At 53.7% G+C, this 143,272-nt stretch overlaps 6 protein-coding genes across 6 annotated transcripts in view; 3 read left to right on the plus strand and 3 right to left on the minus strand.

Annotated features, from left to right (window-relative positions):
* Positions 1-871: 871 nt before the first annotated feature.
* On the minus strand, positions 872-1,853 carry LOC119107872 (mevalonyl-coenzyme A hydratase sidH-like; the record flags this gene model as incomplete). The annotated part of the gene is made up of 1 exon (XM_037231441.1): positions 872-1,853. A coding segment is annotated over one exon (813 nt), but the record flags the coding sequence as incomplete, so codon positions are not given.
* A 1,820-nt stretch (positions 1,854-3,673) lies between these two features.
* On the plus strand, positions 3,674-80,825 carry LOC119107385 (uncharacterized). The gene is given in 38 exon segments (XM_037230819.1): positions 3,674-3,690; positions 6,195-6,305; positions 12,407-12,515; positions 12,743-12,967; positions 13,061-13,231; positions 28,924-29,022; positions 40,447-40,545; positions 40,967-41,083; positions 43,955-44,041; positions 45,525-45,638; positions 47,350-47,455; positions 57,936-58,132; positions 59,121-59,147; positions 59,149-59,220; positions 59,646-59,739; positions 60,621-60,734; positions 61,892-61,986; positions 62,247-62,519; positions 63,099-63,182; positions 63,472-63,590; positions 63,911-64,130; positions 65,613-65,813; positions 65,964-66,170; positions 66,513-66,660; positions 67,093-67,298; positions 67,579-67,776; positions 68,207-68,413; positions 68,848-68,979; positions 69,407-69,577; positions 70,981-71,441; positions 71,773-71,904; positions 72,314-72,435; positions 73,935-74,152; positions 74,473-74,608; positions 75,024-75,164; positions 76,095-76,148; positions 76,513-76,604; positions 79,201-80,825. Coding segments are annotated over 38 exon segments (5,490 nt in total). The 3' UTR covers positions 79,315-80,825.
* A 3,010-nt stretch (positions 80,826-83,835) lies between these two features.
* LOC119108479 (uncharacterized) lies at positions 83,836-91,692 on the minus strand. The gene is made up of 7 exons (XM_037232044.1): positions 91,378-91,692; positions 90,758-91,053; positions 90,230-90,329; positions 89,556-89,738; positions 89,040-89,213; positions 87,874-88,106; positions 83,836-84,769 (listed from the first exon to the last, which is right to left on the minus strand). The coding sequence occupies exons 4-7, from the start codon at positions 89,673-89,675 to the stop codon at positions 84,574-84,576; spliced, it is 723 nt and encodes a 240-aa protein (XP_037087939.1). The 5' UTR covers positions 89,676-89,738; positions 90,230-90,329; positions 90,758-91,053; positions 91,378-91,692; the 3' UTR covers positions 83,836-84,573.
* Positions 90,890-93,833, minus strand: LOC119107389 (uncharacterized). The gene is made up of 5 exons (XM_037230824.1): positions 93,784-93,833; positions 92,681-92,917; positions 92,232-92,395; positions 91,378-91,499; positions 90,890-91,053 (listed from the first exon to the last, which is right to left on the minus strand). Exons 2-5 carry the CDS (start codon positions 92,906-92,908, stop codon positions 90,890-90,892), a joined length of 678 nt encoding a protein of 225 aa, XP_037086719.1. The 5' UTR covers positions 92,909-92,917; positions 93,784-93,833.
* A 486-nt stretch (positions 93,834-94,319) lies between these two features.
* Rpn7 (regulatory particle non-ATPase 7) lies at positions 94,320-108,886 on the plus strand. The gene is given in 8 exon segments (XM_037231310.1): positions 94,320-94,698; positions 94,700-94,725; positions 96,090-96,295; positions 97,089-97,234; positions 97,863-98,082; positions 98,585-98,693; positions 104,714-104,882; positions 108,467-108,886. Coding segments are annotated over 8 exon segments (1,170 nt in total). The 5' UTR covers positions 94,320-94,579; the 3' UTR covers positions 108,642-108,886.
* A 27,813-nt stretch (positions 108,887-136,699) lies between these two features.
* LOC119107390 (ras-related and estrogen-regulated growth inhibitor-like protein) overlaps positions 136,700-143,272 on the plus strand; it is a 23,493-nt gene continuing 16,920 nt past the window's right edge. The window contains exon 1 of the mRNA XM_037230825.1: positions 136,700-136,832. Within this exon, the coding sequence (XP_037086720.1) occupies positions 136,700-136,832 (133 nt within the window). The remainder of the gene's footprint in view (positions 136,833-143,272) is intronic.

A 143,272-nucleotide genomic window follows, 5' to 3' on the forward strand; every position in this document is an offset into this window, starting at 1 on the left:
AATACTGGGGACGCTATTGTCTATTGCCGAGTGCTTTATGGGACTATGGGACAGATCGGACTAATAGCATAGGACGCTGTCGGTACATTGAGTAAAACTGGAAGATAGGTAGGTCTTGCCACATTTGCGCCTCGACAGCAATTGCTTATTACAGCTTACGTCTGTGAGCACCGTCAGATTGAATTTATAAACGCGTCGAAAAGCGACACGAGCCCAACATGGTGCCTGTGGACGACAGCAGCTGCACCAAGGTGCGGTCCATGGCGTCAACATGATGCAAAAATCCCGATGTCATTACAGCGTGCCGAAGAGTCGACCTCTTCTGAGCACGGTATATACCACGGTTTATATGAATGATATCGAACTAACGGTCTTATCAGTTTGTTTCTGGTGATGGGGGAAGGCACTGGACAAATATGACACGTCATCAGAGGTACTCTCATTATTTTTCGGAAGTCACGGTTGGTTTAAAGCCTTTCGAAATGCGCCTCACTATTGGTGCGATTTTGAGTCAAACATGGAGGAGCGCGCACAATTTAGTGGCATTGGTGCAGCATGTGTTGCACCCATTCACCCACAGCCCACGCTACATGACATTCAAATGACAGCGAGAAGAGTGGTTAGTGACCGTTCCATAACGCCGCAGACTTTCAGCGCCACAGAGCGTCACGCCGCGTGACGCCCTGGCACGGCCGTGTGGGCACCGATCCTAACGCTGGGGCGGCAAATGCTCCCGACCCGGGCCGCGTTACACGTCGCAGTGCTGGCTGCACCGCCCAGTTCGGTTCCGGGTCGGTCAGTTTCCGTGTACTCTGGCGCTGATTGATCGGGCTCGGCGTGTTTAGTCGGTCTTGCGGCTTCACATACCATCTTACACATGTTTTTGATATAATACATTTTACCCAGCACAATGTCTTTCCTGTCAGACATGCTAGTGGCAGCTGATCACCACCAGCAACAAATCACGGAAAGTGACTATCACGGAGGCGCGCGCATCCCAGCACGGACCTCGCGCAAAGATCCCAGCGCGCCGGCGTGCACTACCTCTTCTTCCACTCGTCCATCTTCTCCGGGTGAATGGTGAACTTGCCGTGTCGTCCGACGCCGTCGACGAACCGCTGCGCGCCTTGCCGAGCCTCCAGATCCAGCACGGGCAGGCCGTGCTCGTGCTCGAACTGCAGCGCCTCCTCCAGCGATCGCGCGTCGAAGGCGGCGTGGTAGGCCGAGCGGCGGTCGGCGGCCAGACACGCCGCCGGGAACTTGGCGACGGAGGTGGCCAGGTTGACGGCCTGGCCGAGCGCGGTGCCGCACGCCACCACACGGTTGGCCAGCCCCCACTGGAACGCCTCGGTGCCGGAGACGGCCCGGCCCGTCAGCAGCATGTCAAGCGCGCGAGACAGGCCGATCAGCGCCGGCAGCCGCACGCTGCCGCCGTCCAGCAGGGGCACGCCGAAGCGCCGGCAGAACACGCCCAGCACGGCCGTCTCCTCGACCACGCGCAGGTCACACCACAGCGCCAGCTCCAGGCCGCCGGCCACCGCGTACCCGTCCACGGCGGCCACCACTGGCTTCGAGCACAGCATGCGCGACGGCCCCATGGGCGCGGCGGGCGGCGGCGGGTCGCCCGGCGCGCGCGCCGCCACCTCAGCCAGGTCGTAGCCGGCGCAGAAGTTGCCGCCCTTGCCGTGCAGCACGGCCACTGGCGAGCTGTCGTCGGTCTCGAACCGGCGCAGCGCCGCCGCCAGCTGGGCGGCCGTGGCCGCGTTGACGCAGTTGCGCTTCTCCGGCCGGTTGATGGCGATCGTGGTGACGGCGCCGACGCGGCCGGTCAGCACCAGCGGCGGCTGCGCGCCGGCCGAGCTGCACGCCCGCGCAGGCCAGCGCAGCGGCCGGCCGGCCAGCGCGCACCGCGCAATCATCACCTGCGGCGGCGGGCACCACCAGTCAGCCACGCGCAGACGGGGCTGCTGGCGGGCAGACATGTGGTATCAATTAATGTTCCTCTTCTCTTACCTCACGCGCGGAAAGTCGACGCTCGGAGCGGGGCTTGGTACAGATGACTATGTAAGGGCTTCACGCTGGATCCCATTTGAACAGGCACCCATTTTCATCCTTTTGGACAGGCACACACAGAAAATGCTACCTAACATGACTCAGTTTGTTTTCGGTGCAAAGCAGGCAAATATAAATAAACGCACGCAAACGAAGCATATGCCGCAGATGAATATGCAAGCATGTACACAGGGGAAATACCGCCGAAAATCGTAAGGGAAACAAAAGAAGATAGCCATATGCAACAGCAGGCACTGGCCTTCTCGGTAAGTCGCGCCGATTTTTTCGTAGCCTGAGCCATCGTCGAAACAGTTCTGCCTAGGACCCACCAATTGCCCACCAGGCCTCGCCGCGACAAGAGGCGACTTGGCTGCCCAGCCTGTCACGGTTCTGAAGGGCGCAGCGTCGAAGTGTGGTCACTGTCGCGATGGCCGCAGGGCGACTTGACTGTCCAACAAAGCCCAAACTCCCCTGCCTGATGAAACTTTGTAACCTTGTTACAATTCTGGCCCTGGAAAATACCCAGAATTTCAAAGAGCATGTTCCCCACTAAAAAATGCACAGCTGACATTCAAAATAACAGGAAGTGGTTTCTGCCACTGTCTTTTTTCACAGAAACCTGCAATGAAATAATAAATGAACAGCATGCCACAATGATCTCCAGATAACTAATATGCAACTACCACATTCATTATCACCTCACTTGGCATGCATCCAACACAACTCTTGATTTTGGTTATCAATGCTATTGTATTGATTTCTATTGGCGACCTGTTCTAAGCAAGGGCCTCTTGATGCACAGAGGGACCTCCTCATCCAGAGAGTGATGTTTTTGTTCATGAAGGGGCTTCTACATCCAGTCAGGGGACCTTTTTATCCCAAAACAGGGCATCTTGATTCAGAACCATGACAATCTATGCATGAGGGGCCTCCTGTTCCAGATATGGGGCTTCCTGAATACAAAGGGTGCCTCTTAACCTAGAACAGGGGCTTCCTAGTTCATAAAAGGGGCCTTCTGAGCCAGCAAAAGGGTCTTATCCAAGGTCTCACATTGGGCCTACTTATCTAGAGCATGGGATACTGTGGCCTCATGATCCAGAAAATGGGTCTCTTGGTGCAAAAGGGGTCTTTTCAACCTGCTTTACCACCCCCTAGCTCAGTTATGGGACCTCGATTGATCTGAATTTTGATAATCTTTAAGTGGCTACAATGCCTTTTATGACCAAAATATACCATTATTTTCCTGCTGAGGTTTAAAACAGCATAGGCAGTTTAAGCTAATTATACCACATGGATATTTTCTGATTATGCTCATGTTAATCTTGCAGATATTCATATATATGGATGTGTGCGTGTACATATACGGGCTTAGGTTACAAAGTAACGGGAGCTCCAATCCATCGGGCGTGAGCAAAACCAAATGCACAAACCCCACCAAAACAGCATACGTAATGACCCCAGTTTCCAATTTTTCTGAAGATATGGTGTTACTTCAAACTGCCGACCTCGACGACTTCGCTGCCGAAATTACCTAGCGGCCGACCGATGCTGAATACAGTCCAATTACTTAGAAAGCCTATGTCGCCATTCGCCCAGCCAATTTTCTCCAATTTTTAACGAAATGTCGCAGCTGCGCAAGTACGGACGCCCGGGGTCGTCAACGATTGACAGCTAAATTGCACTCTGTGCTGAACATTCTGCAGTTCGCAGGTGACTATACATGCCTGTGAAGTGTGTCTGTAATAATTAGTATAAGCACGCGGTAAAACATCTCCGAAAATTTGTGTGTCACCTCACCTATCCAACGGCTGATTCATTGGAGGATATGAGCTATGGCGCAGGCAAAGGGGAAGGGAGTACGTGCCTCCCTTGGTTCCGTTCGGCGCTTCAGGACCGATGATTAGGAGGATAATTTCATGTCCGGAAGGGACCGAAAAACTGACTGGAGGTCTGTTTAGAGATCACAATCCGCAGGAACGGGTATTAAGATGTGACAGTCAGGGTACCTTTGTCCCGATGTGAGGTTTCCTACATTGCCTCAACCCCTATAAGGGCGTATATGTTGGTCGCGCACCACTAGAGTCGCACCGTAAGTTTCATGTCCGTGTGGGTTTGGGAGCCGAGGCCAAAAAGACGCCAGGGCCAGCGATTTACATTGCTTGGGTCCCAGTGGGGCCGGGCCGGAGGGAAGGGCCCTCAAACGACAGTCAGAGGCTCCTATGGACCAATCGGGGGCCTCTGATTCGATATGGGTCTATAAGTCGGTCAGACACCTCCAGTGCCGCACAGTCGACACGCTGTCGGTATGGACCTGAGGGCCCACTTCCCAAGCAGCGACAAACCAAAGTCGGCGATTTACATTGGTCGGGCCCCTGTGTCTGCCAGGGCTCCACAGTGCCTAACAGGTGGTCCTTTGCTGGAAAGGTGCCCGAGTCGACTAAGGGCAGTGTTTGATGAGGTCCGGAGAGGGACCCGAAGGGCCCCTCGCGAGCAAATATCAGGGTTTAATTGGATGCTACAAAATCCCAAAGGGCTGGCTCTAGATCACCTAAAGGATCCTGGCTCGCAGGACCATGGCCTGCAACATCAGTCAGAGCGCCGCTTGCCCTGAATGAGGACACCCTGAGAAAATGTAAGCCTTTACGTCGGCCAGAGACTACCAACACCGACTAGTTGGCTCCGTGTCGGTCTGAACCGTCTAGACACAGTTCCCGAGCAGGAACGAGGCCGATACCCCGATTCGTATTGGTCTGGGTCCCTGAATCAAGGAATGAGGGAGCCGGCCAAGGGCCGTGTTTGAAGGGGACCCGAAGGGGGGCATGAAGGGCTTCTCGAGACCAAAGATCAGGGGCCCGATTGGAAAGTTGGATGGCTCAAACAGCTTGCTGTAGGCCTTATTAAGAGTCCTTGTCGTTAGGGCCGTGATCTCAGACATTAGTTAAAGGACCTCTTGCGTCTATTGGGGGACCCGTGGAATAGTGCGATTTTCTTTGTCGGCCAGAGATGACCAACACCGAACAATCGACCCCGTGACCTCTACGGGCCCTACAAAAATGTGGGCCCCGGCGTCGGTGTCGGTCAGGAGCCCACCGTACCTAATAGGGTGTCCAATATCAAAAAGGGGCCCCGAGTCGGTCAGGGGAACATTTGCTAAACAGGGCCGGGACTGGACCCCGCATACCAGGGGGTCTCTTGCGTTGGTCGGGGCCCTCTGACGATGAAACGAAACATGAAAACTTATGCTGAGGGTCCACACTGAGAAGTGAGGCAGTGAAAGGGTTCTGTGTCGGTCAAGGCCCTCGGCGCCGGATGGTGGACCCTCCACCTGACTGCAGCCAGGAATGTTCCACAGTGGAAGATATTGAAGCAAACATCAATAAGCATGAAGAATCGATGCTTTTGGATATCAATTACACAAATGCGACAAATTACGCCTCTAGAGTGAATGCTGCCGCTGGCCAGAGCTTAAGGTCGAGCCTGGTCAGTGCCTTTTGATGGCCACAGCATGTCAGTGGAGCGCGACAGAAGGTCACGGTTACAAAAAGACACTATGAAGACTACAGGAAGATTACATTGCGACGCTTTTCCGCAATATTTCAAGATCTTTCACATTTCGGTTAAATATTCATAGATTTAAACCGTCTTAGGTCACTGACCTGACGTGATCTGGACAAGGGCCGTGAGCGAGATTTTACAAGGGGAGGGCTGGGAATACGACTAAACATATCTAAAATCCTAGTTTGGCGCATTTTTCATCAGTGAGGAAATAAATTCGTGCCTTCATTCCTGCGCCGGTTTATATTCTCGACTTGCAGATGACTGCTAATGATGTGCCGGTCCCCAGTGACTGTTTATGATGTGCCGGTCCCCGGTGACTGTTCATGATGTGCCGGTCCCCAGCACGCGACTGTCGTGCGCTGTCAGTGACGAGCCGTCTGGTCCCAGTCGCCGTGTGTGCCGGGCGTATCTCGGCTCGCACGCCACCCTGACCCTCCCACCCCCAGCGCCGCACGGTGCACACCCGAGGGTGACCGCCTGTCGGCACAGACGCCGGGCTCGCCTTGCCTCCGGCCGCCGGGGAAGCAGTACTGGTCGTAATGGCAGAGCCACTCGGAGGCACCGCCTCCTGGTGGCGGCCTCAGCGCCGAGCTGCGCCAGCTGCCCGCCTTTCACGACACGCTGACCGTCGACGACGACTGGACCACGCTCATCGCCATCGGCGACGCTGGCGTGCTCTACATGCTGCAGGTCATGTGACCGCGCTGGCGGCCTGGCGAGCGTAGAAACTAGCGGCCGGCGGAGGTAGCTGTAGTGCGCATGGCGCTTGGTAGGTGGCGGTGGTGGACTGCGCTCGCGCGTCAGGCCGATGCGGGTCCACACGTGACGCCGCCGCTCTGGTAATCTCAAATCAACTACAGGCATTTGGCGGACTGACGCTGGTGGTCGCAACACCGCTAACAATGTACAAGTCAGCAGTTCACCTTCTGCCGGCAAATTTGCCCTTTGAATATCTCAGGAACCAAGCTTATTTATCTGACCTCTTGGTACAGAACCACTATCAACAACGAGGCATTCGGAATGCTGTCTCCCGTAGATCAGTGTCTCTAACCCCGGTGTCATAACTGAGCTGGGCGTTCCGCGGCGAGGCTAACGTGTTACGCGGTCCCCGCTGTCCAGCGTTGCCATGGAGATTCTCCGCGATGTCTGTCTGCCAGTCGCGCGTACCTTTCGCGCCGCCGGGCCGTCCCGCGGGGCTGCGACCCCGCCGGCGCTGGGCCAGGCCGATCGCGGCGCGGCGCGGCGCTCGGCCGGAGGAGGGCGCGCCGGCGGGGCTATGACCAGTGTGTGTCGCGATCGGATGGGCGGGCCAGCTCAAGCGTGAGGTGATGAGGTCCGCCCCTCTACAGGTCACGGGAGCGCACAGGCGAAGCAGTCTTTCCCCATGCGTGCCTTTTGCGACTGGCTGGTCGGTGGGGACCGTGGCGCCACGCGAACATGCGAGTAACCATGATAACCATGCTACCAGGGAGTAACCATGATGTTGTAAGCTCGGGAGGGCAATGGACCTGCTAATAGCGGCGTTCTTCAACAGTAAGCTCGTGGCAGTGAACCCCTGTGCACACTGATGCGTTTCTCTCTGTTTTTTTGCGGCATATTCTGTACCGAAGGCGTCGCATGGACTCTTTACTGGATTCCTTTCCACGCACGGCGTTGAGTCCTTGCCCTTAATGTAATGTTAGCAGCAGTAAGGGACGGTACCCCTATCTAACAGCTCACATAGCTTAGCCCACCTAACTTCTGACAGGCCGATGTCGAGATTGCCGTCCTCTGTGGCAGTCTAGCTGCAGCCCTCCAAGTCATGCACACCGGGATCAGCTGCAGACTGGTTTGCTCTCTGTGGCCTCAAAAATAGCATGACGTCATACAGTTCGGGCCAAAGCCATGCTTCAAGCGCCGACCTGCGACAGCCCGCCCGCCCGCAGAAAACGGAACTGAGACGCAGCAGTGTGAGTCGGGCTAATGTTGCCTCCGGCTTCGACTGTCCGAACTGACGCTCGAGGGAAGAATCCCAACCGGCCGTTGAGGCGCCGGGCTATTCCACGTATGCTGTGGGGAGGCGGGGGTGGGGGGCTTCGAGGGCATCGCCCGGAGGTGGCCCGTGTTCAATTCCAGAAGCAGATAGCTGGTTATGCGTGTTAACAAGTCAAGCTTAGGCGAGTGGCAATCCTCTCATCGTGACAGTAGAAGGGAGGAGGTTAGTCTGCCGCATCCACATAGGTCACACATCACATGGTGTTCTCCTCTCAGCAGGGCAAGCGCCGGCATGTCCGCGCTGTGATCACACACTGTCCGTCGGTCATGTCCTCGTGCGGTGCCCACACTTTGCCACAGCGCTATCGTCACTGTAGCCGTCATATGCAACGTAGAGTTTCCTTGCGTTCGCTCATAGGCGAGGACCCCACTACCGAAGTGAGAGCCGTATTTTTACCTCTTAACGGCACTGACTTCACGATCATTCAGTCATCTTTACGGCATCTCCTGACGTTGCACGGCTCTGGCTGAGAGTGCTCTGGCGTGCTGAGCTCACGCGCACTGTGTAGGAGTTGCTTTGCACTCTGCGTGATGCGGTCGTTCATTTTGCACAGCTTGCGCTTGTTGAACATGCGTCGGAAACCTACAACAGCAGCCTGATATGATATAACACGGAATAGTTCTGCACAGCCATAGTTTGAGCGCAACTGACCGCGGCTGTCGACGCGCCCCTGAGCTCAAATAACAATAACCTGCTTCCCGTCCCATGGCCGTGAGCCAGGTCAAACCATATGCTTCCTGTCTTTTCCGCCGGGAGGTGTTGACGGTGCTCCTGTCGCAGCTCCCGCTCCCGCCGGGAGGTGTTGACGGAGCTTCTATTCCAGCTCCCGCTCCCGCCGGGAGGTGTTGACGGTCCTCCTGTCGCAGCTCCCGCTCCCTCCGGGAGGTGTTGACGGAGCTCCTATTGCAGCTCCCGCTCCCGCCGGGAGGTGTTGGCGGGGCTCCTGTCGCAGCTCCCGCTCCCTCCGGGAGGTGTTGACGGAGCTCCTATTGCAGCTCCCGCTCCCGCCGGGAGGTGTTGACGGGGCTCCTGTCGCAGCTCCCGCTCCCGCCGGGAGGTGTTGACGGGGCTTCTATTGCAGCTCCCGCTCCCGCCGAAAGCGTCACTTTGCAATGAGGGTCACGACGACGACAACGTCCCGTGGCGCCACGTCAGCGCTGAGCGTGCTGACGACGTCCCATAGTGTCTCGTGATCGCTGAGCGTGCTGACGACGTCCCGTGGCCCCTCTTCATCGCTGAGCGGAAATGGACGTCGCTGGACAATCCGGCTTGTAAACAGCGTTTGACGAGACTAGGCGCTAGTTGAGTAGGTTAACAAAAGGCGGAGCTGCCTGTGGAGCTTGTGACGTGCTCATCTCTACACATTCGCCTGTGCTGTATGAGCCGACGGAGCCGACGGCGCCTGTCGTTGCAGTCAACGCCGGGTCGTAATCTGCCGGTTACGACCGGCCCGGGCAGTATCGGCTGACCGCGCTGCAGTTGGCAGCCAGCCGGGTAAACCCTACCCCGGATGTTTGGTGCCACCGGTCCAGACGTTCCCCGCCCGGGGGTCGCTGCAGCATACCTGACGGAGAAAGAAGTGCGCGGACGCGGGCCACACTGCGCAGCGGCAAGTACTAATGGTCGGCAAAGTTCCTGCGCTGCTGCCGACATCCAGACCGCTGTCGTTTCTTCGCGCGGGGAAGCCACTTAGCCCTTGTCTAAACGAGTCGTTTTTCGGACGGACGGCGGGACGATTGTTTGGTTCGGCCACTCTGGCAGTGTTGGCAGGTGAACAATGTCGGGTCGGAAGTTTGCACCGGCTGAGCTAGAAGCTCTGCTTATTTGGTCCCGACACCGAAAACTTCGCCGCCGATCCCTTTGTTGATGGCATGCCATCAGCGTGAGGGACATGTTTTTCGGTGTTTGTTTCTGTTAGCTCTGTGCTCGGTTAGCACATGGCTTCGTCGCGTAGTTTCTGCTCGTAACCGTCTTCAGCTGGTGTATTCGAATGTAACAGAGCTGTGACCCACCGACCCCCGGGCGTCCGGCTCCAGCGCGGCCAGGCTAGGCAAGTTTTTCGAGGTCAGGCAAGTGGTACACGTGCAGGGAACGGGTCACGGCAGTACAGCGCGACCTGCAGCTGCAAGGATGTGCTAGCAGTACCACTAACAGACGCACCAGCTTTGGCATCAGGTCGCAAGGCTACGTCCGGCATTTCGCAGCGAGACTGTCCTAGAGAGGGTGTGACCCGACGACTGTGTGACACACGCAGAAACTCGGCCATCAGAACGCCACCGGGTAGTGGAACACAAGCCAACTCGTCGACAACTGCAAGGGGCATTCAAGGACAAGTTCAGCAGTCATCAAATGAAGTCCTTCTGGGTTGTACACTCTGTGTCAACGACGCTGTCTTTTTACTAATTCAGTACTACACAACATTTGCTCATATATCATTCTAGTCGCTGTAAGTTAAAAGCATATCAGAAACATCGACATCGTACAGCCTTTTGTCTCTGTCAGATGAGCTGTTTAACTTCGGCGTTCCCCAATCCAAACTGGCAGTGGTCAGTAGACGTAGTTTGTCGAAATACCCGTAAATCTACATAATCCTTCTTTTGCCACAGCCTTACCAGCTACCATGAGAAACAGAGCAAAGTGACGTGCGTTTAAGCTGCGGTGTATGTTTGAGGCAAGCTGGGCTTTTAACGCCAGCGAGACTTGTTTTTCTTTTCTTTTTTGTTTTTGAAAAAACTTTTGTTTTTCTATCCGGCGTATCCCATGCACGCAATCGATGCGTCCACGCTAACAAAACCAGGAGGCCCGGTGAAAGCGGAAGTGACACCTGTCTGTCCTCGCGCCACGTCAAGTCCTGTAGCTCACTACCCGCAATTACCTGGACTTACGTGACAGCCGTTGGCTGTGAGCTGCTTCAGAAACATCCCGTAGTTTAGTGTGAGCTAGTACGAATATTTCGGGATAAGACAAAGTTATCTGAACATTTTATGAACGCGTTCAGCTGCTTGGGTCACTTGTGCCCGCACGCTCTGCTGAAGGCGGCGACAGGGTACGCTGTCGCACCGGGCGGAATTTGAACCGGCGTCACACAGTCACAAGTCTGGTGCTTGACGAAACTCAAACTCCGGGCCTACAGCTTGTTCCCTGACAAGGATACGGGCAGGTCTACGGTACTGCGGAATCGACAGGACAGTATTGCTTGTTGTAAATGAGCGACTGGACCTGACATGAGCTACGGCTAGAAAATCTCCCTTTGCGACCTGTATCACCGGGATTTTACGGCTGCACTCAGTTGCTGAGGCTGTATGGCGTCGCCTGCCTTCCATCCTCGCAGGGAAGGACGTACACCGTGGGGAGTCAGCCCCGTGCCTCTGGTTTGCCACATGCTCAGCTGACACCATTAACACCGCCCGCTATACTACCGGCATTCTTACCGGCACTTATTTTCCTCTCTTACTTTTGCGATTTAGGGCGGGCAATAAAGAACGGCAGTTGCCATCATGTAGCTGATACCGAAACTTAACCGAACGGATCTGATCAAGCTGAAGGCTTCCATAACGTGTTGCAGCGCCTCTCCCATACATTAAGTGGAAACAGTTTAACCTGCGTAAAGCGTTGTTGTGCTCAAGCATAGACTCTGCACTGCTTAAAAATTCCTTGCGATGTGCCGACTGAGGCTGGTGACATAAGTCAACAAAAAGGACCGAATGATTCACGTTTTCAGTGACCATGAAAAAGCATTGCTGCAAAGTCCTCATGGCGCAGTCTTTCTCAGTCTAAATCGCAACTTGTAATACTCTAGAGCAGTCATCCGTCTTTACTATACCACACAGGCTACTTTATGTCCTCTGCCAGGTATGTGCTCATTTTTGTCTCCCGGCACTAAATGTGACACCAATTCTTACACGTTCAAAATCGGCAATTAGCCCCTGCGCTCGTGTGCGCCGACCGGCTGCGCTCATCGACCAAGATCTCTGTTATCACGACTGGTCCTCTTCTCTCCCGTCAAACTACTGCTAGTCTCGTGCCATTTTGATCCCAGGTTGCCTAGCTCAAGACCTGATTTCGGCCTTCGCACTATAGTGTTCTTTTTGCAGTGTCGATGATGGTGATTGGGGGTTTTGGGTGCGCTGACTTCTGAGATCACTTTGCACCCACTTTTTGCAACGTCATTGCATCATTGTTGCTCATTCGTCTCGATGATCGAAGTAAGTTAATTACATTTTCGTCATTTGGCAACGTCGCTTGAGAACCACGCCTAATCAATTTACTTGTAGGTAAGATTTTGAAAGCATGACGGAGGTTTAAAAAGATGCGCTTCTTGTTCCTGCTAGCTTGATGGCGGTACCAACAATGGATGTAAAGGTATACGCCCGTCGAAAAGCGTATATGGCTCTACCCGGCCTCCGATCCTACATTTTCGGTTAGTTGACAATGAGACAAGCTCTGCCTGAGACTTCACTCGCGATGCATGTTAACCACGTGTTCGTGCACAGAGCGTGGCGCCGCTGCCTCTGACGAGCGTCCGGTCGCCGTTCCCAGCGCGGCGCGCCGGCGCCGGCGCGGTCCGGGCCGGCGGCCTCGCCGTCTCGGCGCGCCCGCCGCCGCCACCGCCGCCGTCGTCCCGACAACGGCCAGTCGAAGCCGGAGCGGCGGCGCGTCGCCCCGTGCCGCGCCCTCTGCAGTCATTCAGCCGTACAACCTCCGCGCCGATCTGATCCGCAGCGGCGGCAGCGACGGCCGCCCAGCCATGGCCGGCGACAGGGCCTCGGCGCCCGCCCAGGGCTCCGGCAAGCAGGGCGGTGGAAAGGCCGGCGAGCAAGGCAGTCAGGGCTCCGGCAAGCAGGGCAGTGGAAAGCCGGCGAGCAAGGCAGTCAGAGCTCCAGCAAGCAGAGCAGTGGAAAGCCCAGCGAGCAAGGCAGTCAGAGCTCCGGCAAGCAGGGCAGTGGAAAGCCCGGCGAGCAGGGCGGTCAGAGCTCCGGGAAACCCTCTGGCAAGTCCGTGGATCAAACGAGCCAGAGCTCTGCGAAGCCCGCTAACAAGCCTGGAGAGCAGCCCAGCCAGAGCTCGTCAAAGTCCGCGGCGAAACCTGGCGACCAGTCCAGCCAGGGTTCGTCAAAGCCGGCCGGCAAGCCCGGTGAGCCGTCGCCGAAGCCGTCCGACAAGTCGGCGGCGCCGTCCGCCGACCAGAAGCGGCTGTCGGACAAGCCGAACGGCTCCGAAAGCCCGCAGCGCAGCCCACGCAACGCCAAGCGCAGTCCGCCGCACGCCGTCTCCCTCGACACGGCCGGCGACGAGCGCAAGGCGGCCAGGAAGGCGCGCAAAGTCAGCGCCGTGAAGGGCGCGTCGGCCGATGTCGAGCCGGCCGGGTCAGCCGCTGCCGGCGGTGCTGACCCGGCCGGCGGGCCGTCGCCCGAGGGCGACGAGAAGGAAGACCAGGCAGGCCAGCGCGTACGCGCTCTGGCCCGCCGCACGCTCGCGCTCTGCCAGCGCTCCGACTGGGTGGCCGTCGAGCAGAGCCTGAAGAGCGTGGAGCGAGCCGGCCAGGAGGCCGGCGTGGCCGAGCCGCTGCAGGACGTTGTCGATGAGGTGAGTCGGCGAGCGGCGGGAGGGGCGGGAGTGGGGGCTGATGGGACCCGTCAGCACCGCCGATGCCCCCAGCCTAGCGATACGGCGTCGAGGCTTGGATGGACGCTGGTTGAAGTGTAATCGCTACTGGCTGGAAGCAGGATATCGGACAGGAGGCGGCAGGAAAGGCGGCCGGTCTGTGGGGCTTGGCTGTGATTTGCGCGCGCGGGCAGGGCTTGCCCACCTCGTCAAACACCAGTCGGTCGGCCGAGCTGCCGCCGGCTGGCCATGTACTTGACGCGCCGCCCTTTCATTACCCTTTCGTAGTCAGTCAAACCCATTATTTTTCCCTCCCAGCACCTGTCAGAAGCGAATCTGGCATCGCGCCTGAATCTCTCGCTTGCTCACATTAGGCTCATGTCGTCATTACCAGGGTGCTGTATTTGTTCCACAGCCCTTCAATCCCCGGCGGCGAACGGGCTGTATTTGTTGTTTTGTTTTTTTTACACACGAATTTGCGTGCCACCACACCGCTGAAATTGAGGGGACAAATCATGGTTGCGAAGGCAAACAGAAATATGGAGGAAGCAACCTGACCCGAAAATGGTATTTTTAAGTTGTGAAATCATGCGTTTTATGAAAAAGCGCCACTGGAGATGAAAATTAGGTGGGACACGCCACCCACCTATCCAATCCCCAAATGGGCACACCCAGGTACACAAACAGCGTCATTTGGAGGTGAGAATTAGGAGGGACATGCCACCCACCTATCCTATCCCCAGTTGGTCACACCCAGGTACACAAACAGCGTCATTTGGAGGTGAAAATTAGGAGGGACATGCCACCCACCTATCCTATCCCCAGTTTGTCACACCCAGGTACACAAACAGCGTCATTTGGAGGTGGAAATTAGGAGGGACATGCCACCCACCTATCCTATCCCAAGTTGGTCACACCCAGGTACACAAACTGCGTCATTTGGAGGTGAAAATTAGGAGGGACATGCCACCCATCTATCCTATCCCAAGTTGGTCACACCCAGGTACACAAACTGCGTCATTTGGAGGTGAAAATTTGGAGGGACATGCCACCCACCTATCCTATCCCAAGTTGGTCACGCCCAGGTACACAAACTGCGTCATTTGGAGGTGAAAATTAGGAGGGACATGCCCCCCCACCTATCTTATCCGCAGTTGGTCACACCCAGGTACACAAACTGCGTCATTTGGAGGTGAAAATTAGGAGGGACATGCCCCCCACCTATCTTATCCGCAGTTTGTCACACCCAGGCACACAAACAGCGTCATTTGGAGGTGGAAATTAGGAGGGACATGCCACCCACCTATCCTATCCCAAGTTGGTCACACCCAGGTACACAAACTGCGTCATTTGGAGGTGAAAATTAGGAGCGACATGCCACCCATCTATCCTATCCCAAGTTGGTCACACCCAGGTACACAAACTGCGTCATTTGGAGGTGAAAATTAGGAGGGACATGCCACCCACCTATCCTATCCCAAGTTGGTCACGCCCAGGTACACAAACTGCGTCATTTGGAGGTGAAAATTAGGAGGGACATGCCCCCCACCTATCTTATCCGCAGTTGGTCACACCCAGGTACACGAACAGCGTCATTTTCAGAGTACGATATAACACTGGAATGTCATATGCCATACCGAGGTATTACAATCGTAGACATCGTACCGCCGTAAATAGATTGTTCCGGTGAACAAGAAATCTGCAAGATAATGAGACTGTTAAACAATTATCAGCTGGTGGTGTGTTTGGGCAACTTGCAACGCCCATGTGCCGTTTAGCTTTGCTTGCAATTTGCATATATCAGCTCCCTTCAGTTCGATCCGTTACTAACATACGTCGCGAACTGAACGCAAAGTCGGGCTGAGATGTCAAGTGTGTAGTATCAAACTGAAGATACTAAGGCAAGGTATGAGTGGAAAAATATTCTCAGGAATTCATGGGAACTATCTTGAGGAACCCTGCAGAGGTGTACTCCAACAACGCTCATCATTGCAAGCAAATGCATCCAAAGACTTTGGTTCGAACGCTTTTGTGGGCTACAACGGCTGGTTGTGATCAATAATAACAGCTTATGATGTATGAGAGCGTACCTTGTTCCACGCTTCACATACAATTGGTATATATATATATATATATATATATATATATATATATATATATATATATATATATAAATACTGTAAACAAATTGGGCAGCTTCACACATTTGTGCGCACTGTGACTGAGACCGCGTGGGGCCGAGACTACTGCGTTTCTGGCGGATTGTTTATCATCAACGCGACTGTGAGTCGTAAGCCTGTCAGACGTATTCGGCATCACCTAATGATTTTACCAATTATATAATCGTCTGTTTTCCCCGTCTCACCAAGGCCCTCCAAGCCCGGTGCGGCGGCCGTTGGCGCAACTATAATGATTGGCGGCGGTATTGGTTTAGCGTCGGCCGCGGACGCCTCCAATCCTCTTTGCCGGCTGATGCTGTTTGCTGGCGTGTCCACACAGGCGCGTGCCGACTTAACCGGCAAGTCCGCCGACGGCCGCCAACGTGCAGGCCGCGCCGCCGCGTCTGTTTGGCTATTTTACTAGCCGTGTTGGGCCGTTTCATGACGCGGCGTCATTAGTGGCGCAACGACTCGCGTCCGGTGCCGCTAGCGGGGGCAAGCGGACGCCAAGCGCGTCCGGACTGGGCTCACCGTGCCTCCGATGGCCTCTCAAGCCACTCAGCGACGCCCACCTCGCATGGGGAGAGCCATGACTCGAGGTGCGCGCCGGCGGTATCGCGCTCTCTCCGACACTGTTTTCGCACGCGTTGAGAGTCCTTGAGACGGTGCGCGTCATTTTGTCGCTGCGGAATTATCTCCCGCTGAAGCATGCTCACCGAGGGTCCTTGTAAGTGGATGAGCGAGCTCAGCTGTAGCTCCTCACATCAAACGAGTTCGCAAACCTCTAGACGCTGAGTTATGAATTAATCCCGCGCCGGCGGCACGCGGGCGGCGAGTGCGAGTGTGTGAGTGGTATGGACTTAATCACGCGATCGCAAAGCATTCCATGTCCACGCATTCGCGACGTTATGGAACGGCGCTTAAGTGGCTTTTCTATCGCGGCCAGTGCTGTAGTGCCGGCCTAACCAAATGTCAATTTGAATTGCGTTGTGAAATCGAAAGAAAAGGATGAGCCGGGAGGAGCACAATTCATAGCATTACCTTTGAACTAGAATTAGATCCTTCTACCGAGAATTCCACATGCTAATGTGTGTCCCACATTCAGCTACCAACGGGCCAATACGAGGTCAGCCTGGCAACGTCTGCCGTGTCTGTACATGTATGCGACACGCGAAGGTCATTCGGGGAGCTACAATGGTCAGCCGCTCCCGTAAGCCAGGCTGTCAGATAATGAATTGTCCGATTAACCGGGACCACGTTTTAGATGAAGAGCTTGAGCGAAGGCGCAGAACAGTTAGGAGCTGTTATATGCCACAAGCTATCATTCGAAGCCAGTCGGGGCCATTTACTTTGAAATTCAGACAATGTCAGCGGCTCTGGTTCAATTTGAGATTTGTCGGATGCCGCGAACTGTCACCAAGCATTATTGTCCAGTGCGAATGTTACGTTCGGTGGGTGCTATCAGTAGTTACTTCAATATGGCTGTAAGTGATTACAAAAAAAAAACATTTCCAATGTACTGAAGGGTGATCATTTTTTTGGTGGTGCATATCACTTTGCTACTTTGTTAGAAGACCGCCATTTACGGGCTACGTATATTGTGTTGTTTGTCTGTGCGGGATGCTGGAACATTTGGAGCACATTTTGACCTCCCGATATGCTTTTCCCAAAGAAATCATGGTCGCCCTGTTTTCGCAATACATTTTGAATGCTACGGCTGCTTCGGTTTAACAAAAAAATCCCCACCGCAAATCATTTTGTCATCTTTTAACTCCAACAGTTAGAGGATCAATGTCTACAGATTTGCTTTCACCCGTTGTGTGACTGGGCCGATTTATCATTTTTCCAGTTTTGTGAACTAAAATTGTGCACGAATGCCTTTTACTGGACGTGGGCCACATGCTACTCTTCGTTCTAGCTCTGATTTGTCAAAATCAATGCGCTTTTGGCAACGGTAATATTGAAGCTGGCTACAATGTATGCTTCAACTTAATCACGCAATGGGAACGTACAAGCTCAAACTTCTAAATAGTTACAAACAGTCCGTGGTCCTTTGTTGTCATTGATGACCGCAACGATTGCACTGTCTTGAGGAAAATTCACTAACAAGGGCTGTCCGAACGTTTCGTTTCATGTGACAGGCACGCTAAAAAATAAATCGGGCCTATCTAAAATGATTGGAATGTGCAGACCGTTTTCCGAAGCATTCACTCAGAGAACCAATGAATGTTTACATAAAAAGGCTTGCATTGATTCAGAGTAATCGATAAATGTTTCTATGAAGATTTACCAGCGTTATACTCAGCGAATACTTGCATCCGTGCGAGCGGATCGTCTGGGAGTTGGGAGTCCAAATAGAGTTTCATCCCATTTATCTCCATGCAGCACCTTAATCACTTTGACATCACTGGCTTGCATGTCGCTACTGCGCCATAAACCGATGTGCCTCGCGTCTTCCCAGAGCCGGTGCCAGCTACGTTCCCTCTTGTTCATGTGTGTCCCGTGTTTTCATGTGTTGTTTGTGCCCATGCCCCCATTCCCGAGGCCGCAATATGCAGCCCTGAACACTGTCATCACTGTCGCGTGGTACAAAGATGCGCTCCCGCGACTGCCAGCTCGCCGACACGAGGCCAGTATTTCGTCCAATAAACTCGCTCATGTCCGTGGGCACGGGATGCATAATCGTGTCATGAACCGCTGATGCTGGAATTCGGCTGTCCGGCTTGCACGGCGATGGCATTCGTCCTTTTTTACATCGTTTTTGCTCCCACGCAATGTCGTAACTTGCCCACCAATCATCTTTCCCTTCAAAGCCACGCTCTTAATTGTTCCAACTTGCCAAACGCGAACGAACAGGGACAGCTGCCAAGTAGACCACACACGACGTGTTCACATGACGTCGTTGCATGTCTCATGATCGAGAAAAGCGTGTAAGCATCATTCCCCACCAGCCACTGACACTCGACCTTTTAAAGATTGTTACTGGCATGCCAAACGCAAGCAATCAGGAACAGCTGCAAGTTACACAACAGACGCCTCAGGAGGGAAGCGTGTTAACATCCTGCCCAACCAGCCACCAACACTCCATCTCCGTCCTGGTCTGAACCGCCTGCCATCCTTCCGTGACATCCCTCCACCCTGCCGTGACCCGTGCCCACCCAGAGATCACGCCTGCCTGACACACCCCTACCCGTCTGCGGGGGCAGGCCCGGCGGCTGGGCGGGGCGGGAGTGCACGACCGCGCGCGCCCGTGTCCGACGCGGGTCCGCAACGGCTCCGGCCGCTGGAGACTTGAACGCGACCGGAGTATTGGCGACAAGTGCGCTCGGTGCGACCAATTGAGCAGCGACAGTGACGGCGATTCGGCATAGGAGAGTAACACCCAGTAGAAGAGCGCCGAGTGCGTGAAACGGCCGCAGCCGGCAGGGAAGAAACGCGGAACCCGCAGCAGACGAGCAGCGTCGATTAGGCGAAGGCGGGGGACGGTAGGCGACTGAATATAGTAATGGAGTAATGAGGAACACGGAGATAGGACATGCACACCCACAGTGATGTGGGATACATTAATTACTCAGAGAAGATGTTAATGCCAAAGAAGAGAGGTGGGGAAATAAACCAGACAAGGCTGGGGAAAGTGATGCATGCAACACACGGTGTTAGTAAGTACCTCGAAAGGATTTGGGAAGGGGGTAAAGTTATGGTAGAAGAAGTACTGGCAACGTCTAATGGATGCGTTAAGGGTATACGGACACCGAGACGTCCTGTGCCAGGCTTAGTCTGAGAACCCCACCAGCACGGCCAACGTCCATAGTAGTGTATACGACGACGGTGTTGTTATGGTGATGGGCCCTTTCTCCTTCGAGGCAGAAGCATAGCCCATAGCTGCGCGATACGTCGCACCGCCATGTACGGTGTGCTCACGCGGTGGAGGCGACCGGTGTGTCCCCGGGGGAGGTAGGGTTGAACTGTAGGGATTAAGCGTCCCCCTCCCGGAGAGCTCGCGCTTTCTGATTTCTTCCAGTGTTGAGACACCTCTGGCGGCTTTTGATGTGGGGTGTCCGAGGTCGCGTGCCCCGAACAGCATACGCCTAGCTCGATCTTCCGTGTGACTCGTAAACAAAATGTATTCACAGAGCTCCGTATTTAGCGACACATTCTCAATTGCCTCGCCAACTCTTGATGAATCGGAAGACACCCTGTTTAGTGTGCATTTTCTGTTGTAACGACACCTTTAACTCGTTTTTTCGCTGCTTACATGCCTCACACTCACTCGCCATAGTGGGTTTTCCTTGGCACTCGCGCTTCACGTACCTACTAGCGTGAGTGAGCACCTAGTCACAACGCAGGTGCACTGCATACGCAATCATTGCGCTAGATCGAGAGTCGCTCATGCATTTTTAACCACTGGCTTTTCACTGCCGCCCTTCAGTTGGCCCGGGGGTAGCACAATTGCGGTTCAGTAAGGACAATTAAAAGCCGATACCATCAAATTGCCCGTCAGCTGGGCCACGGCGCTGAATGACCGCTTTACTTTCGGCTGCACTATACATATGTTTGGCTTTCACTTCACGTGGCACTCTGCAGAGGAGCAGAGGGCCACGATATTCAGAGAGTGCACGGTCCCGCGGGCTCGCCATGAGATAGGCGGCAGTGGTGCCGTGCCGATGTGCGCTGTGGCGCCACGGCCGGAGCCACCTTAGTTGTTTTTGCGAGCAATCTTTAAGTGGCAACGTGGTAAAGCTCTGGGTTTTATGTCTTGCATTGGTACTGTGTCTCAGTAGTGTCTTTGCTTGGATACGGTGGGGATCGAATGGGAACGGGCCGGATATTGTGCCCGATATCGGCAAGTGCCATTGAGCTGGCATTGCAGGCTGGATCTGGCATTGTGGGCTGGATCTGGCATAGTAGGCTGGATCTGGCATGATATGCTGGATCTGACATGGCAGGATGGATCTGGCATAACGGGTTGGATCTGGCACGGCAGGCCGGATCTGGCATGACAGGCTGGATCTGGCATGCGTAGTAAACAGACTCCTACCGTTGTCGCTAATCCCTCATCTGCGACAATTGTCCGTCAGCACAGAAGGGGTCGTAAGCAGATTCAGTGCAAATCGACAGTCCAGAATCCATATCGTAAAGGTAAGGCTTGACCTTGGCATCGAGGAAATTGGGGAATGGGGGCGCCCAAATGAATCTCTATGTGTACTGGACCGTTGCAAGCTGCAACGGCTTGGCTGCTGCCTGGAAGGTGATCAGCTCACCCTGCAGGAGTGGCTTATCACCTCCGCCAGCTAATGGGCAGGCGTGTCTTGTATTTGCATTCCACTTGAGTTAAGAGTTCGCGAGATCCATTTAGTACATGTGTAAAATATGTACGGCAGGCGAAACACTATAGTGGTCTCCGCTCCTGGCACAACTGTCCAGCACTGAGTACGCAAGTCGATCTCACTCTCCTGCAGGTCACCTCAAATTTCGGCCTACACCTGGCACGATCGTTTGCCGATGAGGGGTGCCTCGGCTGCAGCTGGCCGCCGGAGCCGGGCCGCGGCGCCCGAGGCGGTCGTTGCTCCGGCTGGTCCACTCCCCGCGATGTTATCTGCCGGCGGTAACTCGCCGGCCGGCTGTGTCCGACCGACACGGCCAGGTCGGTCGCCGGCCCTGACCTTGACCTGACCGGTGGACAGAGCAGGGTCGGCCGGTAGCGTCTGCGGACTCCTGGCTGCTGCCGTCCCTGGTCGGTTTGAAGGGCCGTCGCTGTCTCAGCATGCATCAGCAGGACTTAAGGATGATCTCGCACATGGCGCATCAGCGTCTGCGGTGTGCCACGCTAGGCTGGGAGGTGCTGTCCTTTACGGATACTTGTGACCTGTGCACTGTGCAATGTTGCACTGTGCAATGACCTGTGCACTGTGCATGTTTGTGTTAAGCCTTACTACAGTTACGCACGCTGTAGCCTTGCTGATGACGCTTGCTAACCAGCGTGGACGGCTGCCGTATACTGTGCTGGCCTTGTGCAGTACCGACAGGCGGCGCAACCGCCTGCACTCTTTTCTGTCGTTTTCCTAGCGCATCTGTTTCTATGTTAATGACAATTGTTTGCCTACCCACGTCTGTCCAGCCCCTGTGTTGACTATCCGTAGGTACACTTGCATCTCTGCGGACACATTTGTGACATGTCCACGACCACTTCTCGTCTCGCTGTCTCTCCGTCCCATCCTCCACCGCCGCTATCAGATGAAAGCGACGGCAGTAACCCATTGTGTATACTACAAGTCACAGCTACAGACGCCGTTGTGAAAACGCGTCGCACGTGCGCCTCGAAACCGCCCCGCAGCGGAGGCCCCGCTGCGTGCCTGGCACCCGGCCCAGGGTCAAGGTCAGGCCGCAGCACCCGACTCGGTCGCCGGCGCCGTTCCCACCGTTTCAACATGACGCCTGTGGCGCGTGTATCACGTCGTGGCGTCACGTGCCAGCTGGGACGATTTGCAGCCGCGGCGAAGGCCGGGCAGTGTGCGTTAATGGCGGGATAATGGCTGCACCGCGAAGTTCCTGGCCGTTAAACGGGTCAGCCATGAGCGTCCGGCTCAGGAGCTTATGCCCGCGGTCAGCCGAACAATGTGCGTTAACGGCCAGATTGAGCTCCTTCAGTGCAGGGTCCTCGGGGGTCCGGACAGCATGCGTTAATGGCAGGATAACGACAACCTGCCAGGTCTGGCTAGTCCACGGACCTTGCTGGCGCGCCTGAGGACAGTGCCCGGATGTAGACTCATATTCTGACCTGACTGTGGACGATGTCCGGTTGTAGACTCAGACTCGGACCTGACCGTGGACAGTGCCCGGGTGTAGACTCAGACTCGGACCTGACTGTGGACAGTGCCCGGATGTAGGCTCAGACTCAGACCTGACTGTGGACAGTACCCGGGTGTAGACTCAGACTCTGACCTGACTGGACGGTGTCCGGGTGTAGACTCAGACTCGGACCTTACTGTGGACAGTGCCCAGTTGTAGACTCAGACTCGGACCTGGCTGGGGACAGTGCCCGGGTATAGAATCAGACTCGGACCTGACTGGAGGGCGTCCAAGTCTTGTGCGCGGCATGGCGGCGATGCAATGGGCTGAGCTAGGGTGGTCATACTGGCTAACCGGACAGCGACCGCCGCTATGCTCGACTCCACAAAGCCGCTCGTTTGTAGAATCGTGCAGGCTTGGTGGTAGCTCAGCGCATGAAAATGCCGCAAACAATGCCAGACACCCTCTTGACGCATCTTTGGCGAGGGGATACTTGCGTTCGAGACACGTGACTGGTTGACTGCACTGGTAGCTCAGTTGGTTATAGAGCGCCTGCCTTCCCACTTACCCATCCGTGACGGGAGTCGAGTTCGAGTCGGTTTAGGCGCTCGTTATTCCCCTGGCTAGGACAGCCTGCAGCCAGTGCAGCGACCCAGTCAGAGGATGGGTAATGTCAGAGGGCGGGGGAATCGTACCGAGCATTGCAGCACTTAAGGCTTTCGCGGCAAAATTGTGCCACTGAACCAGGACTTCCCGGTCGGATTGTGGAGTCAGGGCTCACTCAACAGGCACAGCTTAGCGTGAGTGCTGAGCCAAGAAATCCTTAAAGCAAAAGCGTCGGACAAAATCTCAAATTTTTGCTTTTTGCATATTTTATTTATTTGTCCATCACGGTAGCTCAGTTGGTTAGAGCACCTGCCTTCCGATCCACCCACACGTGGCGGGCTGGGTTCGAGTCGCTTTATGGACTCGCTATTTGCTCTTGACAGCTATGACCTGCGGCCTATGTGTGGCCATACATCACCTGTGGTAGCGGTCGCGCTAAAAAGTCAGTTGACGTCAGAGGGCAGGACGGACCGTGCCGAGAATTGCGGCATGTTAAACTTTCGCCACTAAATTATGCCGTTGCCTAGAACTGCGCGATCGGATGGTAGGGTCCAAGGCTTATACAACAGGCACTGCTACGTGTGAGCTCTGATTCCAGAAATCCAGCCATTCAAAGGATTCGGATCAATTCAAAAAATATGTTCGAGACACGCTGTCCATCCATCGATTGCCGACCCTCGTCACTGTCTTTCTGTAGCGGTAATCGCTTCCGGACCGCCGGCAGCTCCAGCTCCGCCGGGAAGCTCATGAAGTTGAGCCTGTGACCTGTTATGCCCTCAAGGCCAACATGCCGGGTGTCTGCACACAATTCACGCCGGCTGCGTTCGCAATAGCGGAGTATTTGCCAGAGCGCCAAGCCTGCACACACGCACGGCTCGGCTGCCGTCGCGCTGAGCTCCAGCATGATTGAGTTCAGAGCCGCGTGGCGTGATACGGGTCGTCAGCTCACGCCATGTGGAAGTCGGGGATCATGGCATGCGGGGACAGCGTCAAGGATCATGGCGTGCGCTATTTGAAGACAATTACCATATTCGTTATGTGGCTGTGAGGGCAGCTTAGCTTTGTGCGACGGCAAAGTACCAAAGTTTGTTACCGGAGATCGTTTTAGTTCTGGTCCGGTGAGGCCTCAGGCTGCAGGCCTTCCGCCCTCCTGGTGTGCACACATACTGATACTTTATCATTTCCAGCGAAAGCAGTAAACATCTAAACTTTGCAGAGGCATCACCTCCTGCACGAACTTTGCGCATAAGTGGCATTAGCTTGAACGCGCACATTATGCTGGCAATAGTGATGGCATGCTATTCAAAACTCGTTAAGACCACTTGCCTCACAGTTTTCCTGAGCACGATAAATACAATTTGTAAAGTCGTCGCTAAGAGCATGACGTGCGACACGACTTTCCCATCATCCTTCGAAGAGACCTCTCCACAAGAGCTACCCAGCTCAACCCGGCATGTTGCTGTCCGGCCCGCTGTGGGGCCTCTCACCAAGTCCCTCCACGAGGCGTGGCTACATTGTGATAAGAGCCGGAAGAGCCCCGGGAGACAAAGCCCCGAGCCTCACGGTATTTCTGCTGTCTCTGTTGGATCGTGCGCGACTGCTGGTAGAGATGTGTGTTGCTGCTCATAATTAGTCTGCTGTGAGTTTGTGAACTCGATGAAAATGCAGTCGCGTCTGTTGCGACGTTTCCTTGTCGGTCGTATAAAACTTTGTTTTGGCAGCACGAACATACGTTCTCTGCAACTGCGTTGCAAGGGAACGGTATCAGGTTGATCCAACCGCAACGCAAAGTCAATTCTTTACCTTGATGGGTCATTCATACGCAGACCAACAGTTTTGGAAACAATGGAAACTATCCCGGGTACAATATATATATATATATATATATATATATATATATATATATATATATATTAGAGAAAAAAAGCATCATCTGTTCCCTTACCCAGACAACGCTTGTTCCTACTGCCTGAGGCCATAACGCTCCGTGTTCTTTTTACGCCAGTCTGAGTTGTACAAAGCTTCATCCAAGCTTTAACCCAGTTTTGTGGGGCCTGCCTTGGCGTGTGTCAGTACGGCCACGTGAAGCCCCCAGGCACCTCCGACGAAGGTCGCCCCACGCCACCGCCGGCTTCGCAAGGTCGCACCCTGAGCCCTCTTCCATACAGCCAGTCTCATAGATAATTGGCCGGCTGCTTAGCAACGTGATGTAACCGCATGACACCGGCTCTCGTTGTCATCCCGGTCAGACCGGCGAGGCGTCGTAGTGACACCAACGTCAGGACTTCTCCTTTGTTAAAACCACGGAGAGAATGTTAAGGAAAATCGCGCAAACGCTGCTGAACAAGGCTATTTCCGGCCCTAACATGTTACCAATTTCAGTAAGTAATTTCAATCAAGGCTCTGACGTCATCACGCCTGTCACCGCGATACCGCTTTCTTACAAAAGATCATGATTTGGCGTGGTGCCTGACTTGGGTTTGAGGAACACCGCGGGCATTGCCTGATACCGGAGATGTGTGCCTGCAATTGAAAACTTGAAGAAATGCCCAACACACATCATTGCGCGGCCAGTCGCGCATCGGCAGCTGTAGGATTTCAAAAAGGAAAAAGTGCATGCAGACATTTCTAACTTTCCACGTTCTAAATGGGCCATCCGTTCTACGTTTCGGCACAAATTTGCTGCAGCGCGGCGCGGCTCGGGACGGGGGGGGGGGGGAGCGTGACTCCGCCGGTCCCGGGAATCGCTCCCCCCCCGCTCCGGGCGAGCGCATGGGGAGGGGCTGCGTCGGTCACGGTGATCGATGCGTGCGGTCGGAGGCTGTTTATTTCTCCGGTTGGCACGGCCGGCTCCGAACGCCACTGCACGCGACTAATGACGCCTGTAATTGGGCGGTTTATTGGGCTTTCATAGAGTGATTTACCGAGCCGCCGGCACCATGCGCCGTTCGCATGTAATCCGAGCAGGGGCGCCGCCAGGCACTGAAGGAGGAGCCCGCGAAGGGGAGGGGGGCATAAACTTAACAAGGAGCGCAAAAGACGTTTTCGTAACGTGCTCAACAGACAGCGCATTTTCGCCAGGCGAGCGGACACCGCACCTCCGCGGCTGGCGTGCGAAGCCGCCGTTTGTCCGGTAAAAACTCCGAGACGCTGCTCCACTTCCGAGCTGCCCTCCCCCCTCCCCCCGCTAGACATCGCACGGGCGGCCGTTTTTCTGCGTCACGACAGCGGCGACTGCACGCGTGCCAGCGGCGATCGCCGCCGGCGCTGACCTCTGGCCCCAGTCAGGCCATTAGCGGTCATTAACGCTACACGTCGCCCGAGGGCAGGGCAACAGGGCGGGGCGCAGGTCACGGGCCCCGCCCGGAATGCGGTGATGCGTGGACGCGGCGGGCGGGGAAAGGGGTGACGAAGACGCGTGCTGAGCTGCATTGGCCCCGGCGGACAGGTGCCTTGGCATGCGCTCCGAGTGTGTATGCCGGCGCACTGGCACGGCCACAGCAGGCAAATGTGGTGCTGTCGTCACTTCTATCCTCTTCCCCTTCCTCCGTGTTATGAATGAGCTATTTTGCTTGAAATGCCATTGCTCGAGTGCGCATAATGTAGTAATTATTCTGAATGCAATGGGAAACATCTTCTGTGTTGAGGCGAAACCTAAGTGTTATTCTTTCAAAACACTTAAATGACTCTCTGCGTTTATTTAGAGAGATTTGCACCATTGGTTGATATTTTAACAGCTATGCTTTTAAGGGCAGCACATTTTCAGACTCCTAGTTCCTACAGACTCAGAGTGCTCTGTTGCATGGCATACCTGTGCGAGGAAGCTAGCGCGCTACTGACGGCGACAGAGGCAGCGCAACGCACGCCCTTGCTCCGGTCAAGCGACCCACCGCAGCGTTCGCAGCCGGCGGCTCTCGCTCGCGTCCTGTGCAGGCGCGGCGGGCCGGCCGCGCCACCGGCATACCTACGACTCGATTCGCTGCACTGTCGAGAGGCGCCCACCCAGCGTCGGAGGTCGGGTCACCGCTGAATAAGCCGACGTGGTGACCTCGGCACTGGTCTTGACATGGCCGCCCGCCGCCATAACGCCGGATGGGCCGTAAAGGTTCGGCCGAAGCTCGTCTTCCAGCGCGGCCCGTGTGGCAATCTCGATACGATCGGCCGGCCAGCGCCACTTATGCCGCCGCGACTGGTGCGCTTAATTCGCGATGTGCGACAGATGAAACGACGATAGATCCTCTGGGAGGATGAGGAGTAGAGGGGAGATGAATTTGCACCTTACTTGTTTCCATTGGCGACATAAAGTTGGTACTAATTTTTCCAGAGATCGGAGTGCGACTGCCCCTGCCCCCCCCCCCCCCGCTTCTACCATTTCTGTTGGATTCCAGTAGGAAATGGTGTAGTCAACAGACGGTCCCACGGCAGTGAATCTGGCCTATGAAGGTCATTTATGCGAACGATTTCGATACAGCAATCCATCTCCGGTCTGCAGCGGTGACAGCGAATCCCAGTCGTACCAACAGTCTCATCCTCTTCCTCCGCAACACCATAGCCCTGCAAAGCCCTAGCCCTAACCCCAGCCAGCACACCACAGCGACCACATCCGCCACCAATCTGGGTGAAGGTCTGTCGGGCCGGCCGGCGGCGCCGGCGGGTATTCGTCGTAAATCAGAGGTGAGTGGGCTTGCCGGACTATTAACGGAATCGGCCGATTATCTCTCCGATCACGCCGCCGATTATCTCGCCGATCACGCCGCACTATCGGTGACCGGCCCGCCTCGTGGAGTCCGGTCACCGTGACGCGCTGACGCCGCGTTCGGCCGCGTGGCCCCCGCTCGTGAACAGACGGCGTGGCTGAGACCGCGCACCTCGTGGCTGCTTTGCTGCCGGTGGACGCGCCGCGAATGACCGCGCTGAGATTGGACGCGTGTTGCGTCGAAAGTGAGATTGCATTGAGCTTGCGAGTTTGCACGCGTCGTGTGACTCACACTCCCTATCGTACTTTACCGAGAGCATGCTAAGCTATCACGTCGTTTTTCATAGTTTGTATACGAATCTGTAGTTCGTATGGACACTGCCATGAATGGTTGAATGTAAGGGCTGCGGCCAGGTAATACCCACCATGTGGACGCAGCCGCGGCCGGAAGCACTCTCCCCTCTGCCATTACACGCGCTCCCACCCGATCACGCACGTACGGGACGGGGGCGGCATGTTGTCCTGGTGGCCGCGTGCCGCTGGTGTTCGGACTGCAGAGGGCCTAGCCCCGTCGGCTCGCTGACCGGCCGCGTGCCGCTGGTGTTCGGACTGCAGAGGGCCTAGCCCCGTCGGCTCGCTGACCGGCCGCGTGCCGCTGGTGTTCGGACTGCAGAGGGCCTGGCCCCGCCGGCTCGCTGACCGGACGCGTCCCGCCGTCCGACTGGGTCAGCTTCAGACCACCGGCCGCTCGCGTCTCACAGCTGTCAGTTGGGGCTGGCGCGTGTCTGCAGTCTGGAGCGTAAACTGGACCCTCATTCAAATCTCTTGAGGCGATACATACCAGAGCAGTCTTACTCCACAGCATCAGGTTTTCCTGTTCTTGCACTTTTTGGCGAACTAATTTTTTAAGTTTTGGTAAGACGTTGCGGGTCTGAAACAAGCGCAACGGGTGAGGAGGGGGAGGAGGGAGGAGGGAGGAGTAATGTGCCTCCGGAGAGATTTGAATAGCCATGCACGTGTATACACCTATTGCTTTCTGGACAAGCTCTCACCGGGAAGTTTAGTCATTTCCAGTCATCTCAAGTCGTATGCTGTCCTTTTTGTTTTCTTAATAAACCCCATTTAGTTCAACTAAAAAAGTTCGACGGAGTGACAAACTGAACTTGATTAGGCTTAACAGATTGTGTCAAACTCATTTATACGAGTTTCATTGCCATTCTGAATATGTGTGGCTCGAGTAATACATTTGAGGAGTATCTCGTTCAAGTTGCTCTCATGTGCTGAATTTGCACTGGTTATTCAATGAAAGTTGCTCTTAATATCTAAGACTGGATATCACATTTTTGCCCTCATAGTCAATGGGCCAACTTTGCATTAATAGTCGTGACATGCTCGATTTCGTCTGACTCATGTTCTTGTTTCAGAATGGCTACACTCCCCTTATGTACGCAGCGAAGGACAACCGGGTAATTGTGGTGGACAAGCTGGTCGAGCTGGGATGCAACGTGAACCACATGAGCGAGGTGAGTGAAAGTGACGGGAGTCTTAGCGTTCTCTAAAGGCGTACTTATGCCCATTGCTTATGCCCGCCTATCTAACAGCGTATCAAACAACTGCACATTAAAGTGAATTCCGCACAAATTGCCGCTGCAAATTCATTTACATGTTGATCACAGTGTTCTACGCGGAGAGAGAGAGAGAGAGAGAGAGAGAGAGAGAGAGAGAGAGAGAGAGAGAGAGAGAGAGAGAGAGAGAGAGAGAGAGAGAGAGAGAGAGAGAGAGGAGAGAGAGAGAGAGAGAGAGAGAGAGAGAGAGAGAGAGAGAGAGAGAGAGAGAGAGAGAGAGAGAGAGAGAGAGAGAGAGAGAGAGAGAGAGAGAGAGAGAGAGAGAGAGGAGAGAGAGAGTAGAGAGGAGAGAGAGAGAGAGGAGAGAGAGAGAGAGAGAAAGAGAGAGAGAGAGAGAGAGAGAGAGAGAGAGAGAGAGAGAGAGAGAGAGAGAGAGGAGAGAGAGAGAGAGAAGAGAGAGAGAGAGAGAGAGAGAGAGAGAGAGAGAGAGAGAGAGAGAGAGAGAGAGAGAGAGAAGAGAGAGAGAGAGAGAGAGAGAGAGAGAGAGAGAGAGAGAGAGAAGAGGAGAGAGAGAGAGGAAGAGAAGGATGGAGAGAGTGAGGGAGATAAGGAGGGAGAGGGGGAGAGAGGGAGAGAGGGAGGGAGGAAAGGGGGATGGGGAGGGAGGGAGGGAGAGGGAGAGAGACAGGGCGAGAGATGATATATATATATATATATATATATTATATATATATATATATATACATATATGCATATCTGTCATTCTGCTCTGTCCAGTTGTCAAAACAAGAAAATGATATTCTGCAATGAGACGTTTCAGTTTTAGTTGAACCTGGATCAGACTGAGCAAACAGTTCTTTCCATTTCCTATTGTAAAATGGCTAACTGACGCATTATCTGATCTGATATATCTAACTGCGCTATCTGTGGGACATACTGGCAGCCTCTCTCACGACACTTCTTCAACATAATTTGTAAATATATTTTGGTTTCAAAATGCGCCCCTTTTGAAGGTATGATGTTCTCAGCACATCAGCCCACCTTCCCCTCTGATCCTTCGGCATATCACATTTTTGCTCTACAATTTCTCCGAGCCAACAAATTTTACATCTTATTCGAGTGACCTGCTGAGGTAAAGTGGACGGATTTGGGTTGATCTACCGATGTTATTTCTGTCACGATGATAAATCATGACATATGACAGTTGATAAATGGTTCACCGGCTGGAAATATCTAGTCCTCTGTATCCGCGATATAACACCGCACATTCGCACATATTACGATGAACACCACGTACCTTGCGAACAGAAACACACACACACACACACACACACACACACACACACACACACACACACACACACACACACACACACACACACACACACACACACACACACATATATATATATATATATATATATATATATATATATATATATATATATATATATATATATATATATATATATGTGTGTGTGTGTGTGTGTGTGTGTGTGCGTGTGTGTTTCTGTTCGCAAGGCACGTGGTGTTCATCGTAATATGTGTGAATGTGCGGTGTTATATCGCGGATACAGAGGACTAGATATTTCCAGCCGGTGAACCATTTATCAACTGTCATATGTCATGATTTATTATCACGACAGAAATAACATCGGTAGATCAACCCAAATCCGTCCACTTTACACACACACACACACACACACACACACATATATATATATATATATATATATATATATATATATATATATATATATATATATCTATCTATCTATCTATCTATCTATCTATCTATCTATCTATCTATCTATCTATCTATCTATCTATCTATATATCTATATATCTATACACAGACGATGGCCTGGCGAACTTTCAACCTCATACATCCCGCAGTACCTTCTAGTTCGCAGGTGCCTACTAACTTCTCGTTTCTTAGAAGCGCTTTCCAGCTAGATGAAACATGCGCGAATATAAGAACAACGGCCTTAGCCCTCTTGACACCCAATCTACCAGTGTTCGTCGATACATACCGAAATGCATACTACAGCATCAAACAGTGCTTGAGCACCGCAATGTCCCCGCAGTACGCAGTGGAAGGGCACTGAATCATCAGTGACCAGTGCTGATCATATCGCTCTAATCGGCCCGCGGCGCGCCCTGCCACACATGGACAGGTGTCGGTGCCATCGACGCGGGCGGGGCGTCATTACCCGTGACGTCACAGGTCATGACGTCACAGGCAGAGTTTGAACGTCGCCGATCTAGCCAGGGGCGTGGTGAGGCGAAAGCACACATAAACAAGCGTCGACATGGAGGACAATCGACGGCAAGGACAATTCCAAGGACAAACGCTAGAAACCGCCCTGCCAACTCGATCTCACAGACTGAAATTAGTGGTTCGGAAAGCGGGCCCGAATCGCCGACTGCTGTCGAATAACAGGACCCTGAATCAGCACGTGTGACGTCAGTGCGGAACGGGGTCAATGGCGAAGCGGAACAGAAGCCGAACCACGCTGAGAATGCGCCACTGCCGGCCCTGGCACCAGTGCCGATGGCGTGGGAGCCAGCGACCGCAGCCACTTCGCGCCCGCAGCCTCGCGCCGCCGCGATGACGTCCGATGACGCGGCTGGGATGAGCTCCGGGTGACGCCTGTGCTGGGTGCCGTGGTTTCGGGGGTCAGACGGGAATGATGGCGGATGTGGTCGGCCTTGGGATGCTAAACTGAGAAGCGTTTGTCTCCGAAGAAGAAAATACATCGCTTAAGTTTACAAGCAAACAGCTTCCGTGTCGTCGTGAGTAAATTGGGTTTTTTGATGATAGAGTAAGGCGAGAGTATATCTGTGCTTTGCCTGCAGGGACCTCTACTCTATTTCTGTCACAGCAGCGCGTTTTATTCGGTAACACGACGCAACCTGTCCACGCCATGTCGCCTGACACATCACGCCACGTGACGCGACCGGCTCCCGCTCCACGCACCGGCAGAGGCCGCGGTCGCAGCGGCCGTCGCCGAATTAACCATCAGGGGTGAGTGGGGCCGTAATGAGAGGCTGGCGGTCGCGTGCCCCGCCCGCCGCGGCCGGGCCGGCCGACACGCCACCGGCCGCTCGCCGCCGCCGCCGCGCCGCCGTCGCCGGCGACGGGCACCGGGCGTCACCGTGCGATTAGCGCCGCCGACGGCCGGATTTACGCCGATTGGTCCGACGCGTGGGCGGCGCAGCGCCTGTCGACCATAGTCCGACGGCGCGAGCGGTATGTCACCGGCGGGGGGTCACGTGGCCACGATCCGATCCAGTCCGGCCCGGCTCGGCCAGACGTCACGTGACGAGCGTGACGCCGGCGACCGCAGCAGACGGCCCAGGCTGCCGGGTTGTTGCAGCAACAGTGGCGGCAGGCGTGACGCTGCTGGCTTGTCGCGATAACACTAACGCCCTCACAGTGTCAGCAAGATCCTGCAGACAGCCACTATTTTGTCGCGCTGAGGTTAAGAGACATCAAGTCAAAATGGCTGGCAGCAGGGTGAGCGACACACGCACCCGTACCCGCCGCCGCCGCGCCTTACGCAACTTAAGACAGTCTTCTGCTCTGAACGCACGCGGCTCTTTCATGCGTAGTTAAGGAGATAAGAGTCTCACGCCGCAGCACTGGCTGTCGTAAAACCGCTTGTCCTCGGCGCGCGGCGCGCGTCAACCGTAGCGAGCTGCTCGCCGGCGGCGCCACTCTAGGGAAGGGCGTTTGACACGCCCGCCCCGCACGCCACGCCCCAACGACCGGCCGGAATGCGCGTGGCTGTAGAACTCGCTCAGGGCCGTGAGAACCCCGGCTGGAGCAGCCGGCGCCGTCCATGACACGGCCGAGGCCGCCGGCGCACCGCTGGCCGGCGCGCGTTCCGCTCGCGGCGGCCCTGCCGGTCCCGGCCAGGTCACGGTGCATCCCGCGCAGGTCATGGGATCGGCCCCGACGCCGCGCCGGGGCCGCAGCTGTGATCAGGGTCAGGTCGTCACACCGTTCACAGGATGAGAGACGAGGCGTCACACTGTTCACACGTCGCCACGAAGCTCATCCGGCGCGCGCGCTCTACCGGCTCGGCGTGCAAGATTTCGCCCGAGCAGTTGTATCTCACGAGCGGTTGAGGACGGCTCTGCCTCTTACTGGAGTTGTCGCACGCACTGTTGCATGCAGGTCAGGTGCATGTGCCTTCGGAAAGGTTCCATCGAATGAACACACACTTAAATATCTCCGCTTGTTTGCGAGGGACTATCCAAGCGAGTAGGTCCCAAGCTCATCATCAAAGCGTTTCTCAAAACTGCTAAAAAATCCCAACCGGAAGCCGAAAATGAAGCCCTGCGCTGTTTGTATTGACGACAGAAGCACGCATCGGTGCGACTCTCTTCCAGGGCGTACTCGGCTGCAGAACTGGGGCAAGGCTGGCGACGCCCGAACTTTCCCAAACCGAGCCATCGCGTGTGTTTCACCCGTTGTGCCGCGTGATTTCAGGGGGCCAATGTTACCCGTGGAGTTTTACATCCTTATCAGTGGAACGCTGGCCACGCGATGAGCAGAAAGTTTGCAGCGCGTCTGTGTGTGTGTAGGAGTTCCCAGTGGCGGCTGCCTGCCATCCACGACGGGTGTGGCGAGCTCGGCATGTGGTGACGCTGCCCTGGGGCCATCGGGTCAGCGGCGGACCCACCGCGGCCCGGCACCCAGCCGGAATTATTCAGGAGGCATAGACCGAACAGACACGAGGTGTCGGCTTCGAATCACCACGGGATCTATAGAGGTGCCGGCCATGGCGCCTTAGGCGTTTACTCGTCACAGGCGCCCACACGTCACGGCGCTCCGTGACTAAGACGTAATTGAGCCCTCTTTTTGTGGAAAACGCTTAGCTGCCACAGGACAAGGGCTTGGGAAAAGCATGCTCTTTATCAGGGGTCGAAAAGTGCCTTTACACGAAATTTGGAACCGTCTAAACTGTCACCTGGAGTCGAATCTTTCAGGAATCGTTGCAACATATACCTGAATGCGATGAACCCCAAAACAAAGACAATTGACATACAGTGCGGAATAACCATCCAATATTTTCGCTTCGGGAGTTCATTTGCACTTAAGTGTCAGTTACCGGCCATCAAACACTGAAAGATGGTTAAGACAAGACCGATAAAACTATCAGATAATGCATACCTTGACATAGCCAGCCTTAAGATATGTAGCTTTCTATTCAGTTGGGGAGGGGGGGGGGGAGGCGGCATTGTGCCTCCTAACCAGGGATGCAGATTCCTATTCATAGCTTGTATTTTTATCCCTTATTTTTTACTTGTCATAACTTCTAGGGGTTCAGCCCCCAAAAATAGTTCAGAGAAACTACAGTCCTGGTCCCAACTGTGGAAGGAAAGTGCGTCAAAGCCGGTAGATAACTCTTCGAAGTGCATTTGGGAAGCAGGCTCGACCATTTTTCTTCCCGCACCCCCTCCCCCTTTCTCTTCCTCAATCCTAATTATTTTGCAACACTGCATCCCTGCAGCCCTACATTCACCGATCACATGGTTCTTCAAGCACCCGAAACATTATCACTATTGGTTTTATGGCGTCATCGTACAATCAGCTGGAAGCGTTGGCGACCGTCATTATCTTCGCATAATCATTGCCAGTGCAGTACTCGCACTTCTTAACATGATTCCAACTATTTAGAACAGAAGCCATATAATATTAGTATCGACATATGCAAACAACATTTTTAAAACAATTCTAGCACCTTCATTTAGCTCTATATGCAATATGATAACTACAAGCGTTTTACCTTACACCTAAGCGCCGATCAGTACGCTAAGTCTGAGGTGTATCAGGCAGTGTAAGAGGCCTACACTAGCGATGCTCGGCCTGTTACCTCAAAGCCACCGTTCCTCTCACAACAGGAAGCCCCGGATGAATCCTTGACATGTGTCGCTCCAACGACCTCCGTTTGCCTCTGAAGCTACAGCTAAGGTATACACAAACAGCAATCCTCCCGGATCGGCAAGGCTTTTTAACGTTATTTCCTGAAAAACTGACTACTAACCACGCTCTTCTAGCCAGCATGCTTCCCTGTTGTATTTAAGAAGGGTCGATCGCTTTCCGTGGTGGAGGCCCCAGACTCTCGATCACGTGCAGTCGTCGTAGAATATATATTTTAAGGCGCTTTCTTTGATTTTTGAGCTCTGTCCTTTTTTATAAATTTGGTCCGAACATATGCTGATTGAACGACTTGCTGGGATCATAGCTCACCTTGGGTAATACTTGTTGTGTTGGCCCTGAAGCCACCCTCCCATCGTGAAATTCCAGATCGAATTTGGTGGGGCGAGAGTTTGAGGTGCAACAATGCTTGGCACGGGCCTTCCCGCCCCTGTCATCATTTGACCTACAGCAGCTGCTGGCACCGGCCACAGATCATCCCAGTTAGGAGCAAATAGTGAGCACCGAATCCCTCCACGGGTAGGTTAGGAGAAGAGCATTCTAACGATTGGGCTAAGGAGCCGACTCAGCTATGATGATGATGACGTCACGATATGATGCTATGAAAAGTAGTTCGGAAGTTGTGTCATCTAAAGTCAACATAGGTGACGTGACGATGAAAACGATAAAACGTGGGGAAAAGTGTGGCCTTCGTGACCCCAGTTGACACATCACAGGTGTTATTAACGATTGTGTGATGCGGTCTGTCTGTTACCATCCGAACGTAGTTTGTTCCTTTGTCATACCATACTTGGTTCTTGGGAGAATAGGGCGGAGCCTTTGCACACTGGACTTGGCCCGTGTGATCTGATGTGGCATGTCAGAGGTCACATCCGCTGTTTCTTTTGGCTGTCATTGGTATGCCGCAAAACGACGTACGCCATTTATTACTGCTTTCTTCACTTTCTCAGCAAGCATGGTTCTCAATATAAAAACATGCTTAGATTCCCTATTTACTCTGTTGCGCCGGTTTCATCAATCCAAGGGCACTTTTACTGGTGGTCAATGGCACTAGCCTTGTTTGGTATTACGAGAAGAGCTATCCAATGGGATTCTTTACTCGGCCTCAGCGTGATTCATTGCCTTCTATAAAGCAGGGAAGAATCTGTGACCCCTTACTCGGCGAATGTGAGTTAAAGCGCATCCGTCGACAGATCAGGCTAACAATGCTAGACGCGAAGCCAGGTGGCTGCCGTTCGGAACGCTACCAACAAAGCTCAGTTTCCCATGCCGTCATCACATGTCCTGCGCGCAGACCGTGCGTTCTGTGGTGACCCGGTACCGGGGGCCTCCTCTCCATCGGTGCACGCGGCGATCTGGGTGGGCTAGGCGTGTCCGTGACATTTCCCGCCACACGGCTGGGGATCGATGCAGGGGGAGGGGTGCGTGCCGCCGTCCGCCTCGCCCCGAGCCCGAGGGGGGGGGGGGGGGGGGGCAGGAAGGCAATAAGGAGCCGACAGGCGCACCTGTCGTGCCAGATCGCCCGGTGATAGACAAGGCCGGCGGTCGCCGGTCAGGCAAGTGGCGGCCGCCGGGCGACGAGCCGCCACGCGCCACCCGCAGCTGCGGTGCGCTTCAGCGGCCGCAGAGCGGCTAGACTCGAGCGCGACTTGCGAGAAGAGCACGGTCAGCGGGTCTGTTTTCTCTTTTAATTCGCGAGGATTCGCAAAGCATCGAGCGTGGAAGGTGGCATGCCACTCAACATCCTGAAGCTCAGCATCAGCAGCAGCTGTCGAACCGACTTCCCCCTCGTGCTATCGTCACTGGCAACATCTCAGAAACCGTGCTCACTAGCTGGTGAAGTGCCGTCGTGATACGACTTCGTGAAAGGAGCCGCCCGCCCGCAGCATCGGACTTTAGGCCAATCACGCTGGTTCCAGCCATGTGCAAGACGGCGGAAAAGCTCGTTCATCAGCAGCTCATGTCTTACCTGGAGCAACAAAGCCTTTTTAGCGCTGGTCATCGCGGATTCATGGAACATCACTCGCGCCGTACCGTCCTTTTAACTGTCACGTACGGATCTTGCACGGCATAGACTGATCCGAAGTGACGCTTCTTACACTTGACCTAAGCCATTGTTTTGATGTAGTGGATCACTCAACCCTTTTTACTGGGCTCCGGCCGCTACAAACATCAGTCGACTGGTTTGAGAACTGTTTGACAGCACTGCAGCGAGCAAGCGTGTGAGAAACGTCTTTCAGTCCATCAAACATCCCTTTTGGAACTTCCACGGTTCCCGCCTCGGCCTTGTTGTATGGCATAACCAGCGGTGATCTCACTTGTCATATAACCTCTGAAATCACCGGCTTCCGTTAATGGTCCGCGGGGTGAAATTGTACGACCGCCCAGCGAGCAGTACCCCGCAGCCGCATGGACGACCTGACTACTTGGACCGTCCTGCAGTCTGCTGACGCAACAGCGATCCGCCGTCTCGGAAGTTTGATTTATGTTCTGCCTTGAACCAAAACTACCGGGCAAACAACATAATAGCTGTCGCACTCGTTGCTGCGAGCGCAGGAACGACTCAAACAAAAACTGTGGACCAATTTCCGAGTTTGCGAAATTTTAGCAACTTCCATATGTGTCTAGTATTGGAAACATACATGTGGGTTCTTATCATTATTTTATATGATTTCGGTTCATTAAGAACCGGAGCCAGAATTACTCCCCCCAATTTGTTTGGATTAACTGTTGATCAAAGTTAACATTATAAAAAGGAAGATCATCCTTCAGCCTCAGATTAGATCAGCATCAGATCATCCTTCAGCCTCAGATCAGATCAGCCTCAGATCATCAGATCAGCCTCAGATCATCCCTCAACCTCAAATCATATCGGCCTCAGATCATCCTTCAGCCTCAGATCAGATCATCCTCAGATCATCCTTCAGCTTCCCCATTATTTTGATTGAGTCCGTTCCATTTGTACGGAGCTGAACCAAGCATAAATGAAGCTATTGTCAATTTTTCCTGAGATGGGAGGGGGGACAGCTTTCCCTTATGCCGTATTTTCCACTGTCTCTGGACATAACCACAGCCTTGACGCAAAACAAATGAGCTTTAACCGAGATACCTGGTTGTTGTGGCCTGTGCGATCGATACAGCATTGGGAAGCAACGGGTGTGACAGCCGCTATTTTGCCTGCCGGGTATTTTTAGATGAGGGCAGAACATAAATTGAGCCTCAGAGACGGAGAGTCCCTGCCGCGTCAGCAGACCACACACACAAGGCAGCCCAATTAGCGCTCAGGTCGTCCATACGGCGGCGGGGTACAGCTCGCCGGACGGCTGCCTGTCCTGTGATAGCCGGGTCGATGCCTCGTTCAGCCCAGTCAGCGGCATGCAGCCCGCCCATCGGCCGCGTTCTGCCCGCCGTCGTCCTACCACGTCACCAGCTGATGGCCCGTCTGTCGCCACATTTGCGCGGAGTGCCCCGACACCGGCGCGGGGGAGCGCCTCGCTCCTGGCATCACGTCACCAGCAGCTTCGCACCCCGCGACCTTACTCGCGACCGATCGACTCTCGTCTCTAGCGCCGCCCCGTGACCTCACCCCGTGACCGACTGTGTACTCCCGCAGCTTGGCTTTACTGGGACACGGTCCTTATCCGGGCGTGTAAGCGGCTCTCGACCCTAAGCCGTCGGTGCGCCGGTCCCAAATCACACCCGGCCCTGTTGACATATCGTTACGGGTCGCGACGGTCGAACCCGCCGCCGGCGGACGCGGCTCAGCCGCCGCTAAATTAGCCTAATTTCCGCTGTGTCAACCGGCCGTCAGCGGCGACGGACGCTTCGTCGGAAGCGACGCGCCGCCCGGCACGACCGTCGACGGTCCGGACGCAGGGGCGACAGGTGGGCCGGACCGGGGAGGGGGGCGGGGAAGCAGCAATTGTCGGTCCGTGCTGAGCTTGGTGTTGTCTTACGGGCTATTGAGGTCAGCGTGGCTGGTTGTCTGCAAGTTGATGCTGCATTCTGTTTTGTGCAGTGTTGTATTCTATGTCGTACCCATACGTTGATCTTTTCTAAGAAGCCATATAACCGGGGTCCACGTTTGTTGAATGTGGGTCGCGTGAACGCAGTATCCCTTCATACACGCCCTGGTAACTATCTCGCCAAATCGCATGAAAATTGCAGGATGTGCAGATCGTGATTGCAGATCAAATTAACCAGGTTGACACATTTGCTGCTATTTTTGCCTTGTATGCGTGGGGTCTCACAATTAATCACAACTGGGTTTGTCAAACACTGTGAGAATCATGCATCTTGTGCCAACTCTGGTTACCTACGCATCTGTGTGGCATAGAAGCTCAGTTAAAGTCACTTTTTAAACAATAAACTACCGCGCCGGAACAGCGCGGTAGTTTATTGTTTGCCAACTGCCAGCGCACATTTCATGTGACACCAACAAAGTCACCACAAACGGACATCATACGTTATTTTGGTCCCACGCTTATAGGTTGACTTAACACGGGCCCGGGCGGTCGGTGGATACCCTTCGTTCGGGTGAGGGGCCAATGTGTCCCACTGAGATCTCAGAAGCTAAGCTCGCTAGAGACGCGAAATTCACAGAGCGTTTTAACCTGTACGTGAGCCCGCTTAGGTCAAAATTTTGCGTGCCTAGGTCATGTTCTTCGGTTCAAATAAGGTCATATAAGGCCAAATTCCGGGCTGGTCTCCGTAGGGCTCCTTGAACCTAGAAAACTGTTCTAAGCAAAAGATTGCGTGCTCCTTTAAGGTCAGTGACCTTGCTTGACCTTTTGAAAGTCATGGGGATGAAACTCATACAAGACTGCTTGGAGTTTTGCATTTAAACAAGCAACAACGATTACGCTAGACAGTGTGTTCCTAAATACAAAACGTTAACTGAGTTGTTTTAGGTCCGTGACCTATCCTAACCTTTAAGACGTCCATGTAAGTTGTATAATGCGGTTCCTGTTATCAATAAATTTGAAATGAGCACCAGAAACTACCTCATACAGCAAGCCCTAAGGAAATAAAACAGGTTAGCTTTCACCTTGGACTGAGCTTCATACCTGACCCTGGGCCAATGTTATTTGTTCATTAAGTTGTTGTGTTGCCTAAGAAAGCATCTCAGAGATGCATAGCCTGGTCTAACACTCCGTTGTTGGATCAGATTATTGCCCTTCGCTGAAACCATGGCCTGACTTTGACCTGCCATAGGCCAACGACCTTACAAGTTATATTTAAATTTTTGGTGCCAGACGATTCGCTATTGTCAGCTACAGCCAAATTGGCGCGGCTACGCCACGCCGTTCGAAAACTATTCCGAAGAAAGCCTTGAGGGGGTCAATTTGTTCCCCACCCGAGCGCATGCTAATATAAGTTGAGTCATGGCTTAGCGATGCTGCGACAAATGGCTCTCGCGCCGGCCGTTTCAGGAGGGCTTCTCGGTCCTGCATCTGGCCGTGCTGCACGCTCGCGAGGACATGGTGAAGACGCTGCTGAATAGGAGGGCGGACGTCAACGCCCTGACCGGGGTGAGAGGCTGAGAGAAGCTTTGAGGGGCTGTTTCTTCATGGTGGGGTCTGGCAGGGCCCCGAGGTCTTCCTGATGTTGATGGGCGGCTATCGGGGCTTCAAGGGCTCTCCGACATGGATGCGTGACTTGACTCCAACGGACCCTGATGATCAGGTCAGGGCTGTAAAGATTCCGCAATCACTGAAATTGATGTTTTGGTCCTCGATTAAGTGCGCTACTACTTTATAAATGGAGCGGTCTAAGTGATACCACACATTCGACCTTGGGATTCACGATATCTTGAGAAAGTTTAAAGCTTCTAACTTCAGCACGAGCTATTTCGACGGACCAGTCCCAAGCCCCGCGTCCCCTCCCCCCCCCCCCCAGCCGCCGCAGAGTGTACCTCAACCTCGTTGACAACGCGTCCCCGTGACCCACCAGCCGAAGAAGATGACCTGCGTCCACCTGGTGTGCACGCGCACAGCAGGCCTGGCCGTCAACATCCTGCGGCTCCTGCTGCAGACGACCAACAAGGACGTGCGCCTCATCAAGGACGTGGTATGGCCGGCCGGCTGGCTTGCTCTCCCCCTGCACGCACGCCGTGTCGCTTCGCTGACCTGGGCAGAGGCGCCGCTGCGCGCGCCGCCCGGTCGCTGATGTGGTGTGGGGCGGACGCAGCGGCTCGCTGGACGGGTCGGATGGGTCAAGAGGTCGGGAGATGGACAAAATGTGCTTCTAGGCGATTGAGTAGTGGCACCGCTGTGTCAACCCGCATCGATCGAGGGCGGCGATGACACAATGTTCACATTTTTGTCTGTTGCAGCTTGTTATGATCATCTTTAAGGCACGCACATGAGCGGAAACCCCTGCGATGCGGGAAATAATCATCGATTTTGTTTCTTTCAGAAATTACCGTCTCCTGTTGGGTTTGACTGACTTTCCCCTGCATGTGTGAATGCTCGATTTGTTGGCTTTGTTTTTGCACTTAGGGTGGACATGTGACTGCCGACCTCGACGGGTAATGCGACCTCCCCGATGTATACCGTAAATGTTCAAAAGCAAGTCGCACTTCAAAAACCCACGAACAACGCGTGGTGAAAACGCTCACGTGCTGCTCTGAAATATTTCGTCGCCCTCCATATATGTTTAGACGCCTATCTGCTTTGGTTTATATTGTCTGCTTTTTGGTTCATGTGCACGATTTGTGATGCTTTGTGGATGCTATAGTCTTCGGACTGTGGGCTACCACGTCGATGTTATGAAGGAAGCTTTAACCCAGGTTTTGTTGGCAGAGCTTTGCAACTGAAACTTTTACTTTGACGGCACCGATTATAGACAAGGTGATTTTTTTCTCTTCTTGTGCGTTTTGTTTTGTTTTGCCTGTTGTATTCTATTTATTGTTGGCATCGTCCTTTATTTATATAACACTGGTGCTGGGACGACACCAGTTTTTGCTTTCATGAAACGTTTTTATTTCAGTGTATACAGTGGTCGCACAATATTCGAGAATATGAGCACTAAATGTGGCGCTTTTGCTGAAAAATGGCTGCTTATGATCTGTGAGACGATTGATGCATTTCTGTGGCATTCCCTGTCACCGCCGCCGCCACGCCGCTTCGCCCCAATGTCTCGTCTGTCTGGCCGCAGTTCTTTCACCCAGGCAGCTCCACGCTAAGCCACCGGATTCTGCTAAAGGCCCTGCTTGCCCGCGATTCGGTGAGTCCCACAAGGCACTGCTTGCCCGCGATTCGGTGAGTTCCACAAGGCACTGCTTGCCCGTCGTCTGCCGCGGACGCTGCCCGACACAGTGCGCTACCTTGTGATGCACGATCAGCTTCCGTGCGGCTGGACCTGTCTGCTCCCATTTGAGCGTGTGACGACGCGTGATAGCTGTTTTGCGTGGAGAAGCAATAGTTGTGGGGTTCCGCCTCATCCATTCGCAGCGATTCATGCGAATAACTCGATTGGGTGGCTCTCGCAGACGTGAGAAACAGGTAAGAACTAGTGGTTTCGACGTTTTTTCATGTTAGCCTCCAAGCTGAAAAAGTCAAAATCCGAAGTGCTTTTGTTTGAAAAGCACATTACTGTAGGAAGTTGACTTTCCAGGTCACTCAGCCCGGCCATGACCTCCAGTTTTGACCTCTAAAGGAAACTAAGGCCGGAGGCCTACACCTGGTCCCCGGAAGGCTCGTGAGACGCGTCAGGGTCTCAGGCGTGGCGGGCGGAACAGGCTGACTGTCAGGGATCCCAACGCGCCCTTATTGATCCAGCCGGGCTATTCTCGGGCGGAAATTCCGGAGCCTCCGGCAGTCGCATGCATCTACTACGGCGCGTACGCACTCGGCGCTCGAACCCCTTTGCAAGCTGGGTGATTGACCCGGAGCCACTGTCTCCGGGTCACCGCTCTTTGTTTCGGCTGAGTGGGTCCCCGACCCGAATGGGATCCTCAAAGCCAACAAAGCCAACACCTCCCGGATTTCCCAGTGTTGTTGTTATCGCTTTTCTACGGTCTTCAAGTCCTCAGCTAACTGCGCACCGATGAAGCCATGCGCCCGGCGGCGGTGCGAGCTGCCTCACCCCACGGCGGCGGCGCGCCCGCACGCAGACAGACACCCAGCCGGCCCGTGTCGCCGTGCAGCGGCGCAGGTCGGCTTGGGCTGGCCCCGGGCGATACGGCGCTCGCGTGACCGTGGCCACTTTCTCGGAGCCGTGCTCGGCGCCGATCGATTCGCCGTCCGACTTCGCTAAAATCCCGTCATCCCGCGTCGTTGGTTGGCGCGGGGGCGAGGACCCTCATCGAAGTAGCCGTGGGCGCGCCACGTGCCGCCGCCGCCGCGGTCTCGTGGCGGAGCGTCGTGCCGTGTAGAAGACGAGTCGAGCTCGGGCGAGGCTGGCGCGGCGCAGCGCTGCATTGATTTCGGCCCGGCCGCTGGGGTGGTGCGACTCTAGGAGTCTGTTCTCTGCCCTCAGCTTTCAGGAGGATGTGCTGGCCGTGGCGTGGCCAAATTGCTTAATGATTTTGCTCCAGTAAACCGGAAGTGTCGGCTTGGCTGTTCGCCTACAATAAGTCTGAATTTACCATCCCCCTTTGAGTAGTTGGACACGCGTTGTCGGGAATAAGAAGATAGATCGGATATTAGGCGATGCGCTCTGTCTGTACATTATAAATTCTCGTATTTTGGCTGTTAGTACCGACCTTGTGAACAAAATTTGCAAATTTCACAAACTCCCGGGTAGTTGCACGCCCACATTGGTTTCCGCCGCGTAAATGGGCGTGAAAAGTAATAACATCAATGCCTGAGGTAGCTTAGTGCGTCCAGCATTAGTGCACATGCTTTAGTTCGACAAACTTAAGATTGCTGTTCAGTTGAGCCGCCTTCCAAGATGGTGGCGGCGCCCGCTCGTCACCGAGCCGCTGTTCTCCCGCAGGACGGCAACATTCCGCTGTTCCTGGCCATCGAGGCCGGCTCACAGCACCTGTGTCGGGAGCTGCTCAACTACCAGCCGGAGCTGCAGGTCAGTCAGCTGGGCCGGCACGGGGCGGGGTCCGCTCAGTCGCGCGTCATCAGCCTGCATGGACTGAACACTGGCAGCCCTTAGCCTGTGCCGACCGTGGGGTGGTGGTAAACTGGGCGGAGGGACGAACCAGTTGAAAATGCCAAGCCAACGGCCATAAAAACTACGGGGGGGGAGGGGTAGCGATGTTGCGTGTGATATTTGCTCGCATTGGGTAGAGTGGGGGAGTGGGGTTGTGCCTCAGCAAGGAAAGGTGCGTCACCGTAGTGTCTGCGCTTCCTAGAGCTGTAAAAATCAATTGAGTGACGTTTTCTGATGCGACAGGTCCCCTCAGATTGTGCAACTGCACGGTAAAGATCGTTTTGCAACAAGGATCCGCGTAATCTGACGACAGGACACTTCGCATGTCCATTTGCGGTGGTCCCAGGCTGCCGTATATAACCTCCGCGTCACTTTTGCCGTACCGACCTTGTGAACAAAATTTGCAAATTTCACAAACTCCCGGGTAGTTGCACGCCCACATTGGTTTCCGCCGCAATGCGGATCTTTATCTTTGATCTTTGCAATCTTTAGGCCAAGCGTTGTGCAAATACTTTACTGATGCCTGAAAATTTCACAGAGAGAATGGACTGATGCAGGAGTCTCTATACAATCCCATGCCTCCAACCACCAGGGCACGTGGCACCCAATGGAACAGGGCAGCGTTGGTCTTGCCAAGGCCGACACGGTGGCCCACAGAGTATCAATTGATGACTGCCTAGCCGTTGATTACAGGTTCTAGTACCGCAGGCAGGACCATAAATACGAGATGATGAATGTTCAAATAAAACACTCTCTTGACACTCGCCTGCAAACAAGGGAGAAGTGATTGCGATTGTATCGACACTTGGGGGCCCATTTTCTGAGATAATGAGGCCTCAGCACAAGTGCACCTTGTATGGACTCGGCCAGACGTATCGGAATCGAGAGTAAGGCGCTCCATTAGTTATTTATTACGAGCAATAACACCTGCGCACAAAAGTTGAATGCAGCTCGCTGTGTTAATTATCAAGACTTGGCCGATAAACCGAAGCTCCAAGTCGTTTTTTGCTTTGATGAAGCTTGCAAGCCACATCCAGATTTGAGGCACATCTTGCACAGGCCATGACAGCCTTCTTTGTCAAAAAGCATCCGTAAAAGTGTGTAGTCTCAGCTCTTATGTCTCAACCATGTCTGGCATAAAGGCTTCTAATCGTGCAAAAAGTCAAGCAGTCGCAGGCATTGTGTTATAGAGATAGACAAGGCAGATACAGCTAAACAGAAAAAGAGAAAGTTAAACTGCCCGCGAATATATTCACAGAGCAGGAAAAGAGCCAATAACCATCAGCATTCCGCCGCTCAGCTGCCATTTAAAGCCGACCCCTGCCGCTCCCGTGGACCCGCCAGCCCCATGTCCCCCCGCCCCTGATCAGCTCCTGACCTGACCCCGCTGACCGTTCGACAGGTCAAGGTGCGCAAGAGCACCAAGGACACGGTGCTGCACCTGGCCGTGCGTCGTCGGGACATCGACCTAGCGCGTCTGTTCGTCGACTACGGGGTGCAGGTGGACGCCCAGAACGTGAGTCCGTGCGACATAGGCCCGTTCGTCGCCTACGGGGTGCAGGTGGACGCGCGGAACGTGAGTCCGTGCGACATAGGCCTGTTCGCCGTCTACGGCGTGCAGGTGGACGCCCGGAGCGTGAGTCCGCGCGGTGTGGGTGCGGCGAAAGGCGGCCGTGACGAAGGCGAGAGGCGAGAACTCGGCCGACGCGGTTTTACTGGGAGTAATAACCGACAGCCCCTCCTGTGTCACGCGCGAAATATTTATTGCGCTGTACCTGTATGCGAGAAATTTCGCTGTCAGAAGTATCGACATTGCCTGTAACACCTAACCCAAGCAGATTAAAATGAAGCAGCATCCGACATACAGGCCCCGTTTATTCTCTCATGATCTAGCTGCTCGTCTTACTCGACCGAAACTGAGCTGACCTCCACACATCACCAGCGAAACAGAAACATTTGACCAGGACGTTATATATATATATATATATATATATATATATATATATATATATATATGCGTACGTGTGTGTGTGTGTGTGTGTGTGTGTGTGTGTGTGTGTGTGTGTGTGTGTGTGTGTGTGTGTGTGTGTGTGTGTGTGTGTGTGTGTGTGTGTGTGTGTGTGTGTGTGTGTGTGTGTGTGTGTGTGTGCGTGTGTATTGCCATAATCTAATTTGATATTTCATACGCAACAGACCTGTGACACTGAATTTGACCGCCACGCGACAGCGGCAGCTGAGTGAGGCCACCATCGAGTGCCGCGCAGAGTCTCTCCCGACCCCCGCAGACCCCACAGCCTCCCGGGTGTCAGTGGGCGTGGCGTCTCGCGCCGCCGTGTTACCGCCGGAGCGCCGCAGTCACGCGCCGCGTGTTGACGAGCGCCCCGCCGGCAAACATCTCCGCCGCCGCACGCTGCCGCAGAACGGCCGGCAGTTCCCGGCCGCCATTCTGCGCGGAGAGCGCCGTTTCATCACGTTTTCTAATAGTTATTGGAAAATGCGACCATTCGGCCGAGCAGAACGACGCTCAGCAGGTCGTTGGAACAATGGCGGGCGCGCGGCGGGCGCCGCGGGCTGCAGCAATCATGACGCGTTACAGCGCCGAGATACAGACCGGAGCAAGGCCGACAAATTGGGGGCGTTGTATGGGCGGCCCCGGGTTGTTCGGAGCGGCGTGCGGCTCATGCGTCAGGCGGGTGAAGTGTCGAGGAGGGGCTGGGGGGGGGGGGGGGGCGAGGGGAGGGGGGGGGGCTATTGAGGACGTGGCTCATTTATTGATGTGAGATGACCACTGATGGCAGCCCCGCTAAGAGACCGGACGAAGCTTAGATAAGGATGACTATCGCATTGCGGATTGAAATACGGCCCCCTTCGATGATAGTATTTATATGCGATGGCGTCTGAAAGGGCTGTTTTTAAGTCGGGAAATCGACAGCATGATCCGCACTGTTTGAGCGGCGGTTTACAAGCTTTGCTCTTGTCAGGCGTTCCCGACGATGGCATGTCAGAATCCCCAGAGCTGTAAATCAAACGCCGCCAGGCTCAGCTGGCGGCTCAACAAACACGCCCTACACTGAGTGAAGGGTGTCAGCTGCCCGGCTATTTAACGGGTCATCACGGGTGATCTGCTTAACGTCAAATCAATAGCAACCCGCGTGACGTTGTGCTACTGACGCCTTGTGACGTGACGTCAGGGATGAGCCGTGTGACGTGACGTCATCGATTCGCAGAAAGACGGCCAGACAGCGCTGCACATTGCCGGGGCCGAGGGCGATGACGTCATGGTGAAGTTCTTCTACAGCATCCATGCCAACCCGAACATCGCCGACAACCAGGGTGAGTCGAAACTGCTCGTGAAATTTTATATTCACCGGGCCTTTCACTGGCGACGAAAACGCCCTGAACTTGCAGCCGCCGACACACAGCCTGTACATTTACTACACAAGAACATTTACTACGCGCTCTATTTCACCATAGTTCGGGCAGGATATATATTGACTGCAGTAAATACTTGTGATGCCCGAAGTCCATATAGATGACACTCACGAGACAAGCGCGCAGTGGCGACGCAGTGTGGTTTAAAAACTTGGTGACGGCAATGCACACCCGCAGCAGCCTAGGTCACATGTCTCCCTGTTGGACGAGGCTTAGCTGGTACGGAACGGACACCAGCTTTCAATGTACTCTTTACAAGTCACAGCTTCATAAAGCAAATCTGTGAACCTAACACCTTTTTAAATCGCAGACACCTTTCAGGAGTCGACCTGAGCACTGATGATTACGAATCGAATACTGGACTAGAATTAGCTTTGCACCAGCCTACATGCTGACACGACGCAATTTAGAAGCGCGTGGGTTCGTGGTCTCCCTTTATTAGACTAGGCCCGTGCCGGTTGCTCTGGCACCTGTGAGAGCTATGCTACTGAAGCCCAGGCATTGTCCCAGTACCAGCGGCACTGACCCTCCCGCTGGCTCAGTGGTATCAAAACCTGGCATCTCCGCGTGTAGCTCAGACAGCCCTTCTGACGAAGAACATGCTGTAGGATTTAGGACAGACTGTAGGACAGACTGTAGGACGGCCATGACACAGAGGCGAATGAGAGCCCCGGTATGGGGCCGAGGCCACGCCCGCCTGTCGGCCGATCCCCATAGCTGGTCGGTTGGCCTCTGTTATTACTGTTCGCGTGTCTTTGGGCGAGCGCCAACGATGTCCTGGCTTTTTGCGATCGGTTTGTTGTTTGATATCCATTTATTATGAGGTCGCCAGCGACGACTGACTGTCCGACACCTGCTAATGCTTCAGCTTGTTCGACGTCCGCTACAAAAAAGGCGACGAGCTCACTGCTCATTTCTCTAAAAGCACCATTAACGTCGTTGAAATAGCCGACGAGGGCAGGGATTTGTGATCGCGACCGTGATGGGTCTTTGCTCTGCGTAAAATATAGATAAGACGTGTCTAGATTACCTGATGTACAGACACGCACATGTTCTGCCTTTTACGTTTAAGGCTTGGCACGAAGGTTACCTCGGTTACAATAGGAACAATTAAAAGTGTTACGTGCAAGTGCGGAAAGACATATCAAAAACAGTATCAGTGTCTATTCTGGGTGCAGATTGGCCCACGTTGAATTATACCCCGAGATAATTGCGATGATTGACCTGCCTCTTAAGTTTAAATGGCGTTAAATGATGTTTAGTAGAGTTCCCCAACTGCAGTCTGGTAACGAAATGACATCGATAAACGCGGTTTCCACTTAAAGAGCTTGACAGGCCAGTAAAGAACGATATGCTTCCAACCATTGGTATCATACCAACGTAGTTAGATAAGTCCACAGCAAACGGTCCTATCCCTCTTTTTCCGCTATCATCAGATCTGCATCGACTGAGGGTGTTCCTCGCCCAAACCGTTCTTGCTCCTGATGACAACAGGATGTGCGCTGGTAACTCAGTCCGCTGGGATGTCGCTCATTGGCCAGTTCGTATCGGAATGCAGCACATCGTAGCACCACGGAGCTAGCCTAATCGTCGGTCGTACTTCGAGGTTAATCTGAGATGAATGATCCCAGTAGGGCGTCACCAAGCCGGCATCTAATGACCCTTGCTTCAACTCTAAGTCCAGAGGCTGATGTGCATACGGCACACTCTTTGACTAGCGAAGCGATTATCTATGAAATGCTGAAGATATGTGTGTTTCGATGCAGTAATCTGTGGACGGGTGCGGCGTAAGAGCTTCCTTCATCGACACTTAACACGCACCGTGATGGCCAGTGGGATGCCGATCGCTCAGTTGGGGTTCAATTAGACCCCCAAGATTTTAAAAAACTTAGCTAGATAGCAGCACCAAGCTTACAGAGTGGGATGGCCAGTGTATCAACCAGCGGCGTCAATTTGAATACTTTTATGAGGGCATTGGCCCCCCAGTGCTGAAGTGAGCTTCCCCAATGTTGGGTTGGCCCCCTTCCCATAATTTTGCTGGCATATCACAAAAATACACCACAAATTTCTTGTCAACGCACCAACTAAATGAAAATACATCAACTAAAAAACTAAATATCTTGGCACCAACTTTACATGATCTGGGCACATCTCCATTGGGATTATACAATGAACATAACCAACATTTTGCTCACGCAAAATGCGCTTGCACCATAACCATCTCCAAAACAACTCTGGTTTAAATATTAGTCACCATATTCTCATTGAGATCAGAGTAAACACACACACACACACGCACACACACACACACACACACACACACACACACACACACACACACACACACGCACACACACACACACACACACACACACACACACACACACACACACACACACACACACACACACACACACACTAAAACACAAACTTTCTTTCATCCCAGTGCAAATCCAATGCAATGTTTTCCATCCCATATAGTGTCAGCACATTGACCAAGTATGATTATGTCTATCCTGCCAAAGTCTTCGATGCCAATTATAAATTATTAAAAAGTTAGGGAAGCAATCAGCCCTGCCTGGCTCTTCCGGCTGCCGCCTAAGTATTCTGCAAACTCCAGTCAGGCCCAAACATTTCAACATTATGCCACATGTAGCCTATCTTTTGACACATAACTACATAATTCATGACTCCAGGCTGTTGCAAGCTTTAATAATAATCACATTATTCCGTGCTCTCCCGTCCATTACTTGTCATATTATTCGCCACTTACCAGCCACCCATGCTTCTTAATCCGATGAGAGGAAAGGCGGGCAGTCCATAGACAGCGTGGTATTGTTTAAGCATCCGAATTTACCACTCAAGAGAGGAATGCTCAGCGCGAATCAGATAAAGGACCATCTGCAACGTTTTTTGCCTGCAAAACCTGCGACCCTGCAAAATTACTTTGCTTTCAAAAACATCAAACGCCCGTAACCAGGGCAGAGGTGCTGATTTCTTGAAAAGTTTGGGGGGGAGGGGATAGTCAACCCAATGGCCGATTTAGCCGCTAATCGCAGGAAAAAACTGGCTTCATTGGTTAGCCTCCTCTCACCCTCAAAAACCTAATCGAAATCCGGCCACTTAGCTTTCGTTTTAATTCTTTCCGTTTTATACAATAAATTGCGGTTCTTATGAACTAAAAGCAGAAATGCTAACAAGTGGGATGCACTTCACATTTTGACAACAAAATCTGCCATTTTTTCGAAAAAACACGTTTTCGCCTCCTGGTCACGTTGTGGGAGGTCAGTACCACCATCAGTACCAGCCCCTTTAGTCCCCCAAAGCAGCCAATGAACAGAGCAGGATCATAGAGCCCCACATCACAATCACAAAATTCTTCTGATATTTTCAGTCTCAAGCAACACATTTCAATCACCCAAAAAAGAAAATAGAGCTTCTCCTCTTGCCTTGAAGGAGGGATGGCTATCGCGCTTTCGCAAACTTAAGAAACAACCCTGCTTAAGCTGTCGTGAGCGTTGGTACAACACTGTACTGAAGCAGTGACGTCGGCGGCTCAGCAGTTACACACAGCAGCGGCCGTGGCAGCACAACGCTGGACAGTTGTAACGGTGGCGGCATACCATTGGACGACAGCAGCGGCCGCTGGGCGCTGGACGGCGACGGTAGGTGCTGACACTTTATGATCTACCAGCTGCCGAAAGTGTTGCACCGTTGACTTGGCCCCGAGGCGAACTGCTTCAACTCGGCCTGCAGAGCCGGAGCGTCCACCACGTCTGGGTATGTGGCCAGCACTGCGGCGTGATTTAGCCGCTCTTGGCCTAGGATGGGGAGCAGCCATCCTCTCAGACGACGAAGAAGACTGAACGGCCGCTCTGCCGCGCACAATGTTGCTGGAGCGGTCAGGACCAAACACAGCAGCGCGACAGCGGTTGGCAGCACCTGCCGCAGCCTCTCATCACTCAGTAGGGCCATCACGCCATCGAGGGAGGTCAGTCGTGCCTTTCTCTAGATTGACGCCCCATCCAACAACATCCGGCGGTGGAGGCGGAGCCGCTCCAGGTCGAGGTCGTAGAAGGTGGCGGTTGACAACAGTTGCCGGCTGCCTCACTCTTCCGCCATGAAGAGCGCCCTCTCGGCCTTGGTCAGGATGGGGTCATCAGAGCCGAGCCGACCGCTGATGGAGCCGGCCAGCCAGTCGACGGCTTCGCAGTACGCCTGGCGGTAGCGGTCATCGGGACAGGCATGCTGGTGTGGCTCGGCACCGTTGTCCAGTCGCCGAGGTGGTCGCATCGGGCGTCCGCAGCCTGAGGCAGCCCACTTCTAGACGCTCCGCGACGGACATCAGCTCCGCCCAAAGGCGTTCGAAGCGGTCACGCTGGGACAGGACGACATCCCTGACAGCACGTGCGACCCCTAGATTGGCAGACACCAACTGCGCCTGTCCCTGCATAGTGCACATGGCGGGTGTCGTCAGCTCGAGCAGCAGCAGAGCCACGCACAGGCCAAAAGGAAAAGCTCAAGTCTCTGAGGGTTCCGCCAAAGCCGCTGGCAGTGGCTGACACCTCCTGGACGCACCTTAGCACCTCCGCGAGCTCATCAGGGCTGGTCACCAAGACCCCGTTCTGCTCGACTACGGAGGCCTGGCACGCCTCGCTGCAGGTCCATCGGGTGGGGCACAGCGGGCGCAGAGATGCCTGGGCTCCGATGTGCTCTAGCGCAACCATCCTCTTGGGCGAGTCGAGGTAAAAAGATACCAGTCGACCGACCTCCTGGATGGCGTCCCGGACCTCGTGCACGCCGTTCAGCGCCTCCTGGCAGACCAGGTTCAGGCGGTGGGCCGTACAGTGGACGAACACTGCGCGCTGAAAACTGGATGACGTTTCCAGCCTCCTCGTCCCGGCAACAGGCAGGCCAGGCCTGCGTCATTTGCTGCTTTGAGCAGTTAATGACGGAGTCAAATGTCTGCCGCAGAGCGTGCCGCGCCTCCTCCTGCTCCTTCGTCTTGTCGACGCCAGCGAGCGCTGCCACACCACTTGGTCCGCTAGAGTTGGATAAACCTTTGTACAGCCAGTTGGTGGCAGGCGCCGGCTTCGCGAGCTCCAAAGCACTCCAGCGATTTCAGTTGAACAGGAAACCGCACATCACCACTGGCACGTCAGGCACCACTTACGCATGTAAGCGATTTGAAGCTAGCACAAATCATGCGTAAAGGCATATATCACGTTCGCATAATCGACCATGATGGGCCCTGTACGTTAAGATTCGGTCACTGACTTGTTATAAGAAAAGATTCACTTATCTTCCTATCTGGGTGTTTCTGTACTCTGTAGATAACTTTAAGTTCTAAAAGGGGCATAGCATTCATACCTCCCTCGATTTAGGCCTGAGCGTACTTTGAAAAAAAGGTCACCGATGGAGTATTCGCTGGTTTGTTTTTAGCGTTTAGCAGGAGTGCATTATGTATCAAACGAATAGGGCGCATGGATCTTCGATAGGCTAACTCATGTTACCGATCAGGAAGGCCTTCGCCCCACGGAGCTCCGTTCAGGCGCCGACTGTTGAGCTGCGTGACCGGTAGCCGACACCGGGGGGCCGTGCGTGTCGGCCGCCCCTGACCGCGCCGCCCGTCTGTTGACAAAACAGCCGCGCCGACATCGGCGCCGAAAAGCCAGACCGCCGTGAAACGGTCTCAGTCGGCGATGGCCGATCGGCCAACACAACCGGGCGTCATTTAAATCACAGACTGTTAACATCGACCTCCAGTGGGCGATTACAAAGCGCGGGAACGACTGGAGGATTTTGGCACATTCATGTTGCTTTTAGGCGCTGTTTGGGGTGGCTAGATCCCTTAAGTCGACCATATCTATTGTATATATATATATATATATATATATATATATATATATATATATGTTGGAATATTTTGGCAGAATTCTTTCTTTGATACATGTTTGATTAAAAATAACTGCTGACTCAGCATTGACGAGCTTTTTGATGCATCGTTCTAGTTTCCGGGCCTTCGACTTTGCGTCATCGCTTAGATTAAAGATGGTTCGCACAAAATTACTCATATATTCATAACTCCTTCCATTCTAACGTTTCGAGATCTTATCTCATCTTCGGAGAAGACCAAATTGCACAACAAATAAGTTTTGAGTTTTAAATGATGAAAAATCGTGCACTACTGTTGGAAACCATCTTTTGGTACGGGGAACATAAATTAAGCATAACTAATTGAAGTAAGACGGATTGCTATTTTCATTTTCATACAAGTAAGAAACACTCATAATGGGAACATCACGAATACACAATGGGAACACTATTGTCACAATCACAATCACATGGTGGGCGGTGAGCACTTCTGATGTGTATATATATATATATATATATATATATATATATATATATATATATATTGACCATGTGACGTCCGCAATGCGAGTGTAACCGTGGGATATGTGGATTCATGCCGTCGAAAATTTCTGGGATAGTCGTATGACGCTTACGGACAGGAGAAAAACATGCATGGCTTATCGTACATAGTCGTACATGCATGCCATTTTGAACTGCGTAAATAACAGCGACGCTCGTGAAGTACCAAACATAAATCCTAACTCCCTCCCAGCAACAACCAGTTGCGGAATATTGCCGTTTTACGCGAGAAGAGAATTATTGAGCGCGCTTATAATGGTTGGAGATTTGTTGATCAGCCTACCTTAGTTACTACGACATAAATTATTTGTTTATTCAGATCATAAATCCCAAAGCAGTGCACGCTGGTGACTGGCCATCATCATGTGCTAATCGGCGCATGCGATGACTGTACGTTTGAAAGCCAACCAACGCGCATAAATGGGCGTAACGATATTGCTCGGCCCATTCCCACCGGCGGATGCGTGACGCTGAGGCCCTCACGTCACCACAAACTCGGCCACAGTTCCGCCCCGTCCATCCGTGGCCGAGCTGTGCCCGACGACGGGGGCCGTCTGAGTAGCAGCCTCGTCGGCGGGTGCGCGGCCCCCTAATCCGGCCGTCTACTTTGATGATACCATCGGGTCGCTTCCGGCGGCACCCAGCCGCCATTGATAAAGCATGCCGGCCGGCTTACCCCGCACGTCAGGCGCGCCGTGGCGACGCAGCCCGCGGCCCCGCGAGCAGGCGCGACGAGCGCGCTGACGTCACACGCGCGGTCAGCTGTGAGAGCCCCCCCGCGATCGGAGGGCGAGGGGGCAGGCTGACGACAGGTGGCGATGGACAGAAGATCGGAGCCGGATGTCCCGGTCACGGTGGGGATTAGGGCTCAATTCTTCACACGTCAGGCGGTGTTGCATTGTGAGTGTGGGAAAACGTGGCGCAGCGGCTATGGCGTCATCCTTAAAAAGATCACCACCGTGATTTTTATTTGACAACCATTATTCCAGCTTTGTTCCCAGGCCACGTTCCAGGTTTGCCACTAGTGGTGGCTGATTATAGATATGGATCCGTCTGTAAGTAGGCGAGTTTAACGCCTTTGTAGTGCTAATGCAATGCCTATTTTTATCTTATGCAAATGAGTTAGGGGACCGTTCATCACAGCTGCTTCTTTCTTCACCCATTCTCCACTTACGTCAGGGTGTTTAACGTGCCCATGAAGCAAGGCTGTCTGTGCTGAAATGTGTTCAGGTGGCCTTTGTCGTTTTGCTTTTATCTAATAACGGTTGCGGGATGTTTTTTTGTCCTTGGCAACACTGCACAAATCTCTTCTAGCCACGCTCGTAGACGGCTTCTGGCGAAGCATCGCTGAAACGTGAATTCCAGGCTGGCCTTTGCAGTGAAAACATTTGACACAATTGACACGTGACACCGTGACACTGCTGGCGCCGGTCGCAAGCTCACTCCCCCTTCTTGTTTCTTGCCTTTCAAAAGGCCTTCAAATAAATCTACTCCGATTTCAGAGAGGCAATGAGTCAGACGGCATAATCATTTCCGACGGCATGCTCATTTGTCTAATGCGGGCCGATGTCACTTAAACAAAGGCGTCGTGAAAGGGTTCGATTCGCTTACGCCTCGTAATGTCAGTGTCAGATGGCCCAACGGGGACATCACAGGCCATGCTGCTGCCTACAGGGGCCGTGTTCGGACGAACATAGCAGCACATAGTTCTACGATCAGACCTGCCTCTGCTATTGCTATAAACGTTATACCATGCATTGCGGGTGCTACTGCTATGAAGACTTTACGACAGAATCAGCAGCCGAGATTGTATGACGTCACCTGCCCCTCGCCCTGGCAGGAAGGGTAGGCGTCAAGGGAAATCGAACCCGAGGCATATGGTTTCCCAGAAGCGCGGTGAAACCACTGCGCGACCGGTACCCGTTCTGGACGTGCATTGGTGAACCGAGGGCACCCACCGCCATTGCAATCACACGGCTTTTGTCGCCAAGTGTAGGAGGTTCGGAGAACTGCAGCACAAAGAGCTCCGCCGGATGGCCACCAGTTCGGAGAAGCGTAGCGGATAGGGGGCGACAAACACATCAGTGATCGTCGCGTGAATATCATCTAAAAACGACTTGAAGCGACCTATCGTGGAACATTGAGCAGCGACATCGTGCCGGTCATTCACGCTTCATGGCTCACGTTTTATTATGTGGTACTAAAAGACGCGTCGAGCTAACGAGAGCCTATAGCGAGGCAGCTAAAGACGCCAGCTTGCAAGGGTCTCACAGATATGAGTGATGAATAATTGTTTAAGGCCTTCAAAGTATTGACAACATCGCGCGTTAGTTGACGGCACTGTTCACTGTGACAAATCCCGAATTTTCACCAGCGGAAGTGGCAAGCTCCCCATCGTAACACCTGTTCCCATTCACGCGGGAGAGTTGGCGTCGTTTTATTTCATCCGTGTGTTGTTTGCTCGCACCAACCTGGGCTGTCAAACAATAAAACATATACCTTATATGGAGCGCAGCAGGGAGAACACAGCTGCCAACGGTGGCATTAAGGGCTTCCGGTGCCACCTTCAGCATCGTTAAGGGGACGGAGGAATGGCGCTATATCCAATTCACCTTGCTGATACGTGGTTTTCCTGCGAGAGCACATTCTCGAGCGTCTTTACTTCTAACCTGCCGCGGTGTTAAATGGCCCTGTTTGCAACCTTTACATCACAAAGTGAAATCGGATATCAACTGAATTGTGTGTTTAAAGCCGATAGTTATAGATGCTTCCTCAGTGCCACCCTCCATATAATCACGCAACCTCGTCTTTATCCCAAGAATGCAAATGACGCAGCTCTAGCCTTGTCCAACTCAAACATATCGATTTGCCGCACATGTTCATGCCACATAACGTCGTCTAGCTCGGAGAAACAGACGAACACATGGGTGTATCACAGATCCAGGATCGCTGGCAGGCACGTGATCATTCAGCATGGAACCATAAGGCGATTGGGCACAGCCTGGTTGCATGCACGTATTGCGGGTGGAGCAAATATATATATATATATATATATATATATATATATATATATATATATATATATATATGTGTGTGTGTGTGTGTGTGTGTGTGTGGTGTGTGTGTAATTGAGAACAGGTAGCACGCCTTGTTAACATGCCCGCTGTTCTGCGAGGGGAGCCCAACAGCCCCCCCCCCCCCAGCCGTCCGTGCTTTTTAATTCGCCCTACAACAAGGAAGCTAGCATACCTATGTGCGATTCAGCGTGCCTTCACCCGAGTATGAAGCGCAGCGCATGCCAAATGGATCTAAAGTCGGCTGAGAGTTGTGAAAGGCAGTACTCTTTTGTGCCATGCAATCTATTAAGACTTGAGAAAATTATCGCGGTCCTACAAACACACGCCTAAAGAGGAGGAGAGCGCGTGCCAATGGCGGTGAAACGCACAGAGCTGGTAACGTCTCCGCCTGGTTCCCTGGTATGGAATACACATGTGTCATGGCTCCCTTGGTGGGAAAGCTCATCAGTGTTATCTTTATGTCTGGTTACAGCACATAAAAAATGAGAAGGCCCCGTGTGACCCAAACGACACTACGAGTGATGGGTCTGAATGTCTTTGATCTTAATTGACTCAAATAAAATGAACCTGCCTTAGATCATTACTTGGCTCACAAGAAGACTTACTGCAATTTCTTTTCACACTGCATATTGTGCACTTTCAGTGTCATGCTCTCTGAGACAATATGGTGAGGCCGGGGGCAGATTTGGCCCAACCGCGGGGCGAATTATGATCGCAGGTTCAGTGCACGTGCTGTTGCTAGGTTCCCATCCTGTCGGTCGGGAGGACCTACCCCAATACACGGTGCGCACCATGTATCCGTGCGCTGACTGCATACGTCAGCGTCGCTTTGCCAACTCTCCTGTAACCCGACCCTCGGTCCATTTCAGATCGGACCCCGCTGCACATCGCTGCCGAGCGGGGTCACGCGCTAGTGGTTGAAATCCTGGCGGACAAGTTCAAAGCTTCGGTTATGGATCGGACCAAAGATGGCAGCACGTTAATGCACATTGCCTCGCTGAACGGCCATCCGGAGGCGGTGATGGCGTTCCTACGAAAAGGCGTTCCTCTGCATATGCCCAACAAGGTGCGCCGCTCACCCGTGCTGATCACACTCGGACGGCTGCTCGCTTGATCGGATTGGTTACGGCCGGTTTTGATTTCAGCACGTCCTCACGGCAGGACGTTCCTCGTGGGGCTAATCGGAGGCTGACCGGGCAGCGCCAGACGTTTCTTCCCCCGCCGCCGCCGTCTGTATTGGTTACTTGTGCGCCATGATATGTCGGGATCTGGCTGATTAGTCAGGAAATCTGTAGGCAATTGATAACCGTAGCCTATAAAGCATTCAAAACATACATGTCGTATAACTGGTGGCGTCGCAAGTCACGCGACTTCCCAGTCCCCATGACGGCCTGATGACTTCTGGTCCCTGTGGCATCTGTGAGGATGTCAGGGACAGGTAAGATCAGTATATGTCAATTTTCTGCCCTTCTGAGTCGCACACAATTATAACGTCTCATGATGAGCAAAGCATTACTCTTTTGTGTAGGTTAAGTTTACTCACCGATTTATCACAAGTGGACAGTAAAATTAACTTGGGCTCAACATTTGTTGGTTGACATGTTGTGTTGTATTGGTCTCAGCGGAACGCGAGCTGACGTAGTATTGACCTTGATGGAACGCGAGTTGACATGGTATTGACCTTGGTGAACGCGAGTTGACATAGTATGGACCTTGGTGGAACGCGAGTTGACATCGTACTGACTTTGACGGAACGCGAGTTGACATAGTATTAACCTTGGTGGAACGGGAGTTGACATGGTATTGACCTTGGTGGAACGCGAGTTGACATGGTATTAACCCACACTGCAAGGTATGATTGACTCTGACAGATACAAATCTAGATCAGTTTGAATTGCGTCAAGTCAAAACAGCCCGCGGGAGAAAGGGTAAGTACGCTTCGTTACCGATAGCAAGACCATGGCCACTACAGCTCCTGCCAAGACGGTCAGTAAGGCATCCCACGTGCGTCGTTTCCGCTGGCCGGAGGCTGACAATGGCCGCCCCACCCTCAGGCGGGAGCTCGGGCCATCCACACGGCCTGCCCTCACCGGCCACGTCGGAGTCATCAACGCCCTGATTCAAAAGGGCGAAAGTGTCGACGCCGCCACCAGGGTGAGACCAACAAACGCCACCAGCGGTCTGTCAGTGCACCTGCGATACACTGGTGCTCAGAGATGACGCCTCAGATGGCGGCAGTGACGTCATCCTTCCTATACTCTTCAGTCAGCTGAAACGAGGCCGTATCGCCAGCAGCAGGTGGAGGACCTTTCATAATGTTGGGCTTCCGGGCCTACGTTGGTAGCCACTTGACTTCTCGCACGAGCCGTTCGCATTGTTCCCGATTCGCCCACTCGATCTGAACGCAGCCCATCATCGGGATCGCTCACCACGGGCCTTACCACTCATCACTGGCATTACTGACTTTTAGCGGGCAGCATGCCTCACACATTCGTCGGAGCCGGCGCAGCATCGCGATGCGACATTCTGTTTGATGTGGAGCCCGCAGTCGACTGACCGCGGCCTCTTGTGCCCGCCAGGACAACTACACCGCTCTTCACCTGGCCGTGCAGGCGGGCAAGGCAGCCGTCGTGGAGACCCTGCTGGGTCACGGCGCCCAGGTGGAGATCAGGGGTACGTCCATGTCGGTCGGGCGATGCTTTTCTCGGTTAGACCAGGCCGGATTTGATCGGTAACGGCTCGCTGCATGGAATTTTACTCACTCTGAACGCATGAATCATGCTGACCGTATTTCGGTCAGTATGTTGGCAGGGAAGCGTGTGTTACGCCAGTAACCAATACACTATTTTCGATTGTTGCCTTTTCAACGCGGAAAACATCACAATGTTTTGGTATTACGACGCAGATTGCGATAAACCAATGAATGTTGAAACCACTTTGACAAGCTGTTGGTTCGAGCTGATAATAATATTCAGCTTTGTTTTTGTGTTGTATGTGGTGACCCATGCTAACAAAGCAAGCCGTTGTGGATATGAAAACACAAACACGTTGTAAAGTTCATCACGCGACGGACATGGCTGTTAGCAAGATATGCGATATTCCTGTCATAATTACGAACATGCAGGCTGACGTGCGGTCTTCTTCCGTACACGGCTTTCATATAACCTCACATCAAGGAACCGTAACGGCGACGTTTAGATGCTTCATGGCTGGGCTCCTGGGAGTGGCATGCCCTTCAATACACCACACATCCACCGCACGTGAAGGTGGGCTGCTTTACGGCGCATGCACAACAGGGGTCACGGAGACCGCCAACTCGTAACCTCTCCCTTCGTGCCGCCTGCACCGGGTCCCCCGCCCCCCCCCCCGAAAGAGCTCGTGCGGAGAAAGGGTCCCCACGGCGTTGGTTTATCAGCGGCGAAAAACGAAACTCAAATTTGGGGTAAGGCCCAGCGGTTGTGTGGCTGGCCTCCTCTTCACTCCTGTTGTGAAATTTCCGTTCACTTCGAGCGCCCGGCTCAATATTCACCAGCGAGCGCGTGCGTACGTTGCAGGAGGCGCTCTGCGGGAGACGCCGCTGCACATAGCGGCGCGCGTGCAGGACGGCGACAAGTGCGCTGAGATGCTGCTCAAGTCGGGAGCCAGCGTGCAGCTCACCATGGAGAACGGTACGGACGCAGCGTGTCGGCACGCGACCCTCAGCTATCTCGCGCAGCCCGTCGGTCCCGCCCCGCCGGCTGGCACGGGGCCGTCAGGATGGCGGCTGCGTCGAGGACCTTCCGTGTTTGACGCGATGCATATTCTGCTGTCCTGGAAAATGCGCGCGGCAAACTGCCGACGACTGATCCGCTGTTGAGTCGCCTGCTGCAAACTGTTATCGATGGAAGCGCACCAGATAATTATTTTGCAAGAAGAGACGCAAGGAAGTCAGTTGTTTGCATCTTACGTGCGTTCAGCGCCGATTTACTCGGAGTAATTGATGTATTATCACACGAACCTCTTAGACCAATAGCATGCCAGTTGAAAATATCAGTAACATCGCAAGAATGATGCCAGATGACTAGCAGTAAATCCGGAATCACTGCACGAAATATCAAATGGGAATGAGGGTGTGCCTCAAACAACTATTGGATGGTCACGGAGGAGCACTTAAGATCACTGGGTCAATGAGGATAATTAATTCCGCGCTTTAATGGTTATCACTGATCTCGATGAATTGCCTTCCCACCTTGCGATACTGCTCATCCGACTACTAAATGATCGCAGGCAATCACTGAGGGTTTATAGGTTAGAACGTTAATTAGTGCACCGATCTAATCATAATTAACACTGTTTATGGATCGGTTTGCGTCCAGTAGATGCTTAGTTATATATTGCACAAAGTTTCACTCCCTTGTGAAGTACTTGCTTGGATTGGTGATCTTTGCCTTGGCAGTGGATCTTTGGTTTGGGATATTAGCATTTGCAAGCTGTTTTTTCTTTTGACCGACATTCACCGTGAATTGCGCATCACGCACCGTGGTCACGCATCGACCAAATTTTGACGGGCAGTTATCATGCGTTTGCCATAAGCTGGCCAAATGAGTTCAGCATTTACTAATCACTGGATGCACAACAGTCACGTATCTTCATTTCGCGTTAGATAATTGCGGAAGCTGGGTGACCAATACGAGATCTGGTGCGGACCGCTGCACGTCGGCCATTTGTCGACAGGCCGTCGCCGTGCTCTGCGTGGTTCTGTCGGTCCCTCGTGCGTGTGTGTGCGTGTGTGTGTGTGTGTGGCCCGTGCGCCCTCAGCGAGCGTTCGGCCCGTGTCCCGCCGCAGGCCAGACGCCGCTGCACGTGGCGGCCCAGTGCGGCCATCTGAAGACGTGCCAGCTGCTGCTGCAGGACGGCGCCGACCCCATGACCCAGTCCAACGTGAGCCGAGCCGGGCGCGCCGCCGAACCAGGAGGCGCCACCTCAGCATGCGGCCACTAAGGCTGAACAGCCCCGAGAAGGCGCAGCTGTGGTTACAGCTTACACCAACCCCGTTGATTTTGACTTCCGTATCTGACTTCCGTAAGGGCCTTTAGTGCCTCTTATCTGACGAACCTATCTATACTGCCTAATCTTACGCTGAACCCGCGTCACCAGCATGCGATAACACTTGATGTGTGCTGTCCCCCGGCGCCGTGCAGAACGGCGAGAACCCGCTGCATCTGGCCTGTCAGAACAGCAACTACCAGGTGATTAGTCTGCTGCGCGACTGCGTGTGCAAGCTGGCCAGCTCGGAAGAGGAGGGCGCCGCCCGGCTGAAGAAGCTGCTCAACATCCGCAACTCCGAGGGCGAGACGGCCGTCCACTACGCCGGCCGCGTGACCAAGGACAAGCTGCACTACCCGCAGGAGGACCGCGACATCGTCAAGCTGCTCTGCGAGAACGGCGGCTCGCTCGACCTGCTCACCACCAAGGTGCTGGCGAGCGGTAGTCGGGGTCAAGGGTGGAGGTATTCTCCCCCAGACCAGCCCAGTTGAGCTGGTGGTTGGGACTGGGAAGAGGTGGCTGGCGGCGACAACGCCGGCAGGGACGTCCGTTAGTGTAACGTTCTTTTATTTGATGTGTGCATGAGAGCTTTGCTGATAGAAGGGTGCTGTTTGGTGCAACTCAATTGATGCCCATTTTGCTGGGGGACTTTTATTCAACATTGGTTTCGCTGCTGATCCGTCAAACTCATGCCAAACTGACGTACGCGGTCAAAAATCGAGGCGTTTGTCGTCGCGTCGCGATATCGAACACCGAACACGTGTTCAGAAATTGCCGGAAAAGCATGCACTTATTGAGACTGAACTAACGTTTCCGATCATTGTATCCTGGCCAAACAAACACCGTCTCACTACGTGGCCGGCCACGGAAATGATACCGTCCTAGAGCAGATGCTGATTCATCTTTACGATGTGCAAATTCGAACACCAAACAGGCGTTCGGAAATCGCCGAAAAAGCGTGTACTCATTCAGACTGTAAATTAACGCTCGTTGACACTGGATCATAGGCTAAAGAAACGCCGTTTCACTACGTGGCCCGCCACGGAAACAACGCAGTCCTAGAGCAGATGCTGGTTCATCTAAAAAACCAGGTGAGGGCTGTGTAATGTGTGTTATATATGTATTGTTAAAGTCGGTGTCAAAGTATTCTCAGGGACAGCCTGCATCGCTTGTAGTATGCGTTATCCTGTCACTCAATTTACAAAGAGCGACTTAATTTAGCCCACCAGGAAACAAGAACGTTCTATGTTTTTGACCGTAATCGATTAATCCCGCTTAAGCCCAACACAACAAGCGACCATTGTCAACGTGTCACATGTAGCACATGTAACTCGAAAGTGTCGCCTGCTGCCAATCAGGCCGAACCTCCCGTTCCGCCAGGCGCCAAACGTGCAGATCGTGCTGAACCGCCAGAACAACGGCGGCGCGTCATGTCTGATGGTGGCCGCCCAGCAGGGTCACCAGGAGGTCACCAAAACGCTGCTCGCTCACAACGTCAGGTGCGCCGTACAGTAACGAGCGTGTGTTGGTGAAACCTGATCGTGGCTCGCTTCTCTCGGGCCAGGTTTCATGAGTCAAGTGCGGCTTTGGCTCTGGTACATTCAACGTGGTGGGAGTCCGACATTCTTCAGTTATATTTTCAGATATGCTGCCCGTCTATGTTATGCACCGGTCTAGTTCACACGGGCTTACCGTCCATCGTCTTCCTAGCTCATTTTCTCAGTCCATGTCCCCCGCCTCTCGGCCGACCCACCATTGGTCCTGTTCCCCGAGGCCCGGCTGCACCGGACGAGCCTCACCGCCTCCTCCGCGCCGGCAGGGTGGACGTGTTCGACAGCGAGGGCAAGGCGGCGCTGCACCTGGCCGCCGAGCAGGGTCACCTAGACGTGTGTAACGACCTGCTGGCGCACAAAGCGTTCGTCAACTCGCGCTCCAAGATCGGTCTGACGGCGCTGCACCTGGCCGCCACGCGCGGCTACACGGACCTGGTGAAGGCGCTCATCCAGAAACATAACGCTGCAGTCGACGTTAACACACTGGTGAGCTGGCCGACGCCATACTGCAGAAAACACACGGCATGCCCAACATGGCCGGCGCAGAGGCCACCAACAATTTCAGTGCATCGAGAGACATTGTTTCAAGAAATTGGATGTTACAATAGTTACTTCGGACAAGGATGCTCGTCCCCCATTTCTTCAGACACAGACGATTTCAGGAAAAAAAAGTCTGACTTAGTTTGAACTATTTTTGGCACACGCGCACGCCATGTTCAGCGCGTCGATGTCACTCGAACGTGCAGTGCAGGGCATGGATGTTTGCGGACTTGGGGACCGGTGGTGGATCGGTGCCAAGGTCGGACGGCCCGGTGCAGACCGGGTAGGTGGGAATCAGCCAATTACCAGACGCCCTCTGTCCACCACTTCCGCGCCGTCAAAATAACCATTTAGCCTAAGTTGCAAAATTGAATTGTCATGTGGCACGGAAAGAAGCGAAGTCGTTAAAACAGTCTGCTCAAAGATGTGAAGTTCCGCCGCGTCTTGCTCAGGGTCAGAGCCGATTTTCGATTGACATGATATTCAACACTTTGAAATCGGGTGGTCGGCATCTGGGTTCCGCCGGCTGAAATTGTCAGACCGTCAAATAATTAGCTGAATATTATCTCAGCCGGTTAATGCCAACAAGTGATCGGTCTTTGCTTACAAATAAATTAAAAACAACACAGTCCTAGAGATGGGATTTTCGCTTGAATGCCATTGCAGACAATGGCTCGCTAGGCATGCGGGGGGGGGGGGGGGGGAGGGCGTGGGAGGTTTATTAGAGTACATGTTCTGCTGACATTCTTAGGTTATACTGGACCCGCATTGCGCGCAGGCTTTCACAACATCTGGAATTGGGCCGGTAGAAGTGTAATCCATCAAAAAGCGTCTGCTGTTTATTTCACAACAGCCTCACACTTCGACTGATTCCTCTTTATGTGAGGACCACCGCGGGCGTCGATGCTGAGTGGCGGAATGCTCGGCGCCCGTGCAAAACATCGGGGTTCGATTCCCGACCGCTGCACTTTCTGTTTCACGGTAGGGTAGCGGCTCAATGCCACACAGCCCTGTCGGATTGTGGCTGGCTGAACGAGGTCTGCTGTGGACAGGTAACAGGTCCTTGTTGTCACGTCCCAAGTGCAAACCCATCTCACTGACTGTCTTCACGGACACGCTGCTTTCGCCTGCCTCCACAGGCTGGGCGCGGCTAAGGCCGCCGGCTGTCCCTGCAGTCGAAACTTTCCTTTCCTACTGATGGACTTAACGCACTGAGAAAACGCCCGTCTGCAGGCAAAGTGCCCTCAACCCGTGGGCTGTACTCTAAGCCAAGCCATCAGCTGCAACCCGCTGCTTATCTGAACAAATAAGAGCCACTCGACCATCAACGAGCGCGAGCGCCCTAACTCACCGACTATGCTCGCCGGCAACTCCCCTCCGCCGTCTACATAACAGCAGCACCTCTAACCGTCCCACCGGCGCCGGCAGACGAAGCAGACGCCGCTGCACCTGGCGGCGGAGGCGGGTCAGATCGAGGTGTGCAGCGCGCTGATCCAGATCCGCAGCGACGCCAAGGCCACCAACGACAGCGGCCAGAAGCCGATCCATCTTGCGGCGCAGAACAACCACTCGGAGGTGGTCAAGCTCTTCCTCAAGCACTTCCCCGAGCTGGTCACCACCGCCGACAGGGTCAGTCGTCCGCCCGTCTGTCCGGTGCTCCGGGTGCAGCTGCTGTAGCGGTGGTCGCTCGCAGTGGGGGTGCTACAGCTATGCCGCTTGAGACAGACTCTTTGTGTCTGCGATGGCCCACCTGACGGTCGAACTTGCCCTTCACGGCAGGACGGCAACACCTGCGCCCACATCGCAGCGATGAAGGGCTCGGTGGACGTCATCAAGGAGCTGATGAAGTTCAACAAGCAGATGGTGACGTCGTGCCACAACAAGACGTCCGAGTCGACGCCGCTTCATATGGCGGCAGAGGGCGGCCACCCGGAGGTGGTGCAGGTGCTGATCGAGGCCGGCGCCAGCCCCACTGAGGAGACCAGGGTCAGTGTTGGCCGCCCACAGAGCAGGCCACTGCAGCATTGCAGGCGGGGTACGGTGCTCACTGATTTGATTTACAGGAGGAGAGGTGCTCTGTTGCAGTGGAACATTCTCCTTTAAGTGCGTGCTGTTTTCATTGAATGCTAGCCAGACACATCTCGGTGACTTGGTGTCGTTTCAAATACGTTGACTTGTTTCTTCGACAGTCTCCGCAGAGTTTGCGTCCGTTTGCGATTAAGCGACTGGAGCCGTGTGCGCCCTGATCCCCCTCTTTCTGACCAAAACCTGACCCCACCTGATCCAAACCTGACTGCACCTGACCTGACCGTGCCACGCCTGCTCCAGTACGGCTTCACGCCGGTGCATCTGGCGGCGCGCGCCGGTCACAACGGCGTGCTCACGCAGCTGCGCGCCCTGCACGCCTCCATGCGCATCACCAGCCGCAAGAACGGCCTCAGCGCGCTGCACGTGGCCGCCTTCTACGGAGAGGCCGGTACGTGGGGCTGGCCGGCTGCTGGAGAATCTCCGTCTCAGAGATTCGGCCTAAGCGGTCAGGCCTGCTCGCGATGGTTATGTCACTCAGTGAATTTTTCGCGTGCCTCAACGTTACGGCCTTTGCAAAGAAGATCGGGAAGGGTTTTGATGTGTGTTTGGGGTAGATAACCACGTGTGAAGTGTTTGAAACACGCAGTGATTGCAAGAGTCCTGTCAAGATACGTGCGAACGAATGTAAGCAACAGAAAATGTACGCACACCAGGCTATAAAGATCAACAGTCAATACAATAATTAAGCAGGGGATTCCTTCGGTCCCGTCGGTTCATCGTCAGAAATTGGCACACCCAGTGCAAAAGTGACTCGACACGTCAACACTCGCACCTCCTGCGCGTGGCGTCAGTCCGCGCCTAACCCCTGCGCGCGCTGCAGACATCGTGCGCGAGCTGCTGCAGCACGTGCCGGCCACGCTGAAGTCGGAGACGCCGACGGCGGCCACCTCGTCGTTCATCCGCGAGCTGGGCTCGGAGTCGGGCCTGACGCCGCTCCACATGTCCGCCTACAGCGGCAAGGAGAACATCGTCCGCCTGCTGATGAACTCGCCCGGCGTCCAGGTGGACGCCACCACCAACCTCAACGTGAGTGATGTCCGCGCGGGCGGCGGCAATGACGGCGGGCAGAATGTAGGAGTGTCTGTGGACGAGCAGGCAATGCTGGACATGTCACTCGGAATGTCTGAGGTCCTCGCCAGAAAAGATGCATCTCTGGGAGCAAGATGGTAAGATTTGGTCTTGGTTTGACCGGGTACGCCACCATTGCATACTTCGGACTTCGTCTTGAAGGCGTACATCCCGCTGCACCTGACCTAAGTGGGTAGCTACACTGACCTGACCTGACCTGACCTGACCTGCGCATCAGGCGTACATCCCGCTACACCTGGCGTGCGTGGGCGGCCACACGGCTGTGGCCGGACTGCTGCTCAGCCGGTCCACGGACCAGCTGCACTGCAAGGACCGACGAGGTCGCACCGGGCTGCACATCGCCTCGATGAACGGCCATCTGGCCATGGTCTCCCAGCTGCTCGGGCAGGGTGCCGACATCAACGCTGCCGACCGGGTCAGTGGCGGCGGCAGCGACGGCTGGGACCAGGCCAGCTGGCCCGGGGGCCCGATCTGGCGCTGGCTGAAACCCTGTGTGTGAAGTTGTGCTGTGCGAGAAGAGCGTCGCTTGTCGAAGGTGCTGGAATAGTGCTGCAGTTTGCAGACCGGGACGTCTAGGAAGGAGCCTGTTGGTGTGGGCTGCGGAGATAGTTGTATGGATGGTGTCAGTGGATAGACCTTAAGCCAAATGTACTGCTTCGTTCAGTTCGCTGAATTTCCATATTGTTCGGAGCGGTAACAAGCGTTGTGTCCGGTCACGAGGATAGTTGGAGGTAGTTATACGACGGCATCTGCTTAAACTCTTCCGCACAACACACACGGTGGCGGCGTGTCTCCTTGTTTTCCTCTTGGTCTGTGCCTGACGCCGGCTGCTTCGCCCTCTGCAGGACGGCCTGACGGCGCTCCACTACAGCAGCAAGAACGGCCACCTGGACGTGGTGAAGCAGCTGATCGAGAGCGGCGCCTCGCCCAAGTTTGAGACCGCCAACGCCAAGACGGCAATCTGCTTCGCCGTCGGCAACGAGCACTTTGACGTCATCGAGTACCTACTGCGCAAGGACCACGACTCGTACTCGCTGCTCAGCGACAAGAAGGTTGTGTTGCCGGGAGTTCGTGTGGTTGATTTGCCGACAGTGATCATTTGCTTTGTGATCATGATGAGTTGCCTTGTGATCACGACCATAGTGCGGGTTTCATATCTGTTAGCAGCTTCAGTGGTGTTTCAAGAGTAGCGACGCCAAATGTTATGTGGGGGATAGGCTGGTCGCATGGGTATCACGCATTTATTATCAAACAGAGGTCTATAAAGTAAATATTTTGTTGAGGGAAACTACGTATCACCTGCGTAACACATTTACATTTGTGGTCAGTAGCGCCTTCATTCCGAACATAAGCGTTCAACATAAAGCTGGGGAGTTCAACAGCATCCGCTCTGCCGAAATGTCTCGCAGGCATTTCGAATCATGAATGGTGACAGTGATCACTGACCTCACCCCCATGCGGTGACCGAACCCCCGCTCCGCTTCAGTTTGTGAGTGACCTGACCATGGTGAGTAAGAAGTACGGTAACAAACCGCTGCAAGACTTCATCCTGCTCTCACCGGCGCCGGTCGACGTGGCCTCCAAGCTCTCCTACATCCTCTATCACCTGTCCGTGAAGGTCAGCATTGCTCGTGGGGACGGCTGATTCTGTCTCGCTGGATTTCTGTATATACTGACATGAGTCAGTGGATTTGTTGTCTTCATCTCTCAGAATGTCATTGATATGAGAGTATTTGATCTCCACTGAGCGTCAATCCGCCAACTCTTGGCGGGTAATATGCCATTCAGACCCCTGGCCTTAAGCTGTAGCTCTTTGAGATATTTCACGCGGCTATTTCTCACACAATGGGGGCGTATAAGATAGCGTAAAAGATTTAGATAGCGTGAGTTTCATCTGGAACTTGTCGTCCAGCCAGGTGTGGTGTGCTTTCTGCCAGGCTTACTAGCGTGTCATTCTCTTCCCATCACTCCTATTCGTTTGACCTACCTTGCGTTTGTTCCTCACTGACCTTCCGCGCGGCACGTCCCCGCCCGAACGACCGCAGGAGAAGGAGAAGACGAAGGACCTGCTGGCGGCCTCGCACTACTGCGAGGTCATGGCTACTGAGATCCTGTCGCTGGCGGCCGGCTCCAAGTCGGCCGGCATCCTGCTGCGGGCACTCGACTACCAGCAGAACGAGTTCCTCGACATCCTGATCGAGCTGGAGCAGAAGGAGGTGGGGCGCAGGCTCAGTCTGCAGCGTTGGTGCGGAGGAAGGGGGGGGGGGGGAGACACTCAGATGTGTTTGGGGAGGTTAGTGAGAACCGGCCAACTTTGTAGTTTGGCGACATTGAACAATGTTGGTGGTAATTGTATTGTGGTTGTGTATGCCACTGTTGTGGATGGGCTGCAGTGCGGCGCGCAATAGCCACATTCTGGATCTGAAAATTCAACCATAGACATTGCTAGCCCAAATCCGTGAATAATCGTGCCTATCGTCCTGGTTAAGTCCCTAAACGCCGCCTTATCAGCTCTCACTTTCACATCTGGTCAAAACCCCAATCACTCTGACCAGTGTGCATTTGCAAAAATAATGTTTAAGAAGTGTTTTGTTTAATGAAGCAAGGGTTCGCATCTTGATCGCCCTCGCATTTAGCTACCAAGCAGCCAGCTCGCATGGAAGCGAAAACTGAGCCACGCCGATCGAAATGGTTTTGTTGAGGGGCTGGTGGAACTGCACACGCATGCAACAGCATACTTCACCGGCAACCAACAGATAGTGAACCTGGGAACTCCCATATCAAGTTCGACTTGATCGTAACTGGAACCAATGCCTGTTTTCGTTCATGTTCCGTAGGTGATCTCACACCCCTGATGTGACCCGGGAGCTGACCCTGGGGTCATGTCCGACAGGTGGCCTCTCATCTCTGAGGTGGCTCGGGGGCTGACCCTGAGGGCATGTCCGAGAGGTGGTCTCTCATCCCTGAGGTTGCCCGGGAACTGACTCCGAGGGAATGTCCGACAGGTGGTCTCTCATCCCTGAGGTTGCCCGGGAGCTGACCCTGGGGTCACGTCAGACAGGTGGCCTCTCACCCTGACGTGACCCGGGAGCTGACCCTGGGGTCACGTCAGACAGGTGGCCTCTCACCCCTGACGTAACCCGGGAGCTGACCCTGGGGTCACGTCAGACAGGTGGCCTCTCACCCCTGACGTAACCCGGGAGCTGACCCTGGGGTCACGTCAGACAGGTGGCCTCTCACCCTGACGTAACCCGGGAGCTGACCCTGGGGTCACGTCAGACAGGTGGCCTCTCACCCCTGACGTAACCCGGGAGCTGACCCTGGGGTCACGTCAGACAGGTGGCCTCTCACCCCTGACGTAACCCGGGAGCTGACCCTGGGGTCACGTCAGACAGGTGGCCTCTCACCCCTGACGTGACCTGGGGGCTGACCTTAAAGTCATGTCCGACAGGTGGCCTTTCAACTCCGACGTGATCCGGAGCTGGCCTCCTGGGGTCATGTCCGATAGGTGATTGCTCACCCCTGACGTAATCCGGGAGCTGACCCTGAGGTCATGTCCGACAGGTGGTCTCTCAGCACTGACGTGCCTGGGAGCTGACCTTAAGTTCGTGTCCGACAGGTGATCGCTCACCCAGCCGTGCAGCGTTACCTGACGGAGGTGTGGCGCGGACACCTGGACTGGCCCACCTGGAAGACGGTCGGCCTGTTCTTTGCCTTCCTCATATGCCCGCCCGTCTGGATGTTCTTCTCCCTCCCCATCGGCCACAAGTACTGCAAAGTTCCCGTCATCAAGTTCGCCTCCCGCCTCGCTTCCCACATCTTCTTCATCGTGCTGCTGATCCTGACGGTGGTGACGCCGCTGTGGCCCATCTGGCGGAGCACGTCGCTCATGCCGCACGTGCCCGAGTGGATGGTGTTCACCTGGCTGTCGGGCATGCTGCTGTCGGAGCTGACGAATCCGGGCGACCGCGGCGGCCTCGGCATGCTGCGCATAGTCAGCATGGTGGCCGGGGGCCTGGCGCTTGGTGTGCATCTCATCGGGTTCGCCTTCAGTACCGACTACGAGCGGCAGGACGTGCTGTGAGTGTGACGCAGTCCGGGGGTCGGACTACGCGGGGGGCAGTCGTGGGAGACGACCAGTGCAGCTGACGGCGGCCAGAGCAGGAATGCACTCGGGGTCCTGCGCGTTGATTAGCTCGCCAGGCCGAAACGTTCAGCTGTTGTTGAAGCCTGCTTGATATCAGTGTGAACCGTGACTGCAGTCCTTTCACGGGTGAGAGTTCTCATGCACCCTGTATGAAGCACGGCCCACTTTCTCCACTGCTGGCCGAGAAACCTGTCAAGCGGTGCTGTCGCCAGCGATGTCGCAGCTGCGAAGAAGCTCCCGGCAGTGATGTGTGGTCGCCAACAGGTACATCCGGAACCAGCTGCTGGCGGTGGCGATGCTATTCGCCTGCGTGCAGCTGCTGGACTTCCTGACGTTTCACCACCTGTTCGGCCCGTGGACGGTCATCATCAGAGCGCTCATGGTCGATCTCGGGAGGTCAGGACCCACTCCCAGTGCATTCTCGCGGCATGGGGTCTGCACTGGTAACGTAATCAACCAGCCAAAGCCGTGGAGATGTTATCCGCTGTCTTGCGGATCCGCCAGTTGCGATATGTACGGCATAGCTCTGACGTCACGGGGTCAAAGCTTAACGCCGGAGGATGCTACTAGATATTCCTTTTTCAGAATTCCAAAGAATGATTTTTCACGCTCTACCACGGGAGCGTTAGCGTTGTTTGAAATGCACTGAAACCATTGTTCGTGGACCACGTGCTATAATGTTGGTTGGCAGGAAGGCGCAATGGCGCCACGTTCCGTTATATTCAGCTTATGCTAGATAAGCGGAAGTTTTGGAGCATGTTGCGGTGCGGTGTTTGACTAATCCCTGCACGTTGCGTGTGTCCAGGTTTCTGGTGATCATGTCCATATTCGTGCTGGGCTTCACCCTGCACGTGGCCGCGATATATCAGCCGGTGCGGCCGATGTTCACCAATGGAACGGACTCCGGACTCGGCTATCCACCAAACGGTAACCACACGAACCGCGCTCGGCTACGCAGGAATCGTAGCCACCGATTCCGGCCTAGACCACCTCCAAACCGCAGCCATAAACCTCGGCTTGTAACACTCCATACGGTAACCACACGAACCGCGCTCGGCTACGCAGGAATCGCAACCACCGATTCCGGCCTAGACCATCTCCAAACCGCAGCCATAAACCTCGGCTTGTAACACTCCATACGGTAGCCACATCTACATGACACTGAGAACAAACGACGCTCGAAGTAACAGCCCAATAACTAACGCTTACAAATGTTGTTTTCGCGACGGTGCCAACTACTTCGTATGCCGACTGAGCACCGATTTTTTACGGGGAAGTTTCTTTAAACAACTGCATAGCATGACCAGAAGCGTCGCAGATCCCCGTGTGATGTGTGGTGACAACCACAGGCGTGAGGCAGCGGGGCAAGCGTGACCGCAGGCCCGATGTGGACGCAACAGCGCTCGTAGGCGGCAGTAGTCCTTAGCCTTTTGACAAGCGTTCTGTAGTTTTGAATAGCGCATGTAAAAGTACCTGAAACATCGCCTCATTTTAATCGCAGTAGTGTCGTTCTCAGTGACTGCTTGACCCCCTCACCTTCCTGTTTGGCGTCATAGTTTGTCGGAATGCCGTATCAGTCACGTTCTCCACTTGTATTCCGATTCGTTTGGTGATAATGCCCACCCGTCTTTGAACACTGCAGAGAAGGCTTCGGGTATTGTATTAGAGCATATTTTGATCCGGTCATTTTCTGCGATAATAAGTGTTTTGTCTCTAATATCAACGTTTTCTGTTACTGACGGCTACTGACTAGTGTTCCGTCTTTTGCCTCTCCGTGTTCGTTCATGCTGAATTTCTACTGTCCTATACTCCGTCCGTGTTCCGTCTTTTGACTCTCCGTGTTCGTTCATGCTGAATTTCTACTGTCCTATACTTCGTCCGTTCCCCGCAAGATGCATGCCCTCAACAACAGTCTTTCTCCCCAGCGAAAGTAGAGTAAACTATGCGGGTGCACACACATATGAATCGTCCTTCGCTGGCTTCTTTGATGTTCGATTCATCTCCAGAATGTTCTGTCCATATCCAGAACGTTCTATCCATGTACCCTTTGTGGCATCCAATTTTAAGGCTGTCTTCTCATATTCAAGTGCAACCCTCTCTCGGCAATAATCTGTGCCTAATACTCACTTCATGTTTTCTCCGTTGTTGGCATGTGTTATTTGTTACCATTCAGCTCTTGTACCACCTTAGCATTGATGTTCATGTAGCGCTGGGAGCGTGATTTTAAGGGACACCCGTTTAAGTTGCTACGTTTATAAAGTAATATGTTCAATACTTTCCAGCCACCAGAAGAAAGTCTGGATCTGTATTACCCCGTCGCTACTCATGTGACCTCTTCCGACCTCCACACGACACACGACCCCGTCCTCGGCGTGACCGCAGGGGTGCCATACTGAGCTCCAACTCGATGGGCTTGTGCTCCGCAGAGGCGCCGGTGCAGACTCCGCTACAGACGCTGGAGATGATGTTCTTCTCCATCTTCGGCCTGGTGGACACGTACGACTACCTACCACCGCTGAACTCGCACCCGGCCTGGTCGCAGACCCTCATCAAGTTCGTCTTCGGCTCCTACATGATCGTGGCCGTGGTTGTGCTCATCAACCTGCTGATTGCTATGATGTCCGACACGTACCAGCGGATACAGGTGGGGCTGGGGGAGTGGGACACACCGGCGGCGTCGTGTTGGCTCGCTCGCTTCCGTCCGGCAGGCAATGGACGAAAGACAATGGAACTGGACAATATTCATTTCTACAGTAAACAACGCGTGACACACGTGCTACGACCCGCAGTTAGCTACTAACCACTCCGGCTGTTTGTTTAGAATCGTAGCGACTTTCTTTTCACTGGGCTCCATGCAGGGACTACCGACAGGCTCTCTGCGTCGTCCCACATACTGGACGACGTCTCGATGTGCACACTCGATCTGAACAGTTTCTGATCTCGATCTGATCTGACTGTTTGCAGTCGAAATCCGACACCGAGTGGAAATTCGGCCTGGCCAAGCTGATCCGAAACACGAACCGCACCTCCTCGGCGCCCGCTCCCCTCAACCTCATGACCAAGCTGGTTGTCTACGTGCACGCCTTCATCAAGTTCAAAGGTAGCCGGCCAACTCCGTGACTATCAGTGCGCTGGGGACTACGTCTGGCTAAGGAGCAGCTCATTTAAAGTGCACACTCCAAGATTTGTCTCGTGAAACGTTGGCTAAGAACCACCCTGTGCTTGGACAGTAATTCGATAAAATGTCTGGTAACTCGTGTCCCGTTGAATAACTGCCTGATGAAAAGAAACAAAAATCAGCAAAGATGGATCTACTGCGTTTGTGAATACAGCTGCGCGCAATACCCCTTCACCTTCAACATGTCCATCGACTGTCAATTAAGCGCGGAATCCACGTGAGCAGTCCGCGCTCGTTGGCTGGTGCCATCGGCTGGCGTCCCTGTACTCGCTCCCTCGCCCGAGCTGCCATTGCGCCGCGGCTGACGCCCACCGTCCACTGACCCGTCCGTCGGCAGGCCGTCTGTGTGACCCGCGCGCGCTCGAGTATATGAAAACAGAACGGCTGCCGAAGGACGAGAAGAAGCTGGACATGACCACCAACGTCGGCGGCAACTGGATGGGCAAGATGCGAAAGAAGTCGGTCGGTCCCGGTCTCGGTAGGTGGCGCGCGGAGAGATAAAAATGTCATATATGTATATATATATATATATATTTATATGTATATATGACATTTTATATATATATATATATATATATATAAGAGGAATTGGCGTGTAGTCGAATGCAGGACGGGGACTCAGCACAATTGCGTAGTTGTAGATAAGCCAAGAGCATGCTCTTTCGTCACGTAGATGTGTTGCGTGGTATGCACTGTTGGCATCTTCGCTGTGTTGATGTTACGAATAGATGCATCGGTGTATTTTTATCGTTAGAAGAATGCATGTTTCATGGCGTATCAGTGTATCGTAAACTCGGCGATGAATTCGTCCTAGTGTTTGCCTTTTTCGGCTCATGTTAGGTTGTTAAGTTCATGGGTGTGGCTAAGAACCGGCATTTATTCTACGAGTTGGTGTAGTTTCCAGCACTGAAACCAAAATGCTTCTTGATGTCAATATGTTTCGTCACTGAGCCACACATGCACTGTTGTTTTGACTAGATTAGAATGCGTCCAAACAATTGTACATTGGGACGTGCTCTTTGTTTGTCCATCCAGTAGCTGTCGTCAAGTGACGATTCAACCGGCTAGCACAGGTGCGGGGCTAAGGGTTAATCCGAGCCACTGGCAGATCCAAATGGTTTTGTGAAGAATCGGGAAGAAAAAAACGAACGAAAAAACGGTTCTTTGATTTCCGACATTCCATATGCTCACAAGCTTGCTCTTTCCTTCTCCTAGCGTTTCAGTAACTAGCCGTTTCTAGCCAGCGGCCTGCGCCATTGGCCAGCCCCGCCCCTGTGCCGCCGAGGTCACTGTCCTGCAATGTAGGCAGACCGTGTCATTGCCCCGTCGTAGCGTAGCGTCCGCCTGCCCGCGCCGGCCCCGCGTGAGTCGCGGCCGTCCGGCTGGTCCGCACCGTACCGTGTTTCAGCGCTGCCCATGGCCGTCCACGGCGTCCGGCGGTCCACCGGCGATTTCGCCATAGGTACCGTCCAGACTCGCTCGCCCACCGGGGGCAATAAGGCCGTGCATGGTGCATGCTGTGACGCGGGGGTTGGTGTGCTGGCTGAGGCGATAACAGGGTACACTCGAAGCGGTGATGTTGCTGCGTTTTGAGTGCGTTGCTTGCCGCGGGAATTTTCTTTAAAGCGAATGACTCCATGCCATTTCTTATTGCGCACCGCGTTTCTCTGATTGATGAGTACTCGTGAAAAGTTGTTTTCCGCACGCATGGAGGCGACCATTCTCTCAGACTCCACAAGACAGTCTTTATCTCCGGACGGAGCGTGCCTACCTGGTAGCGTTGCCACATGCCAGACTCTGACGGCCTGGCGGTGACACGCCCGCAGATATGAACCACTCGAACCTGAGCGTCCAGCCATCCAGCGCGTCCGTCATCTCGGGGCCGCGCCGCCTGGAGAACGTCATTGACTGGCCCAAGGTAGGCGGCGCCACCTGCGCTCGGGCCGCGTCGGCAGAGCGGCCGATGACTCCTGGCGGCGTCACTGGCGGCGGCGACTGAGCTGGTGCCGCGTGAGGGTGGTCGTTTCTGTCAGAGATGGTATGACGCTCTGAAGCCCGTACCTTCTGTGAGAGTCCTCAGCTAATGGTCGAGTCAGGGGAGGTATCTTCGGAGGAGGAAACCTTCCGTGAGATTCCAAGCAGTGGCAGGAGACGGGCCTCATTATGCGACATGCTCGATCTGTGGGACATTCGGAGGAATAAGTGCGTGTTTAGATCAGTGGGGAAATTGCTTTCGGAAATGGTTCATCAAGCTAATGTTGAAAATATCGGACGTCGCATAAGTTGCCTGTGAGAATGGTTGACACTGCAGCCTTCCATAGTGGACTTGACTTTCAGGTTCGACCATTTGCGACACGCTCGATCTGTCAGGCATGCTGATGAGCCAGTGCACGTGTTTAGATCCGTAGAAAAATAATTTTAGAAATAGCTCATCAGAACACGATTGAACATGTTCAACGCCACGTACTTTGCTAGTGAGGATAGCTGAAACTGCGGCCTTCCATAACGGCTTTGGCTTCCGGATTCGACCATTCGTTAGCTCACAAAGGCCTCCCGCGCGTGCCATGCAATGTTCCCACCCGTGCCACCGCTGTGCGGTGGTATGGGATGGGCCAGCCGTCGCCCACCCAAAGCACATGTCACTCCACGCTGTATACAGGTGCTGTGGCCGCCCGGCACGGACCGGCGCCCGCAGTTGCCCGTTACCCCAGCCCTGCCGCCAGAACTGGCCGGCAAACGTGCTGGTTATTGAATTACCGGGCTGTCCACGTGTTGAGCCGTCGTATCTCACTGACGGCTGGAGATGATGACTGACCCATTGACAGTGAATGTCCCTTTTTAGCTGGTGTCCAAATTTTTGGACGATCGGAATCTTCCAAACGACATGGTAGGCTGCTGTATGCTAGACATGCACTAGAACCACTTGATGTGGTTTAGCCATCGTGTTGCTGTGGTCTACTTTGTACAGCAGTCGTGGTTATGACAGTCCTAGATAGATTTGTAGTGACGTGAGACTGCACGGATCTAGATGTGCTTTGTGTGTGGTTGTCCGTCCTGGTGGCTTATTCCGTCCCGACAGCTCTGCTGGTTAAAGCGTCTGCCCTTCGATTTGCCCGCCCGGTCCAGAGTGGGTTCGAGTCGCTTTAAGCGTGCGCTTTTTGTCTTTGGCTGGAGTGGCGTTAGAAGGCAGAACAGACGGTGCCGACCAATGGGGCACATGAAGCTATCGCCACAAAATTCTGCCGTTTAAGCGGAATTTCATGATCGGGTGGTGGGGTCAGGGCTCTAACAACAAACACTGCTTGGCGTGGGCGTTGATCCCAGAAATCTTTGCAATCAAAAGCTCCGTCCTTAAGTATTAAAATGGTGTTGCACAAATGTGTGTAGCTGTACAGTCCTACTCCAGCGGCCGTTACGGAACCAGATCCAGGCCGTTACAGATCCAACCTATCCAGCGAAATACAACTGACGTGTGCTTCTGAGCACAATCAGTACAGTCATAAACTCTCACATAAACGGATAACGGTGTTTATTGCAAATCTAAATTTTGTTTAACAATTTCGGTAAATGACTTCACTTTTCTGAAGAAGCAAAGTGAGAATCTTATTGCAGATGATTTGTGCTTAATATTCGTTTCCAGAGTTGTTAATAACGAAAACGTGCTTCAGGTGCAATTTATGTCATAATGTCGGCCGTTTGCAATGTGGTTATAAAAGTGGTGTCTGCACATCACTTATAATCATAAATTCAAACAGTTAGTTGATTGATTTAGCAAACGTTGTACGGTTTGCGCGCGACGCAAACAACGCTACACGAGGCTTCAAATATTCCGAATTGACATCACCATCTGCTTTCAACCGTGTGCTTTTTTAGGCAGGTTCTCAGTTTCCATATCTTTTGGTGCCGTGCAATTTTCTCGTGTAGCACATGTTGCAGCATGGGAGTTGTAAACATCGTAGACATGGTGCTGCACGATGACGCTACCCAAGTGCTACTATGTCCCTCGTCGCTTAGGAAACAATATGTTTGATAAATCGCATGCCAACTGTGCGGAAATGTGCCCACCACTACTGTTGACGTCACTATGTGCGTAACGTACTCTACGAGCCTGAATGCGTGCCGGTCTCTTTAGTTTCAAGACACGCGGCATGAGGCCTCCTGGTGAAAAAGGTTTCCCCAAGTGCATTAAAGTCGCGCTCTAGTTTTCAAATTCTCTTGCTGCGAGCCAGTTCACGGGTCCTTTGGCAAAAGAAACAGCCAGGCCCGCCCAAACTCGTGTAGGCTGGCTGAGCGTGCACGCTCAGCCACCAAATAGCTGTCCTGGCGATCAGACGGGATGTCCACGCCTCGTACGTCTCTCCTGTTAATACATGTGGCATACATGCTTTGCTGGGGCCGGCCCAAGCTCACAGCCCCTAAGACAGTGAGCTTTGGCACTTCTGGTGCCCTCTTAGACGACATTGCCAGTCGGGAGCCGTTGTTCGCCGTCACTGACGCGCCGGTGCAACCCGCAGGTGGTGGAGAAGTACCTGGCCAACACGGGTCAGAACACTTCCCTGCACAAGGGTGGCGGCCTCATGGACAACGACAGTGCTGAGGCCGAGCCGGCGGAGAACGGCCACGTCTGAGGTCAAGCTTAGGGCCAGGTCAGGGTCGCACACTGGGGCAAGGCCATTCAATGGGTCAAGATCGCTTCGCTGATTCGACGTCGCCATCGAGTCCAGGCTGATGCGTGATGCGGAGCCGGGCCGACGCGGCACCGGCCACAGGTCTCAGTGAACGCGGACGGCCTCGTCAGGTGGAGGACGCCGTTGACGCCCGCTCGCCGGCACCTGAGCGTGACTCGAACGAGGCCTTCGGCGTCCCTGACAGCGTGTACAGGACATGGTGCGCGTTGTCGCCCGTCAGGCGTGTCGTTATTGCCTGAGCTGTGTGATGTCTGATGTTCAGCCGCGCATTCTGTGCGGACCTGTGGCAAGACTGGGTTTGATGGCTATATTTTTTGCCTGATGATGTCAGTTGCAGCGTTTGTCGGAAACCGCGGGCGGATTTTTCGACAGCACGTGGGTGTAACGGAGGCCTTAAGTGCCACCCTAGCGACATCGTCATTTGCTGCGTCCCCCCGCTCTGATTCTCCTACGGTGTTCATGTTGGAAAGGAGAGAGGTATGACAAACGGGCCTTCGCAAGAGACCGCTTACCTTGAGCAACATGTAGAGCGGAAGCCGCCGGAGAAATGAAACTATTTTAACTGCACGCAGCGTGCATTTGTCTTGATCTAGCTCCTGGTAGCAGGTCAGAGGCGTGAAATTATTGTACATTTTGTATCATGCCTGGCTGGTTAGCTCCTTTGGGCAATGTGTTCGAAAGCACTCTAAGTACGCGACATTACCATCAGAAATTCGTCCTTTGGTAAATTAACTTGTGCTCTTAACCATGGAAAGCGCCACTTGGAAATGCCTCCGATTGCAAAAAGCTACACAACGGTTATGGCTTGTGTTTAAAATTAGCTTAGTCGTCATTTAGCATTCCACCTAATGTACTGTTGCAAACTAGGCATGTCCATGTGCATGCAATCCTCCAGCTCCGTAGACTAAAAACGACATAGGCTCAGGCATGTGGAATGTGTATTTTATACTCACTGTACGGTTCCAACAATATTTGCATGCTGCTAGGTGTACGACATGAACGGAGCCACCATATTAGATTACGTACAAGCTACCATGACTGCCGCACAGAGATGTGACAGTCAATGGACAGCGATAGTGTAGCGCATTTTGCAACGTCTAGCTCTTTGTCTTTGTACATATGGACCTGCTGAGCATTGACTTCAGTATTTTTATGCTGCTATTTTGTTTGTATATATTTTGATCACGCTGTGTACAAGCGGTTACAGAGGATGCAACATTTGCGGCTATTCATGAACTGTGAATTTTTTCTCGACCATTTCAGGCACTTGTTCCTACAACGCATGTGCGGTACATCAGTGACAGTAATTACGGTCTCGATAAGCGCTGGTCATATCGATGTTATCTAGTCCTTAGGGTAACAGCGTGTTTAGAGATCATCAGATGGGAGACGAAGGTATCGAATATGTCAAGACCTGAATGGCTCTGGACTGTTTTGATGTAAATAAACTTACCTCCTACAGACGTTTTATATTTAGGTTTCAGCCCTAGAAGATCTGCTGGCAATCGCCGCTCGAGCGCCGTGACTTTTTTCGTGTGTCGTTTGTGTTGGGTTTGAACGTCACCTCGAAGACGATCGAAGACAATGGAAGTAATGTGAGGTTGCACATTGCTCCGATCAATTAAAGCAGCTTGGTTTAAATTGTTTTTGTTTCTGTTCTTACTATCGGTGTTGAGATGTCATCCGCAGCAGGCGACACACCGGCAGGAGAAGATGCACCATCTGAGCTACCAGAGTCGACGGTTCAGGATGAAAAGAGCGCAGCAAGCCAGACGGAATCTAAGGATAAGTCGGTCCAAGCGGTGGAAAGCAAGCTCAGCCATCCGAGCATTTTTGATCCCGACGTTGAAGATGATAATAGGATTGTTTGGCGATATGGCTCTTTTTTCACAATAGTCGTATTAACAGCGGGTTTGTGGTTGAAGGCCATGTTCCGTTTGCCTAATCTCTTATTAAGGCACTCCGGTGGCGCATTCATTATTGCCTTCGTGTGTATAACCGTTCTTCTGTGCATTCCCCTCGCGTGTTTAGAAACATTTACAGGACAATACGGAGGGCAACCCTTCCTGCTAGTGATGGGTGAAGTGTTTCCTGTAGCGAGAGGTGTTGGGTTCGCAGTTGTAGTAGACAATTTTCTCGAAATGATCCTTTATGGAGTAAGCCTATCTCAGATGTTCGTATATTGTTTCTACGTCTTCAAATCCCCAGTTCCATGGGAAAAGTGCGACGAAAGTTACAACACGCAACTATGTGCAACGGACCACCTAGAAGAAAAATGTCAAAAGAACAAGACCAAATCTGGGTTTCTCCATCACAAATGCGTACCGGGAGCGCGTGTGTGTGCCGCATTTTCTATGGCAATGGTGAACGCATCGTACTGTGCTCACGCTGGCAACAGCACGCCAATTTACATGCCACTGCTTGACAGACCGACCGCCCAGGAGGAATACTATGAAGGGGACATTCGATACTACGGAAAGAAAACGCTCGAAACTCTACACAATTTCGATCGGCCGAAGCTTAAAGCTTCTATCGGCGTTAGGCGCAGTGTGGCTTCTCGTGTTGCTTGGTGCTTTTGCTGGTTTGCCTCCACAGCCATACATTGCTTGCGTGGTGTTCACAATACCATTTCTGGGGTACATGGCGTTTATGTTTTACGCTCTATGCTTGGACGGATCCAGTGATGGGATCCATCACTTGTTTCTAATGGACGGGCATGACCTGGCCAAAGCACAGTGCTGGGCGGATGCCGCGGGTCTGGCATTTGCTTGCATGAGTGTAGGATATGGTACTTACCCTTCATTAGCTGCGAAAAACCGGACGCAGGCGGCGATCTTACTGTGACGTGCTGACGGTCGGCGTTATCTGCATTATCCTGGTTCTTCTGACGACATTCGCCTTCTACGCACTAATCGGTTCGCAAGCGAAAACCGGCAAACTCACCATCATCGAACAGCTGGAACACGGCGTGGACATGGCGCGGGTGTTATTGCCCACAGCGCTCGGACGATCCAGCCCCGCCAAAGTCTGGACAGCGTTGTATCTCTTCACCGTTGCCATTTTCGGAGCGGGTTCAATGGTGCTGCACATGGCATGCGTCATCAATGACTTATCTTCGATGTGCCAATTCAAGTGCCACACAGTGGTAACGTGTTTTGCGGTTGTCTTCATCGGGTTTGGAATCGGCCTCTTGTTCTCCTTCGGGGGAACGATCTTCGTACTGGACACCATCGAGGAATCGATACTTGGTTCGAAGAAAATCGTTCTCAGCCTGCTTGTTCTCCTAGTCGTCATCTTCCTGTACGGCCCACGCAACTTGATACACCACATCCGCAAACGGCAGAAAATTAAACTGATCCCGGCGCCCTTCTTCTGGCAACTGAACTGGTATATTTTGTGCCCCTTGGGCCTGCTGGGCCTCCCGGTCCTAGCCGTGTTGGGAAAGGGCGGCACAGTCTTCCAGGACAACGTGCCGCTGTGGGTGAAGCTCGTAGCCATAGCCTACGAGTTCTACTACTGGCTCATCATTCTGGGTTTTGCGGTGCAGACGGCGGTGGCGTGGCGGCGCCCGTGTAAACCGCGCGGTGTCTGGAGGCTGGACCACACTGATGATGGCGACGACAACGACGGCAAGGACTCACAAGAATCCGTGGTGCTCAACGACGAAACGCTGGGCGACGTCGACTCTCAGGGCAACGTGACCAAGCGCTCGGAGACGGCGCTGGCCGCCGCGAAGCAGGACGCGCCGGCGCCGGGACCGGCCGGCGAGGCGGCGCCGACAGACGAGGAGCTCCTGCTGCCGGGCGAGAAGCGACGCGCCGACACAGTGGCGCGCATTCGTGGCCTCGAACGCGATCCGGGGCCCAACGAGGCGGACCTCTTTACGCGGCTGCACTCGTGGTCGCGTGGTCCACCACGGCCGCAGCCACAATCGGCGCCACCGTCGCCCGAGCAGTCGGCGCCGCCGCCGCCGCCGCCGCCGTCCAAGCCCAGCCTGGACAGCATCAACACCGAGTACGCCAACTTCATGGGTCGTCAGAGCCCGGCGATGGTGGCGCGCGGCCTGCCCGTGCCCGAGCAGGAGCGCGTGGAGGCCGAGGGCGCCAGCCGACTACCCTGGCGCGACGATAAACTTCGTACAGAGCTCGGTCCCAACCTGCTCGAACGCATGACGCCACGCGCGCGGCGCGGCCTATTCGGCCGCGGCCGCGTCTCAGTCGAGATCCCCGGCAGCCGCAGCCCGGAGCGTGCCGGGCCGCGGCCGGCCAGCGTGGCCGCCGTCGGGGAGGAAACGCAGCCGGCGCCGCCGCCCGGTGACCCCGCGCAGGACACGCCCTCGTTGATGAACATGCTGCGCAACATGAACACGTGAGCCGCCGCCGAAATCGTGCAGATTTGTGTCCGCGGTTGTCCGTGAGAGGAATGTTTATGGGCATGTGGTAGATCAAATAAATAGTTGCGTTAAGATGACGTTTATTGGCGTGATCAGCACGCATTGCGTACATTCGACAGTGACAGACGCGGAAGAGCTACATTCATGAAAAGCTCAGGGGATAACTGCTCCATCAGGCACCATTTACTACCAATTTCGCAATCCCGTAATGGCGTGACGCGGCGTTTCCATCATAGCGTGATTTAACCAGACACTACAAGCGCACCAACGTTGCTATACTATAAGGCGGTGCACTCCCAAGCATACAACTTGCAGCGGGGAGTCGATTTTTCAGCTTATAAAACGCAAGCGTTCCAACACTCCGGCACTAAGACGAGGCCTGGCTCGGCAGAGCACGTTCGTGAGCCTACGGACGAATTATGGTTTGCGCCTCTAACAGATCACATTCACGCTAACGGCCCACACAGTTGCCACCCGAATCTGCATTCGCTGGACCAGGCTCATCAGCCACACATGACTTCTTTCCGCACATCTTCCAGAGCAGAGGGGCTGTTCCACCCCCAGCCCCCACACGCCTCAGCGCTGCCTGGCTCCTCCCACCCCCAGTCCTTTCAACCAGCACGATCACGCCGCTCTTCTTCGGGTCCGCTGACGACACGAGTAGCGGCCCACACTCGCCCCACTATCTGCTGCCTTCACCAAGCCCGTTGCTCTCTCGCTCGGAGGGGGGGGGGGGGGGGGGGTGGCACATTGCCCGCTAGCCCTCGCCACCGCTGCGGACCAACGCTCCCCCGCATAGTCGCTGCCTACGGGCTGATGAGGGCGCTGTTCTTGCGGAAGAGCGCCGAGCGGCGCAGCGTCTCGGAGATGGCCTCCACCGAGTCGAAGAGCGCCAGATGGGCGTTGGCAGGAGGCTTCAGCGACTTGCGGCGCGTGGAGCGGCGCACGGGCGTGATGACGGAGAGGATGGTGCTGTCCTCGCCCACCCGCAAAGCCGCCAGCCTGCAGCGCACCGAGCAGCGGCGTGTCACGGCACCGGGTCGGACTCGAACCTACCGTCCTCCACAACACCACATGGGGTATGGACAGGTACTGGGCAAATCAAAACACGGTTTAAAACTGAGCACAAATGGATCAGTTGGGACAATGTCCCAGTGGTTAGCGAGACGGGCTCCCACGTGGAGCGAGGAACGGGGAGCGGATTCGAATACCGGTGACACCACGGCCCCTGAGCGCCCACATGGCCAATACAGTCACTGGCGCTCCCTAAAAAGTAGCGACGTGCGTAACGTTCCCTAAAAAACAACAAATGGATCAGTGGTCCATCATGACCCCATTCGCACTTCATCGTCTTATTGGCACTGTTTAGACAAGGAAAGCACAAAAACGATATCTCATAGAAGACGTGACACCCAGGAAGTGGATTGTTAGGTGGATACTCGGGACCAGCTTTGCACACCAAGTGTTGATAAAAGGAGCACGAGAAACGTTTGCCGCCCAAAATTACGGACAGCGAAAGCGGCGCGCAGAGGCTTTCAGTGAGCCTAAGATTACAAGTATGGTGCTCCATCCACAGCCCAAAAAGGCAACACCGTCTTAAAAGTTTCCCTAAGACATTCACAAACCCTTTTCCGATATATTTGTATGCCTGATGTGGCGATGGCAAATGGGACAATCTCTTGAAAACGGAATACCTGGACCAAGAGCAAAGGTCAACAAAAAAGGAAGCTGGTAGGAGATAACGCGTTGGCCGGCATTCCACGCTCTGCACGGGCCACTCTCGAACGCACCTGCTGCGCCTACTTCGCACCTATCTCTGCGCCTGTGAACGCACCTACTTCTGTGCCAACAATATTCCGAAGCCAGGAAGCCAGTGACATGAAGTCAAAGACGGTTTCGGTGGCTTCGAAACTCGGCATTGTGAAGCCAAACCTACAGCCAGCGGCTCCATTTTCTAAACCGCGAAGAACCCGAAGCCAGCGGCTTGCTTCGAACATCGTGCGCGCGATGCCAAAACAAGGGCAGTATGGAAAGTGCAGCTCATGAGTCATGACGACACTGTTGGTCACAGGCGTGGAGACGAAGTCAGGCTTCTGGTTTCAGAGCCGAATCCGAGGCCAAGACAATGATACAAAGCCAAAGTCGAAGTCGAGGCCGATGGTTTTGAGGTTGGTGCAAAAGCGGAGCCGAAGCCAGTGCCTTTGATTAAAAAAACCGTGAAGCCGAATCAGAGGCTTGTGGCCTTGAGCTTTGAATATACGAAACCATAGACAAACGATCCCTTACGATAGTCAGCGACTCGAACTTAAAAAAGTGATGTTGAAGCCGAAGGTCATCAGGTTAAAATCAGAAGGCGGGAGCCGAAGCTAAATCTAGTATATAACAGGGTTATGAGACTAAACCATTTTTGTCGTCTGTTTAAACTGAGTGGGATCAATGGGACCACCGGTACTTTGCGGAGTGACTGAAACGGCATGCTAGGATGGAAAACGGGACATTTTCGGACTATCATCCTCTTTGGTGCCAGTATTTCTCAAGGTTTCGGAGCCTAGTTCCACGGCCGTCTTCAGGTGTTACTTGGCGTTGAGAAAGAACCACTGATTTTGGGCTTTCAGTCATGTTTGCACTGCAGCCCCGAACGTTTGTGCGGCATATCATCGGCACTTGTGAAGCAAGATCGCGAATGCAGTAGAAAAGTCACTAAAAGCGATGACTGCAGGAGAGCACACTTCATGATCGCAGGAACTGCAGACGTAGCCATCATTCAAAAATTGTCCGAAGCCCGAGCGGAAGCCAGCCGTTAAAAATGAAAGAGCCGAAGCCAACGCCAATCATTTAGCATAAGCTTAATTGTGGACTCAAATGAGGCAGGATGCAGTCTGCATCGATGGCACGAGCGTTGGATAGCCTTGGGCACGACGGAGGAAGTATTCATGTGACAAGTCCTAAAAGCGACTGATGTAGATGCATTTGTGGCGTGCTTTTCGGAGGTGTTGGACATACCACATGCTCCACATTTTCGAATGGTTCGTTTTTCGCCATGGCGTCGTCGGGGAGCCAACAGGGACATAGTTGGGCAGACTCAGCAGTGGCGGGAAAGTTCGCCATCATTTCGCGTAATGCCATACCCAGACGATTGTAAAAGGATCAATGCACACAGCACTCTGCTGTGTATGGCAGTTAGAGCTGCTGAGCTGAGATTGAAGCTGAGGATTCGTGGCTCTTTAACATCCCAATCCTACGGTGGGTGGCTTAAGATGCGAGGTTCGAACAGGTTCCAATATATGCAAATATCTGCATTGAAACCACGACATATCATGAAGGAGGACAGGTGTTTCAGGCCGATGCCGAGCCGACATAGACGGGCTGCGTTTGTTAATCTGACGGAAAATAAACCCAGATAATATCTGAGTTGGTTTTCAAATGATAGCTTTCATGATTCAGTGTGCTGCTTGGGATTCGCGTCCCGATTTGCAGGGCTCAAATCCTCGTCTCAGGATGCAAGCCTCGAGCATACGCAATATTAGAATTATTCCAACCTAACGAATCCGGATACACAGCTTAAGCGCCGCTGCTACCTGAATTTATATCACCCGTTGCGAATTTTTCCTCATATTACCCCGAACTTTAATCTTTACCGCAGCGAAATCGATACTGCACGGAAGTCCGGAATATTAACAAGAGGCCAGCGATAAAGTTCCGTAGCGAATGGACAATCCTGAGGTACATGCCTGCTAACGAGAGGACGTCAAATGCAGCCGTACCAGGTGAATGTGGCAGTAAAGACCAGTGCGCCACCAGACTGAGTCCTGCCAGAGATGCCTGGGCCGCCGTCTCCGTGGCTGGCGCTATGTGAAAGCAACTGGCTGCTGCTGAGCATGCATGTGCACTCTCTTGATTCGGTTCCGAAGCGAGTGCGAAAGACTGCCGCTTGGTGGCAGGTGAACCACACATATCAAACACAAAATCTGAGACACACTATGGGGATGTCGACTTACGTGTCAAGATCGGAGGTCATTTTCAGATGCATCCCAACATTACTCAACACGCCTCCAGCACTTTGAACAGCCCCCAACGCTATGCGCTCACTGTCCGCCGCCACTCACTTTTTCAGCACGGGCTCGTCGTCGACCAGCGCGTACTTGATGACGGTCGAGTCGAACACGTTGCTGCGGTCGAGCAGCGGGCGGCGGGGCGTGCGACCGTCGCGGCGGCGGCGGGCCGGGGTGCCAGCCGCCGCTGCCGGGGGTCGGTTCTCGGCGTCCGCCTCTTCGCCCGCGTCGGGGCCGGCGGCGCGGCGCACAAACTGCTCCAGGCCTGAGATCAGCTCCGCCACCGGCTGACCGAGGTCAGGGCCAAGGTCAGAGGTCACGGAATTCAATTTAACGGTCACAGACGCTGTCAGTAGCGATGCCGGGCACGCCCAGGGACGGTCGCAGTGGGTGGGGACGGCGGTAGACGGCGGTGACAGAGGACCGCTCCCGTGCAAGGACAATGGTGCGGTCTCAGGCGCGGTGAAAGGTAAGGTCAGAGGAGGACTCGAGAAGTTCAGGGATGTGACCAGGAGAGGTCACAGACCCGGTCACAAGCGAGCCAAGGACTGGCTGGGGGTACTGACTGATCAGTCTCAAAAGGTCACAAATCAAGGAGGGAGATGGGATAGTCAGAGATCAAACACGTCCAATCAAAAGGCGCAACAGTCTTGGGTGGTGCCGGCCAGTATGAGGGGGGGGGGGGGGGGGTTTGAACAGGGGAGGGGTAGGAACGGAAAACCGCACGCACCGCGTGGTGATCGCGGTCGCTTTTATCTTTTGATGTTCTTTCCGTTAAAATGAAGATTGAAGACCAGAGTGTGCAACGTACTAGGGTTCCAGTTGCATGCGATGCAACTAACTGCAGCAAACACAACGTCCAACATTTTCGAGCACCAACTACAATTTTTCTGTAAATTGCATAAAGGCAGTGCCAGCCTTGTTGCCCAGACATAAAGTTCTGATCCTATCTAAATGGCGAAATGTCCCATTGGTGTCAGACATACGCCTGGAGCTCACAAAGATCCAAGTATCAAGGGAAGCGGGGGAACATTTGGGTCCTGGATCTACCCTTAACATCCAGTCGGCTGTCTGGTTGGTGTACGTCACACATAATACACAATACTCTGTCATTACACAATACTCAATACATATCAAACAAAGCCGAACAGCGCTGCCTGGCGGGCCTGACAGCCCCCGGAGCCGACCCCAGCGCTATCTGACGGCCGTGCTGGACTGACCTCTGCGTGGGCGCGCGACGCCTGCCTGAAGCAGTCGAGCACCTCATCCAGCTGGCCGTCCCGCTCGGCCACGGAGGCGCGGCACAGCCAGAACCGGGCCCGGCCGGCCGACGCCGGGTCACGGGACAGCCGCTCCAGCCAGCTGACGACCTGGTCCGACGGCAGACCCAGCTCCTGCGGCAGGTCAGGTCAGGTCCGGTCGGACGCTCCAGCCAGGTGACGGTCTGGTCCGCCGGCAGACCCAGGAAGTGCCAGACTGGGTGCTGAAGGACCACACTGCAGCCAGTAGCAGACCTGTTTGGGGCTATACTAAGCACCTGGACCGTGGCAGGTCGGGTCGTGGAGTCACACGAGATGCTCTTTCCAGCTGACGTACTAAATACATGACATTAATCCGGTCTTCGAATGGGCCACCCTTGACATCCATCACGCTGCTCTTAGGCTCACCGCCCGCAGACAATCATCAGCCAAAACGGCAGCCACACGCCAAGTCGGCCGCATGGAGGAGCAGCGCACCTGTAGTTCCTTCAGGTCGGACAGCACGTTGTCCACCTTGTGGCCGCCGGCGCCGTCCCCGCCGGCCGGCTTGGCCTCCGGCGGCGGCCACGTCTCCGGAGTCTTGGCCACCGCCGGCATAGGTGCCGCAGCTTCGAAGACCGGTGTCGTCTGCGTCGTGTTGGCGACACGAGGCGTCGCCGCCTGCGGACGATGGAGGGTTCAATCTGGTCTCTGCTCCGAGCGAAATGAAACGTTTGTGCACAAACGCAGTGGCTAAAGCATTAGCGCGGAAGCGGCGGGCACGACAACCTGCTGAGAGCATGCCTATGATTCAGGGTTGGTCATGTGGGACTGATGTTCCACACGACTGCAAGAGTGGTTCATGTGACTTGGGCTTTGGGGCGCGCCCACAGCCCTGATCTCACGGCGACCATAATAGTGGCTCTCCACGGCTGCGTGAGTTCACGAATAGAGGAAGTCAACAAAAGCCGCGTTCAACATCCGCCGACAGTCACCAACTGACCGCACAGTCGCAGCGCCCAGAGGCCCAAATAATCAACGCCAGCGGAGGGTCTCCACCACCAACACTGGGCCACCAGCCCCACCGGCCTTCGGTGGCGCCCCCCCCCCCCTCGCCAGCCCACTCCAGCCAGCACGGCTGCGCGGCCGGTGTCCGGCCGGCCCTGACTGACCCGCAGCAGAGGAGAACCGGGGTCACGCTGCACCCGGCGGGCGGAGAGCCGTGGCGTCTGCAGCGACTCGGCCACCTCCCGGCCGAAGCAGTGCAGGTGTCTGTCGGCACAGGTCGGTGTCGGGCACGCGTCCGAGCGGAGAGGGGCGGCAGGCGGCTCTAAGACGGGGGTCAGTGGCCGAGCAACGTCGCAGCACAACTTGGCAGTCTAGCCAAACTTTGAGCCAAACTGAATGGGAGGCAAGATAAGTTGGCAGTTGGAACAACTGGGTAACCAGGCAACACTATGGTGCAAACTGGGCGGTGTAACAACACTCTAAGACGGGCAGTTAGAAAACTGACAACTGGATGGGGAAGGCTTTGAGACAACCATCTAGTCAGAAAGTCCGAGCTTATCAGCAAACTGACATAAACTGCAGCACGTGGGTGACCCATCGTTTGATCAGCCCAATGGTGATTTATAGTGCCGGCGGGTCAGCTAGCGCCCCTCAACAAGCTCCACAAGCCTGCCCCTGCCCGTCCGCCTCACCTGAATGAGGTAAGCTGCTTGCCCCGGCGGGCCAGCCACTGCTCCAGCCGCTGCTGCAGGGTCTGCGCCGACGGCGTGGCGTTCGCACGGCCGGAGCCGCTCGGAGTAGACACCGACCAGGCGACGCCGCCCTTAGCGGCCGAGCGGGCCGGCGTGGGCGCGGACGACTCTCGTGCGGGCCGAGCCGAGCCGTCCACCGACCAGGCGACGCCGCCCTTGGTGGTCGAGCGGACCGGCGTGGCTCCAGTGGGGCGCAGAGAGCGTCCGGGCGTGGCGCCAGACGCGGGCACAGGGTGCTGGAGTGGGCGAACCGAGCGTGAACGGCGTAGGTGAACACATGAACGAGCGCATAGTGCGGGAGGAAACCACTGACTGCGAAGACCAAGACTCCGCGACCAAGAATGGCAACAGCACACAACGTAATTGATGGCCTTCGAAACTGCGATAGAAGACGAACGGATCAGATCAAGATGACGCGGCTGTAGTTGACACTACGGTAAAGACAGGGTACAAGCAAATGTAAAGCCACGACTGCCCTCTCCCAGGACGTCCGGCACACTCAGACAGTACATGTCCTGGCAGCCAAACTGGCGGCACTGACGCCGGCCATCCGAGTGTACCTGCGGCCGCCGCGTCCCCGTCGCCGGATGGAACAGTCTCCAGCGCCATGGAGGAGGTCCGGGCGCGGTGCATGGCTGCGGCCGGGTTCACCGAGCGCGACCGGTGCATGGTGCTCAGCGATCTGCGCAGGGTGCCGGCCGGGCCGGCAGGCGGCGCCAGCGAGCCACCGACAGACGGCGCCACCGCCGGAGGGCGGCGCTGCACCGGCTTCACGACGCGCGCCTGCTTTGGCGACGGCGGCTTCTGCGCCGCCTGCTTTGGCCGAGCGAGTGCCGCCAGCCGCTGTCGGCTGATGCCGGTGCGGACGGCGGCGACACGAGGCGGAGACCCGGCGGCGGCGGTGGCGGCGGCGGTGCGGGGCGAGCGACGCGACGCGCCCGGACGCGCGATCCCGGGGCGGACGACGGGCAGCGTCTGGCGCCGCTCAGGACCGGCCTGCGCGCCGGCGCCGGGTCGTGGGGAGCGCCGGGCGGTCAGCGTCTGCCGGCGCCCTGCCGGTGAGCGACGACCGGCCGGCGGCTGGCGGTGGGCGGGCCCGGCCTGGGAGCGGGCGGCGGCGACGGCGGACCGTGCCGCGCCGGCCGGCGGCCCCGGCAACGTGCGCCGCCGCTCAGCCTCGCGCTCCGCCTGCTGTCGGCGGGCCTGCACCAGCGTCAGCCGCCTCTGCGCCGCCTTGTTCAGCCGGATGCCCGCCACGGCCGGTGGCGGCCCGGCGGCGACTGTCGGCCGCGGCGCCGGCGCCCGCGGCTCGGCGGGGCGGGCGGGCCGCGCAGGCTTCGGCGCCGCTGCGGCGGCGGCTGGTCGCGGCTGCAGCAGACGGGACGCCACGACGCGCGGCCGGGAGCCACTCGACCGCGACTCGGCGTCCATGCCGAGGCAAGCGGCAGCGGCCGCGGCGGCGGCGGCGCCGCCCGTGCGACCCCGCATGATGCGCTCGGCCAGCTTCTGACGGCGAGCCAGGCGCCATGCCTCCAGCTGGTCCTGTGTGACGGGCGCCGGCCGGCTGTGCGAGTCCACCTAGCCGCGGGCGCGCCGGCTGGCGTCAGTCGCAGACAATGGCAGGCGCACGCACACAGCGAACACACACACTCGAACACACGCAGACGCGCATGCCAGTAATGCAAACATCGAGCCCACGACGATAAGCACGATTACTTTTCGCTTTTCATGGATGTGCTATCAGTTACAAGACCAGGTAAGGAAGACGCGCAACAACTTTGCCATTCATGTAGCATTTGACAGGGGTCACACCACTTCGCTCCGCCCCTAACCCCCCCCCCCCCCCACACACCCTCTCCACACCTTTGGAGCGGTGGTGGGTTTGGCGGCGACCTGCCGGTTCTGACCCACTTGCCGGGGCGCCAGCGGGGGCCGCTTCAGAGGCGGACGGCTCTGCGGCGGCGCCTGGCGGCCGGCGCCCGCCCGCAGACCCGTGTCCACGCGAGACTGCACGGCGCGAGCACGCTTGTGCGCCGGGCCAGAGTTGGCCGACGAGGACGACTCGGCGCGCGCTCGTTTCACAGACGGCATCGTCTGCAGCTGCCGGGTGAAGGAAGTGATGACTGCTTGATACATGGGGCCTGTCGACTTCATGGCCATGCTGCATCCAAGATTACCAAAAAACTTTGCGCGGCGGAAACCATTACAGCTGGGGACCACATTCAAGCCATTTCTTTTCTAGGAAGACCAATGATATATACTAAGATTTGGAGAGCTGCCCCCTGCCTCTTATTCCCAGTCAGCAAAATAAAAGGTGCATTCACTGCTGAGGGGCACCTAACTCCTAAGTAACATCAAGTGACAACGATGACCTGAACAAGGCACATGAGTGCGCCAAACTCAGTTCAGGCCAGTGCACCAAAATCACGATCTGCTTCGCTTGGAATGTATTTCTAGGATATTCCAGCGTCAAAAAACCATAAACATTATGAATCATGGAAACAGGGACCATCTCTGCGTTGCAAATATTGATACCCGTACGCCGAAACTCGGCCATCCGCATGTACGCTGCATATGCGTTCACATCACTGCCACAACATCGCCGCTACAGGCATGCTCGGCATAGTGTGCTTTTTCTTAGTCCGCTCTCTTGGACAACTCAACCCGTTGCCTGCGGGTTGCAGCTCGTGCAAACCTTCCAAAGCGTTTCATAACCACCCAAAATGGTCAGCAAATTCTCACTCACACTTGTTCCTGTGAAACATTCACAACTGTAATAGTTTCACATTGCCTAAAAGTAAGCTCATAGCCTGCTCACTTCCGGAATAGGGACGCGAGGAACAGCCTTCACACTAGACACCTACCTACCAACCATGGCCGCTTATCTTATAATAGCGAACGAACATTGCCTGCTGATGCATGAGGTGCAACAAGAGCACAGAGAAACAACTTAACCCCACACTCACATGCACAGTGCCGCAGTCGCCTTAATCCAGACGCGCCTACAACCCACGGCAATTCAAACTTCAAACTGGGAGCCAGTACGTGTTGGATCCCGGTGATGACGCACGTAAGGCGGCTCTAAACGGGGTTGTTGCCAGGAGTGCTTAAGATTTATATTGGTCGAATATAAGCAATCAATACATCAACTAGACTAAAGATTCACACAAATGCTTCTTTTGAAGCAATTTGCAAGTTTTTACAAATATCTGGGTGTTTTTGAAACCAACCTACGACATACGCGTCGACCAGCTGTGTGCGCCCCTGCCCATTTCGCTGATAACCCTCCAGATAGAAAATATATACAAATTTCGGCGATTAATGACATTTCAAGTTTAATCAGAGAAAAATTAATGAATGAATAGCTTTAAAAAAATTCTGAAATTTACGAGAACAGTTTTCACTCACTTTAAATCAAGAGCTTTATTACGGATGTTTGTGTACAATGACAAGCAAGGAAATTTGGCGCACCGAGAACGTCTGCACGCGCTTGTGGCGGGGGTCGCAGGAGGTCGGGGGCCGCGGTTACTAAAAGTAGAGTCCAGGAACCCCCAGAGGGTGATGCCTAGGCCATCCAGCGTTGTGTTCAAGGCGACTCAATATCAGGTGTAAGGCAAAAGAAGATTGCGCTAAATAACCGAGGACTGATTCTCCTGTCTGTGTTGTGTGCCTGCATTGTTCTGGGCCCTCGGTTCATCATTGCCTTGTGACGCCGGTTGCGTTATTTTAAAACAACCAGTTGCAAAGAAAAGGCTTTTGAAGATGCCCATTGAAAATATGGAGGAACAGGGGCTGGAGAAGAACCCCAAGCTTGAGATATCTCAATGGATCTTCAGTTTGACAATTCCATCACTAAAGAACGATCCGATTATAAAGAAAAAGGCTCATGGAGGCCATCAAAGAAGATTGTAAGTGATATGCTGACTGCTTGGGGTTATATACTTAAAAAATGTACCAGAGTCACACTGTAGGATGTATGAATTCACAATGTTTCCTACACTTTTGGTTTCCCATTTTACCTAGCTCCTCTGCTTGTCAATGATATGTTCCTCTCTAAATGTAGGGGATCATGCATTAGGGGTGTACTTACCTTTGTTTGCAAGTAATATACTTTGTGAAAGTTACCAGCTGCTTCTCATTATTAATTTGCAGTGTAGTGTGTTGATACTGTAAAGTCAGTGTTCATAAGGACATGTAAGCCAGCTAGTAAAAAATTCATCCACCTTACCAAATGCTCACACAAAGAGGGATATCACATGCCAGTGTGTCAAGCCGCACAATTCCCTGTGCCAAACTCAGGTTAGACCTAATTGAACTGAATTTTCACATTGTTCCATGTGAAAATATTTTAAGATCATTTTTCCTTTTAAACATCCTTTAAAGTAATTGCATTCCTGCAATGTCAGCTCTGTGTGCTAAAATTGGTGGTAGCTGTATACTAAACTTTGGAGTGCTCTGAGATACAGTATTTGTGTGCTTTCCAAAATGCTGCTTTTTTGTCAGAATAATCCATTTTTTCAGCAGTTTGGCACATGGTTTTAGTTTTCAGTTGGTTACCATGGTACCAGACAGCACAAAAATGCATTTGACACTGGTTGTGCTTTTCGGATAGCAACACATCAGTGTCTGGCAACTCAGCACAGGTACACAGGAAATTCAAGCAAGTTTAGAACAGGGTGCTGCCAATTGAAGCAATAATAGAGCAAATTGTGCTAGAATAGCTTGAAAATTCAGCATGGATTATGACACTGATATGGGGTAGACATTTGAAGCAAAATAGATTCTTTTGCGGATTGTCAGTGGGATTATTAGCTCTAAAAATGGGAAAAATTAAGATAGTTCAAAGGATCATAGTCAGAAACAGTAAATATAGCATTATGGCAGACACACTGATAGAATAATTGCTAAGGCTATCATCCCTGTTGGGTGTGTTAGTATCTACACCATGTTTTGGCCAATGAGCACACTGACCATTGTGAGGTGATGTGAAACCCTGAGAAGGACTGGATGATATTTGGTTTAAGCCAGGGATGTAATGAGCCTACCCCTGATACTAATTCCTTGTTTTCACATTTCTATAAAACTGGTAGACAACAAAAGAAATCATATGCCAGCTAACAATGTTGGCAGATCTAAGCTCTGGGATCAGGGCCAAGCCCTAAACCTGAGCCAAATGATTTCAGTCAGTGTTAGGTTGTATTCAGGCAGGAGTGGCAATCACATCAACTGACAGTCTCCTTACATGACATACATTGTATTTGTCCATCTCCAGATATGGCTCCTCTGTATGAGCATGTGTGCAAACAGCTGGGTTGGAAGGTGGATGCTGCACTGCTGAAGTCCATGCAGGAGCACAATGCCACCCGGCTGAAGGAGCTTGATGACAAGATCGATGATGCAGAGAAGAATCTGGGCGAGATGGAGGTGCGGGAGGCCAACCTGGCCAAGTCGGAGCACCTCTGCCGCATCGGAGATAAGGTGGGTCGCAGTTTCAGGTGGGGCTGAAGTGTGATAAGTTTTGGCTTTTGATTTGGTTGGCTGTATTGGCGACTCTGTCACTTGTACTCAGCACTGGTCAGACTCGGACCTCTGCTGTGTCTGGATAGGTGAGAGGTGAGGTTTGTGTTGCTATGTAGCTGGTTGTTTTTGAATGTCTTGGGGAGACTGTTCGCATTAGCTTTACAACCAGTTGCATGTGTGAATGCTGTTTAGGTGTGATGCTATGCCACCTCTGTGCTTCAGGGTGAATATGTTGGTCTCATCACCTAGCGGCGCTGGGTCTGAATCCCAGACCAGATGCCCAGCCTTAGTGTGTGACACATAAAATCCGACAAAAGTCTGCCTGGGTCCTCCTTGGCGAAAGGACAGAGGAAACATTATCTGTTCGACTGAATGGGATAACGGATGTGGTTGGTTCAGGATGCATGCGGCAAGCTATGCTTAGCTGAATGTACCCTGAACCCAAAGCCACCCATGTAGATCATTGGGTTAAGTGCTCACCCTCATGGAGTCTGGAACTAAGGATGGAGGAATCTAGCCAAGGCCTGTGTGGCAGTGGGTGGCCGGGCACTGGTGACATCAGTTCTTGACATCAGGCTGCTGTATCGGAATACTTAGGTTGGAGCTGCAGTTTATCTAGTCATGGTCTGTGACTTCTGTTGGGGGGGGGGGGGGGGGAGGACACGCCAGTCCTGACAGAAGTCGTAATCTTGTCATTATAAGTGCCCCATGGTTCAGCCCGCTACGGTGCTCACTGCTGCCGCTTCTGCAGGATGGCGCCATCTCAGCCTTCCGTAAGACGTACGACAAGACGGTGTCGCTCGGGCAGCGGCTGGACATCGTCTTCCACCTCATCAGGATCGGCCTCTTCTACATGGATAACGATCTCATCACCAGGAACATCGAGAAGGCCAAAAGGTTCAGTTTGATAAGAACGCTGGCGGCTTAAAGGAAAAGTGCGCTACATTTTCGTTTGAGCTTTGTCTGTATGCATGCATAGGCACTAGGATAAGTGTGTCTGATGCTGACTCCAAAGCCAGTTTACTCGAATCGGGTCCCCATCAGTCAAATTTACTTTTCGAATAGACCCGCGGAATTCTTCCATTCAAGTCCTCGCCCATCATTATGAAAGTTGTTCGAGCGGGCCCCGCTCCTGCCTACCTCTTTCTCATAATGTTTTATGTGAAGGTTTGCTTATTTTGTCATCTGCGGACCCAGGCACCCTTTCGTTTGTCATGTACAATAACAACTAGTATCACACATTTGCTGCTTGAGTTTTGTGATAAACCCTAAAATTAGGAACCTTCCTTTAAGCTAGCCAGCAAAAACTTAACGGAGTGGCGCCTACTCTGAGGCGGTGGAACTAGACGCCGATAGGCGCAACTACACGGCATGTTTCAATGCCTAGGGTCACTCACCAAATCTGCGCAATCTGTGCAGCATGCCCCTCGTCAGTGATTCCTTCTCGCTGGCTTTCTCGTGCCATCTGACCCCGGCAAGTGTGACCTGAGTTGGCCCGCGGTGACGGCGCCTCCGTGCCGCTCAGCCTGATCGAGGAGGGCGGAGACTGGGACCGCCGGAACCGGCTGAAGGTCTACCAGGGCGTCTACTCGATGGCCGTGCGCGACTTCAAGGCCGCCGCGCAGCTCTTCCTCGACACTATCTCCACATTCACATCGTACGAGCTGATGGACTACGTCACCTTCGTCAAGTACACCGTGTACAGTAGCGTCATCGCGCTGCCGCGCCAGGAGCTGCGCCAAAAGGCAGGTGGTGCCACTGGAGCTGCCGCGGTTCGCCGGGGCCATCTGCTTTCCTCCGTGGGCGACTCCAAAGCTGGCACCCCGCGATCAGATCACCCAAATCTAGAGGCATCGCGCTCAGCGTTGCAAATCGGTGCGTCTGGCGCCGCTTTCTATGCAGAGTGCTCTCTGCTAATCGATGATAAACAGGCGGCCCGAATCCCCGGCGCTGGGCCGCGCGCCGGCCAGGCTTTCCGGTGCGGTAACCGATGCGGCGCGTCGCCGTCTCGCGGCCCTCCCGGCGGGCATATCTGACGGCCAGCGGGCGTGATCGGCCTCTCAAGCGGCGCCGGTGCGGGCCTGATCCGGCCTGATCGGCCGCCGTGTTTACTGTCGGCCACTTGGCCTGTCTTAGGGCGCCGCTGCTCCGGGCGGCTGTGCGGCCGCGGGGTCGGCGCGGGGCGGGGCACCCGTCCGGGCTCGTGGTGGCCCGAGACCCCGGCTGATCAGCCTGTCTTGGCCGCAGGTTGTGAAGGGCTCGGAGATCCTGGAGATCCTGCACGGCGAGCCCAGCGTGAGGGAATTCGTGTTCTCCCTCTACGAGTGCCGCTATGGCGACTTCTTCAAGGCGTTAGGTGAGTACGCCCCCGCTCGTGCCGGTGCTGAGGCGTCAGGAGTCGATAGCTGGCCCCCTTGTCCCGAGAGAACCGCGGCAGTGGCGGACGCATCCGGCCACAGAGTTCGAAAGCGTGACACCAACGACATCGTTTATTCAGTTCCTTATTCAACCCCGGCGGGGCGGGGAGTGAGTCCAACCCCCGCTGTCGCTCTGCCAGCGGTCTTTTCCGAACCTCCAGCCATCATGACACCTAACTTTTAAAGACTGAGTTATCAACGTGTGAACATCTTCCATGGAAATTCGAAGACTGCGGTTAATATATGACGAGTCATGACATCCGTCAAGGCCGTGTTGGTCACAATCGCCGTTCATATGGCCGCTAGCGTGCGCTTGGGGAAATACGTTCTAATGGGCGTGCCCTCATTGATTTTGGTTGCGTCAAGCAACAGGATGATGCACTCCTGTTGAATGCAATTTGGACAGGTCACACAAGGTGTCATATTGTGAAATCCCTGAAGCTTCTTATTTTTATTAACATGAATTTTGACCTTTTATGATTTCAATACAGTTTGTAGGTTCGACTAACCATATTTCATGTAGTGTGACAAACACTATCAGGCGTCGCAAATTTCGTTGCCATGCCTGGCTGTCACTCACTGTCACTCATACACACACACACACACACACACAGATTGTTTTCTGTGAATATGTGGTCATTTGGCTCTTAATCAATGTCGCACAAGGTATGGCGCAATGAAACAATGCCGTATTGAGCAGCATATTTGCTAAATAGAGAAATTGTTTTGTCCAAAGCAGTTCTTTTCACGTTACCGATACCAGTGATTATGACGCAACTTATTTCATCACATATGATGCATGCTTCAATATCTTCAAATGTTTAGCATTTCCTTTGACTTGAGATGACGGTGGAAGGTCAAGAGGCCCCACGTCCGACAAAGGAGGCAAAAGCCGACCGTCTGGCCGGGGTTGTGGCACTGATACGCACAGCGCTTCCTGCACGCGTTGTTCGCTGCCGAGACTTCATCGGCATATTCGGTAAGCCGTTGCTATCGGTGACCTTGACCCTCCGGTCTGGAGAAGGCGAGATCTGTCGCTAGGGCCAAGATCTGGGACTGTCTATGCGCCGCTGGCTAGGCTGCGTCGCGATGAATAACTCGTTTCCGATGCCTATACTGATTCGGCGGAGGCGACATCGCCGACTCGTGAGCACCCGAACACGCCATGTGCGTCTTTGGGCGTGGGAGCGCTGTCCCGCCGCTTCAGTGGGCGCCGCTCCTGACTTGTCGCGGCCAGCGTCAGGCGCAGACGGGCGAGGCTTGAACTGCTTCAGTTCGGTTCTTATCAGACTAGCCGCTGAATAGGACGAAAAAACAGGCCACAGGCATCCGCATATGACAACGCGACGGTAAAGACCTCCGAGTTCGGTCCAGTTCAACACAAACGGCTAGCGGCGATCCCATCAAGTAGCTGGAGGCACCAAACCACATTCCGCCCAGAAAAGTGCTGGCTGGTTTGCACGAGAAATTCATGTTATTTTGGGGGTGCCGGTATTCATATTGAATGCAGAAATATTTACGAATGGGGCAGCGGTGGAGCAAGTTTTAGCACAAGCCAAGCGAGGTTTTTTCTGGTCTTGGTCGATCCGGCCCCGCCAGGCCAGTCATGCTTGTGACGGATTTGTGTATTTTTACGGCCACTGATCGTGCCGCAGTGCAGTTTTGAAAAACAAATAATGCAATTTTTCGATAGTTCGCCATAATATTTTCGGGGCACTTCCATGCGAGCTGTTTGATCAGACCTGATTTCCCGGAATATTTCGATGCCATCGCAATTTGGCCTCCTATGTTATATGAACATGGCGGACGTAAATATGTACAAAGCGGGAAAGCTAAAAAAAACACTGGTCGAAGCTATGCCCGGATTTCGTTGACCCGGCGTCGGAGCAACATGAGACCAACACGTGGGAAATTTATGACGTTTCGATACGTGAAAAAGAAACAGCCAATCGCCTTGACAACGGCCGGGGTCGATGTGCGCGGCCGGTCGCGCTCTGGAGCATTAGGCTGCGGTAGGTTAGGCCTTTTTGCATCTTAAATGATTGATACAAAGACTTGGCAACAAGAGCGGTTAAAGACTGAACCCCACCTGCACGTGTTTTCGAATTGCAAAGTGACCTCAACTGTATCCGGCCCGTGGGAGCTACACTAGCAATCGACTGGAACTGGAATCTGGGATGGAATCGACCAATGCCGCCTCTCCCGAAACAGGTTCGAGTGTAACACGCCGTGGTCGGAACGGAGAGAGAAAACGGGTCAGAAACACCGCGTAGGCCGAAGTCCAGTTTGTTATGGTCACTATCCACCCAGAATATTCTTTTTGCGGTGGTCCGGTCGCTTTCAACGAAAACATAAGCCATTCTGTTTTTAGCGATCCGTCGTTTTAGGTTATCTGGCTCGGACGGACCCAAAATGCAGTCGATTTTCAGGCAGTGCCATGCGTGGATGTGTAGCCATACGCCAAACATCGATGCACCTCCGCCTGCTAAGCTTTAAGGAAGGGGAATATTCCAATGTGCATGACGAGCGAGGTTCGAAAGCTGGGAGGCTTTTGCTGTAACTATGATACGATGGTCGAACTGGGCGGCCCGGGCCGGCCCGGCCGGCCCGTTCTTTATAATACAATATCGTGGCAGCCATTTTATCGCATGACGTTTATACAATTTAGTGGAGGATGCAGTGCATCTCTTCAAAAAAATATTCTGTGCGCATCGTTAGGCGTGCAAGCTGTCTAATGAAAGCGGTTCTTAATGCAACATTGTTATATCCCCATGTTTTCACCCCCCCCCCCATTTGGTTCACGCAAAGAAGTAAAACTCCTAAGACAAGGGAAAGCTGAAAGCACAAATCGGAGGCAGGTCCAGGTCTTTACAACCCTGCTTGGTGGACCGCGAGACTGCTACAAACAGGAGAAAGCGAACAGTCATCTCAGCTGACATGTGAGCCGACGAGTGCAGACGGTCCCGCGATCTCGTACGCTAGTCGCGGATCCACCCGTCTTGTGACGCTTCTGAGGATTGATGTCCGATCTTGGCAGCCGGAGGAGATCAAGGTGGGAAATTGTCTGTACGGCGCGAACGGGTGCGGCGGCTTCAGCTCGCCAACGGATCCCAAAACTGTCCAACCCACAGCTGCGCCGGTAATCGACCGGAAAACGGCCAACGTCATCATTTCCTTCACCGACTCAAATGCAGGAAGCTAAATGCAGGAACCCGTGAGATGCTAGGTTCTACGAGCTATGTAGGCTCCGTGTTATTTTGTGTGATCTGTAGCCACCCGAAACGTTCGCGTTTTTCTAATACGCTACTTACAATGGCCAAGCCACCAAGTCATTTGAAAGACATCGATTTCGTCTCTTGAAGTCGTCAAGCCTGACAGGACTCAGCCATCCAATATTCAGGCGGCATTATTGGGGCGCAATTACTACACTAATAGCCCTCCGCCTGTTATATCGCAGTAACATACTTTTCAGCCCTATGATTAAATTCGTTGACTCGATGGGCTCCGTACTTGGCGTTACCTGCATAATCAATTCTGACAGGTCCCACGTTTGTTGTCGGGCCGCGCGTCTTAGGCGGCGTAAGGCGCCTGGCTAGTTTATAGGTACGTTAATTCCAATCCGATGCTACGACCTATTGGTATGGGTTCCCAAAGTGACGGGCCGCATTCGCTTATGCTTCGGCGTCACCCCATGATGCTAGCACCCACGTCCGTCACAGCCTCGCTCGTCTTATGCCACAATAAGCGTCTTTCTGGCGATAGCATGGGCGGGGCGGCACGGCTTTGAAGTCATTGTTTGGGAGTCAGTTCGGCGCGGCCGGCGAGTTGGGCCGGCGTACGCTGACACGCCCAACTTGTACGAACTCGCAACCCATTACCGCTTGACAAACACAAACACTGCGCCGAAAAGAATTGGCGCCGCCGCTGGCGCCAACGTCAGTGGAACGCAAACAAACGGGAAATCACAATGTAAATTCCGTCTGTTTATTTGCTGCGATGACGTCCCGAGTTTTTGGCAGCTAATTATGTGTTGACGTTCCAAGTGTGGACTTGCCCTGCGCGCTGCGGCTATTTCGGCGTCGTCAGAGGAGTTTGACGTCAGTTTGTCGGAACCGGTCGGACATGCCGCCAGCGTAGCTCCTCGGCAGGGTACCTGGCGGCCGGCACGCGAGCCTTTGAACCGCCGCAGCTTCCTTGCGGTCGCTGTGCGTTGCGCTCGAAGCCGGGTCCACCGTGCTCCAGCTGTACGTTGAAACGCATTGCGTTGGTAGACTCGTCGCGAGCCGGGCATCCTGGCCGCCAGCTGTCGCTAGCGGCTGCGGACCGTGAAGCCCGGCTGCCAACAGCCGCTGGTATATGCCGGGGAGGATCGATAACGCAACGCGAACGAACTCGTCGCCGCCGGACACGCTGCGTTCTCCCAGATCTGTGCTGAGAACACGCCTCTGCTGGGACGCGTCCAGGATCGGCTTAGAAGAGACCTCCAGTCTGGTGTGGCGCGGAGAAGTATGCCCATCCGCGTCCGCCCTGTGGAGTCAACTCTCTGCCCGCAGTTCGCCCGTCGGAGGCGCATATCTGCCTCTCCGCTTCTGAGTCCGCTTCAGTTAAGGCACCTTTCGCTCCTTCATCCGTTCCGGAGAGGCGCCTCTGCCCGGGTCTGTCTGGGAGAGACACCTGCGGTAACTGATCGCCTCCCTCCCCCCTCCCCGCCCCCCATCAATCAGACGCGGCGGCGGGCACGGCCTGGTTGCGTTATTAATCGCTCGAGCTGGTCGGCCGGCCGCCGCAGGCCTGATCTCGCGTTGTGCCGGGCGACAGCTGTCTTGTAGCCGTGCTCGATAGGACGCGCTGGAGTGCAGCCTCAGTGGAGGAAGAGCGATGCATGGCCCGTCTTGCAGCCGTGCCCGCTAGCACAGACTGAGGTACAGCGTTAGCGGACGCCGAATGATGCGCGACACACCACTTTCTATCTTTAAAGCTGCTTGCGAGCAAAGCGTTTGTTACATTCTGGTACAAGATCCCTCGCGGGTCGCCGTGCCTGCATTCTGTCTGTGTTTGCTTGCGCATTGTAAGTTACGCTTGCAAGGAGGAGTACTGTAGTCCGAATACAGAGTCTTGTAATGTAGGCATTTCCACAAGCTGGGCGATCGAAGGCTGTCAATGAATGCAGCAAAAGTGCAGGATGATCAAATTCGCTGAAAAGTGGATGCGGTTGCCTTGCGATTTCATCCTGTTGCTACAGCTTCCAGCCACACCGTAGCGTGTAATTGAATTCATTCAGCAATATGTTGCTTTTCTGCGCTGCTGAGAGGTAATTGGCCTTTTGGCACCGTGTTATCTGTCCACTTAGTAACAAGAAAGCTTCTGAGGATAACAAGGATGCTGCTTCCGAACCAGCAGTACCGAAACATCCGACTGATACCACACAGAGAACGACAATGAATAACAGCGCAATGATGGCGTACATGAGACAGTGTAGCGGATCGTTTCCCCCGTGATCTGTGATAGCGATACCCCGTCGTTGAATATTGTTCCTCGGCCAGGAGCAAGGCCCGGCTCAGGGGAGTTTCAGTGCGTAGGCACGATGCGCCAGGCAGCATCCTTTGTATCTTGTGCCCGTGACTGCCCTGCTGAGCCCGTGCGGCTGTCGGCGGACAGTACTGGTCCGGTCGGCCCCGTCTGACACGTCGCGGTGACGCCCGGCGGACACGTACCGCTGCTTCTCATGCGCCGTCGCTGTGATCACGCGAAGGGAAGCGATGGACGAGGCCAGGTAGTGCCAGTGTCTTAGTGGTATCCGCGCAGTGGCTGGCGCACTGGCGCATTTGAACACCCGTCTGTGTGTGCGTGCAGTGACTCGGCGTTCCCGTGCTGGGACAGGTGACAGCTGTGGAGTCTCCGCCTTCTGTGGTGTTGCTGGATGCGCCCAGGGAAGTTGACGTTTCTCCGCCCTCCACAGCGTCTGTGGAAGAGGTGCTGAAGCGCGACCGGTACCTGGCGCCGCACGTCTTCCACTACGTCCGTGAGATGCGCATCATGGCTTACTCGCAGCTGCTGGAGTCTTACAACAGCCTCACCCTGCAGTACATGGCCAACGCCTTCGGAGTCTCCGTCGAGTTCATCGATAAGTACGTCGCGGAGAGTGGTGCCGCGCTAGTGGTGAATAACTCTGACCGCGGCCGCTGATTTGTGTGTGCCCATTGCTCCTGCCCATTGTCTAGGCTCTTAGCGTGAAAGCGATGGTCGCGTACGTACAAGAGTTCTACTTGTGCGCAACGTTAGTGTATATTGGCGAGGCGAGATCTGTACTTGGATAAAACGTTAGTGCATATTGGCTAGGCTGGTTCCCTATCACCCTCGCGGACCTCATGCCTATTTTCATTCCTAAAGCCCCTCTCTCCCTCTCATCCTTGTAACAGTTCCTCGCCCCTCCGCAATCTTCGTCGCCGCCTTCGCTACGCGTCTCTCCCTTTCCTCTCCCCCTCCTCCTTCTGTCTCCGTCTCCGCATCCACCTCCTCCCCCGACGAGCGTACCGGCCGCCCCGAACGGTACTGGTTCGAGTATACACCCTGTCCCCGCCCGGTGTCCCGCCTCGTCGAGGGTCTGTCGTCTCTCGTTGCGGCGCCCTGCATCGGTTCGTTACAGGGATGCTGCAGGGCGCTCATACCTGCGGTATGTGTGACCGTTCGGTCCGTTACGGTCCAGTGTGGTCCGGTCCGGTCCGGTCCGTTTCGTTCCGTTCCGTTCCGTTCGGTCCGGCCGTTCCGTTCGGTCCGGCCCGGTCCGGTCTGGTCCGTTCCGGTCCGTTTTGTTCCGTTCCGTTTCGGTCCGATGCGGTCTGGTCTAGTCCGGTCCGGTCCGGTCCGGTCCGGTCCGGTCCGGTCCGGTCCGGTCCGGTCCGGTCCGGTCCGGTCCGGTCCAATCCGTTCCGTTTCGGTCCGGTCCGGTCCGGTCTGGTCGTGTTCCGGTCCGTTCCGGTCCGGTCCGGTCCGGTCCGGCATGGTATGCGAGACGGCCAGCCGATGGGAGAACCTTGCATCCCCTCCCTCCTCCCGGGGGGGAGCAGGAATGGCTCGGGTCTCGCGGGACTGTGTCGCCCCGGTCAGGCTGACACGAGGTTGCGTTGTCGTGTGCGAGAGCGAGGGGCCACAAAAACGCTGAGCCCCTTGGTGACGGCACCAGTTGGCTCCATTGCATCCTTTCACGCATGCAGTTCCATCAAGCACTGGCCTGGGAGTTAAGATATTGTTTTTTTTTGTGCTTTCCGTTCGATCCCGACTCACCAGACGCGAAATTTAGTAGCAAAGCAACGGCGCGTTTTGAAGTGTCATGTTTCTTCTGGCTGAATGAACAACGGAGACCCTTTTCTCGCTCTGATTGGTTGCTCACTTTGCCGTCCGTGGCTTCATTACAACGCTTCAGCCATGATTAAAACTTTCAGCAAGTTGGTAGCGGATGAAGTAAGTCAGTTGCGGAAGAACTGTGCCACGTGTGGAATTGTTAATGGGCCTACCCGAAGCAACCGCCCGAGACGCATTAATGGGCCCCAGATTTACCCAACTTGGAGAACTTTCGATTCCGCTGATAGCGCTTTTGAAGTGCGCATTTTTCACCTTGAATAATTTGATTCGCTGGATTGATTGTTGGCGATGAGAAGTTGCCCCGGTTTCACCACTACGCGGCCAGTGCCGGTTGGGACGGAGCCAGCCGCGTCCGGTCGCCATCAGATCGACGCTGGCGCCCCCTGATTGCCGCAGCCGGCGCGGATAAATACCGCGGGACACGACTGCTCCTGGGCTTGTTATTTGTGGCTGCCCGCTTGGCGATGCTGTCGGTTTGTCATTGCCTGGTCTGATGAGGAGTGGCGTGATATTCTCACACATAGCTATGGCTACAAAAAAACGGCCGAATGGAACGTAGCTTTCTTTTCGGACGTGCTCAACTGGTCCTAGGTAGCGCTGTAAGGTTGACTAGATCAGTCTAGACCAGGTCAAATATATGTTGATTGTGTGACAGTGTAAGTGTCGTAAGTCCAGACTGTCCTTCCCATTTTCAGCCGCGCGATTTGACATGCTGGAATATTCTGGGCAGCCTCCCTGGCTTTGTGGATGCTGAAGCGACGATCATCTCTGTGCAGACGGGGTTGTATGTATTTCTGAGTGAGAACCGGTCTGCGTGGTAGATGACATCACTTGAATATTGGGACCACAGAATATCGAATTACGTTATGGAGTTCCGCGAAGTTCTACGGAACGTTTTGCGTTCGGAAATTTGCCGTGGGCCAGGTACATTACATTGGAATCAGAAAGAAAACGCACATCGCTTGAGGGGAAAGAAAATCCAGGTCCAACCGCCGAGCGTTGGCTCCATCCGGCGTCCCTGAAACATAGCGCCAGCTCCACCACTAGAATACCTGCCTCCTCTCCGATTTATTGTTGATTGCTGTAAGGCGGCGGCGCCGGGAGCTGCGAAAGCGTGCGCTCTGGGAATACCGCCATCAGCACTGGAGAATTGAACGGATAACCGGTGGTGGATCAGAGGGAGGGAATGGCGGCCGTTTTCTGCTGCGTATTACAAATGCGAACGAATAAAGCAATGTTTTGTTAATAAACGGGCCCGCATCTTTTTCTAGACAATTGAAAACTATGGTTATGGCGTGATAGGGCTGCTTTTAGATCGCAACAAACGCAAAACAGCTGAAATATTGTCGCTGGTGCCCTGTGTACGTAGGCTTACCTGGTATTACGGCTATGGCTTAAAGTGCAGGCTTCTTGTGAACAGTGTAATGATGTACGATAACCCGTAAAGCCCACGCTAAATTGAACACTGCAGAAATTATACGACATACGGGCTCAACGACTGGAACGGAGGCGTTCGAGTCAGGCGTCTGCGTCATTGGGAAACAACGCGGTGCTGGCGCAGCGGAAAAGTACGCTACTGAGCCAGCTGTTTATATATTGTATCGTGTGGTTCCCGACGATCGGGAAGATGCGCCGGGCGTAGACTGTGAATGGTAATTCTCGTTTAAGTGAAAGCGACCTGTCAGTGACAAGTGAGATCACATGAAATCAGGTGGGATGAGGCCCAAATTGCATACATCTGCGCTGGTCCCAAGAGGGCCGGCGGCTGCAACCCGCCCAGCCGTCACCCTCGGTGGTGTGCCGCTCGGCCTCTGTTATGGGCACCCCCCAGCGGCGTTGTCTGCTTGTTTGTCTGCGTTCCCGTCGGCTGTATGCGTACTTGCATCCTATGCATCTGCGCTCATTAACTGTACTGAACTATGTTCTGTGGATGCATGCTGTCGGTCGGGAGGAGCCGGGACGGCTCCGTCGTGGTCGTCCATGATTCTGGATTCCGTCCATGTCATGTGTCAAGTCCAGATCATTGTCACTGCTCTTTTTGACCTTGCGACCTTGTGTCTCCCAATGTTGACCCCGTTGTCACGTTCTGTGATCGGTGACCTTGCTGTAACTCCCTGGGGTCCGTGAACACGTGAATCCCTTGACACCATGGTGATCGTCGTTGACCTGTTATTACCTGTGACTCCTACCCTGCTGTAACCGTCCGTTTCACTAGCCCTACCGTGACCTTTGCTGACCCACCACGGCGGCGACGGCCCAGTCATCCATGTCTTTGCTATGATCGCCCACGGCCCTGCACTGACCGATCGTGACCCCTAGCTCCGTGACCGTGCATGACCTTGACTCGCAGGGAGCTGGCGCGATTCATCAACCTGGGCCGGCTGCACGCCAAGGTCGACAAGGTCGGCGGCGTGGTGCAGACGAACCGGCCCGACTCCAAGAACTACCAATACCAGAACACCATCAAGCAGGGTGACATCCTGCTCAACCGTATACAGAAGCTGTCCCGGGTCATCAACATCTAGCGCCGTCCGTAGCGGCGGGGCCGCCGGCGGTGCACTCCGAACTGTCTGCGCCCGGGCGGACGGGACGACGTCGCGACAGTATCGTGTCGTATCGCGTCGTATTGCGTCGTATCGCGTCGTGTGGTGTCGCGGCGCCCGGTCGGCGGCGCCGGCGGCGCCCCGCGGCCGCTCGCCGGCGGCCGCCATTGACTAGGTAAAGCTCCGGTGTTTTCGTTTTGTGGCTAATAAAATATGAGCGCGAGTCGTCGCCGCTTCTGTAATCATCCGAGCGGGGGAAGTGGGCGGCCGACGTGGTGTGGCGCCGCTCTGGCGCGCGCGGCCCGCTCCCGCCCGCCGGGTAAATCAACGGCGACAACGCCGTCCATCCAGCCGATTGTTTTCGTCGACTGCGGTGGTGGACAGCGGCGCACGCTGTGCATTTACTGTGCTGCACGGCGGCGGGAGAGGACTGCAGCGGGAGAGAGGCGGAGTCTCGCCGGCTGAGAGGCCCGCTGAGGGATTTCTGGAGCGGCCGCTCCGTCTGGCTCCAGCGGGCAGTGCGGGTGGTCACGCCGCGATTCCCTCTCGAACTTGTCTACAAGCCACGCCTCTATTCCATCTCATTGAGACCCTCACTCACAGTGTTGCAGGTTGCTGCGCAGGAAACCGGAAAAGGCGCCTCGTCTTCCCACCCCGGTAACGGCTGGGCGAGTGGGCACCGATCCGCAGATGCGGCTCGTTCTGGAGCCTGGTCCGTCCGTCTGTCCACCTCACCGCTGCTTCATCACCCGCGCCCTGCCTCTTAGAGCTGCGCCCATACCCGCACTGGCTCATCGCTACCATTACAACCGAGGCTGTGCAAATACGCGGAAACCAGAACGAAGCGAACCCCCTATGCCTCAATAACTCCAATTGTCGCTGCGCACCCGAGTGAGCGCCGCTGCTCCCAGGTTTTCCGCGGCCGCGTCCGCTCGCCAGCTCAGCGACCCACGAGCCGAGCCCCGTGGCACGTGGCGACCTGTGCTGTCCTCCCAGGGAATCGTGCAGCCCATATTCCAGCTCGGTCGGCGTCGGCGGGGAATTGGCGAGGGCGTGGGAGCCGCGCGAGCCGTGGGAGCGTCACCGCCCCCCAACGACCCATAGCGGGCCACCCGGGGCCGCATCCGTGAATGGCGGGCTGTCGTATCTTCGATCGTATTCTGCGGGGTTATCGTAGCACGTTTTAAGGACGCCACGTTTCTCGTTGCGCTCGGCTATATGCGGCGTTTTATAGCCTGCGGCTAGACCCGAAACTACTGCTGCATCGATGAAATAAACCTTAAATATGCGTCGTGGGCTAAGTGACAATCGGTGGGCATGTAAAAGAGTAAACTGTAAGGCGACACTCAAAATCGTACCACGATTTCGCTAAATATTCGCAAGACCTGGTTTTGTTGGTGTAAGTTGCTAGCATCAATTAGCACATTCGAAATATGCCATGAGAGCGTTGACAGCTGCAGTTACAGTTAGTTATTTTTTTTAAAAATCGCATCCACGCGGTGGTTGCTCTGTCCCTAGTAATACAAAGAAAAACAAAAACGGTACAGAGATACACGCATGCCCGCGCAAAACCACGCACTGAATAGCCGCGCATTCGCATTAAATAGCCACCTTGTGCTTGGCTCGAAAGATACGGGCGGTAACTATTCTATAGATCACACGATGCAGAACCGCTTCGATTTGAAACACGCAATGGTGAACGATACCGGAATTGTCGGCAAACGTCTTGCCTTTTGTCGTTCGTCAGTCCGAAGAAAAATTACATGTACCGAAAATTAAGTGCTACGCCGTTCTGAAAATAATTGAAAGTTCTGCTCGAAGGCGAAATCAAGGCTTGCGTTGTTGCTATCTCCAAAAGGGTACGTACGCGTTCATCCTCATCATCTTGAACTATGAATAAGAGCAATGCGATCTGTTACATCATCTCAGCATCGTCTTACCTAGGCGCATGACAAACAGACGCATTCAAGGCGTTTCCCAGTGAAGCCGTCAGCTGAACTGCAGGTCGCCTCGCCGCGGCTGCTACCGCGCGCTGTCCTGCTGCTACACCAGCCCGGCCACCGTCAGCCCCCGCCACAACTTCGTTAGTGGTGACGTGAGCCCGCGCCTGGGCTCGGAGTCATCTGCCCAGCACCGGCAGTTCCTCAGGCCCCGCCGCGACACTCCGTCCCGCCGTGGCCGGCCCGGCTCTGCTTATTATTTCATCCGGCGCCGCGATTGGAAGTCGGAGGTGCATATTTGATGCGCCGCCGCCGATGACCGGAGTGGATTGAGACGGGCGCCACATATGGCGTAGCGGTTACCCGCGCTCTGCGCCACGCTAGAGGCCGTCAAATGTGACGCAGCGGCCCGGTCACCCTGCCCGGTTATGGGTCTCTTGACTGGGATTACGCGGGCACCATGCTATGGAAAGCCAGCGGTGCGGACACAGTCCGAATGTGAATGCCGTCTGCTTTGAGGTCCGTGCACGAGGGAGGATGCGTAATCCTATTGTCATGCACGGGAGCTATCTCATCATGCCATAGACATCTAAAAAGCTCATTTCCAGGAGCAGAACCGCAAAGATGTCGCCTAATGCTGTGGGCCTACGCACTCATTCTGTGGTAAGCAGCTTTAGACCCCCGTGATGATCTCCTTATTTGTCGGCAGACGTCCCCAGCGCGGTGATTAGTTCGGCCGATTCTCTTAATACCATCGCCGTGGGAACCACGGAATGACACCATGTCGAGCGGAAGCAGCATCCGCATGGCCGGAGTGCTGGTCTGCGCTTGTCTGGCTTTCTCGGACGCCCAGCGCGGGGGCGAGGTGCTGTGCTGGGCCCGACTGACGTCGCTCAGACGCCCTTGCTCGCTGTTTGCCGAAGGTGTTACTCAAATAGAGCCGGCAGAATGACACTTCAGCGGGCCAAAGGAAGCAAGGGATCTAGAGAATGCCGAAAACCAAGGAGGAAGTGATCAATGGAACAGTGTCACACGGAGCATCCCATGCCTTGTCATGCACCGCGCTTAATTTCAAAACACTTGCCGTTATTCCCATATACCGCATGCAATGACAATCCTACAGCGAGCCCGCAACAACGACGATCCACCCTGATCATTTGATATCGAGACTCTCTCTCCCCAAATGCGTCCATTGAAGCCGTACGGAAGAGGAACGGGCCTCTCCCGGAACGTTTACAACATTAAGCAATTCCTTCTTCGAGACGCCACCCATAAACATCCGTAGCTCTCCGCGCTACAGCCCGTTCTCCGCCATTGGACCAATTCCGCACAGCCCGTATCCGGGAGTGTGACCCTGTTGGGCCGATCCCATTGAGAAAACCGACCGAAGTCTACTACAGCGTGTGGGATCAAATATTTCGCGGACCATCGAAGGAGAAAAATGAGCCTCTAATTCGAGAACGCGCGCTGAATATATCCGGAGGTCTCGTTTGGAGTCGATAAATCTGTGCCGACTCCCAGCGATCGGCCCTTTAATGGCCGGCTTACCAGATGTCTGTGGTCTCTGTCGCAGGCCTTAGTTTACCGGCTTCCGCCAACAGTGCAGCCTATAAACTTTTCGCAATGCGCCATCTGCACGCTGGGATGAATAATGAATGCAACGGTTCACTCTGCTCACGGCTCTGCGTGCGTTCTCGGGGGTAGATCCTTCGGCAGGGTAACAGGCCGTAGCTCAATTGCTCCTGCTTGCGAAGGACCACATCTCTGGCAAATCATGTTTCGAGGTGCTCACTGAGCTTTATATCACGCGACCATTTTCGTGAAGACATCCAGTGATTTGAATATGCAAAAGCATCCTGCCAAGCACACAACTGCGCGGCAAAAACATCCTGGCACACAGGACTCCCCGGTTTCCGCAGGCAGGCCCCGAGGCGAGGATGACGCCCGGCCGCCGGCGACGTCAGGTGGCGGCCTTGAGCTTCAGGCTCGACGTCCGCGGCGCGCCGCTGCGCCATTCGACGCCACCCAGGCGACGCACACCCCCTGTGGAGCAAGCGAAGGCGGCGCAACCCGCCGGGGGTCTCGCGCGGTGCGCGCGGCCCGCGCCCGAGGGCCAACTCCTGCGGCCGGCCGGCCGCCGCGACCGCCAGTGGTTCCCCACAAGCGCCCGGCGCAACCGCCAGCGGCTCTCAACCCTCGGCCGCCGTGCCGGTGGGCCGGCCGGTGGGCGGCTAAAATTAGCGGCATCGGCGGCCGCCGGCTCACCTGGCCTCCGCCGCGTTGCGTATCTCCAAACACAAAACGTCCGCGGGCCAGTAGCGTCGGCGAGACCGTCGCCAGCACGTCGGGCTGACCGCAGGCGGCGCGCGAGCGTGTGACCTCCCCCGTGCCCGCAGCGTTTGACCTGGTACGTGCCGGAAGGGACAGGGAAAGCATGCGAGCGAGCCGGGACCGCCGGCTGACTGAACTGCGCTGGGACGGAAGCCACGAGAGCCCCAGCGGGCAGTGAGGCGGTGCGGGTTGCCCCGAACTGCGGCGAGACTGCGGACGGAAGGCACGAGAGCCCCAGCGGGCAGTGAGGCGGTGCGGGTTGCCCCGAACTGCGGCGAGACTGCGGACGGTAGCCACGAGAGCCCCAGCGGGCAGTGAGGCAGTGCGGGTTGCCCCGAACTGCGGCGAGACTGCGGACGGTAGCCCGTCGGGATCAAATCAGCGGAAACGAACACGCACTTGGAGTAAAAGCGGTAAGCGCGGTGAGAATGGATCATCAGTCAAGACCTGTGTTTACACTGGGGCGCAAAAGTGATGCGTGGTGAGGTGAATGATGTAACGAGTTACACACACCACGGGCCATTTGTGCGCAGACTCAGAGGGCTCAACAACTTTATCGATTTGTTAGTTACCACTGATGAAACTTGTACGGACTATTGTTCTGCTCTCGTGTGTTAGCATGCACGTTGTGAATGCCTTAGCCGGTTAATGCTCCGACCGTCGGCAGGTGTTTTTGACTCCTGAGAAGGACTGAATGGTGTGTTGGCTTTCAGCCTTGCATGTGTCAGGACCCGCATTGCCTCTTTAGAATTGCTGGGATTTAAACCTGGTATTCTGCTTACGAGTCCAGAGCTCTACCAGTTGATAGAGCTAGCCGGGAGGGACAGCTGGCCGGTTGGCTCAGCTCCGTCACCTCCGTTGGCAGCTCCGTTGGCAGCTTCATCCTCAGAAAAGCATGCATTATGATTCGCTTAATCAAACATCGGCCGAGTCAATTCGGAGAACTGTGGACAGTGCGTTCGCCCTGAGCAGGCCTGCATGCGTCCAGATGTCTCCAAAGAAGCTAGGCTGGAGCTCCCTCTCAAGTACGCAGGATAATGCTAACGCTTCTAACAATTTATAATTTCTGCAATTCTTCAGCACCGCACGAGCATAGGGAAGCAGATTATAATCGACAGACTATCAATCCACACCTAGCGTGGCAGATTATTGACCTACGCCTACCGTGTCGGATTGCTGATCTTTTCCTAACATGTTATTAATGTGGCCTTCGGTTGTTAGGGCGGCTTGCCTTCTGATGACCTGGTACGTTCTCGGGCCGCCGTTACCAGGCAGCCGTTGCGTGACAGGTCATACTAAGACCTCAAATGATCGTGAAATTCGAATCCTACGATGTCATATGTCAAGGCATTTGGCATGATTTGCGGTGGCCTCATCAACCATACGTTCGCGTAAGAAGCCTTGTTTTTCGTAAACGCGTACGGCAATTACTACACTTCTTACTTATTAACGCGAAGGATTTGTAAAGAAGTGTAGGCAAAATGCTGTGATACCTCGCATGTCAGCCCCGAAAACATATCAAGCGATCTGCTGTTAGCAGGCAGCACCGTGGCCTGGTAGTCAGAGACTGTGAACACCGATCCGTAGGGGTCCGCGTTCGAGCCATGGTTAACGCCGCGACTTCTGAGAGCTAATGTGACCATGGTATCACCGACGCCCCCCAAAGAATGGCTCACACCGATGTGCGTCATGTTCCCTTCGACAACAAATGCGCTGAATTTGCTGTGACAAGCTCAAAAACCTTCCCTTCCGCCATGGTGATACTGATGTACCGTTATGCTAGATCATAAATAATTTGGCTAGAATCTAAAAAGACCTTTAGAAGTAATCAATCATTTGTAATATTCAAGGGGAACATTCCAAGAGCTGAAGGATCGATGCGTTCATTGGATTGAAAAGTGGAGGGAGATCTACCGTCCAATCATTTAATAGTGCGTTGCCCATAATGCGTGACACTTAAGCACCGACTATTTCAGAGGGTATCCACCTCGCCCTTCACTTATTAAATGAGCCTACTTCACTGGCGAATAGGAAAGACGCTCGTCCATCTAATCCAGACACGTCACGGCGCCAGCGTAAAGGCCAACGCAGTGAAATATTCCCAGAAGGCCTCGCCGTTGAGTTCGATACCCGTGCGCTGGAGTCCCCGCGGCTTCCACAGCCGGTCCTGCCGCCGATTCAGATGGCTTGGTTCTGGATGTGCGTCTTGCGACACGTCACTCGCGCTGTCCTGTCGGGTGCCGGTCTCGTCGCGGGAGGGTGGGACCCCGGGACGCGTCATGGGCCGGGGCTCGTCGTGCCTAGACTGTGTTTCAAGTTAGAGCGCACTGCGAACACTGAGCGCAAGGTTCCGGTGTCCTGCGATGACGTGGGGGCGGTACATCCCGACGCCAATAAACGCTGCAGCTAGGACAGGCTGGAATAAGCAGTTTCAGATATAACTAACTGATTTGCTGAAGACCTGGCACAAAATTCCATATGCCGTTAATGTTAATCAAGGTTGTCCCTTTCTACCAATTCTTTCAATTTCGGAGGACATCAAACTAAGCATGACAAACGAACTTTGCCTGCATTTCAAGGCCAAATGATGACATGACGTTGATTTCTGTGATACGGCAATAATGAAGAAAAAAAACGTACTCGAGAGCTCGTCTTCCACCAACATACGTTGAGAGCTTTTGTCTATGGATGGCATCAAAAGATGAGCGCAACAGCTCTCAGACAGATCTGCGGCGTGTTGAAGAGTTGTTTTCTTCTACACCACCGTCCGTAACTGATGAGGAATTAATACTGTCACCGTGGTAGCCTGTGCCCCCGCGGGACAAAGCTTGCGCGGTTTTGATTTTTAAAGATCCATATCCACACCTGTTATAAAGTTACACTTTGCCGGACCTTTCCGAAAGACCTATTCAACTAATTGCACATTCATTGCAAAGGTTTGAACCGCTATCCCTCAGAGCTGCTTCAGAGACATGTAAAGCCCAGTGTTGTACCACGTGCTGCCGGGTCTATGCGTGCCTGCTCCCAAACAGCTCAGCTGGCTTCGGGCCTGGCAAGCCAACAAAGTCAGAAAATTTGGAACGACTCACGTTTTTGGTAACTGACCAAACTGTTACTAAAGGCACAGCATTTTGGACCGATACTGACCACGGTAGACTTGCCGTTCGTCTGTGTTGAATTTCCATAACCCCGTTTTTCTCGGTTTGCGCAACAGCTTGCCGCACTTGGCGCCTGCCTTGAAAAGCGTGGCGTTGGCTGTGGTGCTGTCGATTCCTGACGCAGCAGGATCAGGTGAAATCCACCTGTCCACTTGAGGCAGGTGAACAGGTCGGTCGGACACTTGAGATCCTTCAGTGACCTGTGAACGGTACATTTGTCTGACAGTGCAGGCGGCCCCACGTCCTCGCCTTTGCTGATTTTCGAAATCTGACATCAGTCCTCAAAAGCGCTCGGAAAGGGGCGCTGCCATGGTTTGCGCACGGGTGTGTGACCAGCCCAACGCATCGTCCCACGCATCCGCATACACAACGGTCGCTTTACACCCTCTCTGAACGTAGTTGTGTTGCGTCGCGCAGAATGTCGTACCATCGAGATCTGGACCTGATTTCGGCTCGCGTTCTTCGGTTATCTAAGTTTAGAGGTTAGTTTTAAAAGCCCATAATGTCACGTTAATCAAACGTAAATTTTATGTTAATTAAATTCCAATGCTAAAGGAAGTCACCACTGGCGCCACGTGTTATAAACAAATGCTAATTGACGTGTGACACAACTTTAAAAGAACAGCTCCTTATAGTTGGGTTTTTCTACGCCAGAATTTCTAGCGTGATATGATGGCGACTCTGAAGCTCTAGACATTTTCACTCAGCCATCTTCCGTTGGTCATGGCGTCAGATAATGAAATAGTGACTGCAACGTGTACGATAATGTGTGATTATAAATAGTGATAACTGAAATAGTGACTACATCTCATTTTTATTAGAAAACCGTGTAACGAAGTCAGCGCGATCCTCCGAGTCCTGAGAGAGAGTAACTTTAAATCATTGGTACTATCATCGAGTCAAACCCGATATCACACCCGCTGGATTCGTTTTAGCACTGTCGTTGAACGCCAGATGGGAAACCATCAGCCTCAAATGATGGCTCGCAATACATCAGCGCAGCGCGAATACTACCATAGCTCGGCTGACTGGCTCAGCGTGGCGCTGCCAGTCAGCCCCGCCCGCCACCCAGCCCGCAGGGGCCAGCCTAGTTTTGTGGCTCCGATCCCCCCCCCCCCTCACCCGTCCTCGGCTGCGCTGGGTATATAATGCGCATTGGGCACGGAATCTGCGTGCGAACATCCACAGTCTAGCACGACATGATTTATTCTGTTTTCCTTCATGTATGTATGCGCCAGGTCAGTAGTTCGAGTAGGGCAGGAAACCTTTGAGAAGAACAAAAAATGCGACGCTGTTTCGATGCATGTGTCAAAAGGAGAATATATAGGAAAATTTCCTTTCGCTGCCAAGAAGTTGGCATATATGCTGCGCACAGTTTGCTACATTCTTTTTGTTAGTGATTTACGTACTTCAGAATATGCAGCGAACACCACGTAAGACGTTGGCATGGCTTAAGTTTTATTCACCTTTAACGTTAGCGACACGCAAGTCATGCAGAGTTCCTGGTGCAGCGATCTGCTCGTTATCTGGTCGCTGCCAGCTTGCTCTGCCTCTGAGACGGTTAACTGTGGCGCCAGTACACCCCATGGCCCTTATCGCGGCACGTGGCATGAAAATGCCACTTGCAGTCAAAGTCAAGCTCCGTTCTATGGAGGATCACGTCACTAATGCTGCATCTGAAGTCTGCTGACTCTCAGTCCGTCAGTGGAGTGATGGATTTCCGATACTTTGTCGTGGTATGGTTTGCGACAGTTGATAACCTTTGTTTCGAATGTGTGTACGGTCTCCGTGTTGTGCTGCATGCTGTTGTTAGTAACATTTCATGGCGGGTATTGACGCTAGCATTCAAAGTGCCGTGACCAGTGCTAAAATACAACATATGCAGTGCACAAAAAACTGCACTTTGACTACTGTAACGCTGAAGCGTGCGGGCGTCTGGCACCCCCCGACAAGCACAGAGCAGGAGCTTTACGAAATCACGCAGCAAGACAGCTGTTACTAGCTCACGTGCAGGGCACTGACACCGAAGACCTGCGTTCGCCCGGGATCGACTCAAAACGAGACGTGAAGCACGCAAAGTAACGCCCTCCTGGTAGCTGTCTGACACACGCACTTCTATCTTAAACGACATTGGATAGGCCCTCCCCGAGCACGCCAGCTAGCACCAGTGAGGCAGTCAGAAACTCTGACACACCGCTTCGCGATAGCAGAACATCACGGTTTCAAGGATTATTTATACCAGGCGCAACCCACAGATGGAACCAACTCGTGCCATCTTTCCAGCATCTTTCATCACTTGAAAAGTGCAACTCAAACCTTACCGTTTTGTTGCGGATAGAATGTCGCTCTCATTATTCTTCTTTTGGCTATAAACCTGGGAACATAGCGCACGTTCTACTGTCGCTTGGGACGTCTCATCTGAAGGTACATGTAATCTAAGGACAAAAAGCCCCACACCCACGCTATGCCGGATCCGAACAGAAAGCACAGCTTGCTTCATACTTCTATGGCTCAAAACACGTCACTTAAGACGCAACACAGACGAAAAATATGTCGAGGCATCTCACTTGAGTTGAGCACATATTTATTTCGCTGCGCAGTCAGCACGCTGACCGAAGCTGTTCCGGGCAACACGCATCAGTGCTGTCCGCAGTTGCAGGGTGGCGCAACGGTTAAAAGTTACCAAGGAAAACAGTCACTGTCACGAAACCGCCTGCCGAAAGGCACGCTGCAGACCGCAGCCCACAAGCGTTGTCGCGTGGCTCCAGCCGCCAGCATGCCGAAGGTCAGGATAGTGGGTAACTTACACGCTTGGGAATGGTGTCTTGATGCAACTGCTCAGGCTTTGCACCATTCCCTGCTCGGCATTGTAAAGGCACATCGCCCTTGAATGAGATGTTTGTTGTTTTGTGTTTGTTGCTAATGCTGCGTGTTGTCCGTTCGTCGCAGTAGATAAGGCTCACTCTGTCGGCAACCGCGCTCGTAATCCTGATACAGGCGCGGACACAGTTCCTGATGACCGCGCGTGCCGACAAATTCTCGCCAACATCGCTTAGCATGCCGACAAAACAACAGTAAGCCTGGTGAGAATCTTAAGATGAAGGGGGCGAGATGAAGGGTCAAACTACAGGGTGACATGTTGCAGGGCGACTCGGAAGTCTCCTTCCGATGGTGGAATTGGTAGCTGTAGTCTGCAAAATTGGTATGTGAACATAGCATTGAAAGTTGTACTTGGTAGCTTGCAGCACACCATTTAGGGGGTGGTGTTAATGGCAGCTTAGAATGTGGTCAGCATATACAACTGAAGCCAGTGTCAATACGCCTCGAGACTGGATGCTCATGAGACGTGATTTCTTGGCAGGCAGGTGCTCTATTTTCTACCGTGTTGTCTGTCGGCATGGCTCTGTGCTGGACATGTGCTATTTCCGACAAGAATGATGCTGCCTTTAGCGTCATAATCCAGACACCCTGATGCACTGAAAGAGACTTGATGTTTGCCCATATTAATTCATTTATATGCACTTTGCTACCTCCTGGAATCGCCATTCATGCACAAGGCGTGTATCCGCATATTCTAGACTGTATTATTGCCGTAAATTTGATTGCTCTACCAACAATGAAAAATATGCTACCGGTGGACTCCAGCACTGCACTTTGCACTTGCACTTTGCACTTGCACTTTGCTGCCTCCTGGAATCGCCATTCATGCATAAGGCGTGTGCCCGCATATTCTAGACTGTATTATTGCCGTAAATTTGGTTGCTCTACCAACAATGAAAAATATGCTACCGGTGGACTCCAGCACTGGTTGTAACGATAACACCTGCGGAACTTTTGGAATCACAATTGAAAACAGCAATGCATGCGTCAATGCCAAAGTAAACATGAGTCTGCGGCATCGCAGCAGCTGCTGGGCACACGCCACGGTGGAGGCAATGTCGCACCATATGGCAGCCCCTGTCAGGGAAAATGCAGCACCGCGCCATCTGGTGATGCAAAGTTACGGGCATTGGGACACCAGCACCAACTATACCTTCACACCAGCTGGTTAGGCCAGCAGGATGACTATATGATATGCATTTTGCGAAGTGGGACGAGCGAGGTCACGAAAGGCTTGATTGGTGATAGCATCAGTCCGGGAGACATACTCCCGACGGACCTGATTCGTGGAATATCTACCACCTGAAGACCTATTCCCGGAAGACCAACTCCCGGATGCCTACTTTCGGAAGACCTACTCTCGGCAGACCTATCGCGGTGATGCTTACGCTGGGAAGACCTGCTCCCGGCAGACCTACTGCTGGTGATGCCTACGTTCGGAAGACCTACTCTCGGCAGACCTACCGCGGTGATGCCCACGCTGGGAAGACCTACGCTCGGGGGACCTACTCGCGGCATATATGCGCTCGGAGGACCTACTCATGCAGCACCGACTGCCCGGAACGTCTTCACATAGAAGCTCTACGCTCGGAAGAGCGCAGGGCTGTGTGAATAAGAGCGTACTGCTGTGTGCCCCTACCTCCAAATACCCACGCATAGAAAACCTAGGCTCGGTACGCCCGCTCACTGTGTGCCCAATGCCGTACCGCACGCAAGACCTACGCTGTGAAAATCTACGGATGATGCCCTCTTAACAAGTCATACTACTCAAGTAGAGAGTGCAGCAACACACAATGGGTCATAACAGCACCGTAGGACTAGCTTGGTGGGGTGAAAGTACTCCAGGCGACCCGGTAACTTCTGACCCTGATGCAGTGTATGTGACAGGGTCGAATTACGCTGGCTGAACATGCACAGACCCATCTCCTACCTCAAAACGCAGCGCAGTTGCCAGAGTCGCGTCAGAGGTTCCAAGATCCACCGGAGATCCTCAGTCGTTAAAGGAAACGTTCCACATGTGAAGGTATTGAAGCAAGCATCAGACATGATGGAAAAAGCTCACTTGTGGCTATTAGGATGCCTTTGTACTTTTTTAGGCGCAAGACTGTTCTAGTAACACAATTTTCATAGTCGTTACCAGACTGGCCGTTTCAGAATTGGCACTGTAGCAGACGGGCCGACTCACTTGCAGTACTTTTACTTGACGCTAGGAGGCTTATTAATTTATGGAGCTAAATAGCGAGTGATAAATCTAACCAGTGATGAATCTTATGCTCATTATGTGCGCATGCTTTGGCCCTTTCCTGTGGTGTCTTGCATAGTTGTATGCGATTAACATTTTTACTTCCATCCACCACTCGGCTACGACACCATTCTTAACTTATTTTATTCCCTGTCTCATGCCCGTCATAACTAAAAGGTCTGCCCAAATGTCTGTTTCCTGCATGACAAAACGCGGTTTGTGATCGAGACGTGCATTTAACACATTAAGCTGAATTAAAGCCAACCACTTCCCGTTGGTGCAGCCATTCGTGTTGATGTACTCCAGACGCGAATGAGACAATGACAATATTTCGTTTCATCTTTAACACAGCATGACCATGGAGGAGGCGGAATTTGTCTGACGTCTCTTCTGTGACTTCACGGATCTCTGAATGATTTTAAGATGGACAGCTCGAAAAAGTTTGCACAAGTTGACGTGCGGCTAGCTCAGAAACGAGAAGAGTTGAGGGCTTGAACTGCAAAACTTGAACTGCATGGAATGATCTTGCAAATGGCTATCTCGCTTGAAAACACGCAAGTGTGCAAACAGACCCTTTAAAGGGAGAACAGCAATAAACCTTCTGGTTGTAGGCATTCCGAAAGCGGACCTTCCGAATGTTGGCCTTCCAGGCAGTAGATCTTCCGAACGCTGGTCTTCCGAGCGTTGCGGTAGGGCTTCCGAACGTTGGTCTGCCGGAAACAGATCTTCCGAATGTTGGCCTTCCAAGAGTTGCGGTAGATCTTCCGAATGCTGGTCTTGCAAAGCAGGCCATCCAAATGAAGGCCTTCCGAGCGTGGCCGTTCACAGCAGTAGGTCTTGCGAAAATATATCTTCTGGGCGTAGATTTTCCGAACGTTGGTCTTTCGAGCGTACGTGTTCCTGGAATAGGTCCTCTAGTCCTCACCAGGGTAGGTCCTCTGGTCCTCACCGGAGTAGGTCCTCTGGTCCTCACGTTTTGTTAATAATATGTAGATTACATTAAGAATCAGAAAACGGGTCTCGCCATCTTATGAGTCAACACGAACGGCTACCTAATCTGGCTGCCGAGATGTGACATTTATACTTCAAATGACTCCAAAACGCCTTGACCCTCGAGTTGCACAGGATATCGTGCGCGAATCTCCACGCACATCGACCCACTCTTAAGCTTGTTCGACTGTCCGTGTTCCAATCCGTCCTCGTCAACATGAGCCTCATGCTGCTGCGGTTCCTGGCGGCCGAGGTCTTAGCCCAAGGCCGACTTGTGTTATTTAGCTTTTTCGTGACTTGCATTTTTCTGTTCCACACGTTTATCGAACGGGGAGCTTAGATACAGGTGTCGTTGGACTCAAATGTTGGAATTATGTGCACTGATGTGGAGAACACGTCGGAATTATATTTAACACAACTTATACATAATTATATTTTTGTTATTGAAATATGCATGACATTTTCACCAGCAGCTGCAAATACCAAAGTCCATCAGCCCTTCAGATATGGAGACGACTGACCAGCCGGGCGGGGCCGCTGAAAGTGCGCGATGTCCGGTCCGCTGACGTCAAGACTCCGTCTGCGGCCTCGCTGGCATACTCTTTACCAGCAGTAGCAGCCCGCGCCGGCTGGCTATACCACGTCACGGACAGTATCAGCAACACGCTAGCTGGTGACTCCATGTAACGAGCAGTACAAGTATCGCACCAACTGATGACCCCATATAATGATCAGTGGAAGTACCGCACCAACTGGTGACCCCATGTAATGATCGGGAGTGCCGCACCCACTGATGACCCCATGTAATGAGCAGCGGAAGTACCGCACCAACTGGTGACTCCATGTAATGATCAGGAGTACCGCACCAACTGGTGACCGCTAGTCATGAGCGGAGGCGGCGCCGCGCCAGCCGGCCGGAACGCATCCTGATTGGTTCACCCTCGTCAGCTGGCGTGTGTTCAAGACCTGACAAAGGTCAGCTGTCTGGGGCGGGGTAAAGTACAGTCTGCCCCACCCGTTCACACCGTCAGCCCTGCTGACGCTCCAATCATTGCAGGCTAAACAGCTGGCGGCGAATGTAGGCGGACGCGCCGTGGGGCGGTGGATGTTTTCTAAAGACTCCCTACTCGGGGACGGCTGCTAGTCACTGAGGCTGCCTGTTGGCGCTTGCGGCTGGGTCTGTTGCGCCTTCTCTGACATGGCCACACAGAGGGAGCCAGGGCACATGGAGCGTCATGACAGTTGATGCATGCGAGGGCTAACGCTCCGCTGATTTCGCCCCGCGGCTGGAACATGGCGCTCCTGGTGATCGACCGGCCCGGTGGGCGACGTAGCGAGCCCGAGGGGTCAGCTGGCCCGTCTAAACCTCATTCCCACTCGATATGTATAGCCCATCCCCGCGCTGTCCGCGTAAGTGGTCGGTTAGCAGTAAGCAGTAAAAGTGCTTAGTCTGGACGCGCCAAAACATAGCTGAGTTTGGACAGTGGGGTGGTACCTATTACTATGGCATGGGCGTGAGTGCCAGGCTCGAGGGGTCTACAATCTCGTGTCAGTCACCTATCTTTCCCATCAAGAAACACCGCACATGTGTAAATTTGGCAGATGGAACAACGTGAATACTTGCGGGCACGGCAGAAACACAGCGTACGATAAAATAACCTAAACCGTAGCAAAAGTGGCAGTCATAATTTGTGTCCAGTATTTCTATCCATGCAGGTAGTAGGATTCAGCCTCGTTTTGCAACTGGATTGTCTCGCATACTGGTGACATACATAAACACCTTCTCCACACTGACAGGGATAATTGGCATTAACTTGTTAACATGTCTGAAATACACAAAAGCCATAGAGAAAAGCCAAACCCATTGCAAGTCGTAAGGCCTATCAAAATAACCCATATGGTCCGATGAAAGTTTTTGTTGCGTCAACATGCATAAATTTGCTATTTTACGCTTGCAAACCTGGTTCCACACAACCAAATCATATGACGCCACATACCTGAAATAAAGGATAAATGCATGATGACAAGAGAAAAGCACTCCTGGTGAAAAATTCTCCGGTACCACCTGACGACATTATATGGACTAATCTTGTGTTTATCCTAGTCTTCATGCGCGCCAGATTTGGTACTAGTTTAGGTTCCTGATTAATAACTTGAATATGTGAGAGATTATGCAATCCTGATGATGCCATGGATTTCAGAAAACCTAGTTTACTTGCATTTAACATAATTGAATTGCAGTTGCATTGCATTTAATAGTAACGAAACTTAGTTTAATCGCACAAGTTTCGATCCCACACTTAAACAAACACGTGAAAAAACAGAAGCTATATGTGATTCTTATTACAGCCTGGTGTCTCAGAATAAAAGAGCTGTCCGAAGAGAGTTATGTTTTGGTTGCTAGATTGAGCTCCGAAAAGACACGATCGGCCCAAATAAAGTTGGAAATCTCAAGGGCCAACCCGACCTGCCCCATAGAATTTCGGCGAAGTTCACAGAATAAAAATGCGGCTTATGACACACCGTGGCCCCCTACATCGTAGAGGAACGCAAGGAACAGGCAACATTACAATATTTTACTCGGTCCGACCTCCCTGCACGCGCTCGATATCGGGGCACACTCTTGTACAAAAAGTCCAAAAAGTTCCACTCACGTCCAACGCCGTGCCTCGCGCCACATCTCCAAGGTCAGGGTCGTTGCGTGTCATGTCGGCGGACAGCAGTGATCGTCTGCCGGTCCAGTGACCGCACTGCCGGGATGCCGCCGACACGATAACGTCTAGAGGCCGACCGGTCTCGAGCCGGCGACTTAGGCGCCGTTTGTCCCAGTAATACCCGCGGCCCGCTCGAGGGCAAATGACCGGCCCGGTTCTATTTACTGCGGCAGCGTTGTCGGACCGGGCCTGTCACGCTTCGCCGACCCAGACACCGCCCAGGGACCGGCGGCTCCCGCTGCGCGATCGGGGTGGCGTCTGGTGGCGGACTGTCGGACCGCGTGAGTGGACCATGGCGCGCGTTGTCACGGTCAAATTTTGCCCAGTGCAAGTGGTTCATGATTCATGCCCTGTAAACGCAGCAATTTTCAATTTTTTTTATGCGGGTCAGGGTGTTTTTTCTCTCTATGATTCTGAGAGGACAGTGTGAGTGAGCTGATTTTGTTCACTCCGTTAGATATCTGCTGTCTATGAATGAAATATCAACTATACTGCCAGTTCGAGTACAATCAAGTCAAACTAAAGGACTAAGAAGCAGGCCTTCTGGGTAGACAGCAGTTTGGCATGAGTCCCACGTGTTAGATGTGCCTTCTCCTTTAATTGCATTTGAGCCCCGCTTTCGTGATTGACCGGCTCGTCCGACATCCGCCGTGGGTCGTCATTCATTCGCTGTCACACCTCGGTCATCACCCGGGTCCCATCTCAATTCATCCGTCCGCGCCACAGATCATTGGTCTCGCGGTGCTCGGTATTCGTCACTTGTTGAGTTCGTTCTCCCTGGGACAGACATCCGTCCGTGGCTTCCCTCAGCTTGCATTCTGACTGCGGGCGGCAGTTACTAGCTTCAGATCCATCCCCCCGTTTGCCCCCTCCCTCCCTCTCGACGGCATCTCCCTCTCTCTCTCTCTCCTCTCTCTCCTCTCTCTCTCCCCATCCTCTCTCTCTCTCTCATCTCTCATCTCTCCTCCTCCTCTCCCTCTCTCTCTCTCTCTCTCCTCTCTCTCTCTCTCTCTCCCTCTCTCTCTCTCTCTCTCTCTTCGTTCTCTCCTCCCCAGTGTCTCTCTGTCTCTTCTCATCGCTTGATTTCTTCTTCCACCTCCTTTTCTTTATCCATGTGCCTTTTCACTCCTTCCCAATTCCGGGTGGACACCCTTGTCACCTCCGCCCGTCCACCTTTGAGTTATTCGAAGTACTTCAGTTCATCAAAATTTCTCGACAAGTCCCATCACGGTCTGTCGACAACTAACAACGCACTCCATGGAAAAGTTCGTGCTGCCGTGCTGATACTCTGCCAACCACCAACATTCATGTACCTTTGTTGGTGTGCGAGTTCACCTGCGCAAGTGAAGCGCTGATTCGACATTGCTTCTCTTATAAAGAGCCTTGAACTTCACTTCCAGTTTAAAACTATGGACAAACGAGCTTCACTAACAAGCTCACCGCTGACAGCTAACAAGCCATTCTGCCGTCCTGCCTCTGCCAGCGGACGCAGTACTGTCTTTTAACAAGGACGAGCCGGAGCGTGTTTGACTTCGTCAACGTTGCTAATCACGGGCATTGTGAAGGAAATAACCTGGATACCTTTATTGCACCCGTTCTGCTTCCACCGTTGTTCTTGTCACGGACACCGTCCGATTCTGAGGCGCCCATCATACAATTAGGGACGCTCCCCACTGACGCCTGACGGACGCCTCCCAGCACAGCTGAGAAGCTTCCACTCCCAGACGGAGAACCTTTCGCGCACAGTGCGCACCACACCGCAGCTGACGCACGCGAATATATCGCCGTGGCCCTGGTCCTCGAGCCGGCGCCACGTCGGCCGGCGCCTTCCCGCGACGTGACGTGCCCCGCGGGCCTTGCCTGGGGCGATCTGGCCGCCCCCCCCCTCCGTCTCGGGGTCAGCTGTGGGGCTTTATCGCTATGCTTGGCGCTCTGCCAGAGGTGCCATCGCCCATGTGACAGCGGCATGTGGACAAAGAAGAGGCGTAAGGAGTGCCTCCGACTGATGACCCGTGACCTGGGTCGATCGATCAAATCTGGCACACCGGCGGACCCGGTATACCGGCATACCGGATCAATCAACGGCACACGGGCGGATCAGGCATACCGGCATACCGGATCACTCAACGACATACGGGCAGATCAGGTGTACCGGCATACCGGATCACTCAATGACATACGGGTGGATCAGGTATACCAGCATACCGGATCAATCAACGGCACACGGGCGGCTCGATCACCACGTCCGATTGTCAGCGAGGCGAGGGAGGCGTGCCAGAGGCAGAGTGGCGGTCAGCTAATCTGTCAGTCAGTCTGTCAGTCCCTATCAGTCACCAGTCTGCTCGCTGTTCAGCTCTGATAGTCGCTTGTCATGTCATCGGATATCGCAATCGTTTTGCTCTTAGTCAGACAACTGCTGTGTTTTCTGTGGACATAAGCTTTGCAAGTCATCACTTAAGTCTGCTTTGAGTCCCACCGACCCATCAGTTCACCCTACCTGGAGCACCACAAGTCAGCATTGCAACTCATATTTAGATGTAAATGATGTGGTCCTTCATTTAACCCAAAGTACCCACAGCCTGTTCAACCGTGAATGAGCTACCCCGTTACTCGTGCGTTCAACTCGCTCTTCACATGCTGGGCCGCATACTTTAAGAACGTTTATCTTCTGAAAGTCACTCAGCCGGTTCGTTTGCCACTCTGTCGGTCAGAAATCACAAGTCAGCTATTGTCCAGTTCTTCCTGACGTCGCCGCCCTGTTTGTCAGCCAGTCTTCCGCTTGTTGGCCACTGTTCGTTACTATGCTCATTCATCGGCTGCCCACTCTTTCAGTCTACCAGTGCCGATCCGTCCCTGGTGCCGGTGCTAGGCCAACTTTTCGTCCGTCCCTACCAAGGCCCTTCGGTTTGCCAGATTGACAGGGTGCCTGTGCGCGCTGCGCAAGCCTAGGCAGGACCAGGTTGACGGGTTGCCTGCCAGCGTCATCCAGCTGACCAACCAACACCCATGTGCTTATAAGCGGCACACTAACGCCATCCATGAGCTGTCGCCTCGCCCTGGTGCGAAATATCAGTGACCCATGATCAGCTGGTTGTTCATGACACCGACAACAATCGGTCGGTTCCTCCGCGCTCGGCCGGCAGGCGCGTCCGCCGCGGGTCGCGCGTGGTGTCGCGCGGAAGACGAACGCGCCGCCTACCGACCTTATCGCGCGCTGTCAGACTGTCGGCCGCGGGGGGGGGGGGGCGGCAAGACAAGGCCTGCTAGGTCCCAGCGAGGGGGGTCACATTGGCGATGAAAACGCTCACACGATGAACGGCTACCGACGAGTTACAGTTACAGTTATTTTCTTTACGGCGCATCCACGTGGTGATTGCTCTACGCCTGCGCCGACGCCCAGTCGCACAAGTACAGAGCCCACACACAGTACACACAGAGATACACACATACGCACAGATACGAAGTTTGATTCAATGAGTCAGCGATTTAAAACAGTGAAGAATACCTGGCGCGAGGGGATGCGGACGACCGCCGCAGGCAGTCGGCTCCACGCGGCGGCGGCGCGGTAAGGGAAGTGCTTCACGCGGCGGCGGCGCGGTAAGGGAAGTGCCGCTGGGTGCCGCTCAGTCGGACGCATGGCAGATGTAGCGGGCCGACACTGCTCGAAGCACCCCGAGTTTGCCGTTAGGGAGACTCGGCGCGTGTTACAAATAGAGCACGCAGTGCACTGGGAAATTCGGGGACGTCAGTGCTCTGTATACATTCAGGCAGTCCCAGGGGCGGATCCAGGATTTTGCCAAAGGGAGAGGGGGCACGCAACATTGTGGGGGATTCTCGGAGTTTGGGGCTTCCCCACAGTATCTTTGCATTTCGGTCATTATATTTAAAGACAAGTATGTAATATATATATATATATATATATATATATATATATATTTAGGTATGTATATAAATTTATGCATGTATGCATTTGCTTCTTTATTTATTTCATAAATACGGAAACCCATCTTACTACGCACAGCCTTATAAAGCATAGGCGTGCTACGCATGCATGCACATAGAGTTCACTCATTTCCTACAGATCAATTTAATGCTGTAGTTTTTAGACTAAGCGTTGCGGAACAACAGGCAAAACAAACTTGAGTTGCATGCTAACAGCCACCAAAACCAAGCATGTACTTGATTCCTAGCTTATGTATTTACGGCTAGCCGGCTGGGCAATGTGAGCAGCTAATGGTTGAAGACTAATGCAGAATGTTTCCTTTGTTATACAGGAGTTCAACATATCCAAGCATTCAAAATATGCTAAAAACATGATGCACTAGTATAATAAGTGTCGCACACTTCAACAGCCAGTGGAAATGACACATACGACGTCGACGGAATGTAAAATACGGTCGGCAATCGCGCGTAAAAATTCGTCGGCGCATATTCGACTGCTGCTTTAAGGTGAAGGCACCAAGGCCAGTAGGGACGGAGCCTGAGCGATCATGAGTGCCGCAGAAGGCCAACAAAGTGGCTGCCGTCAACAAAAATAAGGCCCTCAGAGCATACAAAAATAACCCAAGACTAACATGGCGGGCTCCTATACGATCGGTAATGTCCGGACAGGCTGACATATAGGGCAGCACATATGGCACAGAACCCTCCGAGCAAAGGGGAATTATCCAAGACCATGAATTAATACCCCTGTGCGATTAAGAGTGCGCGGACAGGTTAACAACAGGAGCCTCGATAGAGGCGAAGAGTCCTCCTCAAATGGGACCAAAGCGGAGAGAGCCCTCGATCAAAGTAGAGGGCCCCTGAGCACCGAGTGTCTCCGTGTCTTACCTTATAAGAGTCCTAACAACAGCACAAGGCCCTCCAAGCAAGTGGAAAGAATCCGAAACTTATATGAAGTGCCCCTGAGCAACTGGGTGTACCCTGGCATATTGGAACCCGGAAAAAGTGCGAAGAGCCTTTCGGGCAAGTGGGAGGAATACATGGAGGAAAACCTGATCGATCGACAGTGCTCAGACATGAAGGCAGTTAGCGTCCCAACAGCACACTGGGTCCTACGAGAAAATGCAAAGATCAAGGGCAACGTGGAAAGCTCCTTAGCAATGAGATTGACCCGGCAAGTAGACATATGGGGCCAGGCAACCAACAGCGTAATGCCTCCAGACAACGTAATGAGCCCCGAAATTTCCCCTAAGCGACACTTCCTCAATCAGCGAAGAATGAACTTCGTTTAGTTATGAATTCCTTAATTTTACTGACAATGGTTCTTGGTCGTTTATAGGCCCAAAGGCATCCGATTTTGTTGTGTTTTTTGTTGTAAGAAAACTGCGTCCCTCCGGCCGGTTAAGGGTCCCCTCGGAGCCTCTAGATCCCCTAGTCATGGACCACGGGGCATGAACCGTGCTTCCCCTCCCCTCTCCTCCCCCTCTGCATCCACCACCAGCCCGGGCAGCTGAATTGCTGGGACCCCCCAAGCACACAGGTCCATCCATTCAGGTAAGAGGTACTCACGACGCAAGGTATAGGGCTCCGAACGATCGAGCGCACGCGAGCCGGTTAACATGTAGGGTCCCCGTCAAGAGCGTGTGGCCCTGCATTCAAATAGGAAGTACCCAAGACCCAATGTAGAGGGCCCCCCAATGATCGAGTATGCCTGAGCAGGTTAACAGATAAGGTTCCCAAAAAGAGCGTAGGGCCTTCCATTCAAATAGGAAGCATTCACGACACAGATTGTCGGTACTCATCAGCCATCAGCTGTGAGCTGGACACAAGTACAATCCCCGGCACTCATCAGCCATCAGCCGTGAGCTGGACACAAGTGCAATCCCCGGCGCTCATCAGCCATCAGCTGTGAGCTGGACACAAGTACGATCCCCGGCACTCATCAGCCATCATCTGTGAGCTGGACACAAGTACGATCCTCAGCTCTCATCATCCATCAGCTGTGAGTTGGACACAAGTACAATCCTCGGCACTCATCAGTCATCAGCTGTGAGCTGGACACAAGTACAACCCCCGGCACTCATCAGCCATCAGCTGTGAACTGGACACCAGTACAATCCCCGGCACTCATCAGCCATCAGCTGTGAGCTGGACACCAGTACGATCCTCGGCACTCATCAGCCATCAGCTGTGAGCTGGACACAAGTGCGATCCCCGGCACTCATCAGCCATCAGCTGTGAGCTGGACACAAGTACAACCCCCGGCACTCATCAGCCATCAGCTGTGAGCTGGACACAAGTACAATCCCCGGCACTCATCAGCCATCAGCTGTGAGCTGGACACAAGTACAATCCTCGGCACTCATCAGCCATCAGCTGTGAGCTGGACACAAGTAATCCCCGGCACGCATCAGCCATCAGCTGTGAGCTGGACACAAGTACACGCATCGGGGAGAGCGCTTACTTGCGATGTTTCAGTGGCTAGCTCGGGGTTTCGACATGCTTTGTGACAAGTAAGAGGTCAATTGTATCAGTGGTCTTACCGACTTTAGCAGCCAGCTTGACAGTGGCATGATACGCACCCCACACCAACGACAGCGGCCGAGTTCTCAGCGTTCTCAACTCACCCGTTCTGGAGGCGCTTGGTTGGCGGAGCGTCACGGATCTCGTGCACCACAGACTGCCCGGGGGTGGATCCAGAGGGGGCGGATCCACGGGTCATGCCCCCTCCCCTTGGACCAAGGGGCCCATTGGCTCCGAGGGGGCCATGGCCAGCCGAACAGGTGCAGTTTTTGTTAACATAAAACGCAACAGAACTGGGTATCTCTGGACTTTCAGGAGACCAAGAACAGTTGTAAGCGAAAGTAAAGAACCTATCAGAAGTCAGAATAATCATTCAGTGTTTGGAAAAGGTGTGAACTGGAAATTTTAAGCCTCATTATACTGTCTAGGGGCCCCATGCTATTTCCGGGGACCTACATGCCCACTTGCAGGATCATTATGATCATTTAAGAGCACTATACGCTGTCCTCCATTTCTTTGCATTTGTTCGGAGGGTCCTGCGCTGTTGTTGGGGCCCTTCCTGTTAGCGAGCCGGGGCACTCTTGTCAATCATGGGCCCTTCCACGGATTCTTTCCATTCGCCAGACATGCAAACTGTCGGGGTTATCTCGGTTGCTCAGGGGCCTGTACGTGGGTCCCGGTTAACCCGCCGACGCACTTGCGATGTGGTCAAAGGCCCCCTTCATTCGTCTAGGGCACTTCTAGTTCTCTGTCCCTTGCTTAGAGCTCCACGCTCTTATTGAGGACCTATCTGATGGCCTAGTTGGGTACACTCAGTCGTTCGGGGACCTTCCACACTGGGTCATGGGTACTTCTCTTCTGAATGGGGGCCCTACGCTCTTGTGGGGGCCTATCTGATAACCTGGTCGGGCACATTCGGTTGTGCGGGGCCCTTTACATTGGGCCTTGGGTACGTGCGGTTTAAATGGGGCCCTACGCACTTGTCGGGGGCCTCCTCTGCTCGCCTCCTCGGCCACACTGGATTGCTCGAGGGGCCCTGCGCGTTGGTTCTTGGTGTTTGAATTTAGCGCCCTCTGCTCCCATTAGTGTCATCTGATAGCCTGTTCGGGTACACACCATCTTTCGGGGGCCCTGCGAAAGGGGATTTGGGTACTTCTTATTTGAATGGAGGGCATTACGCTCCTGTCGGGGCCCCTCCTGATAAGGTGCTTTGGCCCATTCGATCGTGGGGGACCTCTACATGTGGTTTTGGGAACTTCGTTTTTAAATGGAGGGCCCTCCGCTTTTTTCGGGGGCCCTGCCTGTTAAGCTGCTCTGGCGCACTTGATTATTCTGGGCCCTCTACATCGTGTCTTGGGTACTGCCTTCCTGAATGGAGGGCCCTACGCACTTGTCGGGGACCCTATGTGTTCGCCGCTTCGGCCACATTGGATTGTTTGGGGCCCTATGTATTGGGTCTTGGTGTTTGAATTTGGGGCCCTACACTCCTGTATGGGCCACCGGATAATCTCCTCGGGTATACTCCATCTTTCGAGGGGTTTCTGCACTGGACTGTGGTTACTTCTTATTTCAATGGAGGGGCCTACGCTCTTGTTGGGAGCCGTATTTGTTGACCTGCTAGGGCGCACTTGATCCTTCGGGGGTCTTCAACATTGGTTCTTGTGTACTCCCTATTTCAATGGAGGGCCCTACATTCTTGACGGGGGCCCTATTGTTAACCTCCTCTGACGCACTGGATCATTTTGGGTCTTCTGCTCGGGCCCATTCGATCGTGGGGGACCTCTACATGTAGTTTTCGGTACTTCCCTTTTGAATGGAGGGCCCTCCGCTTTTTCGGGAGCCCTGTCTGTTAGCCTGCTCTGGCGCACTTGATTATTCGGGGCTGATGGCTGATGAGTGCTGAGCGCACAAATTATGATTCTATTGCTTGGATGATCGTATTTGTGGTTCATGCACATCAAGGGTCCACGATACTGATAACAACATTCGCGCGAATATTTAAACATCGACAACTTTTGGCTGTCTTCTGCTGAAAGCTGTCCAAAGTTTCGTGGATGTTCAGAAGTGTTGCGGAACAATGACAAGCTTGGTCTGGCACCTGATGATGTCTGTGGCTTCGCCTGGCCACACTCAATGAAAGCAGCAAGATCAGAGCTGAGCTGGGCGGCCAGCCTTTCAGTTCATTACTGTTGGCAGCGACAACTGCCGTATTGTCAGACGAATGGCACAACAGCGGGCTTGGAACACCAGAGTGATGTTCACTGTTATCAATCGCGTTGCTCAATTGTTGAGCCCACCTTGACTGCTTGACATCGCTTTCATCCGTAGGATTTGTTTATTGATGTTATGACGTTCACTTTGGGGTGTTGCACAAACAGGCCTCATCATGTCTGCTCAGAAATTTGTAGCACGCTCCACATCCCTGGCCAGAAGATAAACGTAGAAACGAGCGACCAAGCTGGTCATAGCATTCCCACTTTTTTGTGAAAGGCTGATGGCAATACATGCAAATAATTGTGCAGGACAATATTTGGAAAGGGAAACTGGTGGTGGTGATGCATGAAAAGGGTTAGCTAAGGCACGAAGAGTGGCTCCCCTTTTTCAGCGTGCCTCTCGACCGTGCAGCCAGAACCGCGTCCATCAACGTGTCAGGGCTAGATAAGAAAGCCGTTACATAACTCACATCCGACAGAGCGCAGCTAGCGCAGTTTCCATTTTTAGCGTTTCTGTCCCGGATTAGCTGTCTGTCTTGCGCCCCATGCCTCTGACTGTAACCGAGAGTTATACCACATCCACAGACGGCCGGCCGAGCCGACCGTACAGCCGGGGGCGGCCGGCCGAGTCCGGGTCGGGTCAGGCCCGAGGTGGAGCATGGGGGTGGGGAGCACCGCATCCTGTCAAACAATGAATGGCCCTGATCCGACCGGCTTTATCCCGTCGCGCTCGACATCGGAGCAGCATTCGACGCAATTAAACCGGCCGACGGCGCCATAACCGGCCGTCGATGGCGGGCCACCCTTTCCAGACCATTATGCGCAGAGACATGGCGGCCCATTGACAAACCCCGGCGCCGGCGGCGCGGCCGTGACGTCACGTGACGTCAGCGGCGGGAGACCCCGCGGCTGGAGAATAGCCCGGCGGTGCGCCGGGGTGGAAGAGGTCTGGGTCACGTGCTGGACGAAGGAACGCTGCGCAATATGCAAAGGTGTACTCGGCGTGGCATGCACGAGGGAAGAGGAGAGAAGAGGAGAACCCACCGTCATTAATGTGTGCCTGCCTTTCGTTCCAGACAATATATTGTCGTCCTGTACCCACCTGTTCAATTCATTACCGCCGCCAGTTGCCCACCCTGGTTCAAGCCGGACAATCAAAATTTGGTATGCTTCGCTCAATTATCTAGCTGAGTGGAAAGAAAATATCCTAAACTCTTCCTGGGCGTTAAGTGTATGTTAGCTGGATGTGACGATCCCAATTACGCATGCGCGGACACCAGAATACGCTGCCGCCTGCGTCAGCGGACGCGACGGAACGGTATACCGGCGCAGATTCAATTACTGAGCGGCCATCGTTCACGTAATACAGATGCTGCGCTATTTTAGACACGCGGCTGTGACTCCTGACGCATCTGCAGAGAAGAGACGCGCTCAAATATATCTGGGTGGTGTATATTCCGTAACGTGATCAGGGCAAGGACATTCACATGAGTGATTCTTTTGTTATGAAAAACAACGGCTCTGCAGTCTATCTATACATTATTGGCGCAGTAGATTTGCCAGACTTTTCAAATCCAGTTGCTGGTGTAACTATGCAATTCGGTGATAACTCTTAAAGGGAGTGTTCCACATTTGTATGGGGTTTTGAACTGTAATAGCCATCTAGAAGATCATTCGGGGCAGTTCAGAGCCCTGCCGTTCTTAAAACCTACTCCCCTCCAGTTTCGGAGCTACACGCCCGCGAAGATGCGCAGACTATTTCAGGGAGACTTTTCCAAGGTCACCCAGGAATCCATGACGCCATAGATACGCCATTCAAATCCTGGTGTTCTATAAGCCGTGCGGCGGCGAGCACAAGCAAAATGTGTCAAGTCGTTCATATCTGACGCTCGTGAGCACGATTTCCAGACATAACGGCGGTAGTTGGCCATCAGTCATGTTAAGCATGGTACGATGACGCGATTAAACAATGACATATTAAAGAGGATATTTACTGAACAGAGAAATAATGTTGTCTGGAGCAATCCACTCCCACTCAAAAGTATACCAATAGTTACAGGCGTGCTTATTTCATATCTCATGTTTGCTTCAACATCTTTCGATTTGAAAGATTCCTCTTAATCTTAATTTGACGTCAAAATAAGAGGATATTAAGAGTCTCAACTACACAAATCTGTCATGAAGTTGTTTCGTTATTATTCTTATTTTATGGTAAAGTTTGAGTTCGGCACTATTAACGAGCTCCCTGCATCGGTGAAGCACAATGGCTAACACGTTGATGATTTATTATAAATTTATGTGAATAAAACTATATTTGGTTTCCGCAGGATTTTGGTGACGTCCGAAGTTGCATTAAAATAGAATGCATTTATGAATGTTGCTATGGATGCTGTACAGAGAATGCTGACGAAGGGAAGCCGCCTCCAAAAAGATATAGCTCCGAAATGTCAACGATCAGTGTTTCCGATTTTGGGCAAGCTTAAATCCACGTGGTAGGATCAGGAAAGAATCGATTCATGACTGGCATTGCAATAAAGATGATTTGGATGATAATAACACTGATTGAGACCCCTGCATTAGGGGTTACTAAGACACATGACATGACAACATGCTTTGGGGGAAACTTCTAGTGTCGACCTGTACAGGGAAGAGAATATAGTCCATCAAATGCGCACATCATTAAATGCATGAGCTTATGCTGCAATTTATTTCTGGCTGATTCTGTTTTTATTTCATTTGCTTATCATTTTTGTTTTTAATCATTAGTCAGATAAAAAGGTGCTCAGAATACCAAAAACTTGAAAGTTGGAACATTCGAAATAATTTTCAAAGAGTGAACAAGCATACCGATTGTTCACTACATGGCGTGACATGACATTTTACATGACATGAAAATCGATCACCACATTGTTTATTTGTCCTCGGATCGTGACTATTATTTCCCAACGTTTGCCGAAGTACAAACATACCGATACATTATTCCGATGAGAAACGTCCGGACCTCATAACCAGAAAGTAACGTGTTCTGGTTCTGTCTGGACCGCGACACATCCGTGCATCTGCGTCTGGACCGCAACATGTCCGTGCATTTGTGTCTGGACCGCGACATGTCCGTGCATCTGCGTCTGGACCGCGACACGTCCGTGCATCTGCGTCTGGACCGCGACACGTCCGTGCATCTGCGTCTGGACCGCGACACGTCCGTGCATCTACACAGAGCCGTCACACAGAGACGGCCCGGTGCAGCAGTCAATCGCCCCCAGTGGGTGGACAGTTCAGGCAGCGGCAAGCCGAGTGAACTCCGCGTGATCGAGCCGGCGTATGTCGGGGTTGCCCTGCCAGAAATCATCACCACCGCGTACGCTCTCGATGTTCGGTCGGTCTGGAGCTGTCCGGTCAGAACTCCATCACGGTGTACGCTCTCGATTTTCGGTTGGTCTAGAGCTGCCCAGCCAGAAATTCATCACCGCGTACGCTCTCGATGCTCGGCCTGCAGCGAAGCCGTCCATCCGTGCCGCGTCTCGCCATCGATTTCAATGTCTCCACAGAACCCCGTCCAGCCGCCAGTCACTGCCGCTGGTGGGCGCCCCATGACTCTGGCTGGAACGGAGCACGGCTCAGATCAATCGGCGCGGTTTGGTATGCAGCCGACACGACTCTTAGCCTCAGCGGACACAGTCCAGCCCGCGCGAGCAGGCGTGACGAGGCCCGAGCTCGCTAGCCGCGACTGCGGGACTGGGCCGAGTCTTTGCTAACGTCATGGAGGTCGGCGAGGAAGCTGATGGTGATCACTTTAGTTGGGATGTGGGCCGTTTGTGTTCGCCGGAGGAGAGGCACATAGATCGCCCCGATATTGGCTCTCGAATAACTGTACCCAATACAAGTGGGGTGCTAAGCTTCTAGCAGCTCGGTTTAACTATTTTGACACTTCCTGTAAGAATTTGGTTATGTGTCAGATCACGATCACGGCGGTCACGTGATCACAGATCACGGCGGTGACATCTTTGTCAAAGTCACATCCGCGGTCCCAATTCGCGCTCTGGTGCCCAATAACGCAAGCCCAATAACGTCGAGCATGGATTTCAACGGGCTTTCCTGTGTGTATTTGCAATGTATTGTTTCTTGAGGGACTACATGATGGCACGATCCTTTAAACTGTGTAGACCGTGCAATGCGAGTTTATCCCAGGCCCAGTACAACAAATGAAGAAATTCTCGAGGGAAGGCGTTTTTGCCCCTCGTGACTTGGATATTACAGGCTGGCTACGCCGATACTTAATGTAGTCCGACAACCGCTTCCAACATGCCTGGATTTGTCACGCTGCCATTCGTGGCTCTTGGGAAAACGGGATGGTGGAGCCAGTACATACCACGCCTGATCCGTACGTCCTGATCTGATATCTTCCTGACCATATCTGCCGCTGGGCTGCTATTCATGTGATGAGGGTTATTCAGCACGATGCGAGTTATTCAGTATCACCCCCACTGCGGGCACAAAACGAAAAGGAGCCCAAATACACCGATTTTATCACGTCGACCTGGCTTAATCCATCATACGCCAGCCGCACCGACGCTCAGTAGCGTTACTGTGACGGAGTTCTACGCCAGCTATCCAATGTTGCTTGCCGAATAGGTCTAGTTTGTTTCCTTTGAGATAACAGGATAGACTATGGGACCAAATTCGTCCGGCGAGAGAGAGAGAGAGAGAGAGAGAGAGAGAGAGAGAGAGAGAGAGAGAGAGAGAGAGAGAGAGAGAGAGAGAGAGAGAGAGAGAGAGAGAGAGAGAGAGAGAGAGAGAGAGAGAGAGAGAGAGAGAGAGAGAGAGAGAGAGAGAGAGAGAGAGAGAGAGAGAGAGAGAGAGAGAGAGAGAGAGAGAGAGAGAGAGAAGGAGAGAGAGAGAGAGAGGGAGAGAGGAGGGAGGGGAGAGATAATCGAAATAAAAGAGCTGATAACAATATAAATAACAAAAGAGCTGAAAACTGGGAAGCCTCTAACCAAAGGTTGATATTCATTGCCTTTAAAGTTGACAGACAAAAATTTCAGCTGATTTACGGTCCCGTACATCATAGCCTCAGCTGTCTTATTTAATCTGTCGTAACTCGGGACGTTTTGTTTCGATACTGCCATTCCTCACCCAACGGGTGATTTAGGACGGCACCCTGTGCTTTTACCGCAATGCCTGGTGCCCGTGCCCTGGCCTAATTTACGCCGGGACTTCAGGCTCCGCTGCTGAAAGCTTGTACACACGCTGGCAGCCACGGCCTTCTGTTAGTCACCGCTATCAGCTGACACCTTGGCTGGCGCGTCCCCTGTGTGCTCACATTGCGGCACTGCGCCAACGAGCGTCGCTTAACCGAGCGCGGCCCGTCACAGCCAGGCCTCCGGGCTGCCGAGCGGCCGCCTCTTGACCGGAGCGCTGGGGCCTGGGCCCAGGGCAGCTGGGAACGTGACATCAGGAGCAGCACAACGATCTGGCGCGGGCGGTGGTGACGGTGTTGCAAGAGGACTTTGAGGAAAAGGTGACAATTTGGACTGCTTCAGGGGCACGCAATATTATGCGTGCGATCTGAGCCCAAGTCCATCAATGGAATTCCACTGGAATACACGTTACCGGAGAGCTAGCATACGCTGTCGTGGTCTCACTAGTGATATATTGATAAAGACGGCTAATCTGTAACAAACGCATCCCATATCATGATCACATCACAAACTTACAGTGCGCAGGAAGCAGCGGCCATTGACGGACCACAGCTAAACAGTTTGAACAGAAGGGGTCTCATCGTGGACATGGGAGTTCCCCTGCGACGGAGCCTGGCCAGCTGGCGCCTGACCTGCCTGCAAGCAAGGCACGCTCTGGTAGCGTTGGCAGCGACCGGTGGCGACCATTACAGCCCATTCAGCCCATGGAATGTGCACTGCACGGCTGCTTTTGTCCGTCAAGCCTTCAAAGCGTGACCATCCACTTGGGTGGCGATCCCGCCGAAGTTGCTATCCGCGCGCACGACTGAAGCCATACGCAAGGTACCGCGGTCATCTCATTCTTCTCTTCCGCTTATGACCTCTACGCACCACCGTGCGTGCATGACTACCTGGCGGCGAACGAATGCGGCACCGGCACTCCTTCCGACCGGCACTCCTCGTCCTCGGGCACGCCTGCCGTCTAGTAACGCTCTGCTGCCCGGTGCCCCGCCTACAGCGCTGTACCCTTCTGTCACCCGGGACCCCTCCGTCACGCGGTACGCCTCTGTTGTCCGGTACCCCCTTTCTTCCGCCTCCTCCGCGGCCGCTTCCCCTCTGTCAGCCGTTACTCCTCCGCCCCTGCGCCCTGCTGACTCGCTCTCGCCCCCGCCTGGGCCAGACACCGGCGACGCGTCCGCCTGCGGCCGTCGGTCAGGCGTCGGCGGCCGCCTGACGCCTGCTGCGGCCAGAGCTGCCGCCACCGCCGCCGCCGCCGCCGCCGACCCACCTGGAGCGGCGCCAGGCCAAACAGCGGAACAGGGGCAAAGTCAAGGCGGCCGGCGCGACGCGACGGCCGCCTTGCGTGCTGGTGACTGCGGCGGTCGAGGGGGGGGGGGGGGGGGGGGGCGGCGGCCGCACGGAGGTGACCACGGAGACCGAACGGGGGCGACCACGACTTTCGCGCGGGGGTGACTGCGGCGGCCGCGCGACTGGACGGTCACCGCACGCCGGAGCTGGTATGACGTGAGGCGAGAGGGGGCGGGTAGGATACTGAGGTCGTCAGGCCACAGCAATGACAGAAGGCGCGCATCTGCTGCCATCTTTGGGAGATGGGCGAACAGAGAGTGGACACCCGCAGGCAAGACCTGTGGACGGCCAAGAACGGTGAGAAATGGGCCGAGCTGGGCCACACTAATTGTGTGAGAAATGAATGACTCGGGAGCAACGTCGCACAGCCCCGATGAACGCGAAATGAATGGGTGACTGTCTTCAGATAGGGGGCTGTCTGACTAATAGGTAACTCCGAAACCAAATACCGCGCGGGCTTGGGAATGACGAGGGCCACACTGACTGCCTGGGCGGCGTGGGTAGTGTGTGTCATACGAGTGTCTGTATGAGTCATTATACTGTAGTATGTGGTGCGATATGGGTACGAATCCCAAATCACTGTACCAATGGAGATCAGAAGCTGAAGTCATGTTTATGAAGCGTGCTGCTATCGCGTTGACCTAGATTCATGAACACAATCGCACAATTACTAATCGTTTTTTTCTCAAACGAACGTTTCAACCGGCTTAGCTGATCTGCTTTGATAGCACATCAGATGTATCAAAAGATACATACTATTTATAATGTGTAAGGTAACATAGCAAGTATATCAAAACCCCGCCTACCGTAATTAATGAGGCGGGACGAATGAGATGTCGTTGGGCTGGGGGAGGCAGATTCCTTGGATGGCACCCTTTCTCATCCAGTCATGATTATCAGTGCAGCACAGCAGAGCACAGTAGCGATAATGGCATGCGGTTCTCGTCGAACAAGCTCGACACGACAGTAGAAACACAGAGCTTGCTCGGATCGAGTCTGAAGACGTTGTCATGTACCGTGGTCTAGACCTGCGTACCAACGAACTATTTCGCATGAAATCGTAATCTCGAACAGAAATCTCCTTTCTGGTAAGAATACTCCCAAATGTCATAGATGAGCTCCTCCCTGATGGTTGTGATCAAACATGTCATGCGGCAAAGACAGCGTATGCTTGATGCAAACCAAGACCTCCAACTTCTGGTTTTTCCGCATTATGAGTAAATAGTCCTTTCGTTGAGTTGACGATCTTCAATGTACCAGGATGTGCTGGTTTAACGACGCTGTAGTGATAAATACTAATTACAAAAATTGCCACTACCAGCACCAAATCACCATTACCTGTTAAAAGTGCCCGGTGCCAACACCTTGGCATACCAGTATCGTTTGCCCAGCGCTAACAGCCCATGCGTTGACCCAAAACGGCACAACACCTGTCCCAGTCCTTTTCATCGGCTGTCTCTGCCGCATCCAGTTGACTACACCGAAATGTGTACGATCAATGACGAATGTGTAAATCCGTGCTGTGTCTATATGTATGCGTCATTTGCGCCTTGCACCCATTTCGTCGGTGCGGCAAGGTTGGTGTCCACGACGGTTTGTGGTGGACGTCCAAGAAATTATGAAACATAGAAAATACAATCTTACTCCCAACTTCCCTTGCAAAGGGGACGTGAGCTGAGGTCCTCACTTGAATTTCTTTTACTTCGGTGTACTTTGACCGCATAGCTCAGACAAACGCTGCTGCCATTTGGAATATATTCGTAGTATTTAGACCGGTGTGGTAGAAACACACGGTTTATGTAGATGGGCACAGTAAATGAAAATTGAAGCCCGTGGGAATTACTGAAGCCTCATTTAAGTTTGCAAATATTCAGAGCATATTGAGACTTCTATTTCTTCTCTACGCTGCTCTTCTCATAATGGGTAGTGGCTTGTGATAATAAGTGACAGACCAATTTCGTTATTTTTTCGGTCCATTGCATCCTTTAAGAGACATTCTCGCTATTCCGAGTATCATAGCGATGAACACCAATTACCGGAAATGAGCAAGAAATGCCTTTAGCTCCTGGTTTTTTGAGATGGGAGATTTGCTATGTTGAAACTCTCACCACGATTTACCTACTTCATGTAGCTATACAACGATACTGTACATTTAATAATCTTCCGTGGCCGTGGGCGTTGCCTCGAAACGCCGGCTTTTCTTGCAAAATGCATCATGATTGTTCAGACGCCGCTTAACCTTCTGTCCTATGGTATGGTGAAGGTGGGTTATCTTCAATGGAGTAATTCATATAGGGCATCAAGCACTTATAGATTTAAGGCGGGGAAATGGTCATAAAATGTGGAAGAGCCATGATTGCAATTATATCCAAGACTTAATATACTGTAGCTATCTTTGCCACAGTGCGAAAGCGATCCAGAGGCACTGGAAGACTGCTTTCCAGACTGCAATTGAAACCAGTTGACGAATGTATTATGGGAAGCTCTACTTGTGGAATGGTGGGACAAAACTCGGCAGCTCGATGATGGACAAAAGGAGATTGTTTGTGAACGCGTCACTGGGTGAGTCAGACGGAGCTGCTGATGATGCCCTCCTGCCCAGCTATATAAATAGTTGCTGGCACTATGCCGTGCACACTGCTCTGGGGACTGTTGTCTGGTGTGACGAATTACACTTAAGGGAGCGATAGCCGGGAGAGAAAGCGGGCTCTAATGAGATGAGAACAAAGAAGTGAGGAAAAGCGAGAAAGGAAAGAGCACAGAAACGGTTGGGACGTGGGACGAATATATCAAGAGATAGAAAATGAAGTGAGCAATGTAGTCACAACGGCATGCATAACCGAAGCGCCCCCGGCTTGTCCTCAAAGTATGCCTTCTGCTTACACCTCTTTTGGTATGCCAAGGAACAACGGTGAATGAACGTACTTGGCAAAACCAACATCAGCTACATATTTACCTCCCGGGACATGACTTGAGATAACAAAACGCATGGAGCCATTGAGCTAAGTTGATCAGAAAGAAGCACGTTGACCCGAGAAGGGCATGGGTCGCTCGTACAAGAACTGCCGCTTCTGAATTGCTGTCACTTTTGGAATGGTTTCGACAGCGTTCTCCTTAAGATCATTAATAAATTAC

Source organism: Pollicipes pollicipes, unplaced genomic scaffold (assembly GCF_011947565.3).
Source record: "Pollicipes pollicipes isolate AB1234 unplaced genomic scaffold, Ppol_2.1 Scaffold_6686;HRSCAF=7923_pilon_pilon_pilon, whole genome shotgun sequence".
NCBI lineage: Eukaryota > Metazoa > Arthropoda > Thecostraca > Pollicipedomorpha > Pollicipedidae > Pollicipes > Pollicipes pollicipes.

Excerpts from the sequence above, each read along its gene's own strand:
- LOC119107389 (XM_037230824.1), bottom strand. The coding sequence starts at position 92,908 with ATGCCGTCTGTGAAACGAGCGCGCGCCGAGTCGTCCTCGTCGGCCAAC. Across the intron at positions 91,500-92,231 it reads GGCATGGACGCCGAGTCGCG|ATCGCTGAGCACCATGCACC; the intron begins GTCGAGTGGCTC and ends CACCCTGCGCAG. Across the intron at positions 91,054-91,377 it reads CGGGGACGCGGCGGCCGCAG|CACCCTGTGCCCGCGTCTGG; the intron begins GTACACTCGGAT and ends CGCCCACTCCAG.
- LOC119108479 (XM_037232044.1), bottom strand. The coding sequence starts at position 89,675 with ATGCCGGCGGTGGCCAAGACTCCGGAGACGTGGCCGCCGCCGGAGGCC. Across the intron at positions 89,214-89,555 it reads CCGACCTGAAGGAACTACAG|GAGCTGGGTCTGCCGTCGGA; the intron begins GTGCGCTGCTCC and ends GACCTGCCGCAG. Across the intron at positions 84,770-87,873 it reads GACGAGCCCGTGCTGAAAAA|GCTGGCGGCTTTGCGGGTGG; the intron begins GTGAGTGGCGGC and ends GGTGCGCTGCAG.